This window comes from Oculina patagonica, chromosome 13 (genome assembly GCF_052425735.1).
Source record: "Oculina patagonica isolate OP01 chromosome 13, crgOcupat, whole genome shotgun sequence".
In the NCBI taxonomy this organism is placed as follows: Eukaryota; Metazoa; Cnidaria; class Anthozoa; order Scleractinia; family Oculinidae; genus Oculina; species Oculina patagonica.
In genome coordinates, this window is record NC_135770.1 from 12,705,426 (window position 1) to 12,828,191 (window position 122,766).

At 39.5% G+C, this 122,766-nt stretch overlaps 11 protein-coding genes, 1 non-coding gene and 1 pseudogene across 14 annotated transcripts; 5 read left to right on the forward strand and 8 right to left on the reverse strand.

The window, feature by feature from the left end:
* Nucleotides 1-992: 992 nt before the first annotated feature.
* LOC144634441 (protein-glucosylgalactosylhydroxylysine glucosidase-like) lies at nt 993-6,818 on the reverse strand. Its single transcript, XM_078493392.1, is given in 7 exon segments — nt 993-1,766; nt 2,193-2,354; nt 2,908-3,425; nt 3,920-3,992; nt 3,994-4,258; nt 4,820-5,019; nt 5,947-6,818. Coding segments are annotated over 7 exon segments (2,283 nt in total). The 5' UTR covers nt 6,553-6,818; the 3' UTR covers nt 993-1,307.
* Nucleotides 6,819-7,999: 1,181 nt separating this feature from the next.
* On the forward strand, nt 8,000-12,068 carry LOC144634446 (3'(2'),5'-bisphosphate nucleotidase 1-like). The gene is made up of 5 exons (XM_078493397.1): nt 8,000-8,197; nt 8,915-9,028; nt 9,328-9,435; nt 10,018-10,066; nt 10,568-12,068. Exons 1-5 carry the CDS (start codon nt 8,075-8,077, stop codon nt 11,122-11,124), a joined length of 951 nt encoding a protein of 316 aa, XP_078349523.1. The 5' UTR covers nt 8,000-8,074; the 3' UTR covers nt 11,125-12,068.
* LOC144634448 (uncharacterized) lies at nt 12,054-14,908 on the reverse strand. The gene is made up of 2 exons (XM_078493399.1): nt 14,540-14,908; nt 12,054-13,225 (listed from the first exon to the last, which is right to left on the reverse strand). Exons 1-2 carry the CDS (start codon nt 14,866-14,868, stop codon nt 13,033-13,035), a joined length of 522 nt encoding a protein of 173 aa, XP_078349525.1. The 5' UTR covers nt 14,869-14,908; the 3' UTR covers nt 12,054-13,032.
* A 92-nt stretch (nt 14,909-15,000) lies between these two features.
* LOC144634445 (mitochondrial substrate carrier family protein G-like) lies at nt 15,001-21,842 on the forward strand. The gene is made up of 5 exons (XM_078493396.1): nt 15,001-15,383; nt 17,083-17,141; nt 19,186-19,305; nt 19,929-20,103; nt 21,076-21,842. The coding sequence occupies exons 1-5, from the start codon at nt 15,107-15,109 to the stop codon at nt 21,414-21,416; spliced, it is 972 nt and encodes a 323-aa protein (XP_078349522.1). The 5' UTR covers nt 15,001-15,106; the 3' UTR covers nt 21,417-21,842.
* A 3,140-nt stretch (nt 21,843-24,982) lies between these two features.
* Nucleotides 24,983-32,936, reverse strand: LOC144637218 (B-box type zinc finger protein ncl-1-like). The gene is made up of 3 exons (XM_078496345.1): nt 32,704-32,936; nt 28,535-29,240; nt 24,983-27,159 (listed from the first exon to the last, which is right to left on the reverse strand). Exons 2-3 carry the CDS (start codon nt 29,229-29,231, stop codon nt 25,394-25,396), a joined length of 2,463 nt encoding a protein of 820 aa, XP_078352471.1. The 5' UTR covers nt 29,232-29,240; nt 32,704-32,936; the 3' UTR covers nt 24,983-25,393.
* Nucleotides 32,937-34,247: 1,311 nt separating this feature from the next.
* On the reverse strand, nt 34,248-41,668 carry LOC144637219 (tumor susceptibility gene 101 protein-like). Its single transcript, XM_078496346.1, has 6 exons — nt 41,566-41,668; nt 39,103-39,184; nt 38,085-38,150; nt 37,550-37,713; nt 37,023-37,224; nt 34,248-36,130 (listed from the first exon to the last, which is right to left on the reverse strand). The coding sequence occupies exons 1-6, from the start codon at nt 41,605-41,607 to the stop codon at nt 35,958-35,960; spliced, it is 729 nt and encodes a 242-aa protein (XP_078352472.1). The 5' UTR covers nt 41,608-41,668; the 3' UTR covers nt 34,248-35,957.
* Trnat-ugu (transfer RNA threonine (anticodon UGU)) lies at nt 38,276-38,350 on the reverse strand. The gene has a single exon. It is a non-coding gene; the product is annotated as a tRNA-Thr (tRNA).
* A 1,651-nt stretch (nt 41,669-43,319) lies between the features above and the next one.
* LOC144634465 (5-formyl-3-hydroxy-2-methylpyridine 4-carboxylate 5-dehydrogenase-like) lies at nt 43,320-50,580 on the reverse strand. Of its 2 annotated transcripts, none has more exons than XM_078493419.1 (8): nt 50,379-50,580; nt 50,130-50,266; nt 49,523-49,628; nt 48,378-48,472; nt 47,155-47,251; nt 46,588-46,686; nt 44,888-45,049; nt 43,320-43,822 (listed from the first exon to the last, which is right to left on the reverse strand). In XM_078493419.1, the coding sequence occupies exons 1-8, from the start codon at nt 50,440-50,442 to the stop codon at nt 43,650-43,652; spliced, it is 933 nt and encodes a 310-aa protein (XP_078349545.1). In that variant the 5' UTR covers nt 50,443-50,580; the 3' UTR covers nt 43,320-43,649. The 2 variants fall into 2 exon arrangements, with proteins under 2 accessions (XP_078349545.1, XP_078349544.1); XM_078493418.1 differs by having other exon boundaries at nt 43,320-43,825.
* Nucleotides 50,581-52,467: 1,887 nt separating this feature from the next.
* LOC144635292 (uncharacterized) lies at nt 52,468-55,336 on the reverse strand (annotated as a pseudogene).
* A 1,396-nt stretch (nt 55,337-56,732) lies between these two features.
* Nucleotides 56,733-65,225, reverse strand: LOC144634447 (CCR4-NOT transcription complex subunit 9-like). The gene is made up of 10 exons (XM_078493398.1): nt 65,092-65,225; nt 63,790-63,920; nt 63,619-63,671; nt 62,797-62,864; nt 59,768-59,855; nt 59,186-59,292; nt 59,011-59,106; nt 58,416-58,514; nt 57,719-57,810; nt 56,733-57,090 (listed from the first exon to the last, which is right to left on the reverse strand). The coding sequence occupies exons 1-10, from the start codon at nt 65,113-65,115 to the stop codon at nt 56,925-56,927; spliced, it is 924 nt and encodes a 307-aa protein (XP_078349524.1). The 5' UTR covers nt 65,116-65,225; the 3' UTR covers nt 56,733-56,924.
* Nucleotides 65,226-65,252: 27 nt separating this feature from the next.
* LOC144634439 (N-terminal kinase-like protein) lies at nt 65,253-96,913 on the forward strand. Of its 2 annotated transcripts, none has more exons than XM_078493390.1 (19): nt 65,253-65,492; nt 65,582-65,641; nt 73,082-73,162; nt 73,611-73,727; nt 75,273-75,508; nt 76,113-76,359; nt 78,014-78,172; nt 85,888-85,995; nt 86,725-86,838; nt 87,921-88,010; nt 88,460-88,522; nt 89,028-89,216; nt 91,350-91,428; nt 92,080-92,214; nt 92,700-92,833; nt 93,645-93,728; nt 93,833-93,991; nt 94,620-94,766; nt 95,448-96,913. In XM_078493390.1, the coding sequence occupies exons 1-19, from the start codon at nt 65,361-65,363 to the stop codon at nt 95,826-95,828; spliced, it is 2,715 nt and encodes a 904-aa protein (XP_078349516.1). In that variant the 5' UTR covers nt 65,253-65,360; the 3' UTR covers nt 95,829-96,913. The 2 variants fall into 2 exon arrangements, with proteins under 2 accessions (XP_078349516.1, XP_078349515.1); XM_078493389.1 differs by having other exon boundaries at nt 65,254-65,492; nt 92,080-92,232.
* On the forward strand, nt 71,492-72,460 carry LOC144635430 (uncharacterized). Its single transcript, XM_078494539.1, has one exon. The coding sequence runs from the start codon at nt 71,492-71,494 to the stop codon at nt 72,395-72,397; it is 906 nt and encodes a 301-aa protein (XP_078350665.1). The 3' UTR covers nt 72,398-72,460.
* A 12,328-nt stretch (nt 96,914-109,241) lies between the features above and the next one.
* On the forward strand, nt 109,242-115,493 carry LOC144636953 (uncharacterized). The gene has a single exon (XM_078496147.1). The coding sequence runs from the start codon at nt 109,242-109,244 to the stop codon at nt 115,491-115,493; it is 6,252 nt and encodes a 2,083-aa protein (XP_078352273.1).
* The last annotated feature ends 7,273 nt before the right edge of the window (nt 115,494-122,766 follow it).

The window sequence follows — 122,766 nt, forward strand, 5'->3', positions numbered from 1 at the left end:
AAAAAAAAAAAAAAAAAAAAAAATATAATTTTTTTTTTTTCAAACCTAAAAAACCCAAACCCCCCAAACCCAAAAAATACCACCACCCCCCCCTTCCCCCCCCCCCCCCCTCACGCTAAGCCAAATTTTACGCGATGTTATTAAAAAAGAGTATAGCTTCCCTTGGACACAAGCTTTAGCTAGTGTATTTGATCTTTTATTTTGACAATTTTCATTGTTCAGTGTCGCTGAGATGTACCCTGCGTGCCAAAGGACCCTAGTCAACCTCCGACATTTTCGGTGCCATCAAAAAATTATGAAAATTGTACGATGAAAGGAAATCTTATTCCATCGCCGCAAGTTGTGCTACTGGAAGAATTTTACGGTAATCTCTTTCGTTTAGACACGCTCTGTGAGAATTATTACACTGAACCCGTACGTGAACAAAAACAAAGGCATGGCACCCAGAGTAGCTGAGACGATTGCATGTGAAAACCGTTAGACGCGACGCTCTTGTGTTTAGAAATGCGTTAAAAGCCAAAAGAAAATGCGAGAAAGAGGCCACAACATAAGGATAAAATAAAATAGAAAGAGAGAACCAGCCTGGAATTTACCCATTTACTTCGGCATTTTCCATAGATTCTAAGGTAATTGGAAACAAAGAGTCGAATTTGGACTCGACAAGTCTAAAAACGACGGACTAAAGGATGCGACTGAATGCCTCCCAGAACTGAACCAAGGAGGTCCAGGTTACCCCCGAAGAACTCAACCGGAAGGGGTTGCGGCCCGGCCTTGGGTACAAGGATTATATCCGGTTTCTTAAAATTTTATCTCAATCAAGGTTATCGCCAAACAGAATAATTTTATCAAAAAGAGCTTAAGTGGGGAAATGCGGAGCCCGGGAGGCATCAAGTTTTGCAGCGGAGCATTGCGCCCCATCGGGGAGCCCTAGTATATCGCCGAACGTATTTGAACATGTTTTATTCAACAACAAAGTGATTTACTGCAAGAACTAAAACTAAATGTTGTTTATTTTTGTTTTTATCTCGCCTACGGAATGAAGGTCTTTACAATTCATAAACTAAGCAAACATAAGGGGTTTTCTTGTTTAATCAGTTAATTAAAAATTTTAAAATGTTCTTTTTGAGATCAGTTAATTTTAAGCATAATCATAATTCGATCGGGAATCCGAGGGCCATAGGTTTGTCAGTCGCGATTTTTTAAAGCACGAAATAACTATAGCCTAACGTAGGTAAACGATGCAATGTTCATAACCATAAAACTTGTGGGGAGGGAAAGGCAGAATCAATTGTATAATGACCTGTTATTTACTGATAACACCTCGCTAAAAGAAGATACATACAAAGGCTAACCAAGAACAATATGAAAATATGAATCGAGGTATGATCACAAGCCCTGCTAGTGATATGTGGCTTAAATTCACGCACGCGCACAACTCCCTGGGTGTTGCCGATTGTAACAGGGCTACCACGCTCAAGATTAAAAACCCCATCAGCGGTTGAAACTTCTAGACTGGGAGAAATGGGACCAGAAGAGAGCAGGGTGATTTTAATTGCTCCTTTAGTAACTGCAAAATCCATCAGGCTACCCAAATAATTCGCGCTGATTGTCATCTTTGTGACTTTTGGTGGAAGCGAGGGATTGAAAGTCAGTCCAGACTGTTTCAGCCGGAATCCTCCATAACCATAAATTACAGTCTGCAAGAAACCGCCAGCACCAGTGATGAAGTTAACAGCGCCCCAAATATCTCGTCGCTCCGTCCACACCTGAAGAAGCGAGGAAAAGAGTTATTTGGCTTTTTAACGTATGTCACAAAAACTGAAAAACATTACAGAACCGTTTATTTTGGTACAGCACTTTTAGAATTGGAAGCAAAAACTAAAATGGTTTCCTAATGAATGACGTAAAGCAAACACAGAGGCGATCACATCTAAACGGGCCAATCACGACACGCTCAAGTACCCCAGCGAACCAATCAAAACTCTCAATAAAACCTTGCAGCCGACAGAAAGCGCGGAAAAAATCAGGAACCCAAATCACGATTGGCTTTGATTTTCAACCTGATTGGCCAAAAAAACATGTGTTTTTTAATTGGTTAGCATATCTTGCACGACTATTATGATCCAATCACAAAGCACGTGACAAAATGTTTGACGTCTTCCCTGGCATTCTTGTGCTGTCAACGGGCTTACCTTAAATGGTCCGCGGATATTTTCATAATTTTTCAGAAACGGTTTCTCAGCTTTCTTGGCTTCTCCTAAATCCAGCCAACCAATGGCGAACATGGAATGTGTCATGGCCGGTCCATCAGGGTCGGTACGATTTGCGTAAAGCGTCAAGTCGTTATAACGGACCTGAGTCGTCAAAATACACGGTCAGTTAATACGACCACACTTGGCAATGTCATATATGTTATCTAAATTTCAATTCCTGAAAGGAGCCAATTTCAAAAGAAACTTCTTGGAAAGTTTTTCTTTTAACTACTTTTGAAAACAGTTCCTGTCACAATCAGCTTTGGTTTAATACGACCTCTCATGTGAGTTAGTTACTCAACTCTGAGTTTATTTTAATGGTTATTTTGACAGGGTAACGGAGAACTGCATAGAGCCGTTGCACGTATAAAGAATGCCCCGTTGGATGAACAACTCCACTACACAGTATTGCAAGCTTTATGCCTAAAACTCTCCTAAGAGGACAGCCTCTATTGTCTCTGTTGTTTTAGCGCGTGGTCGCTTACGACAACGGCGCATTCTCGTAAGCGGCAAGCTCTGGATACGACCACTTTTTCGATTTACGAGAGCTCTACTTCTAAACGTAACCAATGCTACCAAGGTGGTGTCAGTATGCTCGTAAGTGGTGGGGGAGAGGGAGGGGGATTGGGAAGCACGTGCAGGGTAATTTACTCACCTTTTTGTCCATTTCATACATCAGTGGAAAACCAATAAGAATCGTGTCCGCCTGTTTCACCTCTTTGTCCAAAGTGTACCCTTCATACTCTGGGTGATAATTTTTCTCGCTGTCAAAAGGAATGTATATCTTTTCTGCAATCGTTAGCCACTCTTTGGAAATTTCTCTTCCCAAGATATCGGCCGCTTCTTTAGCAAACAGCAGGTTAATTTTAGCCACCACATTAGTGTACACGGAGTTATTAACCGGGTAGTGGTATTCATCTGGCGGCATCACGTGATTGATGACGTATCTATCATTGGCAACGTCGTACTCCACTCTGCTAGCCCAGTACTCCGCGGTCTGGTAGACAAGTGGGTACCCAATCTCCCGCAGCCAATTGAGGTCTTTACTTGCCCTCCAAAACTGCTTGGCAGCAAAAGCTATGTCACCGTTAATGTGGATCTGGTTTTTCCCGTATCTCTCACCAGGAGACGTCTCCAGGCCTGTATAAGAACTTTCCCAGGGAAACATTGCGCCTTAAAGAAATGCAAACGATGACAAAACAAATATCTTCTTGTTAAGATATGAAAGTTGTAGGTGAAGCGAGAAAAAGATCCTGCTCTTTTTGACTTTTTCTGTGCAGTTATTAAAGTACGACAAAGACAGAGAACGATGGAACCAATTTATATCTTTTCCAGTCTCCTAGAAAGAAAGGAATTCTTTTATCTTCAGATTTTTCTCAATCGCAATATTCACGGAATATTAATCAGTCGTTTAGTTAATTTGCTTGCATTATCACTAAAACATCTGCCGTTCGTTTGATTAAAATCTTCTGAAATAATTGAGATCAAATTAAAACAATTGTGAACTGACTGGCAGTTTACGATAACCAGAGAACAGAGATAAGATGATCAACGTTCAAATTACTTTACGGATATGACACTGAAACAGTGTACTGAACAAGGAAACATTCAGTCAGTTTAACGATGGATGATAAGGGTTGTCACGTGATGATATGTCGCTCTCTTACCTCTATATCCAAACTCCTTCGCGATTCTCCGCGCTGCCGGCAGCCGGTCCTTACGATATCTCAGGGAACTTCGTGGCCAAGTCTGGATGCAGCAAGACTAGAGGGGGGTACATCCAAATATCCTGATCCCAGAATGTATGCCCCATGTACTCCTCTCCACCGGGTAGACCCCCGGGACTTAATCCGTAAGGCCAATCGTGTCGAGTGGAGCTTAGAATGTAGTACATGCTACCATACACCGCTTGTGCCATTTCTAAATCACCTTCAATTTCTATCCGACCAGTATCCCATAATGCTTTCCACGCCGCTTTGTGTTCGGCTAGTAACTTCTTCTTGACTCTGCAAAAAATACAGATCAAGACAAATTAAATGATCTGACTTTCTCCACTTTTTCACCGCTTTCAGTTTCAGTAGTCTCATATTTGAAGTATATTCGTCTATCAGAACTTTTTTATCGGATTACCGGTACGAGATTGAGTACCAGAACTTCTTTTTAAACCTATGCGTTCGGTAATCCACATTTTACACCAATCTCCTACCCATAGTCTCCTTTTTTAAGAACGAAAGAAAGAAAGAAAGAAAGAAAGACTTGTATTTAGACTGGTATAAAACTAATTGGGAACACTATTTATACATTAAAATATATCTTAGCTACAACTGAATAGCAACAGAGAGGAGTGAGGGCTCTGGGAACGCAATTGGATTGAATTTCATAAGTCGTACTCTATGAATCTTCACAGCGGTCAAACGAAAAATTTTCTTTTTCTGTTTTTGAGTTGAAAGTGAGAAATTTTAAAAATTTTAAATAAAATGAAAAATTTCGGTACTGAATCTAAGGCCAGCAACGCAGGATAACGGTAGACTAAGATTTGTTTTATTAATCAGCATTATAACACTCACAACATAGCTTCGTCCCATTGATAAAGAGCTTCAGAGAGCGGGTTGAACTTCGTATCCAGGTTTGTGGCTATTGATGTGATGTAGTACCAAGTTTGTTCGTCAGTGGTTGCTTTTATGGTTAACGGCTTGCCGCTTTCAACTTTGGTCCAAACCATTGCCAGGTTAGCTCGCATGCTTCCCGCTTCCTCTGTTTCGTTGACCTAATCAAGAAAAAAATATTATGAACAGACTATTTTTAACTCACGAGGACTGTCTTGAGGAAATTCAGTACACCTGATAGTGATACAAGTCTATTTAAGCTGGCTTTTCCATGGCTTTCAACAAGGGCCGATACTTCTCAGCAAGAGTGTAGCCGTTTCTATTTCGTCCCGCGAAAAGGGAGGAAGTAGGCCCGGGGGGGGGGGGGTATACCTCGGAATACTTGGTGGGGTATGCCGCCCGGTTTCTGACACTATCTCAGACCAAAACATGCCATTTTTCACACCCGTTTTAAGACTTGGCCTAAATAAAATCCATACCCGTTTTCACCGCTCAGGTTAGAACGACAACAAAAGATTTGACAAAAATTCAGCTCAATTGATGTATTTCGGTTATTTCTCTTTCTCTTTCTTTTTCATACACGCTCTGGTGGTTTCCCTTCAAAACCATACCCGATTTCAGACCATAATGGTCAAAATCACGTAAACATCAACTGAACCAACAACTGAATAAGTCCGAAGACTTCAGAACATCTCCAGAGATCAACTTATATTAAAGCTTATGCAGACCTATGCAGTAACTTGTAAAGTAAAGGGAGCGAGACCTCAGTGGAATCTTCCCGGGGTCTCTATTTACGAAGTTAGCGTTGTGTGACACTAACGTGACACCAACGGTACCCGATCGCGTGACATAATTACTCAAGCATGACTATCTCTTTACTACAGCACTATTAAAATCACTGAAATCAGGCACGACATTTACATCAGGGATATACACACAGTGTACTTAGCTAAATTAACTACCAAACTATGCAAAGAATATAATAGCTAATGCGATCATGTTTTGATAAGACTCGTACTACCTTTGTTGCATTACCCTACTGTAATCAGTATAATAATACACTATTTTAGCTTATTTTTAACCCCTACCAAGCCAACGGCTGCCAAAGCTTCAGATCGATTTGACTCGGCTGCCATGAACTCAATATCCACTGAAGAATCTCCGCGATCTGAAGACACACTCATTAAGAACTCTTTGCCGGCATTGTTCTTTGCAGATATCTCCACAATCAACAAATTCTTTCGGGATCGGTGCGCGTATATTCTCTGCTCTACTTTTAAGTTGTCGGCCGTGAACCATTTGTAGAACACTCCTTCTAGCACATCCAATGCATACGAGGTTTTTCCTTGAATCCCTGCCACTTTGAAGTCGATAGCAGCGGTGGAAGGAATTCTAGCGCGGTGGGCGTGTTGGTAAAAATACACTGGGTAGACTTTTTTCTTCTTCGGATATGCCTTACCATTGAATACCCCAGAAACATGCACAGAATCGCTGTAGATCACTGTTCCTATGTATCCATTAGCCACTGAAGGCATAATAGTTCCATTTTTACTCTGGCGAACGGTAACTCGCTGGCGATCTGTAGGTAAAGTATCCGTGACAAATCTAGTTGGGGTTCCCGCCGTCATGGCCGAACGAACAGTCGCTCCTAAACCTACAAGGAAAGCAAGCGCGATCCCGTGACAAATGGTCATTCTAGAGCTCAGATTCCCAGAATGGTCCTTTGGAAGAATAGTCTGTAGTCGCGTAATGGTCTTTCCGATGTCGCTAAATATTTCCAAAAGGAGCGCGTCAAGATTTGAGCATATTTCAGGGGCTTTATAATCTGCTCAAGTAAAATACTGTCATTTTAGTTGACAAGCATTTGACATGTGTTGATTCAGCTTTCAATCTTTAATACGATCATCCATCAGTAATTTTATCATTTATATCAATTACATAAATATATCGTTTTGTTTTAGCATGGAAAAATGAATACCTTCTAATACTTTCTTTCCCATTGATTCGCACTCCACTCCACTTCCTCTGGAGCCATTTTCATAATTTTTTGTTCTTTTGTTATGTCACGCAATGCTGGGAGAAGGTGTGGACGATATAACCTGCGATGGCGTTTTTGGGGGGGGGGGGTTGTGCTCACGATAGGTCACGCAAATCGATGTGACCATTAATTTTGGAAAAAATCAGAAAAACGTTTCCAGTTTTTCTGCCGTACGCAGCATTTAAAGTGTAGGCAAAAATTTGCATTCGATAAGCAACATAGACAAAATATGTTATTCAGCAGGCAACAAAGCTTGTTCTCAATTGACGGTAAAAAAAGTGAAAATATGATATCAATTTTTGTTGCCATATTTCATCACAGGGCACAGAGGAGTCAAGTTTGTCCCAATTCAAAATCTCTACCGTGCAAAACGACCTTCAAAAGCTTTTCAAAGCGATCGTGTAAGCCGTACGTGATACAGCGCCGCATGTGATACTTGTTTGTCAGAACAGCCCGGGGGGGGGGGGGGTACTCAAAAAGTTTTATACGGGGAGGCTCCGCCCCAAGTTCTAACCCCTTACCCTTTTATATACCATTTTTGACAGAAATTGTACCCCTTCGTATACCTTTAACTGAAAAAAGGTACCCCTTTCATATACCTAAGAGACATGGCATGACTTAAAATGTCTTGTCATTTTTATGCAGCGCTTAATAAATTAAAATAATACAGCCACAAATTGCGTTTGTTCGAAATATTTTAATTAAAGGCCCTTTTAAATAGCCAAATGACAGATTTCCATACCCTTCATATACTTAAACTCGTGAAATCCCTACCCTTTTATATACCTGAAGCCTGAAAAGGACCCCTTTCGGGCGGAGCCTCCCCGTATAGGCCATATAGGGAGTACCCCCCCCCCCGGGCAGAACAGACGATCTGCAAACAAGTATCGCATGACGGTGCTGTATCACGTACGCTTACACGATCGCTTTGAAGGTCGTTGCACGGTAGAGATTTTGAATTGCAGACAAACTTGACTCCTCTGTGCCCTGTGATTTCATCTTATGATTCAGAAATTAAATAAACCCCCCGCCCCTCCCCGCCTGCTTCCTTGCTTCCCCCCCTCCCTCCTCTCTCTCCATGCCCGCCCAGCGCAGTCCCCAGCGCACTGGCTGCCTGATTTGTCACGCAACGATTACCGTGACGACCACTCACGTGACTTCACTTGACTCGTTCAATCATGGCCGCCGGCAGTCCATTCTTTCTGATGCGCCTCGTATCTTCATCAGTAGCAGTGGCTAATCGAGCGGGAGGAATTATCCGTAGTATCATGAAAACAGGAAGCCTTGGTGTAGTGGACAAGGTTTGTTCATCTTATGTTTGACATTGTCAATGTTTGGGAATTGAAAGTGGTAATTATTAACAGCTGGTCACCGGTGTGACCAAGCTAGCGGTATGAACTGAATGAAAGAAACCAGTTTGATCGCGCTCTATATCTGTGCTCTTGTACATTGTCTTGTAAAATGAAACTATATGGTGACTATTTTTTTCTTTTTTTATCACTGCGTTTGTTTTGGAGAAAAAGTTTGGATGTTCATTTCTTTATCGGAAAGACTCTGGCATACAGCTTTTGTAGTGTCATAATTTATTTATGAATTTATAAACTTATAAAATATGAATTTATGAGTCAGAGCAGAATACTAGGCGGCAAATTAAAAATGATAGTATCTTGGGTAATAGCCTACTTAGTATACTAAAAATCCCTGTCAGAAGTGAATCTAGGGGGAGGATGCAGGGGATGCATTCCCCCCCCCCCCACCAAGATGATCTGCGGCTTTTTAAAAAATGCAACTGGTATTATGGAAAAAAGGCGAAACATCATTCTTTAGCTTTAAAAAAAATTAGAACCAGAGAAAATTTCTTGAAAAAATCTTACCCACCAATACACTGAAGCAATTTTGTCTGACTGGAACTAAGTCCTGATATTTTCTTGCTCAGCCAGTCTGTTATAAACTTGTTATCATATTAAATTGCATCTGTTTGAGCATAGAGTTAAGTTAACGTTTAAATGATTTTTTAGGGAGATGGTGGTGAATATGACCCTCAGACTGAAGCAGATCGCGCATCACAGAAATGTATCATTGGTTCACTCCTTAAAATGTATCCAACTCTCAGAATTATTGGCGAGGAAGAGGTTTGTTGCATAATTTTATTAAAATTTCATTGTGTTGTCCCAGAAAATATCCAGCATATACCCTCCCTTTCTGGTTTTTTTTTAATTTTTTTTTTTTTTTTTCTTTTATTTTTTTCTTGTTTTTTATTTCTTTTTTCCCCCTATTTTTTTTTTTTTCCGGGGGGTATGGATATTCCCTAAAACTGAACATTGATACAAGGTTGAAATATACCCTGTTATCTGTATTAATTTTATACAATGTACATTGCTTTGAGTATATGAATTCTGATATATATAATGTACATGTAAATACACTTCAGGATATTCATTTGGATGACGTGAAAGAAGAGTTTATTGAAATATCTCAAGATGCTGCAGTGCTTTCAAAATCCTGCCCAGAAGATCTTACTTCAGTGAAACCAGAAGAGGTAAGTTAGTTTTGAATCCTTGATGCCACTGTTCAGAGTACCGATATACAAAATTAATGAGTACTTTTTCTCCCTCTTTTCGCCAAAACTATTATTTAATAGTGTTAACTGGACATCATGCTTATAATTTTATACCACAGCAAAATAGTGATCAAATGTTCGAGAAATGCATAAAATGGCATTTTCTGTTCACATGTTCTTGATGAGTAAAAACCAAACACTTAGTTACCACTTGTACTGGTTTGTAAGATCCACAACTAGCTATTACTGAGCCTTTCTGATCAATAGCGCACAAACTCTGAAGTTAAAAACCCAACTAGTATGATTGCGTTGTTCACTGCTGTCAGTCATAATAATTGAAGGACCGAGGGCAAGATCAACACTTTGAGTTTTTGCTAAACTAAACATTCTCACAAACAACTAAAAGGATCCTAGCGTCAACCCTTGGGGTTAGGGTGTAAAGACAAAAATATTATGTACATGTACAGTTTGTCTAAATAATAAATCTTCAATTAAGTTGAGCCTATTTTAAAACACACTTGGACACTTTGGCCTATTCTTGCACATTTTATTATCTTTTAGGTGACTGTATGGGTGGACCCACTAGATGGTACAAGAGAGTTTACTGAAGGTATGTCTTGCAATTGATTCATTTTGTGGAAAATTCTGCTCTGTTGCTGTGATTAATCATGTCATTAAAAGTCTTCTCAGAGTTGATTTTCTTATCTGCTTAAATGTGTTTTTTTTTCTTGTCTGTACAGTATGAATAGATTAAGTTATACACAGGCAGATTAAACAGGGGGCTGCAGCCCCCTTCTTCTTTGGATTTGTTTAAAAAATATAGTCAACCATCTTTCTAGAGTTCGTTGTGGGTTTTGGGCGAGGTTGCTGCCTTGCTCAAATGTTTGCAGCCCCCCCCCCCCTTTTTCTGAATTTTTCTAGATCTGCCCCTGTAAAAATTCTTTTTTTTTTCAAATGTATACAAACATACACATTGTACAAATTTTGCCAAGCCTGATGCTACGCGCCAGAATGTCCATATAAAAAACTGATTTTGGCAGATTTTGTACCATGTAACTGTTCTATGCAAAAAGCCCATTGTTTTAGTCTTGACTGTTGTAATCTATGCTAGGTCTGTACGATCATGTGACAGTTCTCATTGGTATTTCAATGAATGGCAAGCCTGTAGCAGGAGTCATCCATCAGCCATTTTATGGCTACGAGAAGGAACCCCAAGGAATCACACTGGGTAGAACCATGTGGGGTGTGAAAGGGCTTGGTACATTTGGCTTTACTCACGTCACCCCACCGACAGGACGACGTGTCATTACCACAACCCGCTCTCATTCCAACAAGACCGTAATAGAAGCAATAGAAGCCATGAAGCCTGATAAAATATTAAGGGCAGGTGGGGCAGGCTACAAAGTGTTGCTACTACTAGAGGGTACAGCTGATGCATACGTGTTTGCAAGTGCAGGGTGTAAACGTTGGGATACCTGTGCTTGTGAGGCACTTCTTGAGGCTGTGGGTGGCACTCTTACAGATGTCTGCGGCGAGCACATCACGTATGATGGACAAGCAGACAGTTATGTCAACAAGATAGGTGTCCTGGGATCTCTAAAGGACCATAGGTTTTATGTAGACATGATTCCTGAGTCTATTAAAAGTAGTTTACTTGGAAAATTATAATTAAACTGTAATATTCATTGTTCTTTGAAAGAGTTTTGTCATTTTCTAGATTATTTTTGGTGATCCACACAATTACTGTCAATTTGAAGGAAACCCTAAAACAAGTGGCTCTGGAGACACATGATTTGATTGGGGAGATCTTTAACAAAGGAAATTTAAATTAAGCAATAGGGTCTCAGTGGATTCGTTAAGGTTTGGAGCAGGTGGTAATCAGGGCGTTGCAGGCCAAGTTGTGTTTACAGCTTGTCAATTTGCCCAGTGCCTGGCCCTTAATTAAACCCCAAATCAAACTGTGTAACAGTCTTGACAAACACAAATAAGCCTCAATTTTTAATTAGTCAACCCTCCAAGTTAAGACCATTTTAGTCGCCATGGCGACTAAAATTTTGGAGCTGGCGACTAAATTGGAATTGAAGTTGCCAGCCTGGCGACTAAAATTGAGAAGAAGCATTGAAAGCGTGAGCTTAATTTGGCGACTAAAAGTTTTCACTGGCGACCAAACTTGGGCAGTTGGTGGCCAAATGGCCACTAAGGAAAAAAATAAACTTGGAGGATTGTTAGTACTTGTATTTACAAGAAAGATTCTTATTCTTGAAATAAAGGCAGGATAAAACCTTCATTATCACATTTACAGCGGCAATAATTTACGTAACTGATACCAAAGGTAGAAATATGCCCGATAATTATTATGATACACAATTATTTCTATCACAACTAATGAATTTACAGTAAATTATATCAAAATATTGTTATACATGCCATTTAAGTTGTACTATTCTTTGACCATAAGCCATTTAAATAAGTTTACAGTTTGCCATGGAAGAAAAAGGTTTTCTGACAATCAGGCAACTAGACTAAATAACTTATTATTATTTACAAGGTATATTATTGTGGTCAAAACAAGGGAAAATGTTGGCAAAAATAAAAGCATCACAATAATTATTTACTGTCTTCTTGAATTGAATGACTGAAAGTACACACTTAGAGTGACTGTGTTGAGAAACATCTTGTGCTATGTATGAATGCAATGCTCTCTCACAATGTACCCTGTAGCTTTGCAATTCACAACTGGAAATGATAACAAAAAAGCATGGGTGGCTAGACAGTCATATAGAAATGCAAATTGTTGGTAAATTTAGCCAATTCTCAATTGATTATAGAGCCCTGTTCCATTACTCTTCCTACCCTCAAAATCAACACAGTCGAGTCACTAATGAAAAAATTAGCCTTCTGGGTCAGGGTGGATAATGCTATCCACAGAAAAAATCACTAGATATATCACTAACAAGTAAATGGTGTTGTTTGTTTTGTCAGCACTTATTCATTGGATAGCAATTTATCAGAAAACAGTGTTATCCATCCTTTGAACAACTCTCCCCAAGTTAAAATGGTCTTTGTTGGGTGCCAGAGTTTCTATTTTTGGTTGCAAGGACTGGTGACACCATGATGACATCAACAGCCATGATTGCAAAAATCACAGAAAAATAAAGACTGGCACCCAGGGTTATAATTACAGTGTGACTACTCGAACCGGGGCACCCTGAACAAAATTAACCAATCACAGTGTTAATTGAAAACAAAGGATAATGACATTTTTTGCAACGGACCAATAACGTTCTAGAATGTAAACAAAAGACTACCTACAAAATTTGAACTGTCAATGTTACAAACAGATGGGGACCTCTCAGGAAACATGCCTTCTATTTGATTAGTCGCACTGTAATTTATTATGAGGCGTAGCTTTTTGAACAACCCTATAAACTGATTGAGGTTCTCTGTACAGTGCAAGCATGATTAGTGTTGATAGGTTTAACCCCAACGTTCTAAATCTTTCCATTTATATCTTTGTGTTATCTGCATTATATGTATTCTTAGATATCTTTTTTGTACTTGTACAAAATCTGCAGATTATTTTGTGTGAATTTTATTCCTCTCCCTTCTTGGCCGTAGATTATGACCTTTACTTCTTGTCGTCATTCCTCCTGTTGTTTTGTCAGTTACAAGATCAAAATGTTTCTTTGAATGACTCCTCAGTGTCATGGGACTTTCAAATGAATCATCCAGACCTTTCCTTTTCACTGGTTTAGACTTTGGACATTTTCTACAGACAAAAAGTAAAACAAAATGTCAGACCTTTAACAAAAAAGACTCTGGTTGACCATTTTTATCACAAAGTTACCACATGACCTAGATCCATTTTGGCACATGGATTATTGTATAAGCAAGTTTTCTTATTGTGTGGGCAAAAAACAAGCAGCCATACTGCAGAACAAGGACACAACTTTTAACTTGTTGTTAAAACAATTCAATATTTAGATTAACAAGAACTTAGCTCACAATCATTTACTGTCGACAAAATAAGACTGTTTAGCTTGTTTCCAAAAGACCAGAACCCAAATGAGGTTGAAAAAATTTTGAAAATTAATGTAAGGGATTAGATAATTTATATAATGTGATGACTATGATAAACAAAACATCCCACAGGTTTGAAGCACACTACAATTCAATACAGAGACACCACATAAAAACATTGGCCAATACCACAAATATGCAAACTAAATGGCCCCTCTAAATAGGGCTACGCACATAGGAGCAAGAGCGCCCATCCCCCACAGGGTATTTGTGGATGATCAAAACAGGACACTTAGAAAGTCCACTAAAATGGTCAAAAGTCCCCACCATGGGCAGACAATTGCTTTTAAACCCCCTGCTAATGCCCACCCTCCCCCACTGTGGCTTCAAATTGATAGGTGCATTACCTCAAGTCAAATACCTGGTGTACAGTGTTTGCCCAGGGAGAAGGGGTCATGGGTATTCTTCAGGGTCTGCCAGGGTTTTAAGGTATATGTTTATGGTTATAAAGTATACAATGTTTTCCAAATTTTTTTGAGGGGAAATTTTGGATAAGCTTACTGGGTTCATGTTTTTCAGGCATGTTGGTTTACATGTATCTCTTACCCCCTTCGCTGACTCTGACTCTTGGATTTTTACTGATGCATAAGGCCTACTTGACTGTTTATTAAAACATAGGTTACTTCACTTAACATAGCTTTAATACTAGTCTTGGTACACAACGTTGCTTTACCAATGCAAAATTACCTCCATGTAAGCTTGTATTAAAAAGAAGTTTTAAGCTTACATGTCCGCTTATGTACGTAAACTGTACATGTGCACGTGGACATGTACACCAAAAAAAAAAAAACTTTCAAAAACTTTTAAGTTTCCAATCCATTTGTTATCCTGGCTGTTAAACTTTGTTGCATGTGTCGTGAAAAAAGACCATTAACATTGATCAAATTTTCAACATGTCCTAGCGCTTAGCTATAGTAGTTAGTGACATGTGGTCACTGAATAGAGTTTCTGTGTCTGAAGACTCTGAGGACGGCCGCCTTTAAGAAAAAAAAGACAAACTTACTGCAAATGGTCTGGTACTTCCCAGTGCCACATCTGCAACTTGCAGCGACTATTGGGGCATTTCCTGACTCCTAGCTGAACTTGAATCTCGATATTGTCCTCGGGTATATCTGGTCGTGTGACGGGAAAAGCATTTTCTCTTTGGCAAGTAGGACATCTTTCCAGCCCAAATCTCCTGTTTCCCTCTGTGTCATACAGGCAGTTCTCGCACAAACGATGCTGACAAGACCCGTAAATCATTCGCAGATTCGGAGCCCAGCATATCAAGCAGTTAAACCGTTGCTCAAACGAAATAGTCGAGGAGAACCCAAAATTATCGCTGTCCACCATATTGCAAACCTTTTCTTTTCCCGCCGTTGTTTTGCGTCTCCATGTGAGAAGCATTGTGATTGGTTCGTTCGGTAATTAGCCGAAATTTGATTGGCTCTCTGTTGTCTCTCATCTGTCCCGTGAAGAAGACGGCCTGGGAATTTTAAAAACTTCGGGACGGGATTCGGGATTGGGGATTGGATAAAAACGTCCTCGGTCGCCGGTTTCTTTTCGTCACGTGAATATTGACAAAATCAATATGGAGGACTCCAAAATAAAAGCTGGAGAAAGAATTGAGGAGTCGCCGCACGTATCGATACCGACAAGCGAACACTCATTTGTAAGAAGAACTGTAAAAAATGTAGTATCTGGAACATTCAGTGGTATTGCCGTGTGTCTGGTAGGTCATCCATTTGACACGCTCAAAGTTCGTCTCCAAACCCAGCCCGTGGATCGACCGGTATACAAAGGACTTTTGGATTGTTTTGTGAAAACCATGAAATGGGAAGGGATTGGAGGATTATACAAAGGAGTCGGTGGGTAGTCTTGTTTTGATACATTTAAGATTATGGATGGTGATATTAATTTAAAGCTTACGTACATAAATAAAGCGTACCGGTATTTAATTTTATGATTAGTTCAAGGGCGCGTCTGACATTTGCAGACTGCAGACTGGAAACTGCAGACTAAAGTTAGGCACATACTAGGGGACTAGTCGCAGGGACTTATCCCTTAGTGTGTACTGGTGAAAAATTGACCGATTTGTGGGACTATTGGTCCCTGTGACTTGTCCCCTGAAATCAAACCAGCTTAATTCGTGGGACTAGTCGCAGGGACCAAAATGTGGTCCCTGCGACTAGAATTTCGATGCAAAATACGTACGAGTACACACTAGGGGGCTGGTCCCTGAAGCAAGCCCCGGCGACAAGTCCCTGGACTAGTCCCCTAGTTGTGCCAACCTTAAAAGTATATTTTGTTTTTTTTTTTTTTTTTTTGTTTTTTTTTTTTTTGGGGATAAGAAAAAAAAAAAAAAAAAAAATTCAACTACCGACAGCGACGGGAAGTGCGGTAAAACAGCGACACGGGGCATTTTTAAATTTAGACAACCAACACGGGATCCCTCTCTGGCAGGGCCTCTTGTCTGCAAGCCTGCATGAGCAGTCTGCATTTTCGCTGTCTGACATTTGCAAACTGCAGACTAGCAGACTTGCAGACTTTTACTCAGTTTAGCCTACTACGCACTCTGGTTAGCCTACTATTCATTCCGGTTAGCCTGAATAGTACTTCGGGTAGCCTGTTCATGGTTAACTCTCAATAATGGTAATGGTAACACAATTATATAATTCTCTCAGTCCTTAGTCTGTTGTTTGCAGTCTGCAAATGTCAGACACAGTTGTCAGACCGTTATCAGACAGCCCTCTTAAGATGAGCCCAGTAGCCAGGCTCGCCTGGTTTTCAGGATGACCTTTTGTCTCTTCATATGGAAAATTTCAGCCAGGTTCCCAGCATAAAAATGTGTGAAATGTGGTTTGCACAACTTAAAACCAAAAAAACTAGTTTGCTCTCAAAATATTTAAGAAACAAAATAAAGACAAAAAGGGTCCACACAATAATCTGCATCATTCGCACTTGTCATTCCCTGCTAGCAGCTGACATAACAGGGAAAAAAAGACCTCTGCCCTGAGACAAGGTGGAAAATAGCTATATTATGCATGCAGCATGGTTTCTTAGCCGCCGACTGTCACATGATGTTCTTTTAGGCAATGAGGGCTCAAATAGCAGTGGAGTTATGTAAAGAAATGCACAAGACACAACAGGCTCCAGTTGCAGTCAGCAAAAAATGCAAGAAGCATGCATTTTGAAAAGAGCCATTCAAGACCATGGACGGTGGTTGAATAAAAGCTGTTTTCTACCCAGGGCACAGGTCTCTTTTCCCCTGTTCTGACAGCTAAGTGAACACAAGGGGAAAATGGCCTCTGCTAGCAGAGAAACCTGTCATAGCTACCAGCAATCAACAGTTATTGTAGCTTCACTGCTACAGCTAAATGGTATACTTCTGATGAGGGAAATACAGCAGACAAGCAAAACTGATGCCATCTGCAAGTTGTCCTGTTGTAGAAGCAAAGCTAATTTTGTTCCTCCCGGAAATTAGGTTGGAGTTTTCATATGGGACATATAATTACAATTTACAATTGGCAGTTTTTGTCTAATCATAATAACTGTTTATTGTCACAGGATCTCCTATTGTAGGTCAGATGTTTTTTAGAGCAACTCTCTTCACTTCCTATTATCAGGCAAGTTGATTCTATCAGTGCTGTAGCTGCGAGTGCCAGTAAGGGAATAATTTTGGTCAAATTTCATGGGTCCATCTTAATCTCAAATTTCCGTGACTTTATCTCAAAGTCTTGATTTCTTTTGCAAAGTCTCAGGCTTGCAGAAAAGAAATTTAGTCTTGCCATCCACAAAGTCTCAAAGTTTGTACATTTGCCACACCTAGCGTAAGGTATTGTGTGCAAAGCTGCTGTATCCTAATCCCTTCACAAACTTCTTGATAACTTGAACCAAAAGTCATCAGATTTGCTTCACTTAGTCAAGCACTGCAGTTTTTACTATACCTCTGATTTCTTGAACTCCTGATTTATTGAACCAATTGTCATTTCTCTTGAAGTTTTCCCTTGTAACTAGTGTTGTATCAAAGGCATGTAATGCCTTCTGGTGGCCTTATGTACCTAATATACATGTCAATTGATTTTAATAATACTAATCCCTTAAAAGTAACAGCCCCTGAAGCCTGCATATTGGCCGTTCCGAGGTTGCGCAGGGAACTGGGGCGAGTTTTTAATTTTAAGCAATCAATAATCTATACATTTTGATACCACCACATGAAAGAACTCGGTGAGATTGGATATTTAACCAAGCTTGACACTTTAAGGATGAACAAAGGCGAAGTTATGGGCCTTGAAACATGGCTAAAAATCCATACAAACGTCTCTTTTTTTGAGACAGCGTCCCCCAAAACCATATAAACTCTTAAATTTTTTATGATTTTTGTGATATTCTTTAAAATGAGCAAACATAGTGATTTTCATCTTAGTTTCTTTCAAATAATGGGTCTTTGGTAGAATTTTACAGCTGTCACAAAACAGATAAAAATTTTAAGAGTTTATGTGGTTTTGGGGGACGCTGGCTTTCAATTAGAGACGTTTGTGTGGATTTTTAACCATGTGTCAAGACCCATAACTTCGTTTCTGTTCATCCTAAAAGTGTCAAGCTTGGTCAAATGACCAATCTCACCGTGATCTTTCATGTGGTTGTGTCAGATTATTGATTACTTAAAATTTGAAACTCGCCCCAGTTCCCTGCGCAACCTCGGAACGGCCAATAAGAAGGTTTCTCTTTTCACACAGTCATGCTCTTCGCTCACTCAACTTGTCAGATTCAATAAAATTACAATAAGTGTTTGCTTCAATGAACAACATCTTTAAACTAACAGGATCTTATACCTGTCAACCTCGCACGCCTAGGCACAAGTCTCAAGCCTCAAGCCAAAAATATCAATCGTGCTTGCTGATGCCACATCAATCGGTCTAACTGATAGTGTTAGCAACAACCTGGAAAGGAAAGAAGTCATAACGGTGGTGCACCCAACGAGCAATACGGGATGTGCCGTGAGGGGTATGGTCAAGGAGTAAGGGAAGGGAAGAGAGAGCTGCTAGAATGGGTATCATTTGCCGGGAAATAATAAGTGGTATGAAGAACAAAGTCCAGAATAGGAAAAGAAACTCATAAGAGAAAGAAGCTTTCCTAAATGTAAATAAAATCATACATACATAAACTTTATTTAAGTGTCATGGTATTTAGCTAAATAGCTAATTGGGGACACTAAAATAAATATACAATATAAAATATATAAATATTATTATTTATATATATATATATAATATAAAATATAAAAATACTAATATTATATAAATAGATAAATAGATATAAAATATATAAATACTAATATTATAAGAATAGATATGTAGATAGATAGTTGAAATGATACAAATATCTTGGCAACGTTGTTGACAGATGGTTTTCCAGTAAAAACACTATATTGATACAGTTCTAGAACAAAACAAGTCTGGGATAAGGTAGGGATTTTTGGTGTTTAGTCTAGTATAGGGTTACAAGATCAGGTGAACGTGGTGTGGGATAGGGTAAGGGTCTCAGAGCCCTCCCACCAAAATAATTTAGAATTTGATTGATTGTTGCTCTGTTAAAAATAATATTATTATAATCCGTATGCAAGTTTCACAGATTAATTTTTTTTTATGACCTTCTTTCTCCTCACAGACAACTGCATTTTTCGCTGGTAAAGATCGTTTAGGTCAACGACTCACAATTCCAGAGTACTTTTTGTGTGGCATGTTAACAGGTTCAGTGGCTGCAGTGGTTGAGGGACCCATTGATTTGGTGAGAAAAAAATAACGGCCGGTCAACGGATAATGTTCGGTCAACATGACCATTTGTCTGGACAAAGTTTCAGTTTACCAATCCTTTTGACTGGTCACATACACGGCTTTTAAAATAATAACTGATGACCAGAAAAATAAATAACTTTTTTGATACCATTAAGTGTTAACTCTTATTCTAACGACTTTTTGAACAAGTGAAGCGATATTACTATCTCTTATTCTTTGCTACCTTTTAACTATAAGTATTTGCCAACAACATATCTGTAGTACAGCCAGCAGAATGTGAAGCAAGAGGCCGTTTAAACGATGACGTAGTCAACGCTTTACAGCTGTAGGTGGTGGGCCTTGACCGGTTCTTTCTGATCGACCAACTGAAAAGGACTGGGAACTAACTACAGGGAACAATGAGAGGCGTGTTGCTTGCGAGAAGTAACATATAATTATCGTATATCGAATGTCACGCTACAAGATAATGCACCTTTTTGAAGCTGTCAGCTCCTTTTATTTACGTTAATGTTTGACAAATTTCCTGAAAAAATTTTTAAGACCCCCTTGGAAAATGTCATCGCTTCTTCATGCATTGCATGCCGTTTATTTCTTTTTTTTTTTGATTTTCTACAGTTTAAATCAAAGATGCAAATCCAGATAATAAGGGCCAAATCAGGAGAGCCAGTCTTGTACAAGAACGTGTTCCACGCAGCTTATGTTATTGTTAAGAAACATGGAATTCGAGGAGCTTACCAGGGTCTACCTGCCACATGGCTCAGAAATATCCCAGCAAATTCGGCTTTCTTTGGTGAGTTCAAAAACACAACTTTTAAGTAACTTCTCAAGCATTGCTGGTGTTTACTAGTGACCCCTTCGGCCTTGTTTTCTGGGTGTACTTACCAAAGTTTCCAGAAGATGCTCCACCCTGAGCCCCAAACCCTCACCCTTAAAGGACCCTTGTCAGTCGCACCTTTGTTATTGTTTACATACGAGAATTTCGGTATTATATTTCACTCAGAGCGTGTCTTAATGAAACAGATCACTGCGATACTGTTAAAGGTAATTAAACAGACTTCCAGTAACACAACTTACAGCAATGCAATAACATTTTGCTTCACCAAACAATAATTTTCCCCAACTTTTTTTATACGCCAACTCGTGGAACCCCTACCCTTTTATATACCTCCAGCCTGAAGAAGGTACTCCTTTCGGGTAGTTCCTCCAGGAATAGTCCAATATAGGGCTCCCTCTCCCAACGACCCTCGTTGAACCAGCCTTGGTATTTTGTTTCACTTCTGTAAACGTATACAATTTTTTTTCGTTCACCCGAATCAGGCGATTGTTTACGTATCATTTACGCCTGGCCACACATAAACGGTGAACAGATAAGTAACTGCTCAAATATCTATCAAACGAGGACGCCTGGGTACGAGCTTGACGTCAACGTTTACAAATGTTTCCGTTTATGTTTGTCCACGCGAGAATACGTAAAAGTACAGAGATACGGGTAGTTTTCCATTTACGCATTTTTCCACTTTGGAGAGCTTTTACGAAAATATGTTACAGCGACAGTTTAATGTCGTTTACGAGTGGACAAAAGGTGTAAATGAACAACAATTATCCGTTTAAAGACGTGTGGACGGGGCTAATTCCACTGTTATCATTCTAAAGCTGTCCATAGCAGTGACAGCATCGTGTCTGTTTGAAATTATACAAGAATGATTTTGTTGCCACTTTAGACTACATCAACAAACTATTCATTTTGCTTTTCTTCTTTTAGGCTTCTACGAATTATGTCGAACTATGGCGATACCAGAGGGTGGTACGGTAATTGACGTGTCTCCGATGGCATTACTGGCTGCCGGGGGAACAGGGGGGTTCCTCTATTGGTTCCTTACATACCCCACAGACGTTATAAAGTCATCCATGCAGGCGGATGACTCTATTGTGGAAAAGAGACGTTTCAAAAGCATCAGACACTGCATAAAGACATTGTACTACAATGAAGGTGGATGGAAGAGATTCTACAGGGGATTTACACCGTGCTTAATGCGGTCCATTCCTGCGAACGCTACTTTGTTCTTTGTAGTTGAAACAATAAGAAAGTATTTTCCTCTTTAGGTATCATCAGACCTGTTAGTACCAGGAGTGGGACCTACATAATTTTTAAAGTAGTTTCTAGATAGCGTTTATAATATAATTTCTGGTAGTTGATGAAATATATACGCACGCACATAAATGGCTGTGCCTAAAAACTCTACTTCAGTCTTGCGCTTTTTCATATCAGATATTGTCTTTTTCATAGCATTTTATAAATCACCATATAAAAAGTGAAATTACATTACTACTGCCATGCTACGTCAGGTGATTTTTGTTACTTGTGACATGCAGATGAACTATGATTTTGCAGTAATATTCTACGAAGTATTTACCTATTCAAGTGTAATTTACGTTCATATAGACAAGACACAAGACTTAACCAAATTTATACCTTACGGCATCAATACTTTAAAAGAATACCGTAGAATTCCGGTTATAAGCCCTGGGCTTATAGCGGAGCTCCCACGCGCCGAAGGCGCGCGAGCGGAGCATCCATGGCAGGCAAATGGTATCCTATCGAACCGAGAAATTTTGGGAGTCGCCTACGTCCGTCGTACGTACGCCCGTACGCACGGATTAGGCCTGGGGACGAGGTTGCCCGCGCGTGGCTAAAGAAAAGTAAGGAAATACAAACAGCAAATAAAGCTCGCAAGGCAAGACAAAATGTACACAAGGGGTAAAATTACAGTGATACTACAAGCAAAATATTAGAGTTTATTAACCAACTGCTCTTTTTTGTTAGTCTTTTTTCGTGTGTGAGTGTTATGTATCGAAGCCTTTACGCCAAAAAAAACAATAGCTATGCTCTCGTTCGATCGCTACACGGTTAAATTAATTTATTGTCTCTGGTCGCATTTTTCGTAACCGTAAAACGAGAATTGACGTTATCTTCTATCGACTGGATGATGTGGACGTTTCAGTTTGATCTAAACGAAGTAATGTTATGAAAACGCGGGAAAATGTGTTGCGCGGTGTTCACTGTGTAGGCGATGACCGAGGGTATAAAAAAGAGCGAAGAGAAGAGAACTTTCTTACCGTAATATTTCTCGCACGATGTCCTCAAAAGTCACCTATATCCGTGAAATTGTAGATAAAGAAGAGGGGAGAGACCCGGAATAATGCGGATATCCTTGTCACGTAGTTTGCTATTTTTTTTCGGATGAATCTTCGGCCGTCAACAAAGAATACACATAGCAATGATCGTGTAAAAACGAAGCTAAACACTGCATGCATCAAGTCCGCTGAAGAAAGAAAGGAATCAAGGTACAACCTGTAGGCGAGGAGAAGAAATTATATTTTATAAATTAACTTTTTTCTAAGCGCAGTTTGATAGATTTTGTCGGTAAAGTTTAATCTTTCCTTAACTTAAGCAATATACTTTGCCCCTTTAAGTCGCTTTAACTGTAACTTGTAGTACATTTAGCTTACGCTTACATGTCAGTTCATTTTTTTGTTCCCCTGAGTTGGTTTTATTTGCTATGACTAACCGATTATCTATTGCCGTAAGTTGATTTTTTTGGGCGCAATAAAGTCTTCTAATCCCTTGCCGTAGAGTTTTTTCTGATTTATTCCGACTTTCAGCCTACATTTTCTCGGCGGAAGAAACAAAGTATAAGTGACGTTTTCGAGGCTAAACGACGACAAAGCAAAAAGCCGAAAAAATTTATTTAACTAAACTTGCTCTGAAAAACATGTTTACCCCATCTCAGGCTCGAGCGCGAGGTGAAAAATAAACGACCATATTTTTAATATTCAAACATTTTTTTTTGCTTTAGTGTAGTCCACTTTACACTGAATAATTACACTGAATAGAGATGATTTAGTGTACGTTTAAATTTTTTAAATTTTCACACGGTAAAGAAATAAAAGATAAGTTTTAAATTTGCGTACGTGACTGAGCAACCCTTTTCCGTACGCCGATGTTAAGACAAATACAGAAAGAAAAGAAGACGGGAATATCCTGCTATTTTCTATTCTTAGAAAGCAGACAATAAACTCTTAATTATTTTTAGGCCATGAGTTGTATTAAAGCAAAACGATAAGAGGATCGTAAAATTATTTACTATTCTTTAGAAAGGAGAGAATAAATTCTTAATTAATTTTTTGTCCATTAGTTGTTCTGCCTCGAGATTATGATGGATTTATATTTGTCTTGCACCTATGGGCCAGTGTATACATAAAAGCTTTGACCGCATATTTATCAAAATGAAAACATTGTAACTCCAGCAAAGATTAAATAAATTAAAGGGAAGCTCCGCTTTTAGGCTTGCCTAAATCTATATATTACAACTTTGTAAGGGTTTTTGGGTGGGCTTATAAGCGGAGGGGCTTATATTCGGGAGGGCTTATAAGCGGAAGGAAAAAAACGTTTCGAAACAAGCCTAGAGAGTGTTGATCGAAATACGTTTTTAAGTTAAAAACGCACAAGAAAGCAACATTTAGCCCTGTTCAGTACTGTCATCGGGTAGAGGGGGGCTTATATCCGGGGGGGCTTATAACCGGATGTATTTTTTTGTTTCCAGGTTGATGGGTCTATAACCGGGGGGGCTTATAAGCGGGGGGGCTTATAACCGGAATTTTACGGTATGCCAACTCCATTATTTCGAAACCCTGCTCTGTCGAACAATTTTTCTTTTTCCTTTGGGAGGTCGAGATAGCGCGGTCCTACTGTAGTTATAAGAGAATCCTGATGAATTGCTATTCTCCGACGAGGAAATTGACAAACGTCTGGGGAATGAAATGTGATGCGTTCCAAATATTTAATAATTGTAGCTTTGAAGGTAATATGAAAAAATTCTAGATAACGTTTAATAATATATTTTCTGGCAGGTAGATTAGGATTTAGCTCGTGAACATGCTCACTCAGTAGGGTATAGGACGAGAACAAAAAAAAAATCGCCTCGCCTCCCTGATATTTTTTCCCCTGTACGCCACTGGGAGAGCCTGCTCGCACTCTATATAAATCTACGCGCACACGCAACCGGCTGTGCCTAAAATGTATTCAAATCGTACAGTTTTTCCTTTTCAGAGATTGTATTTTTATAGCGTTTATAAAATCAGAGTTTTATAAGATGAATCACCATGTAAAAAGTGAAATTAGTTAAAAGAGAATCCTCAATGATTGCCAGTCCTCTCTGATGAGGAAAGTGATTGGTGAAGGGAATGAGATGTATTCCACATTTTATCTTCTTTGAAAAATAAAACCGCTGAAAGCCTTGCTAGACGGTAAACTCAAATGTTTTTTTTTTGGCTTCTGATAGCCAATGATTCTCAATACCAGATTAGACATACGTTTTGGAAGAAAACCTCGCTAAACAAGCTAATCAGAACAGTTTTATCATGTGGTCTTTTCATGATAATAATCACATGCAGACCCCAGTTGTTCAAAGAATGGATAACTCTATGCAACGGATAAATCACTATCCAGTGGTTAGCGTGGTTTGTTTTGTTAACCCTTTTCGCTGGATAGCGCTATCCTTTCGTTGAATAACCGGGCTCGGTTATGTAACCAGTCGATAGTTCATAGACGGCGGGGAAAAGTTTCTCTCACAGAAAAAAAAAAAAAAAAAAAAAACCAAAAAAAAGATCTGTAGAAATGTCTTACGTGTTCATCTGACAGACATGTCTTGTTGGACCTTGTTGGGCGTTGGACATCTCTCCTTGGATCCCGAAAGCGCCTGGCGCGGTCTGACATCCGAACAGGAACTATCATACCGATTGCGTAGCCCCAGGCCGGAGACCGGGCAGTGTCTAATTAGTTGTTTCTGAAGTTCTTGTAAAGAAACATCATTTATTTCTGTATAGCTTTGTCGTCGGTGAGAACTTTTTCGGCTCCGAATCTGACGACGACTCAGGTTCTCTTAGGCTGCAAGCCAGTTTTCACTCTTGTGTAAGTTAGTCGGACAAACTTGTGTCAATTTCATGTTTATCTCGGCAGTGAAAACTGTTAAAGCATCGCTGGTTTTGTATCAACAAAACTGTTTAGCCATGTTCACAGTTTACTGGTAGACATGAATACAATGTTTATTTAAATCACATACCAGGACGTGACCGTTGTTTGTAACTGCGACCGACATGGGATGTTCCATTCCTTCGTTAACAGAGTTAACAAACTTTCCATCTAGTGTGAACACTTGTAGTCTGGTGTTATGACTGTCGCAGACAACCAAATGGTTGTTGAACTTGTCGATTGCCACTCCTCTGGGATAACACAGCTGCCCACAGCCAACGTTATACAGAAACTCGCCTTCCTCATTGAACACTCTTATGCGATGGATTTCACCATAGGACACAAAGAACATGCCCTGGTGATGAACAGCGGACCATGGGGACTCGGCGCAGTCTGGATCACTAAAGGACTGCAGCAATTCTGTACCGTCAGGGGAGAGGACCTTGACTGATTTGTCGCCTCGATCGCACACGATCATGTGACCATCATTTGTGATGGAAACTCTCCATGGGTCAATAAGAAGCTCACCGGTGTGTTTAATAAACTGACCATGTTCAGTAAATACGGACATTCTGTATGCCTTTGGAACCTCTCTATGAAGGACTATGACGTCATCAGATGGTGTAAATGCCACTGACATCGGCTTGCCTATTCTCTCGGCACCAGTTCCCTTGTCTCCTATCGTTCTTATGTATTTCCATTCAGGATCAAACAGCTGGACTCGCTTGTTTTTACAATCTGCTATGGCAATGTTCCCAGATTTTTCACTCACTGCAATGCTTCGCGGCTTGTCAAATTCTTCTCGGCCTTTCCCACGTGATCCAAATGAATAAAGGGGTTTGAACTCGTGTGGAGTGACCAGGACACCCCAGGGACTACCGGTCAGCGGCTTTCCATTAACCTCGACTGCTATGTCATGTAGACCAACACTGTTTGGCTTGTACCTCACCGTGTAGGTGCCATCTCTGCAATCTTCAACATTCAGTTTCTCATCTTTGCCAGCTGGGGAGAAGATTTTCACGGTTACTTGGTCGTGATCATAAAACAGATTTCCTTGTGAATCTCGTGTCGTGACTGTAAAATAAGCTTCTGCGCCCAATTCCGCTTCTTCTAAACCTTTTCCTTCGGCCACCGATTGTGAAGGGTCGGTGTGAACAGCCACAAGCTGACCAGGTACCAAGCGTCTTATATCATTCACAATCTCTTTTCTTGCAAGATAATTGACACGCCGTGGTTTAAAGATCGTTATTTCCTGAGTTTTTAAAAGTTCTTCACAACGACCAAAGACAGTCTGCTCTGCTTGCAGAATCTCAGAGCATATTCCTTTTTGCACGATAGCCTCGCCATATTCAACGGACATTCTCAGTTCAGAAGCGAACGACTGAAACTCTTCCAGTTTAGCCGTATGACCTCTCTGTTGCGCTTCATTAATTTGAGCTAACTCTGTTTTTATGGCCATTTCATGTTCTCTCAAGACTTGAATAAGTTCTTCTACAGTTTCTGTCAGCTTCGTAAGCGCAGAAGAAATTTGCTCTTGGCTTCTCTTCATCAGTTCAGTTTGTTTCTCTATCTTTGTTTCAACAAGGCCAATTTTTGTCTTGACTTTTTCAAACACTTGCGACATTTGCACTTTTCGCTCTTCTGCAGCTTGTTGGATTTCTATCTTGTCATGACCATCATGACTTGTCTGACCACACTTGAGGCATATGCAAGCTTTGCATTCTTCACAATAATATTCCACTGTTTCATTCTCGTGATATTTCTCTTTACATGTGACAGGTCTGTGCGTCGTCTCCCTTTGTGTCGACCATTTCCCTTAAAAACAAAGGTATACAATAAATAATACTTATTAAGATTCATTCTCGCCCCCAAAGCCGCCTATCATATACTCCCTCTTACCCGGCAGGGCCAGTGCACGAGGAATAGGTGGTCTGGGGACGCATGATGTGATTGGCTAGACTTTAGCAAAAGGAGTTTAAAATCTAGCTGATCAAATCAATTTCTTTTTAATCCCTTTGTAATGTTTTGCCGGCTAAGACGGGGATGCAGCTCTAAAAACGAAAATGGTGAAGATTCAGATACGTTATTAGGTCCTCGTCCTCAAAGGCCGCAACGCTCTTGGTCAGCACCAAGATTTGTTGCTGGTTCCATTTTTAATCTTCGCTTGTAACCAGTGGACAGGTGCATGTTTTTTAAAGCTTGGCTTGTATAACCAATTGGGCAGGCTTGTAATGTTTCGTTCTTATCTTGGCTGGTATAACCGGTTTGACAGGCACCACAATGGAAATGTGGTGGGGGCTGTGAAGTTCAACAATGGAATTGCGATGGTGCTGGTGGTGGAGAAATAGATTGCGCAATAATTTAACCGCTACTGTGACAAAAAACGAATTCTTACAAACCGGATATATAAGCCAAGATAAAAAGAAAACATAAGAAACTTATCCAACTGGATATAAGATAATTAGATTCCATAGCATTTTATTCATGAGTCTATGACGTCATCGGCAATGACGTATTCCTGTCCACGCTAATGAGATTGCTGCCCAAAAACCCGGCCTAAAATATTCCTACTATACTACTGAGGTAGGATCGAAATTCAGTTCAAATATTGTTCACTTTTCCGTGCATAACGAGAGGAAGTTCATTGAAGCAAAGAATGATCCAAAACTGAACTATTTTTAACCACTCTTGGGAAAAACGCCAACTAACAGTAGTGTGACACATAAAGCCCCATGCAAACTAAAAGGTCACAAGCAGCCCCAAGTTTGACTGACAAAAGGAAAGTTACTAGTAGCCTTCAAGTTAGCCTCCCGACATGTGAAACTCGGTAAGAGGTAGTGAAAACAGTTGTTTTTAAAAGAATTTTTCAGAGAATGGTGGGATGTATTTTTGCAGCCCAACTAACCGAACGCCTGGAAAAGGCTACTGGAAGAGGCTGATTGCCGCGAGCCACGTGTCTAGACAGAGGCTTTTTAAAAGGATTTTGAGGGAACTGAAAGCCTTTGGGGAGATCTGATTTCGCAGCAGGATTCGAATCACAGTATGTACCACTAAAGATAACTTAGATTTCTTTTAGGAGAGAGGTGACTCTCAATGGACCACCGACTTCTCCACAAAAGCCAATCTCATTCTCTCGGGCTTTTCTCGTGGAAGGGAAAAGCCCTGGGAATGAGGTAGCACACAAACTAACCTTCAAAAGTAATTTCCTTTTTAATGGTAAGTTGCAAGTCATCGAGCTTTTTCATGACATGTTTGATGCCGCTTCCAATTTCACTAAGTTGATCTTTAACATTGTCCTCATCCTTCTTCCACTGAGTGAGAAGTTCTTTGTAGTGATCTTCAAGTTCAGGGTCCATGCACTCACTCTTCAGATGTTCTATAGCTGTTTTGTAATTAGCCCCTCCCAGTCTTACCAGAGTATTCTGGATGTCCTGCCAGTAGCAATTGAACGTTGAGTCGTCCACCGAAGCGTGCTCGGCATGAGCGTACACGGTGTTTCTAAAGTACTTAACACGAGCGATATCCGCTTCCCGACTGGTGTCTGCTAGGGCAGGGAGGTCGTCCCAGCCAGTTATTGGCGCTGTAAAGCCACATATGTTTCTTAACAAAACCATCAAAAGAGTAATGTCAAATTTTGTTGAAGACACTGAAGTTGACATGGCAGGAAAAAGCTTTCCCCATTGTGTTGCATTGATGATTTTCCTTGCCCTGAGTGATTGCAACGTGCTTTTATTTCCCGCCAAAACTGTGTGAAGATTTGCGGGTGTGTGGATGGTATCAAAAGTGTCTTTCAGGGCCTGGGTTCCAACATCAACCAACAGACGACACAAGCGAGCGTAGTTTGTTGTCTCCCTGGTGGAAGAAGTTGTTGATGATGCACAAGCCATGGGAAGTTTCTGTCGTTTAATATTGGTATTAACTGTATTAATTTACGTTTTCAGCGAGAGCTCTATGGGAGGGGCCTAGGGAAGAAAAGTCCGATCCTATCTCCCCCCTCTCCACTTTGATCGCGCTTGAATCCGTCACTGATATCAGAGATTATTAAAAGAACTATCCACGGTATACTACAATTCTTGAGTTTTGATTGGTTTACAGGCCATAGTATATGAGCTCATATACCATGAGCCACAAATATGGTACATGCACGCGTCAGCGAGAACAGCCGGGAAGCTCAACTATCAAAATTCTATGGGTGTTTTTAATAAAACAATTATTCCACTCGCGCTTGTTGGATATGAGATAGTTATAGCCAACTCACATCCAACGCGCGCTAATGGAATAATTGTTAATTATAGTTCGCCCCAAATATTCTCTGATTCTGGTTGGTTTAAATTGATCACGTGACGCGATAATGTTCATCCGTGGAGATAATCATTCAGGGTGCCCGTCTGAGAAAAATATCTGGATGGATAGTACTCGTCCGTGAATTTTTTTTGTAAAGAAGCGAGCCTAAGGAGAAAAAACACTGAATTCACTGCGTCGAGTAGATGTCTTGTCTGGTTTAGTTTCGTTTGTTACATTTCGGTTTTCAAGTGTTTCATCCTAAAACGTAAAAAGAATTTAAGATGCTTATTTTTGAATGGGTGTGTGGAAGAAAATTTAGTGGTGAGCATTAAAGGTAATAGAGCCGCGTTTCTGACTCGGAACTATCGGTCCGATAGTTGCCCCTTGGAAATTTGATGTTCTTAAAACTACATGTAGCATATAAGCCCTCAAAGCTTTGCTTCTCGGGCTGGTATTTGTTTTAAGAACATCAAATTTCCGCGGGACAACTATCAGCCGATGGTTCCTCGACAAAACCACCCTATTGTTTAATTATTAACTGTCTTCCTCCCATCGCGATGCAATATTTCGGCTCTATTACAGAGTATTTCCAGTATGAGTATCCTTGTATTAAAGGTCTGTAAGGTTCTTATGAGGTTTGCTAAGGTTCTTTTGAACTGCACTGTTGATTCGTTTCCTGATCATAAGATACATTTCCTAGATCGTCTAATTAATAAGAACCTTACAGACCTTTATTACAAGGAAACACATACTGGACAGTACACGTCGTTTTCTAGTTTTACCCCTTGGCGTCTTAAAACTGCGTGGGTTAAAGCATTGTATTCTAGAGCTTACAAAATTTGCAGCAATTGTAAACTTTTTCAGGGCCAAGTTAAACGTATTGATAAGTTTTTGTCATGGAATAATTTTTCTAAGAGAGTTCGTCGTTCTATTCTCAACCGTCTTAGGAAAAACACCAACAATCCCAAACGAACCGACAAACTTGTGGAAGACAATGGTGCCAAAACAATCTGGCTTAAATTACCTTACGGTGGTAAAAAGAGGTGAAGGGTTAGTTAACAAATGTATCAAGAAACTTAATAGACTACTTGGTAAAAAGGTTAAGTATATAATACGTTATGATACCACCAAAATTTCACATTTCTTTTCCAACAAGGACCCAGTTCCTACATTGCAAAAATCTAGCGTTATTTATAAACTTTCTTGTCCTGATTGTTCTCAACAATATACAGATCGCTCTTTGGCCTTTAGGTTAAATGGGCACGCCACAAGGCCTGAACAACCCATGTATCACCATCTGGCTAATTGCAACGCCTTAAATGAACTAGTCATGCAGCTTTCATGGATTACCTGATTGTTTCAATGACCAACTAACGCCCTCCGTAAGTTTTTAAAGACCATATTCGTAACGCAGTTTACAACAACTTCGAAGTAATTGACTATAATTACAATTGGTCACAATTAGCGTTCCTGGACGCCTTTCATATCAAGAATCTTAAGCCTAGCATTAATGAAGGACTCAAAGACCTCAAAGCCTCCAGAGAGTTTTCTCTGATTACCAATATTTCTATAATGCAGATGAATTTTTCAACATGACACGAGCATGGGACAAAGAAAAATTCTGAGTCCCCGACGGGAATCGAACCCATGGCCTCCCAGATACCGGTTGGGCGCTCTAACCAACTGAGCTACGAGAGACTCGTGGTGAGCTGGGCCATTTACTAGGTTGATATGTGACATGCGTCCTGCATACTGCTAGGATCAGCAATGTCAAAATCATCAAGTGTGTAATCTGTTGTAAATAATAAAGATGGTAAATTTTAAAAGCTCGGTGATAAATAATGAAGATGAATTTTTCAACAATGACACCAGCATGGGACAAAGAAAAATTCCGGTTGGGCGCTCTAACCAACTGAGCTACGAGAGACTCGTGGTGAGCTGGGCCATATACTAGGTTGATATGTGACATGCGTCCTGCATACTGCTAGGATCTCTCGTAGCTCAGTTGGTTAGAGCGCCCAACCGGTATCTGGGAGGCCATGGGTTCGATTCCCGTCGGGGACTCAGAATTTTTCTTTGTCCCATGCTTGTGTCATTGTTGAAAACTTCATCTTCATTATTTATCACCGAGCTTAAAATTTACCATCTTTATTATTTACAATATTTCTATACTTTATTACGTAACATCAACAAGCCTTAGATATTTAAGTTTCCTCTTGTAAAATATTAAAATATTAAAATATTAGCCGAAATATTGTATTAAATCAAATTTTCTTGTAATAAACCAAAACTTGGTTTTTACAATGATTACGCTTACGGCCTTGCCTTCTTTATGTTATGTTCATCAGTATTTCATTCGTGATTTAAAATCACGCTTACGCTCACGGCGCCATCGATTTGTTTTACACAGCCGGAAGTGATTGTACATGCGATTTTATCGACTAAACAAGCTTTGTGAGTTTCTAGCATCGCGTGATAAAAGTGACGTATTCTTGTACGTGCGATTGCTTCTTGTCACGCAATACTAGCGCTTCGCTCACTCTGCACGAGAACCAACAAGATCTGTTTGGGGAGAGACGAAACCCTTAGCTTTCTACGTTCACAACTGCATAACAATACGATATATATCAAAGTTCAATTGTTGGTACCAAACAAAAGACATTCTCGACATACAAGAATAGCCCTTGGTCGTGCATGGTAGCACAAATCTAACTTTGTAAACTTTCGTGACTTTCTTAGCTGATCTAGTAAACAAATGATCACAAATTAAATAGTGCGTGCGTTTACAAGATCAAAGTAATGAAACTCTGACGCCCTCTTTCTACAGAAACTCAAACAACATATTAAACAGGAAAAAACGCGCAGAACAGTCAATCAATTACCGTATATTCTGTATATTGAGCAATTAGATGACTTAGATCAAGATTTCGAAAAGTGGTCACTGTAAAGCAAGTTTTGCGATTAAGATTAAATGCTACTGAATCGCTAAAAAAATAGGTTGTGCTAATAGCAACAGCTTATACAACAGGGAATGGTCATGATACCTCTTTTACAAACAACAGCAAGCGTACATACCTGTGATCTTGACTAGAATACTGTTATCTCCTGTTGTGTCACAGTGTTACTCAAACACAATCGAAACACAAAGTAGTTTGTAGAACTAGTAAAAACTCGGTACCGTTTGAGAGTTCTGACAGTGAGCACAATTAAGTGAAGGATAACCCCAACTTTTTCTCTGTCTTCCAGTAACAATCGCCCGCCAATTTCAGCAGTTCATTTGGAGACGGGCACAAATACGCAAGGAGTCGAGAAACTTGATGATGGCATGAAATAATGTTTTTTGTCAGAGGGGTGGGGGGTAAAGTACTAAACGGCACGCAATGCATGCAGAAGCCATGAACTTTCCCAACAATCCCAAGGGAGTCTAAAAATCCTTCAAAGGAATTTCGCTTGCCAACATTAAGCGTTGACGTCATAAAGACATCATCCCTTAAAAATCTGGAAGGTACTGTAACTCATCAGTAAATAGAAGGAAATTCCGAAGCAATTGCTGATTACATTGAAAGCAGTCTCTTTTGCAGTGGTAATTTCATTTCGCTTGCATCGAAGGATCTGGGGTGGGGTGGCAGGGGGCGAAGGTGACATTGTAAGCCATGGGCTGACATATGTTACGTACGTTCGAGTAAAACATAGAATTAATCGAGGGTCATCATGGAGGCTAAGCATGAACGACAAATGGTTTAAAATGACGCTTTGACTGTAAACTGTTGTTGCAAATAAATTCCTTTTGACCCCGTTTGTTAAATTATCCATTTTGTAATTGGGGGGGGGGGGGGGGGTAGTTACCATTTCATAAGATCATTAGCTTCATTAATTCCTCATATTCTACAGTGTGATGGATTGAGTTTCAATCCTCTCTCGAGATTAACTTACTTTGGTCAGAATGGGCACTCAGGCAAACGAAACTTGCTGAAAAACTGACCAAATGACCAAAATGTTGAAATAGTTGAATGACATACCTTTGTGCAATTTGTTTTTCTAAGTATGTAAGAATAGGCCTTATGCATGATAACGTCATATGCTCAAAATTCACCACCAAGCCTCGTTTACGCAAATTATTCTCAACCCTCCGCCACCTTCATGCAGTTTTCACGTGGGTATTCTTTTCAACTTTGCTGCTTTGGGAATTGGTTCGTGATAAAATTTACAAGTTTGCACTTCGAAAGCGAGGCTTGGTGGTGAAACCAGTCTGACGTAAACATGCATAAGGGCTATTGTTTAAATAATGGAAATGGAACGCATAAATTGAAATTGTTGAGAACCTGTTGTTTGTGAAAAATCAAAGGTTTTTTCAATCACGTGTACAAACAGTAGCAAAAAAGAACTCATCTAAGTGCAAGTAATTGACGCGCGAATGGCGTAGGTGTCCAATAACAAGAATTCAATTACAATTTGTAACTGGACAGGTGTAATTGGACACCCACGTGATCGCCCACCGCAGAACGAATCAAAGTCGAGAATTTTGTTATAGGCACGATTACGTCTTGAACTGTTACATTATCTACGGCGGTCCAATTACCTTAGAAGTTCTACAACTCAGAATAACTGACTCAGAGCCATTGCTTTACCTTCCGTTTATTGACTGGTAAACTTTGTACAATTAGAAATTAAATAAACTCTGTGGAGCTCAAAGCTTAAGTAAACATTCTAGATAAACATTCAACAAAACATAACGTCTACAGTTGAATTTTTGTAAAATTACATTTGTACATGTATTTGTATAATGGACATAAAACTAAAACTAATATAATTTGAAAAAACCCAATTAGATTTCGAGAAGGGGATTTTCGATGTCGCACAGTATTTGCGTGAAACGCGTTTATTACCGGGAACATATTACGTAGTTTAGCGTCACTTGCTGACCAGAGCACGTTAGTAACAACAACAATAAAATGCAATATATCATTAAATGCAAAAAATGCATTAAAAAACTTACAACAGATAAAATAAAAAAGCTATATATAATATTAGGTAAAGGAGGTTACTGTAATACAGATATTTTTTTTTCGTTACTTATTATGGAATTACTTATTCCTATTGGAATCCACTATACTTTATCTTGCTTTTAAAGCTCTCGATGTAAATTGCCCATAACAGATCATGTGATATTCTCTTGAAAATTCTTCCTTACCAATCTAAAAATTGTTCATTCATTTCCACGTGAATACGTTGGAATTTGAAAGAAACCTCAAGGGTAACATCACCTGGTCTGAATGAGGCAATAAACAAAAGAAGCTAAAGAGGTCTTTAGTCCAAATACTGACCAATATTAACACAGAGAAACTGGTCTATGTCTGTGTACTAACACAGGAAGTTTTAGAACCTTTCCTGATGATCAAGTCATTTCTTACTGTTAGATAACAATTATAGTAATATATGTTTTTTTACATGGGTTTTCATGTTGAATTAGCGCCCCTATTCATAAAGCAGCCTGCCGCCATTAAGCGCCTTCTATTGAGCTTCAGATTCTTGATTTGCAAGTGACGTCATTTCCGCCCTGTTGATGGTCAAAAGATTTCTACTTACAATCGAACTTATCCTTACAGACACTCTACAACACGGCCACTTTCCTATTATGGACAGTTTACCTGGTCCGACAGAGACAAGAACTCATAGAAAACTCTCCCTCTGTAATACGGACACCTCATAAAACAGACAATGACTTGTCCTATTGATGTCCGTATAAGAGAGGTTTGGTTGTAGCTTCCAACATGGCCACCACACCATTGTCATCAAATCCTTCCTTTCCTTACCTCAAATTAATTTGCAAACTACTAAAGCAGTACTTTTGTTATTTTTTACTGGTATATTACAAATCATCATGGTAAGTTTGGAGACTAACTCGAAAACCTAGCGGTTCATTTAGCCTCCAGACCCATGAATAATTAGTAAATAATAATTGTTTTATCACATAAACTTTTACCCAATATTCTAGTTCTTTATATTTTTCTCCAATATATTTTTATTTCTGGCTTAAACAATTAGAGATAATTACAATGAGAAAGACGTAACGTTCATCATGACACCAGTGTGAGTGGGAGCGCGAGTGCCGTTGGGGACTCAGATTTTTTCATGTCCCACGCTCGTGACATGACGAACATTACATCTTTCTTATCTCATTACCGAGCTTAAAATTTTGTCATCTTTCTGTATTTGTCAGATTATTACCACAAACAAAACAACAGAAGATTGCAATATTAAAGGTTATTTAGCGTCGCAGCCTCAAAGAAAAATTGGTAATTAACGGTATTGTCTACCTTGTTGTGACTTCAAGATTCATACACTTGATGAAATTGAGTAATTTTTTGTCTGCATACTGGACAGATTTTTGTGCTTTGATGTAATTCTTTGGCACATGTCATACAGACACCCAAATGACCGCATGGAATCAGAACACTGTTACGCGGATTGTCCATACATATGATACATTCCTTTTGTTGTTCTGCGGACGTAAAAAGCAGTACAATCACTGATTAGAAAAGCCTGGTGTAAAGGAAGACTCCTTTGCAATAAGACAAAAAAAACATGGTAACAAGAATAGTTGGCACTACCTTACATAAGAAACTTGATTGGCACTACCTTACATAAAAAAATGCGATTCAGAGCTCTCGCATGAAAAAAATGTTACATGAAGAGCGAGTCATTGAAAGGTTGTGAGCTACTTAGTCCAAAATGTCAGGCGGAATCGTTGCCATTGCGAACTATTGCAAATAAACTGCTTGCAAACGTGTGAGTTTGGTACACTCTGCTGAAAGTAATTTAGGTGTCGAATTATGTTTAAGTTGAAAATGAGCTTCTGTGTGGACTATCGGAAGCTTAATGCAGAAATTTTTGCCGTGTCAAATCGCACAAGGTAGCTTAGACATGACATTACTGCAGTAGTGATGTCCCACTTAAATCCGGCATCAAGACTTAAACTGACAAAACAAACACCGAACTCCAGACGAATCCTAACTGAAAATTCGCAGTGGCAACATAAAATAAACATTGCCAAGACAACAGAAAAGTGTGTTAGATTGAAATTTCTACAAGGATGATCAAACACTGAAAATCAGGGTATGCATGGTTAATTTTCATTATGTAGGCATCAATGATCGTCATGAAGGAATAGGAAAGTCCTTAGTAACTAGCATGATGTGCTGTCACCAATTCCCAAATAGTCAAATGATGATGCTAATCGTACCCTCCTTAGTAACCTGCATGCTGCTTTAGCCAGATTAATGATGATTTTTTCCGCAACACACTTGCCTTTAATAAAAAGTTGACCTAATTTATACAATTTATACAACACTTTTGTACAAAAACGAATTTAGAATTGACATTGCTGCACCCACCTTGAGGCTGTTGTGCTGTTTTTGGTGGGTCACTGGTGGGTGGTGGTTGTTGCTGTGCCGTCCTTGTTAGATCACCAGAGGGTTGCGGTTGCTGTTGTGTTAGACTTTGGCTTCTAGTTTCCGGTGGTTTACTATATACTGGTGGAGAGCTTCCAAAAAGGGTACACAAAATACGAAGAAAAGATGTAATGTCAGATGTTTTCTGAAAAGACAAACGCAACGTCTTATTATTTTTCTCAGATAATACAAGTGCCACATACTTGTCCAATCAGAAGAAAAACCAAAACCAATCAGTGTGACTCACTCGCACACTTTTTCCCGTGCTTAACGCTGGCTACATGTATTTGCTTTCGAGTTTTGATTGGTTCACGGGACTGCCTAATGTGATTAGCCAGAGAGATTACCTAATGGTTTTGGTTTTATGCGATGAATTAATAATTTCTCGACTAATATTACTTATAATTAAGAACAGTCATTTTTTCCACAACATTCAAGACACAGGATATTAAATTATTTCCTTTACATACATTATTCCATTTATGAAGGTAAGGATGATACACTCTGCCATTTGTGTCGACAAATTCTGACTCCTTGATTGCCATTGAGCTTGTTGGCCTGACATACACCAGAGGTGGAACCTCAGGATGGTTCTCTTGTAACCATACAACTACTGGAATGTTGTATATTACACCTGCAATGAAGTTCTGATCTCAACATAAATGCTCCAAAGATACATTTATTTTTATTTATGAGGTTTTGCCTTTACGGTTGCAAGAATGTGCTTAAGCTATCCTATGGAAATGACTTTTGGTTTTGAGTAATTGGAAAGGTTGGAGTAGTAAGTACATAGTAGCAAGGGTAAAATAAGTGGGGGGCACGCGAGCGCCGGCCTAAGAAATCAATGCTTATATATATAATATATATTAAGACATTGCGATTCCACTGTACAGGTGTTTGGCTTGTTAGTTTTGGAAGAACTTAAATTTTAGATTATGTGCAGCAGATCAAATCAATAAAAAGAATAGATACAGACAAATAGTAGAAAAAAACCTCTATCCTTACCTCTGAAATTAACTGGGATTGTCCCTTCCAAGGTAAATAACTCTTTTTGTATCCCATTATTATATGCTGTAATGAAAATGGCATGCAAATTATTGTAACATTAATTTGCACACTGTTTAACTTACAAAATATATTAATAAAGTGAAGAAATTATTCAACATGACACAAGCGTGGGACAAAGAAAAAATCTGAGTCCCCGACGGGAATCGAACCCATGGCCTCCCAGATACAGGTTGGGCGCTCTAACCAACTGAGCTACGAGAGACTCGTTATGAGCTGGGCCATTTACTAGGTTAATATGTGACACGTGTCCTGCATACTGCTAGGATCAGCAATGTCGAAATCATCAAATGTGTAGTAAATAATAAAGATGGTAAATTTCAAGCTCGGTGAAAAATAGTGAAGAAATTATTCAACATGACACGAGCAGATGGGAGGCCATGGGTTTGATTCCCGTTGGGGACTTATATTAGAGTTTTTCTTTGTCCCATGCTCGAGTCATGTTGAATAATTTCTTCACTATTTATCACCGAGGTTGAAATTTACCATCTTTATTATTTACTACACATTTGATGATTTCGACATTGCTGATCCTAGCAGTATGCAGGACGCGTGTCACATATCAAACTAGTAAATGGCCCAGCTCACAAAGAGTCTCTCGTAGCTCAGTTGGTTAGAGCGCCCAACAGGTATCTGGGAGGTTATGGGTTTGATTCCCATTCTTTGTCCCACGCTCGTGTCATGTTGAATAATTTCTTCAATATTTATCACCGAGCTTGAAATTTACCATCTTTATTATTTACTATATTAATAAACCGATAGAAGTAAATACAAGTTTAGTATATTATTCAGGATCATGTACTTTTGAGTGAGTTTTCCAAGGGGAATTTTTAACAATCTTTGCATTTGAATCTCATATGGAATGCAGTTCCTAACCAAAACAACTTATTATAATAAGACTATGACATAAATTATGTTATAAAGGAAAAAAATTACAAACAGCTAGATTATAACTTACTAAATTTTTGTAACTCAGGCCTTAAGCCTGGGAAATACTTTAACACCTGGTCAACTTCCTGAACACATGAGTTTGCTTTTTTCTAGAAATTGAACAAGAAAAAATGTTTCTTTATTAGTCAAGTCTTCTTTGCTATAAAAGGAGTCAGGCCTACCAATGAGTTGTTTTTGTTATTGTTGTTGTCATTATAGTTATAATGTATTCTAGCTAGTATAGTATGCCATGTTTGAGATAAATATTTAATTTCATTAAATTTCATTTACAGTGTACTTAAATTCATATAATTAAGTTGTAATGAGCTTAAAAGATTATTCAATAAAATTTGTATAGTAATGAGCAGCAGAGAATTAAGGCCCTTTTTTGGTAGACATAATTATTAATGATAAACAATTGATTTAACCAGACTGATTCCAAAAGCGACGACTTTTGTTACTTCCAAATGGGCAGCCTTTTTCGATCACCATACTATTGAAGGGCAGCAACTTTCAGGCAGCTAAAACATGTACCATATGTGTTCAAACCAATCCATCTTAATAATAAAAAATAATAAATTATAAAATGTTTTCAATATTAACATACAGAGCTGACAAGGGATAAGATATTTTTGGAAATTTAATTATCTGCAACAATACTTTATCCTTTTCAGCTCTGCAAATATTTTTTGAAATTTTACATAACATTAACACAGGGTAAATACTCCTAGGTTTGTGACATTTGTACCTTTGCCGTTCTGTGTTAAGTTCGGTCTTCCGACCTTATTTGCTTCTGACTTCTTTTTGAGGGTACTGTTTTTATTTGGAGGCATTATGTATTGAATAGAGCCGTAAGATTGTGGCCAAGGAAGTGTGTAGAGGTCATTAGTCCGCGCTGCGTGGCTTCCGTTTGTAGAGTTGAATGACACCTCTAAATCTGTACTCTGCCACTTGTTGCGCTAGTTCAGTTTGTTTTGGCTCAATGCTTTTTGCAAGATATGCTTTAGGCTCTCAAGATGTTTGCCCTGGAAGGACAAGATATGAATGTTCCGTGAAAATGTAAACTACTTGCATTTTATTGACGCCGGGCCCGGCATTTTAATCAATACTGTTGCAAGATGTATCGTCTTATCACGGATTATCTTGGTCCGGCTTCGCCAGAGACTGTTTCAGCTTTATGAAAAAGCTGAAAGTTGGTTTCAGAGAGACACTCTGTGTTGTAAAGGCAAGGTTTCTTGCATTATTTTGATCGAGCGCTCTGTCTTTTTAGCTCGATGTTTAGGATTTTTTTACCTCCCTTGTTCGTTGTGTTGCGTTGGCACCACATGATTCAAATATAGATTTGAAATCTTTCAAGCCCAAGTCTGTTGACTATTTTGCGTTTTGTATATGCCAGTATATGGTTCAGTTCGAAAGCTTTGGACTAGGATTGAGTTGTTGAGATTTATTATTAAGATTAATATTAATCCGATTAATATTAATCTTACATAAGATTAATATTAATCCTAATGGATTAAGGCACGGCTCAAACCTCAGTAATAGATTATAATAATCTATTACCGGATTATAATAATCTATTACTGGATTATAATAATCTATTACTGGATTGTAATAATCATTAGGATTAATATTAATCCGATTAATATTAATCCGAGTTGTCTGTTTTTATAACAAAACCCTTTAAAGGAAAAATGTTTCGTGTTTTATGGACTAGTTCCACAAAATGACCTCAATTCCCTGATACATACTGGAACCAACCGGGGGGGGGGGGGGGGGGGGGGAGGGGATTCAAGCAAGAGATTATTGTTTTGTAATGGCTTATGTTTCTGGAGCTTCATTGGCTTAAACCAGTAATGAACTTTGCTGTGGGTTACAGAGAGATGTCTTATTTCCAATAGCAACAATGATTGTGTTATATCTTGGCCAACCTTGAAACACTCTATGGAATTCTTTTCTATGGGCAGTAGAGCATTCCCCAAGGGTGTTTGCGTGCTTAGGTTTTTCAGTTTCAGGCCAAATGAATTAAGGCACAGTCACAGTTTATTCCCGGATTTTAATCCCGAAAGATTTGTTTGATGGTTCCAGGGCAATTATCGTGATTACAACACAAAAATACCCGGCCACTTTTGACGACGAATGCGTTGTACGAAGCAATTATTTCAAGACAGCAGAACTCTGGTAAAGCTTTTTGATTTTAGTGTTATCAGTAAAAATATGTTCTCCCTTGAGCTAAAAAGTCTTTATCTAAGTGTCTAAATTCCCTGAGAAATTTTGAAGTTTTATATTTTATGAACATTTTTTTGTTTCTTTGCATGTCGTCGTCGGCTTATACCCAAACTAAACTCTTTTGTATACACTCGACGATGTACACTTCATCACAAGGCATTTACTTCCGCTCGGCATACGTAACAAACTATACCGATGTTTGAATATAAACTTCAATAAGATATTAGGCATCTAGGTCACACTTTATGCTGTGAAAAATACTTGCCTTAGTTTTCTTGATCAATGCAGTCCGCCAAGAAACGGCCATTTGTCAAAAACAAGCCAATAAACTCGATAAGCTTACACCTTCGTTCATTCCTTGATTTCTTGTAAAAAGTAAAAAGTAGTATAGTACCCAGTCTTACGCGCCCGAATTGAATGCCCGAGGAGGGTGAGGAGTGTAGGGACTCTGACCACCGTTTGCACTGAAATTGGAGCAAGCCATGCCAGTATAATTTTCACCAAAAAAGCTCTGCTGGTTCATAATTAGAAGATTTTCGCACTTTTTGAAGCATTAAAGTCAATAACAATTTAGATTCTTGCCTTTTAATGCATCAGAATAATTGCAAATTCAGTAGATCTGGGACCTAACAATATGCCGGAACATGCTCCTGTACCGGAAGTATTTTTACTTGTCCGCAGTTATTCACTACGAACTATTTACCTGTTTTAGGAAATTAACGATGCGCATATGCATGTTATTAATGCGAATTTCAAAAATTCGCGTTATTTTTATGCACCTTTATTTACGTCATTGTATATATATTTGGGGGTTAATTTGAATCACACTATTTTACAACATCGTTATTTTAAGGCATTTATATTTCCAGCAAAGTTCGGGAAAGTTTCATCAGTAATCTTCCTCTCCATCAGAGGTCTTCAGAGTCAGTCGACACATCGTCATTCAATATTGATTTTAAAAAATGTTTTTAGTTTCGTAACGTTTGTTATCTCCAAGGGTAAATGGAGAAACCGCTCAATTCTTTTACTTTATAGACATCGCATTCCTGTCTTCCCATTTTCAGGTATTTCTGTTGCTGGTCGTTTTTGTTTTGTCTTGTCAAAAGCAAAGGAAGCTATGGAAATCATCACGCATAAAGCACCAAATTCGCGTTATAAATCAAATGTATGTGAACGTACACCCACGGAAAAATCGCTCTAGATTAAATGCATGTAAATAGAACTTTTCGAAAATTCGCGTTAATTTTATAACGGCGATTTTGTTTGCGTTGTTTTAACAACGCAAAAGGATGTTCTTAAAATCAAAATTCATGTTCTTATAAATTTCGGTTTCAACGTTCTTATTAAAAAAAGGTTCGTTAAGTATGTGAAAGAGTGTACCCAGTCTGTACGCTTTGTTCTCCATTTTCTCAGTCTGACTGTCTTTCCACTGGGTACGCAGTCTGTCTTTCCCAAGCTGAGATTAAGAGGTGAAGCATTTTTATTTTGTTCTCCATCGTATCAAATAACCCACATTCAAATGGTCACATTCTCATCAGTTTTCTGAAAAGCCATATCATGCTAAGAACATTCAGTTTTGATTCAACCACTGCTGTAAAAGACGTTCTTATAGAAAAGTGTAGATCTGTTACAGTAGCGAGATGTAAACTGACTCGTTTTCCACTTCATGTTACCTTCCCGGTCTCCGTACAGATCATAGTAAATAACCAAATTTACGAACTAATTTGCCATTTCAGCTAAGTTTTAAAAGGTCAGTCCGTGAATTAATCAGGCTCAAATGAGGCCAGACTGTAGTTCGACTGTTTTTCCAACGACAGACTCGGTCTAAAGAGAATTCAGGATTTCTTTTTTTGTTATTTAAGAAATTCCAGCGGTGGGTACCAGATTCTTCGGTCTAGAAGTTGCATGTCTTGTGTAAATCATCATATGCTAGAAGCGAGTCAAAAACTTGAACTCATACATTTTTATTAACTGCTCTCGCACGCTTTTAGTCTTCCAGAAAACCACATAAAAACAAACTTAAACAGTGTGAAAATATTTTACTTCATTTTTATTTCAAATAAAAACTTTAAAAAGTCGATTTAAACCAGCATACAGTTAGTGAAGGCATTAAAAAAATGTCTTGGCAAGCTGTGACCACACAAACAGAGGATGGTATGCCTGTGGTGTCAACGTACCGATCTACTGCATGGCACTTCTGAGTTCAAACCAAAGTCCATGCGATCCCATTTAATTTTACTTTGTTTTTCTGTTCAATTCCAATGGTTACATTGTTAAAGTTGCACTGAACTTGATGACAGAGATCCATATATTTAAATAGTGCGTGAGATTTGTCCACTGATCCCTCGTTTATGGCTGAAAGACACGAATAACCCCGGTAAAAGTCTGCCGGCATACTGGGCAAATGCCTTGATCAGCTTTTAGAGTGTCAGCACATGCTGAACAAACGCACAAATGATGGCATGGGACCAACAGACTGTCTCTAGCACTGTCCATGCACACCACGCACTCATTCTGAGGACCTGCTGACACAAGAGGAAAAAAGGACAGTTGAATTAAACTTTACACTGAAGTAAACTGGTATGTACATGTATCATGAATGTAATCTATTTTATGACAGATATGGCACGTGTATTATGAATCCACTAACCACACCCTTTTACCAAAATGTTTCGTTAATTACCATTAAAATGACTGAAACACAAACCATCCTAGTTCGCATGAACACTGTGGTCCATTTAAACGAAACGATATCAAGTACCACAACAGATTTTTCGTATAACATAAAAGATTTCTCTGGCTTCGACTACACATTTGCACTACATTTTCGACAGTTAACTTCTATCGTTTGACATTTGAAGACTTCAGCTAGAAAAGTCAAAATTACTGGGCAGTTATTGTCTTGATACAAGTATACTTCAAAATTCTCAGAACTCACATTGAGAGAATGCATAAAAAAATCAGTAAGACGAATCAGAACATTGAGGGTATCCGGTCACATCGTTCCAAGGTTACTTCGTTCCAAGTCACATCGTTCCAACTTTCGGTCAGATCGTTCCAAAAAAAAAGTCACTTCGTTCCAACTAAAAGTTACTTCGATCGTTCCAAAATAAAACATCTAATAAAGAAATAAGATTAATTAATAAAGGGTATTACACGCAACAAAAGCAGTCGCATATAAAACCACGCGCAGTGTGTGAAAACGCTATATAGTTTACGGTCGATTTTGTTAAGTTAGTTTTACGTTTATTTTAACCATAACAGGATTCAAATACTTTTTCTAAGGCTCAAGGCAACCAATTTGATTTATTCTTTCTCATTTTAAGCCACGCGAAGTGCGAAAAAAAGAGCCGCGCTACCGCGAGCCAGAAAAAATCTGATGTGGGAGAAGAGGGAGCCAAAGCGACTATCTTCACAGGGTTGTTGGAAGTGAAAAAGGGCGGGATCGAATTTTCCACGAGCACTATAGTTGGAAGAACTTTAGTTGGAACGAAGGACTTTTTTTGGAACGATCTGACCGAAAGTGGAAGATTGTCTGGAAGAAGTAACCTTGGAACGATGTGACCGCAATTCACATTGAGCCATACCTTCAGCTGCTGCAGATTCTGGATGTTGCTCTGTTGGTACATGTCCTGCACTACCATGCTGATGGCCAAGGTATGAACCAACCCCTCCATAGCCGAGGCTTGGCAGCTGGCTATGAGGTGCATGACCATCCTGTAACAGAGTTCTTAGCCTGTCTCTGTGAGCTGGGATTAGAAAATGCAAATAAACTAAGAAACTAAGATCAAAGCTGGTAATTACACCCATATGCATATTTTCGTAAATGGAAAGAAAGTTGTGGAAAGAATGTCGTTTGTCACCATCTCATTCTATGATTGCGCTGTTGGTAATTTTTGGGTCATGTCTCTTGTTGGAATTTACCCTGAAAGAGTCCCAGTAATGATCAGTGTAAACAATTCGTTTCCATGCTTCACTTCAAACTTCCACTTTTCAAATGAAGTCCAATGAATGTCCAGTACTCAAAGACTTCACCCAATATATATATATATATGTTATATGTTATGCCGGGAGGTCCGCATTGGGAAAAACTGTACCCTCGGTCTTGAGTACGGCCCAAGATCTGCGGCCTCGGGCCGTGTTTAAGACCGAGGGTACAGATTTTCCCAATACGGACCGATCTAGGCCGGCATATAATGTTTTTATTTTTTTCCTACTTTAATTTGTTTGGAAAAGAAACCGATAAAAAATGTGTCGCAAAATCTTTGTGTACACGCGGATTTAATTTCAAAGTTGAGTCCGACTCGATCGACAAGCAAGAGTGAAGATTTCTGTTTGCCATCTAATTCCGAAGAAAATACCTTTGCTTAAAATGAATCGTACTCAAAAAAGGTTCGGCATATTTAATTTACACTGTACAGAGAATCAAGAAAAGCAAATGAAGTCATAAAAATGGCACAAATATGCCACAAAACTTAACACATGAAATCGATTTTGGCTTTCCGAACAATTCCCGATATTAAAATGTTTTGAAAGTCTTGAAAGAAACTTTGCTCGCAGGGTGTTAATCTTATTTCTCTGACTCCAAAATACTCTTTGACTGAAAAGCAGTTTTACAAGCTATTCACACTCGTATTTAAAACAAATTTAACTCGTTAGACCGAAGCTACAATTACCTACAAAATGATTTCGCGCCGTGAGCGGTCCGTACGTGGGATCCGGATGGGAAAATCCGGACCGCTGGAGCAAGTGCAATAAGCCAATCAGGTTCAAGGATTAAGGATTCCGGACCGCTCAGATGCTTGAGAAAAAAAATAATTTATTTCATTTGCATGCAATAGAGATGTGAGAATTTGCATAGAATGACTTGCAGGTTTTCCAGTATTTGTATACATAATTATCAATGTGGATGGTATGCACACACCATTACTTCACCTAATATTTTTCATCACTCGTTTTTCTGGACCAAGGTGAGTTGTTTCGGTATTCTCAGGGAGTTGAAAGGGGAGGGGGAGGTGAAGAGAAAATATATTAAAAAAAATAATGGTGTTGACTGTACAACTGAAAAATTAAATTTAGTAAATCATTGTACATACTAGGTCATTTTTTTTGACTATTGAATTAAGTTTAGTGAAAAAACTGTCAATTTTCATGTGCTAGAGTGACATGTCAAGCAAGACAAATAACACTCTTTACTGTTAGCAGTTCTTTCAGTCTGATACTAACGGCAGATTGTAAGATTCTAGCTCCGTGAATTATATTTTATTCCCAGCAAGCCTATCCCTACCTCTCTTTCTGGCTTCAACTTGTGCATGACTCAGAACAAGAGGTGTGTTTCCAGAGCGAAAGAAGAGTGTTTTACCCATTCCTTCTAAGATTTGTCGCACTAGAAACGAGACACAAGCTTATGTTTAGTAGAGGTCAACCTCAATAATTATGTACACATGTATGTACACAATAAAAGTTATAAATTTTCGGTGAGTACCCCTTCACCGGGATATATAGCATCATATCCATAGTTTAATCGCAAATGTTTTGAACTTCAAGAGAAAAAGTAACTGCTCTCTTGGTATGGGAGAGCAGAGTAATATTTGAATACCATAGACATAAAGAGAAAGAAAAGCTATAGAGCTGGAATAAGTATATATGAGCTCACCCAGATTAGGAGACATGTTTTATCTAAAGTCTATTAATGTACACAATTCAGAACACAAATTCACTGATTCATAAATTTACAAATTCAGTATTCAGGTAATATATGATCAGCTCAATTTGACTGTCTGCAAAAATATAATATGTTCAATGTCTTAAACTAATGCAGTCAGAAAGGCAAAACCTAAAATAGATGACTGACCTTTTTGTATAGAATCCTGACTAGTTTGCCTGGCTAATGTGATCTCAACTTCAGGGATTCCATATACAGGATAAAGGAATCGGATACCAATACAATGCTATTCAAAGAACATTAAAACAACAAGAATTAAGTTGTAGCTGTATAGTAATTTTTAATGGAACTAGTGGTTCCCATTGCAATAAACAATAATTAACAATAGAGCTAGAACAGTTTCTGATTTAATGTTGAATGAAATCCAAACTGCTTTGGTTTTGTTTCAGTGCAGTTTGCAACTGGCTTAAAAAAACTCTTGCTACCTATTTAAAGATGATTTCCAGTCCGTACTGCGCAATCCCGCCGAATGTTTGTGAGTCCACAAAAGAAGAATGTTACTAGCAAAAATAAAAATTCCGGAACAAAACTTACCTTTTCTTCATTATTAATGCCAGATATCCGAAAAACAATAATGAGTAAAAGAAGCGACGGTATCACGGCGGCCATGTATTCTTGAACGAAACGATCCGTAGGCGAACTAAAAACTCAGTACGCTATCACCGAAGTGTACGTTCAACGAATTCAAAACAAAAATGAAAACATTCAAACCCTGTGTCTGCGCAGTATGGACTGGAAATCATCTTTAACCAACTGGATGCAAAAAAAAAAAACAAAACCAATCAAACAATTTGGTCACATGCATTTTGCCTGTTCTTGGCATTGGTTACATGAATTTGCTTTAATTTCTTCACTATGACTTATTTCTCCACTATGACTGTAATTTTATGATTAGCGAGCATGGTGCTTTCTGGCAATGTGTGAGCTGTTGCCACTCTTACTTAGTCTGGATGAAAGTAAAGAACAGCTACAACATCCATCAACAGTTGCCCAGTAGTCGTCTGACAGATGGCCATCGTTGTCTTGCAGACAATGGATGGCCTCGTTGTCTTGCAGACAATGGATGGCCTACAGAGAGCCAACAGTCAGACTGTCAGGGACCTGTCGGTAACTTGTCTGTGTCGACACACAACTGACTGTCAAATACAAGTGGGAGTTATTGTTCACAAACACAAAAGTTTCTGGCATTTTTTTGATACCTTGGCATAAAACCTAGAAGAATGACACACCTTTTTCAATTCTTTTCAACTACTTTTTAAGGCAAAGGACGGCTTTGTAAAGGAGATGCTTATTCAAAGAGGGGGCAATTAATCCAGGATGGGCAAAGTAAGTCACGACTCTTACATTTGTACCTCTGGATAAGCTGCCTTTGATGCAATATCACTGACATCGAGTTGAATTGTATTACTGGAGATAATAGTATCTTGTCCACAAATTCTTGATACACCTTTAAGTAAAATGCACAGGGCAGTACATATGTTAGAGAATTGTTGAAAAATGTACAGCACAGAGCCCAAAAGTGGGGCCACTTTTTAATAATTCACATTCTTTGGTAAAAATGTAAAAATGTTGTTTATAGTGGTCATGCAGTTAGTTTCATGTTTTGAAGAGATATGGTACCGGTAGTTACTAATTTACAGGTATGCCACTGGAACAGAGGAAACAAATATTTTAAATGAACATAACATAGTTTAAATTCCAACTGGCAGGAGACAGACCAGTTGGCTATATACAAAGCTTGACCGAAGATTTGAACTCAGGATGGCCGAGAACAAAAATTCAGCTAGTGGCAGAGTGGATGGATTGAACCCGGGACCTCCAGATTACAACACCAGCACCCTAAACCACTTGGCCACACTGCCTCCCTGCTCTCCTCCTTGTGCAGTCATTATCCAATCAGAAGCCAAGAACAGCTTCCAGTTGACTTCTGATTGGATTAAATCTGCACAAAAGAATGTGAATCAATTAAAAATGGTGACCTTACATGCCCCCGCCCCCCCCCCCACCTTTTTGTATTTCTGAAATAAAAAAAAAATCAACTATGGATCAATTTTTTTATCATCACGTCATGCACGGTATTTAACAGAAAAAGTTTAAATTATTACCTATCTCACATGCGACAGCAGCGACTCGAGGACCCAGAAGTGACCCCAAAACAGTAAAAACAGTAAACAAAACAATATACACAGAACAAAACATAAGGTACAACAGTCAATCCCAGGCCCACGACGAAGCGAGAGAGGACGCGGAGAGAAACAAAGGCGACGAAAGAGTGGAGAAACTAATGGACAAAATTAAACAAAAAACACTAAACATGAAGCTCAGACTTTAGAATAATCATATAAAACACATTGAGTTTCTTATTTTTTAAATTATCAGTACGATATTAAATTTCGCGATTAAACTCGCGTGCCTATTCGCGAGTATAAATTCGCATTTTAAAACGGAAACGGAATTAGTACCGCGAAATTAAGTGAGAATAAGGTAGTCTACCTACTTTCAAAAAGATTCTGTTTCACATTTAGGTCTTCAAAAACTGCTTCGAAGACGAATCTTGCATTTCGGACACAATTTTCAAGGTCTTCAGTAAATGTGACAGTACCCTGAGAAGGGAGTAACCAAAGGTCTGTGTGTGTTAAAAAGTAGTTAGGTTATTTTATGGAAAGACCCTAATGACCTCAACTGTCTCCCCACTCCCCCTCCCTCCCAAATCTTCTGTAAGGGGAGACTCAGGGTTTGAGATATTTTAATTTTTTTTTTTTTTCCGGCAAGGTATCAGTAAGGAATTTTAACAGCTCAAATTCCCAATGATCTCCGGACAGCAAGTAAATTATTTAAGTTTTCTATTAACTTGTTGGATCAGGTTTTTGTTCCGAGACCCCTCTCTTATAATTTTGGAACTCTGGAACTCTCTTTATTTGGACCTCCCATGTTGAAGTGATGGGGACACTTTTGGAATTCGAAGTTTTAAAAGGCGCCCCTAAAGGTTCCAGGATCTTGTTTTGTTAATTAGTGTGGTTAAAAAATTTAGTTTTACTGACGTTCATTTGTTGTATCAAACACAATGGGGCTTAATAAACCTTCTCATGCCTCCCTTAACTTACCACAAAGTTCCCAGTAATCATCCGTTCTTCTCGTCTGAGCTGTTCTTTGTGTTCTTCCAGTACATTTCTTGCTCTTTCAAGTGCTTGGTTACTTCGGTCATACACCTTCACACGATGTCCATGGTAAGCTAACTCGCCTAAAACAAGATAGCCACAGCTCAGGATAGTCAGGATAAGAATTCACATGGATCCGATCGATAACACATGAAAACGCTGGAAAACGTTGATTATGTTCTACGGTCGCTTTACCTGCAATGCATGTGCCCATTAAACCGGCTCCCAATACCGCCACTTCTTGTGCATCACGAAACATTGCCACCCTTACCAATGGCTAAGTTCTTGAGACTCGGAGTTCGTTAAGGCGGCCCTGACAAGTTTAGTTAGAGCTGCCATTTTCTGTACCCTGTTTACTAATATCTGGACGCCATGTTGTAGCCTCTTTTTGATGTTGGGAAGGACAGTGCACAGGTCTACCACACTAAATATGCCACCTCACATTTCACAGGTCTACATCTTAAAAAAAAATATTCAGTACCCTGATCTGACCTTATGCCTTTCTGGTCCCAAACACTAAGATTAGAAGCAGCAAGGGCTAAACGTTTTCCAGGAGCCTGTAACTCCTGACATCAAGTGCAACAAGGAATAGAAAATGGCTCCAAATAGACATCACTTTACTGTGTTTACTGGCTTCATCCCGCACCTGGGGGCAAGGAACCAAGCTTACTGTGTTTATTCTGTGGTGAGATAGGGGCAGTAACTCTGAACAACAGGATAAAAATGGGTGGGAAGTGTTATTCCCAAGGTGAAGAGAAATGGGAAAAATTTGCAAAACATTTTGCAACGTCACAAAAAAATAATATGTCACAATAGAAATGGGACCACCAAGAAGGAAGGGGCAGGATCATGGGTTCTTGGCGGGAAGCAGGAGTAAAAGGTATGGGGAGCAGTATGATCAGACCGCTGCCTCATTCCCCTCCTCACTAGTCTAGAACTGTCAATCTCCCTTGATAACTGTGAATGAATTGCCTGTGTACAGAAAAATCAGGGGAGGGGGACAGATGTACACAGGCTACTGGTATCAATGAACAGATCAACCACAAAAAAAAACTTAGATGTATAAAATTAAAAATGATCTCTCTCCCTCCTTTTAATGCATCTGTAGCAACTATACACCTGCATTAAATCCTTTTATTATCTTAAGCTATAATTTTTCCTATGAAATGTTTTCTTAATTATTATTAACTATTGTAATCAAGCAAGCCTAATAATTTATTATAAGCTGTGTGGATTCCTAAATAATTCTTATGGTTAGTTTTCACTCTCATGAGGCTAGATATGAGGCTACACGAGAGCTGACAAAAATAACAAGCAAAAACTTAAGTCAACTAGCACAAACATTTGAACAGGTTCAAATTCCACCCTGTTTTAATTATAGGCAGATTTCAGTGTCATTTGAGACAAATGATTAGCACATGTCAATTGACAAAATAATATGTGCTATCCAAGTAAGATAATAATTAACATATGATATAACAATTTAAATAATTTATTATACTTTAAATAATTACATAGTTTCTCCTAAAATATGTTTAATAAATTACTACTATTTTTGAAGACTGATGCCCAATTATAATAAATTTTACAATGTAAGTGATGGCCTGTTTAGAGCAGTTATCAGTCAAGTGTTGTAAAACACAAACCAAACCAAAGCAATAACAAGAACCCAACACTGTGGATGTAAACAACATGTTGTACTTAAAGCAAATGCAGTTAACTTGAACCAAGTGCTGGAAAATGTGGGTGATCAGTTCATGATTGGTCTTGGTTTTGCATCTGACTAGTTAAAGCGCTTTTTGATTGAGTGTTGAAATTAATTCATGTTTGCTTTGGTTTTGCATTACGTATGCTTAGTGATTGGTAAAAAACACACATGCCACTTTTTCAGCCAATCAAAAGTAAAACCAAAAGCAATTATCGTTATTTTCTTGTGCACATTAATCCCCATGCTTTTTGCTGGCTACATGTATTGGATCACTGCATTGTTAATGGCATCCTTTGTGATTGGGCAGAGTTATTACTTTGGTTTTAGTTTTATGACACACGGTTGAAAACTGCTTTAATTAGCTAGTGAAAGTTTTTTAAAGCCATTGTAGAGCATAGTTATGCAAAACTAAAGCAATTCCATAATCTTTCATCATTTAATTGAAAACCACTCAGTCTATATTTCAGAGTTTAAAGAATTCTACAATTGTGAAGTGAAGCTTTTTAGTAACATAAGGAACATTGGTCGCAAACTGTACATGACTGTAAATTGCACACCGATGTGTGGAGATGAATGTGTTTATACTTCAGCTGAACTTTGGTCTAAAAAAAATGGGAGCTATACAGACAATGAAAGGGATTGGTGCTAAAGAAAGCTTCACATGCAAAACTGTTGACATTGTTCCATCACTTTAGAAAGTAATTACATTAAATATTTATTTTGAACATTTTTGGCTATAAAATTAACCCAATAAATAATATAACTGGGAGACAGTTGTTGAATAAATTGAGAATTGTGTATACTTAATGAATATATTCTTCTGTAAAGAAAATCAAAAGTTATCATAAACTATTCCTCGGACAAGGAATTTGTCCTGTGTTTAATCATCACTACCACTGTTATCACCATCAATTGGAGGAGCCTGTACTCCTTCAATGAAAAATTGCTCAGGAGAATCAATGGATTCACAATCAATCTGCTCACTGTAGCCTACTGATTTATTCGGCACCAATAAATATTTTTGTTCATTATTAAGACTACTTGGGCCTGTATGTTCACAGGCATCAGTTTTCACTTCTGTTTCATCCTCAACTGATTTAGACTTGTTGGTATCATGCTGTGACAAATGCATTATGCTACCCTCACTAGGAGGCCTTGGAGAGTTTGTCAAAAGCTGCTCTTTGTATCCAGAAAGCTCTGCAGAGATACTTGGATCATCAGAAGAACGCTGTTTTTTTTTTTTTCAGGAGCACACTGTTCTGTTGTTGCCTCTGTTACCATCCAAGCAGACTCATCCTCAGCAGCAGTTTCTGTGGATTCATTGATGCTTGGAGAGTTTGCCAAAAGCCACTCTTTGTATCCACTAAACTCTGCAGAGATATTTGGATCATGAGAATAAAAAGGAACATACTGTTCTTCTGCTTCCTTTGTTCCCATCAGAGTAGACTCATCATCAACAACAGTTTCTGTGGATTCAAGATCAGCCTGTGGACATTCTCTGGTACTTTCGTCAACTGTCTTGCCTGCTCCTCCGTCAATGCAGAAATCACTTATAGCACCCACTTCCATTTGGTCCTGTTCATTGGCATCAAATGAAAGGCGTCGGATGTTACCACTTAACATCTCATCCTCCCCACTGTAGTATGACCAGTTGAAAGGAAGCTCCTTGTCGGCAATCTCACCTTCATCTGGGTCAATAACCATGCTGTAGCTTTGAATGCTTGATGCACCTTCTATACCAGAGTCGTCATCACTTTCTGGGGGACCAAACAAGTTGAAGCTGTGAGAACGACTAGGAAGCAAATCTTCACTCATGTTACTGTCACCAAGTGTATAATCAGGGCTGCTGCTAGCACGTAATTTGGTAGGGTAAGACCTCAGTTTATTTCTTTCTTTTGGCGTTATAGGCTTCTTGTCAAGGATTATCTCTTTACCTTTGAAGTAAGACAGAACAACAATCCTGTACGGCTTTACCCTCGCAAAAGGATTTCCAGAAACTGAAAGGTACTTTAAATGGGAACTCAAACACAACTTAGAAATTTCATGGACCACGCGGATTTGATTATGGCTGAGGTCCAATTCAATGAGTCCTGTGAGACAGTCCAAGCCACTGACAGTCTCGAGATTGTTGTGACTAAGAATGAGGGATTTCAAGTGTGCCAACTCTCCAGGCATTCCCGTAATGAAGTGAATGTTGTTGTGTGACAAATTTAAGCATTTAAGACTTGGGCAGCATAACTGCTGCAGATCCAAATGAACAAACTCATTATAGCTCATGTCCAGGTTTTGCAAGACGGGCAAAAGTTTAAGGGAGGTGTCAAACACTGCTAGTTTGTTGTGTGTTACGTTAAGATTTGTAAGCTGACACCAGGGCTGAACAACCACTCGATTTTGCATCAACCTAGCTGTGGTGAGACCCCTCCATGACTCCACAGGGCCCTTGATCCTGGGCGCCAAACGTTTCTCTGCTGCGCAGTCAACAAGTAGTTCTTTCAATGTCGTCAAGCAGTATCTTGCTGTCAGATTTGTGATCTGAGCTTGAACTTTTGACAGGTTGTTGATTAAAGTCAGAGGGACAGCCATCAATGATCAGACAGTTCAGTGCCTTAAACAACGAAATATCAAACTCTAGGTGGCTAGATAGCTCCTGTGAAGTTGTAGCCTTGGTGACAATGCTACTTACACAAAGTGATTTCAGCTGATATATAAAATCATAAAGACTTCCCAAATCTGCAGCATCAACATCATCCACCCCATTGGTTGGCTCTGGTAACTGCAACTGACGGGTAATACAGTATAGCTGAGTGGGAACTAAAGTGAAACTTTCACCCTTCGCTAGCACGTCTTCGCCATTTTGAGCCAATTCCTTTGCCAGCGCTTTTGTTACCGACATAACATCATGCCGTTGAACTTCTAAAAACTCAACAATTTCAGGAGAACTTGACACATACGTGCTGCTGTTAACTAGTCGTTGTAGATAATGTTCTAAGGCAGCTTTTCGCTTCTCCAATACACACAGCGCCATATTCGACATGAATTTCTTCGGCGGTAGCATGTCTTTGGGAATGCCATAGAGGCTCACAAGTTTTTTGTGGAGTTCATTAAATTCACGGTACCTTCGAAACACAAACCAGTGGTTAGACTTGGTCATTACATCGATTTTGTAGAGTGCATGGGGAGAAGGAAAGCTTCTTTGCCAAACTTCCCTAATGACGACATGTTTGATTGCAGGCGACGAACCGTTATCACTTTCTGAAGTTAAACGACCACGGTCTTTCCTCCATAAAGCACTCCCAGCTGGTGGAAGGAAGCCCTTCAATGAAGTCATTTTCATAAACTAAAATAGACAAAATTTCCGAAGATTTCTTTTTCTTGAAGACGCCATGATAACTTTCTGTGTTTATTCATCACAAGACGTTTCATCCCATGATTCCATGCGACTTAGCACTCTGCCCAAGTCTTTCTCGACGTCGACATTCAAGAGTCTGGATCGGGAAAACTGCGTGATGCGCGTGATGCGATTTTCGCGGTTTTCAAAAAATCGCGAAATTAAAGACCCGCGAAAATTAATTTTAAGCGCTTTCTATTGTATTTTTATGCTAATTAGGTATTTTTGACCAAATCGCGAAAATTAAGTCTCGCGAAATATTCCCGTTCCATTTTCGCGAAATTAAGTTCCCGCGAAAATAAATAACAATAAGCATAAGGTATATTTTTCTGTGATCTTTATATCGCCACCCCCACTCTGTTTTCACTCCTCGAATTCCCTCAGTCCTCCTTCTAACCCCTTCCCCTTTTACGCTTGCTACGCAGGTTAATCTTATCGAGAATTAAAGTGTGCCCTGTCTCAGACCAAAACAGGTCATATACAGGTAACCTGCGATCAGGCGTTTTTTTCCCTTGCAAAGTGGTAAGTAGGGAGGGAGGGCATGATCTCAGGTTAATATACAGGCGAACGCCATACCCTTAGCTTTGGGGAGAAAATCCTCGATAAATTTTAACAAAAGATAACAAACCCCTACCTCTAGCAGTCGGATTGAAAGTATAAAGTGAGAGAGGGTCGAAATTGCTCCAGGCTTTTTGCCAAAAACATAATTAAAAAATTAAATTGTATAAATATAAAGCTGGTTCACTGAGTTAAAGATTGGCAAGGGCAAACGTGAAATTTGAAATAAGCGCTCCGATCTGGGGGCTTAGTCAAGGAAATACGGTATTCCATTTTCATTTCATACACTCCCTGTGATGTTGCTTGATCGGGCTTTGTTTCCTTATCCTAGCCTACATAAGATTCAGCACGTCTCGTAAGTTCGTCTCCGTGGTTATAAGGAAGCGGCATTGCTTTACCATTACACGTATGCCACTTCGACTTCCTTATTTTCAGTTTCTAAAATATTAAAATGACAACATGAGTGAACCCACGCTAAACTCGATACCGTTCTGGCAACAGTCAGTACTTTCCGTTTGGATTGTGTGAAAACAATGCAATGCTCAGTATGTTTTCGAAAGTTGTTCGTATTTTCGGTTTGTGGTCGTGCATTCCCGATCGAATTGGGATTTGGAAGTGTTGATTTTTGAGGAGGGAGGTAAACGGACAACCAAGAAAAACGCACAGAGCAAGGACGAAAACCAACAACAAACTCAACCCACATGAAGGCTACATAACATGACACCCGTCACATGGCCCAGATTCCAACCCGGTCCACATTGGTAGGAGCTAGAGAGTACTCTAACGGTGTCCGACATTTGCAGAATGTAGACTGCCCCATCTATGCTTCCCTACCCTTTACTGAAAATACGCTGACATGTAGCTGAATCTAGGAAAACAATTTACCCCCAGCACATCATAAGTAAATAACTTTACTTTTTTATTTAATAACAAGCAGTTTTTATCATTCAAAATAACTTCTGTACAAACTAGACTTCACTTATATTGACATTAAAAACACTATGCACAATACGTGTAAACTTCCATTTCCAAGAAAGTGTGCATTCTATAATACAGGTATGATTACAATGATTTCTACACTGATTTCTCAAGGTGGTAAAGGTATTCCTCTTGGGTCAGCTAAGGTTGGATCTTGTAAATTCTTCATTAACTGGCTGAGCCATCGTTTGGTGGAAGCATCATCCTTTAAACAGTTTGAAAACGTGCCATCCTTCAGCTGGTCTGGAAGGCATTGTCGGAGAGCTTCACGGGCCCTGACAGGAAACAAGAGAACGGTGAGGAACCTACATGTAGCTTTTACTCACAACATAAACGTGTTTGTGTACATGTAGAAGAAACCATTCTACATTTCTCTGACCAAAGAAGGTGGGTAGTACAGTATATCAACACAAGAGAATTTCGACACATTTTCAGACACCAAGGAAGACAGTTAAAAAACCAAGCACAGCACAGTATTTTGATGAACTTTGAGGTGTTTGGAAAATGTGACAAAACAGCTCTTCCCAGTTGAAACTTAATTGGAGAAATAGAAATCGAAAAAAAAAAAAAACTAAGATAAATATGACAAGATTACTGATATCCAAACAACCGCCATGGAGATGAATTCCCTTGTTTTTAAAAGAAAAGGTTAATTGCGAACAGTAAATTAATTCTACAGACACCAATATTTAATGTAGAAAGGAGCAGTTACACAATGATTGGCTTAAAGTCCTAGGGCTGTTGTGTTGTGATTAAGTGCCTCTTTCTGTCTTGGTAATGTAACCTTAAATAGCAATTCTAGGTATTCTGTGATTAGCTAATGTCACATCCAGAGGAAGTTTGTCCATATGACATTTCTATTCACAAGTTAATAGGCAAGTGCCAAAAACTAATCTTTTTTACCTAGGATTGTCTGAGAGCCTAAGATAACACCGCACAACATGTTTCAGCAGCCTCGCTGACTGGTCCTTGGCTAAAGCTAACACCATTTTCCCCTAAAACCCAAATGAAATAATCAACTAATAATTAGTAATCGTACCTCACCTGCATGTATTAATTGATCAAACAATTAAGAATCTTGGAAACAAGGTAACTAGAGTGTTAATGATCTTAATGCAATGATGTCCCCTGGAAATTTGCATTCCTTGCCAACCAGACTATGCAAAGTCATAGGTGAAATAATTTTATTTTAGTATGTATGCATGCATGCCTGTTCTGCTACACACAACGGTGAGGCAATAATTATACACACCCTGAATGGTCAATAGGTACTGACTATGACAAGGAAATAATACACTTTTTTTAAAAAAAAGTAATATAAATAATATCTTGTATGTCTATGGTAATGATACAGCAACCCAGATGATAGAAAACCTCTTGATAAAGTTGTACTTGTATTCAGATCGTAAGGCACTTGTGTTTGTTACAATTTCATCCCAGAAGCCTCTTTTGTTTTGATCAGCACCAAAAACATGGACAAGTCAACTTGGACAGAGTGTGCATTCTTGGCGTAGACCAAAAGAAAAGTGAGCCCTGGGGACGAAATTGTGTTACTACATAGGACTGCTACACTCAGTGATCACCAAACTATTGCACTTACCAAGATCATAGCCACATGGGAAAACCTCTCATATGTTTGGCAGATGTAAGATAGACCTGTCTCGTCCAGGAGAATTTTTTGCAAGATAAATGTGGCTACCTGCAAACAGAGACAAGTACAAATGACTTGAAGCTGGGAAAGTCACTTTATTACAAAATATGCCTAGGAGCGGGAAATTAATGTGTACAATAAGAAGTACAAAAGAAATCAACTCAAAATTCATTTTTTTGGGGGGGGGGGGGGGGGGGGGGGGAGGGGGCATTTTCTCCCTAAAGATTGTGGAACACTCTTCATTGTAAAACGTTTGCAGTTGTACATGTGTAGCCTGTAGAAATTTTTAAATCACGACTAAATAACCTTTTTAATTTTCTTGGCTTTCATTAATTTTAAAAAATAATTAGTTTACAAGTAATAACTTTTATCTTAAAAGATCAAGTTTTAATTAAGTTTCACATAATTACCGGTATGTCGTATCTAGGTGCACTTGAATATTTCATACAGAAAACATGCATGTGTAACAATTTTTTATTATCATTTATTAATTAATTTCTTAACAATAGTTATATCAGTAAGATTACATCTAAAAATGACTTACTGTTTTTGAGAGTTCACTACCAGATTCCATAATCCTTAAGCATAGAGGAATAATCTCTGTTGTGAGGAGGAAATTAATAACTTCTGCTTCATCAGTCTGGATAAGAAAAATAAATCTGTTAGCATAGACATCAATTGATCTGAAGAATAATCAATGGTAATTTTTGTAAACTTACCTTGACTAGAGCTCCTACAACTCCCAGACTTGTTAGTCTCAGATATTCAAATGGCCTTGTTTTACTCGTGGTGTGAAGAAATGGATAGAGGAACAGAGGAATGTGTGCTAAAAGAACAAATTGAAACAAATTATAGAGACAAACTTCATCAAGGCTTACCATTGGAGATTGGACATTGTTGGGTGTGTGTTTGTTTATAAAGTACATGTATGTAGTGGAATAGGTACTTACAATATTATTGAAATAAAAAGGATTGTAATGTTTGGAGGCAGGTTTCAGGGTATCTCTTTTATTGCTGTTTTTTATTAGATGCTCAGAAGTAGTCTCCTAGTCTTTTTCCCGTCAAAACTACATGTTTGTTATTTCATAAGTCATTTAGTCAAATGTTTATTTTTATGCTTTATGAAATTTGTTCTATCTTAACAACAATTAAACTGCAAAAGTCAGTAATAAAAGCCCCTCGGGAACCTAGGTACATTTTAAAGTATTACATACTTAGTACTAACAGGAAGGTAAAGGGTAAAAGTAACTTTTGCTGTCACAAATCCTAGACTGAGGGCAGAGGTTATTTTAAACTGTTACCTTGTAGAAATGCTGATCTAGTCTCAGGATGAGAAGCAACACACTGCAGAAGAGCCAGTGCATTGCACACACGATTTGATTGGTGAGCCTGAAAATAAAGCAGAGCATTTCATTTACTGACAGTACTCTTAGTTGATTTGTATACGTAATTGGACTACATGCTGTCCCATTTGGAAATAATTTGATGAAAAAATTCCAGCGCAGCCAAAATTGGACGAGGCCGTAGGCCGAGTAATTTCTGTCAGAGGAATTTTTTGAATTTATTTCAAAATTAAACTATCGTTATATTAATTATATAGCTTGTAGTCAGTCAATCCAGCGTAAACAATGAACTTTTTTATATGTCCAGAACGGGAAAAACATTCAACAATAGTAGGAATAACACAGCCCATGCAACTCACTCAAAGTATTGTCTTCACGAATAAAACTTAAACAAAACAGTGCAATTTTATTCACCTGAGTTTGCGAAGCTTGCTACAAAGTGAGTAAAAACACTGCATCAATCAATTAAAGTCGTAAACAAAGTGTCCGAAGAGCTTTACAACTTTTAATCTGACATACTCCTTTCCACTATATCGTTCGTACTTCATCGCCGTCTTTTCTTTTCGAATTTCAGCAAAAAACGACAAAGAATTGCATCTAGCTCATGGCGATGAATATCTGACAGATTTCTTGCTTCGCTTCGCTGCACTTAGGTTCACCCAAGTTTTGTACTATTGGAGGTTTTTTTGCTCTTGGTTTTTGCTTCTTAGAATAGCTAGCTCCTCTTCTGACAACCTAGAAAATTTCTCTTTGCTGTTACTATTGCTGAAAAGCTCAAAAGAAATAGAAAAACGTAGCAAACTTGCCATATAAAATTCCGCCATTGTCGACTAAAACAGGACAAGTTTACAGGGCTGACGCTATGCTTTGTGCTAATAGCGTCGCGCACAAATGACGTCACCAAAATTGAGACCCCCCACTTGACTCAGACAAACTACAAGAGCGAATGAAGAAATTATGTCGCTGGCGAGCACTCGCTTCGGTCTTTGGCCGTTCTTACGCAAGATGATGGCGTTCCTGCCTCGAAATTTGAAAGTAAAGCAGAGAACTAACTGTGGATCAGTTAAAATGATGGCTGAAGTGCAGAGGGCTAAAATTAAGCGGAAAACGACAACCCTTCGTCACGACCTTAATTGTGAAACGTGTTACGGAATGTATAAAGGCTGGACTACTATCGAACCGTAAAAATCGTATTACTAAACACTAATCACGAACCTAGCGTCACATTAGAATTGACCGAAAATAGCTATTTTGATCGGCTTGAAATAATTTTATCGGCAAAAATGTAGCTGAACGGTATAGCAGTCATTTGCATAATCACAGTTGTCAGCGTTTGTCACCCGAAAGATAACACATTCCCCGCAAATAAATGCCACAAATTCATGAACCTTCTGTGAAGCTTTTATTCGATCTTAATAAACGTTCGCCATGTTAAAAAACAGACTTTTAATCCATTCGTTTGAAGAAAGCATGACAAACGTGACCATCGCGACCTTTATTAGCTTTTATTTACAACCTGGCGCGCCGGGCGGCCAAAAATAAATTCTTTCGCGACGCGACAAGTTTCGATTCAAAAGCAGGCATCACATTTATCCTTCGGGCAAACCTGGGTCGACTTATCAAGACTTATACCTGTTTTGCAATCAATGTTTATTTGCCCCATTCAATATCTTTTGCAATATTTTTACCTCAGTACCGTTTCGCAAAGGAACCGTTTCGCAATTCGTACCGTAAGCCGAATGGAATGAAGACTTTCTTCCCCGATTCCTCCAGCTCTAAGAGCGATTTTGGCCAATGTTCAGGATACTTTGAGTCAGTTTTGCACTCATCATGACAGCAGTGCTTTGTACTAACCATTCTTGACCCTTTGAGAAAGCATACACTCCGATTTACCTAACTTTTCACATGTTTTCTTCACGTATTGACGCTCTCTCGCATACATTCGCTTATGGCCGACTGCAATGTTTGTCTGAGTCACGCGGGGGGTCTCATAAACCAAATCTATTTTTAGAATTTGTGCGCGACGCTATTGGCTAATATCTGTCATTCGATTTGATTGGCTGAGACGAAACTGTCCAATTTTTCTTAAATTGGACAGATTGTGAATTTTACCTGAAAGTCCTAATTGAAACTATCCAAATTTAATCCCAAATTGGACAGTTCCCAGAAATTAAGGAAAAATAGCTGCGCTGACAATATAGGATTTACTGACGGCTATATAATTAATGTAAAAAAAGGTTTCTTATGAAACAAAATTGTATAATGTTCTCTTCAGATGGAATACATTTCATACAGACGAAACATGAGGTTATGTTATGAAGAAAACAAGTACCGGTAATTACTTTGTCACACAAGTTTTATCCTTACAACATTTTTTTTTTTCAAAATCTAAATTGATCATATAAACGTAAAGACTGCCATGCAATGTACCAAGACTCCTCTTAAACATACATGTACATGTTGCAGTTAATTTTTGATCTCAGTTAATTATTTATTTTAACTAGTTAGTTTTTTCTAACTAGTTGATTTTTTTTAACTAGTTAAATAATGGGGTTAGGGTAAGGGTATCATATATTAGTGGTTCACCCAACGTTTCCTACGTGGCAAAGTGGATAAGGGGTTGGACAGCAAATCCAGAGGTTGAGAGTTCAAATCCAGTGCAGGTTAGTAAAAAAATAAAAATAAAATAAATGATAGTACTTAGGGGAGGGGGATAATAGCAGATAGTAGGGAAGGGTTAGTAAGGATGGGGGGGGAGGGTATGAGATATCAAGGGAGGGGAGGTGTTCTACTTTTTCTACTTATTAACCTGGAATAAAAAAAAACTAGTTAGAAAAAAAAAACTAACTAGTTAGAAAAAAATCAACTAGTTAAACTAAAAAATTAACTGAGATCAAAAATTAACTGCAACATACATACCAACCTTACTCTGATCATTCTACAGCTGTAAAATAATGTATATTTTTTTGACAACATAAACAACTTACCGTAAGATTGGGAGGGTTTATTACTGGATAGATATTAACTATTTCTTGTAGCAATGCTGCAATGGTTCCTGCGAAACAAAAACACCACAATAATTTAAGAGAGAACCTGTTTAACGTGGATGAATGGAATTTAGGATAAATTAAATGCAAAACAATGCTTGTCAGCAGTCTCCCTCAGGGTTGGTGTGCACACTGGTAGTGGGGTTGTGTGCAGGGGCCCTGTGTGTGTTAACAGCTTGGCTTCGGATGTCAATTCATTCTGCATGTGTTTCGTTACTAGACTCTATCAATTTACTGGTCCACCCCTCTCTCTTTTTCAGGGTAAGTATGTTGTAAGTATCCTTGTTTCCACTGTTTTTCAGTGTGACGGTGCCCCTACGCACTTGGCTCAGATTCCTTGTTGCTCCACCATCCTTTCCAGGCACTATTCCCCAAGCTCATCTATAATATTATTGTTGTTTAGGGGGAGCAGGGATGGCATGGTAGTGAGAGCGCTCGCCTCCCACCAATGTGGCCCAGGTTCAATTCCCAGACCCGACTTCATATGTGGGTTGAGTTTGTTGTTGGTTCTTGTCCTTGCTCCAAGGGTTTTTCTACTGGTTCTTCGGTTTTCCTTCCTCCATAAAAATCAACACTTCTAAATTCCAATTCAATCGGGATCCGAGGGCCACAGGTTTGTTAGTCGCAAGACTATTACGTGCTACTCTCGTAAAATATAGACAATTTATTTATTTATTTAACATGTAGTTACAGTACATGTTTAATTTTACACATTAAAAACAATCATCTACCAAGAAGGTCCAAACAATTATTTAAGCTTACCAAATGAATGCCACAGCATGGGTGCCAAGTCAGGAACAACTTCCCTTTTTTTGCTATAACAAAAGGAAGATAAAATCAACCTGGTTTAAAATAATTTGCACTAAACAAAATAATATAACAACAACAATAATGTAACGACAGTAAGAGTGATAGGCAGGCAGCTTCACATACCTGAGTTCCAGGAGAGCATGTTCTCTTGTGTCAGGGCTGGATAGCTCAAGCACCCAGGTGTAGATTTTCTCTCTTTCCATTTCAGACAAGTTTGATGACTGGGTAGGGTGGGTATGGGGAGGAAATCCTCTCTGTGGGATGTAAAAATAAAACGTTTTTTTTTTTTCCCGTCCATTTACAGTGTGAAAGAGCAGTTGTACATGAGCTTAAGTTTTCAACTCACTGCCTGACATGCAATCATTTATGACATAAATTGGCAAGCAGCTTCAAGACTTACGAATCTGTTATAAAGTGTACATACACAACTGTACAAGATCAAATTGGAATTTGGAGTGTTGGTTTCTGTGGAAAGGAGAAACTAGAGAAAACCCCTCAGAACAAGGATGAGAACCAACAAAAAACTTAACCCACATACACTGTATAGGGGTGGCTAGTGGTCATTCATAAAAATAATGCGCATCTCACAGAATTTTAGACAATATTTCAGGGGTCTTGCGGTCTCAATTTTTTCTGGCCTGCCTTTTCAGAGTCTGGACTTCCTTTGCAAGGGTTACAGAAAGGCTGTTTTTCACATCAGAAAAAATTGGGTACAGAGCGTTACAAAATCTGTCTGGACCCAATCACGTTTGTAGAGAAACAGTCAAGTTGTAGCAGGGGACTGTTTTTCTACAAAAGTAGTTGGGTCCAGACCAATTTTTTGACGGGTCTGTACCAAATTTTCTCTGTAGTGTAAACGTGCTTAAGTATCAGGCTTGCGGAAAAGATATTAGTCTTGCCATCTCGCCAAGTCTCAAATTTACCATTCAACATCCCTACGTATGATGCTAGGTCCAGAATTGGAACCAGGTTCACACTGGTGGGAGTTCTACGCGAGCACTCTCACCACTGCACCTTATATCCCTACTCCTCTGTATACTGGCCAACAAATAGTCATTCAGAAAGGAGAATTTACTGCCCTAATCAGTAATTACTAATTGATCGAATTTAAAGTGTCGACACATTTCACATGATCAAAAAATATTAATGTTCAACAGAATGCAGCTTCGCTTGTTCGCAAATGTTTAAAGTCTTGCTGCAAACTACAGCAAGTTAAAAAACCAAAACAGCTTAAGACACACAAAAAACAAACTTATACATGAAGACAAGTGAAGTAAATATAAAGAAGCTTTGTCATATCCAACAAAAGAAATATGGCTGTTGAGTGCTTTATCTTACCACACTAGACCTACTTCAATTTACAGCTTAGAAAGTTTAAATTACAAATGCCTTTCTGCGTTAGAAGGCATTCAAACGTATACTAGCCTGTTGTCCAAGCTGATGCATCATATTTCTTGACTCCTAAACAATTCTGTGTGCGTTTTTCAAAACACACCTTCTTTCACAAAACAGCAAACATGGCTGCCCAAACTAATACCTGAGCCCGTGATTGTGTAGTCCAGAGGTGAACTTCCGGTTGCGAGTACTGGGTACTAGTTAGCCACGAAGACAAGACACGATTGATTTTAGAGAAAAATATGGGGTGAAGTTTCTTCTTTTTCTGATCTACAATTCGCTTATTTGCTCATTATAAAATGCAGGGTTTATGGAGCTTAATAGGGAAGATTGGAACTGGTGCTGAAAAGAATTTTCCCTATGAAATCGGTGATAAAGTAGGGAATCTGGAAGACAAGTCTGTATGGACATTACATGAGGGAAAAAAGAAAGTAAGTTAGGCTCGCTTTAAATTTCGAATATCTTACTAAGTATACCTGGAAATTCACAAATAATAATCTGTTATATTGTTTATGTTAAGGGCACTGGAGAAACTGTGTCAGTGTTTGTTCACGATGTCAAGTCATCTTCTGAGGAAAAGGTATTATGACATACATGTACCTGTATTTTACAAATTTGATCAATATTCACATGTTTAATGACAATTTTGATCATGTTTTATATATACTATGGGTAACAAGTCTCGTCCGATATGTTGATCAATACCGTCAAATTCTGGTTATAAGCCCCTCCCCCTCCCCCCTTCCTGGAAACAAAAAAACTTCATCTTTTGGTTATAGCCACCCCCCCCCCCCCTCCGGGTACAAGCCCCCCTCTTCTAGATGACAGTAATGAACAGGAATAAATGTTGATTTATCGTGACTTTTTAACTTAGAAACGTATTTCTATCAACATTGCCCTGGCTCACTTTGAAATGTTTTTTATTTCTATTCTGCTTATATGCCCTCCCGGATATAAGTCCCTCCATTTATAAGCCCACCCAAAACCCCTTTCAAAGCTATATCAGTAAGCTTAGGGCTTAAAACCAAAATTTTACGGTATATCGGTCAACAGTTGATTGACATGACAACAGATAGTCGTCCAGCAGTCGGTCAACACTTGGTCAATAGTCAGTCAATATAAATTATATCTGTCAATTATTGGCCTAATGTGTAGTTCCAGAAAATATCCATACTCCCCCCCACAGAAGAGATTGGAAATTTCCTGGGGGGTGAGGGGTCTTAAAGGAGAAGTTCACCCAGAATCCATTTATTTTCTTGACGCCAATAAAAAGTTTATACAAAGATATTTATTTACCAAAATTCAGCCTCCAACGTGCGCTATAACCCTACAAAATCTTTCCCAAAACTCGACACTGAACGCCGCCATCTTGGAGCTGGTAATGTATGCGTGACGTCAAGAGCTCAGCCTGAAGTTTGACGGGATATTTAAAATACTCGAAACTCTTTGTTTCTTCGTAGTGGTTTGTTTGTCAAAATGCCTGTTTGTGCATCTCCATTTTGCTCAAACAGAGCTCCAAGAAATACATAAAACAAGGAGTTTCGACTATTAAAATTTTCCCGCCAAACTTCAGGCTGGCCTGACGTCCGCCACCAGCCCAGATGGGATTTTGGGAAGGCGTAGAGTTAAAGCGCACGTTGAGGCTTTTAAATAAAATTTTGTATAAACGTTTTATTGGAATAAAGAAAATAAATGGTCATTCTGGAGTGAACTTCTTCTTTAAAGACCAAAAATTTTAAAGAAATATATGAAAATAAACAGGAATTTCCAGAGGGGTGGGGTGTGCTTTTAAAAAATCCCTTCCATGGGGGAGGTATGGATATTTTATGAAACTATACAATGTCAGTGGACTATAGGACCGACTGTTGACCAACTTCTGACTATCGACTGACTCTTGACCAACTATTGAGAGTTGGCAGATGGCCGATAGTTGGTTGACACTCTGCCAATAATCGACTAAGTGTTGGTCGACTGTCAGCAGACTATTGACTGACACGTCACCTGACAGTTGGCTGACTATTGACTGATGTGTCGCCGACAGTTGGAAAACTATAGATAAATCTGTCAGCTGGCAGTTGGCCGACTATTGAATGATGTGTTGGTTGACTGTCAGCGGATTATTGGCTGATATACTGAGTAACATATCAGGCAAGATTACCTTTAGTAAACAATGCAATTTTTAGGTCAAATTAGTGTTCCAGAAAATATCCATATCCTTCACACCTCTCCAGAAATTGCAGTTACACTGTAAACTCCATACTTTCCTTTAAAAATGTGTTTTTTTTAGACCCCCGCCACCTTGGAATTTTCAAATGATCTTCCATTGGGTGGGTATGGATATTTTCTGGAACTGCTCATTAGACAGTAATTGACTAGTGAAAGAATTGTAATGAGTAATTGGTTTTTAAAGTCCATCATTTTAAACCATTGTGATTTGTTGGGCCTTGCTGTGACACATGTAAGTGAACATAGCTTGGTACAACACGCTGGCCTGTTGTTGTAATATCCAACATCAGGTTGCGCATGCGCATGAACATCTTTTGTAGTGCCATGTGCAGATGTAGTCAGGACAGTTGTTATTAAAAGCGTTATTCAAGAGAAAGACTCGCGGTTATTACACTGGCGACGAGGAAAAACACGCTCGACGAAGCACCAGTAGCAGAGAAGAAAGCAAGAGAAACCTAAAAAGAGAGGTTTGAAGCCCAGCGAGAGAGGCAAGCAAGAAAAATACTGCAACGCGTGAATCAATCGATCGACAAAACATGCCTGACCCAGAAGAAGCACCCGCCGCTCAAGCAACTCCAGCAGCTCCAGTGCAATTTATTACAGCAACGAGAACCCTAAAATCTCAACCATTTAACCCAGGTGACGATCCGATAGCTACAGGACAAGCGTGGGACGACTGGCTCGAAGAAATCGAACGGGAATTCAGATATTTTAAGATTACGGAGCCACTCGACAAGAAAGATGCACTCATCATTTATGGCGGTAAAGAAATCGCTCGCCTGGAGAAAAGTTTGCCAAACCCGACAGATGGCGGTGACGACTACGGAAAGTTAGGAAAGAAGCTGAATGACTACTTCAAGCCGAAGAAAAATAAACACCACGCAAGATATGTATTCCTCAAAATGAGACCGGCACATGGCGAAGCAACGAATGCGTATGCTGCTCGTTTAAGAGAGAAAGCCAACGACTGCGAATTCGGAACTAACTGCGATGAACGAATCTTGGAACACCTCATCCAGACAACACAGAATCGAACTCTTATCCAAAAAGCCATCAACAAGAAATGGGATTTGACACAGTTTTTAACCGAAGCTGCCCAAATCGAAGATACATCACTTCAAATAAGCGACATGAAAATTCCTCAAGATGTAAAGAAGGTTGGAGGACAGTCTGGAAAGTGGCGTCCACCCAAGAACAGACAAAGTGGTCGGAGAAAACAACCCTGCGGATACTGCGGACAAACAGGCACACACGAGGAAGGCAAGAACTGTCCAGCCTATGGAAAAAAATGTTCAAAATGTCAAAAGTTCAATCACTTCAGTTCTGTGTGTAAGTCCGAGGGCCCACCTTACAGCAGGAAATGGCGAGAACAAAGGCCCAACCGCAACCACAAGCCTCAAGAAAATCCAAGGCACAAGCGCCGTGTCAAGAGAACCACTGAAGAAGAAGAAGAAGATGCTGATGACTCAACAAGTTCGGATGATGAGTTCTTTTGCCAAGCCGTAAGGCACCTGAAGCAAGTGAAGAAAATCAAAGCAGCTGGTGAAGACAAAACCATATCGGTGAAGATAGAAGATGTTGATGTAAGAGCTGAGCCCGACAGCGGAGCAGAAGTAAATGTCTTGGATGAGCACCAATTTAAAGCACTGACAAACCGATCCAGTGTGGAACTTACACTACAGCCAAGCAGAGTAAAGCTAAGAGCCTTGCAGAGTGAGCTACCTGTGAAAGGAGAGTTTACAGCCACTGTAAGGAACCAGACCTGTGGAGCAGTTGCAAGATTTGTTGTGGTCAGATGAAGAATCAATTCTCCACCCCTCATCAGCAAAAATACCCTTCAAGAACTGGGTATGTTACAGATCAGAGAAGATGGCTCTTTCGCCGAGACCAATGACCTGAGAATCCAGGAAGAACCCCCAGACATCAAAATTGTCAAGCAAGATAAGAACATTGGAACTGAAATCAAGGAGATCACCGATAAATACAGTGACGTATTTAAAGGCATCGGGAAGATTAGAGACATCAAGAATGGAAAAGAGTTCTATGCAAAGTTCAGCATGAGATCAGAAGCAGCACCCGTAGCTCAAAGACCGAGACCAGTGGCTTATTACTTGCAAGAGCCGTTAAAGAAATGGCTGGAGCAGTGTGTAGAGGAGGAGATATTCGAAGAGGTATCCAGGGCTGTCACTAAGGGCCGGGGGCCGGGGATTTTCCCCGGCTACAACAAGTTTGAGCCCCGGCTACTTTGATACAAAACCAAAACATGTAAAGTGAAAAATACATCAAACAACAGAATTGTGAATAAAAAACAAACCAATAGTTTATTAATTCAAATTATTTTCACCTTTTAAAGAGAGCGATTGACATTTCATGTAAGGCTGTGATTGAAAACGCGTAAATATTGAACAATGTCATCTTCCTTTGAAAGCGCGTTATTTTACGTGTTAGTTTCATTCGGATTCTCTTGTTGTCGGAGATTCCGGTTCCGCGGGAAAATGTCATCGAAAGAACGGAGGGCAAAAGTGGATAAACAAATAAAACTGGATCCCTTCTTATCTTCTGGCTGTACTTTAAGGTTAGATTATGTTTAACTGAAGAAACAACTGAGTTTAGGCTTCAGCATTTCTCTTTCGAATCGACAAGTGACCTGGATGCGGACTGGATGATGCATGAAGGAGATTGCACAAGACACATGTGGCTCAGTAATAGTCACACATGGACTTTCCATAGTTGAACTATGAACACTTTCCACACAAATAAAATCGGCGATCAGTTAACTGTAAACTTGCAACGTTATGTGTGTTCTCCTCTTGCCTGTTTTAATGCTGTTTAATCAGCTACATGTCAATAAACACAATCGGTCGTACAGGGCTCGTATGTTCAGGCTATTGTTTTCAATAAACAAAGAACTGTATGCATAATAAATGTAGGGGGCTGTGCGGAAATCTTGCCAATTTCTCAAAGCAATGGTTTTGGTTCAAGAAAAACAAACAAAAACAAACCAGTTTGACGTTCCCAACACGTTCCCGACGCCATGTTTTTTGGTCTTGGTCACGAGCTACTTTCACTCATTCCCAGTCTTCCTCAACTTCTTTTTTCTGTCACGCCATTAGTCACAAGTCAGGCTGTTTCAAATCCCATAATAAACGATAACTTTCGAAAACTTGTCAGATTCTTGTCAAATGGTGTAGGGAAAGAGAAAGTTGTAAGTTACCATGGCATAAAAATTGCATAAAAACAAATTCGCATTAGGAACAATTTTTGTTGTTTCCTAAACCCTACCCCCCCCCCCCCCCCCCCCTCAACAACCTACAACAGAAAAATCTTGTCCCCGGCTACATTTTTCATTTCCCCACCTACTTGAAAAATTAGTGACAGCCCTGGGTATCTGAAGGTGAAGCAGTGACATGGTGTTCACCCTTGGTGGTTCAACCAAAGCACAATGACATACTTCAACCCGGCTAAACCAATCGTTGTGAGAGTTGAAGCCAGCTACCATGAAGGACTCTCAGCCGGATTATTTCAGGAGACAGGCAGTGGTCTCCAGCCCGTCCACTTCATTAGCCGCACTATGACTGACACAGAGAAAAGATACAGCCAGACAGAGAAAGATGCCCTGTCCGTACATTGGGCAAAGAACAGGTTCAGCATATACCTCCTTGGAGCACCAAAATTCAAAATCATCACAGCTCATAAGCCACTGCTCCCGCTGTTTAACAAGGCGACCATGCGACTCCCACCGAGAATCGAGAAGTGGGTTATGGGAATGCAAGATGTCGACTTTGAGCTAATCTATGAACCTGGAAAGGACGATGCAGATCCACTCGACTTCTTATCAAGACACCCACTGCCAGAGAAAGGAAAGGATGCTGTAGAGAGAGTAATCAAGTACGTCGTGACAGCTGAACATGCTGTTGTTATGGATCAAATCAAGGAAGAAACCAGCAAAGATACCCAGCTTCAGAAACTGTCCGTCAGGATACTTACCGGAGACTGGGAACAGCACAAAAAGGACCCAGACATCACACCATTTTACAGTGTGCATAGTGAGTTGTATGCTGTGGATGGCCTACTCTTCAGAATGAATCAGATCATTATCCCCAGAAGCCTACAAAGAAAAGTCATCAAAGCTGCACACCACCTTGGACACCTGGGAATGACCAAAACAAAGCAGATGATAAGAGAGAAGTATTAGTTTCCAACCATGAACAGTATGATCGAACAGATCATAGGTCAGTGTTATGAATGCCAGGTTACCACAAAACAGCACAGACAGGAACCAATCAAAGTCACAGACATACCAAAGAAACCGTGGGACGTGATAGCTGTGGACTTCAGTGGACCCTACCCTGATGGCCATTACAATCTAGTAGCCATAGACAAGAGAACAAGATACCCTGAAGTTGTGAAGACCAACTTGACAGCTTTTCAACCAAGCAAGGAAAAGCTTAAAACAATGTTCGCCACTCATGGCACCCCAATGCTGACAGGCTACCGCTCAACACCACACCCTGCCACTGGAGTAGCACCATATGAAGCCCTCATGAACAGACAGGTCAGAACCAAGTTAGACCATCAAATGAGAGAGAGTAGTGAGAATGCTCGTGACACGGCCATTAATGAGAGGGATGAGAAATACAAAGAAAAGCACAAACAAAATGCTGAGAACAGGAACATCAAGGAACACAACTTCATTGTAGGAGACCATGTACTGTTGAAGCAAAAGAAGAGGAACAAATGGTCCACAGCTTATGAACCAGCATTCTACATTGTAACTCGGACCGACGGATCAAGCATTGCAGCACGAAGGATCATGGATGGACGAGAAGTGTATCGAGATGCAAGCCAGTTCAAGATTGCTAACGCGTTAACCCAGGACAATGCCAGCGAAGAAAGGGACGACCAGGAGAAAGAACCAACCTCAGAGGATTGGAGAGAGAAAATCCTGCTTAATGCCAATCCCCAGTCAGTCCATGAGGAGACCATAACTAGCAGAGAGGAGATCATTACTAGCACTGCTGAAACTAGCAGCAGCGACAAACCCCCAGCTGTGACAAGACCAAGGCGTGATCGGAGACGACCAGACTATCTAAAAGACTATGTTACCTAAAAAAACAAAGTGGAAACACGGAATGTTGAGACATTCTCTATTAAGATAAGGACGTTGGACATTTAGGACATTGTTTCTAGTTGAGTTTTTTCTTAAACAAAGGGAGAAATGTAATATCCAACATCAGGTTGCGCATGCGCATGAATATCTTTTGTAGTGCCACGTGCAGATGTAGTCAGGACAGTTGTTATTAAAAGCGTTATTCAAGAGAAAGACTCGCGGTTATTACAGTTGTGTACAAATTTTCAATGCTGAAACCAGTTAGACAAAAGTTTGACAAAAGTTTGACTTGGTACAACATGCTGGCCTGTTGTGTACAAATTTTCAATGCTGAAACCAGTTAGACAAAAGTTTGACTTGAATTATTATCAGACTTTTGTCCAGCATATTCCAACGTGGTTCACAGGTTAAAATGGTTACAACATTTAAAAGGCAAAGTTGGCTTTCTAGTCAAGTGTCTGCCTATCAGGCTAACACTTACATACATATATGTATTATATTATATTAACCATCAACCGTGGAAAATACATCCAAAAAGCATCTTCTTTGTTAAGGTGGCTCCATAGTTATTCTTGTCCATGCAAAAATATATCGGGAGAATGTTTTTTACTGGATGCGATTTTGTCCAAAAAGTAGGGTCGAGTTAAATGCCAATAACATTTAATTTAACCTTTTTTTTTGAAGGTTCAAACTGCCAAGTTGGCTCTCAGAAGGCTGAAAACTCTTCGCCATCCTAATATCCTGAGATTTATTGATGCTCTTGAGGTAAGCGTTATTACCACAAAACTGTATTCAGAAGTCAAGAGATATTAAGTGCAGCTTTAAATTCTATTATGAGTCCATTATAATTTTCCCAAGCCTTCACATGAAGATGAGAAAGCATAAAACAAACATAACAAAATTGAGCTGCAAATTCCTAGCTGGTCCAACACAAAGTCTCTGCTGATAAGTGAGTACATGTCTTGAGTAAATTACTGATTATTATACCATTTCTTAAAATAAAATCCAGCCTTAGTTGATAACTTGTTACCAGACCAGAGTTTCTGCAAGGTTTTCCCAGAAAATAGTTGGCTCCTATTTTAACACCCACTGCATGTTTGAAGTGCGACAATGAAAACATGTCTGGATATAGTTTAACCATTAGACTGCTGTATTTTTTCTTATAACTTTGGTATTTAATTTTTACTTTTTTTTCTCTTCTTTTTTTTTTTAGTCAGACACAGTTATTTACCTAGTTACAGAACCTGTGCGGCCACTAGAAGTGCAACTTAATGAAGATGAGAACTCTAAATCTGATCTTGCCATCTCATGGGGATTACATCAAATAACAGTATGTTTATACATGCTATTGCTAATTTTACCACTTAACTGTAACAAAGCTTTTATTTATTTTTGACCTACCTCATCTCATTTTTTATTGGCTGACTGTTTTTTAACAACCAATCAAAATCTTGTGGTGACATGGCAGAATTTTTTTAAAGCTGTGAAGAGAACGATGTCAGCCTAAGCTTTTCACTTTGCCATTCTACCAGGCTGGTGTTGTATATGTTGTGGTTTAATTTTACATTTGGTTTAAAATTTTTAAACCAGTTTGATTTTTATTTTTCATTGTCTCATATTCATAATCATAATCTGAAACAAAGGGAGATAAAAATCAAACTGGTTTGAAAAATTTTAAACCAAAGATAAAATCAAACCACAACATATATATATGTCTGAATTTATCAAAACCGGGTCAAAGAAAAGTGACGTCAGCATTCTTGAACAAGTACGTTGACTTAGAACGCCACAAGAAAGGGAAAAAAAAAAGAAATACAGCGCTGAAAGGTAGAGACGAGAGAGGAGAAGAGAAAAAAAGACTGACATTCCCTTTAGTTTTTATATCATCGAGTTTGGAGATAGTTTTGGCGAGAAAAAAAAAAACGCGTTTACAGCGATTTGCGCTTTAAAAGGTGAAAATTTCCTTGACCTGGTTTTGATAAATTCAGACATATGATTCGATAGTATGACCGGAAAGGCCAAGAACGAGCTTCTCGAGTTACAATTAATCATTTTCTAAGCATCTAGAGAGATATCCAGGCTTTCCCTGCTCATACTATTGAATCATATGTCAGAATTTATCAAAACCGGGTCAAAGAAAAGTGAAACTTGGCGCCAGTATTGTACCCTAAGAAATACACCACATGGTACATATGTTTATGTTGCTATGGCAGCACTTTTGGTTCCAGTCTTTTTCTTCTTTGAATCAAATATCATGATTTATGGCTTTACAGGGAGAAGTTAATGGTGTCATTCCAAACATACGTAATGTGCTCATTGTGCTAGATACCCAAATGACCCTAAAGGTGGGAGATGAGGTTTGGAATGGATCAAAACCTGGGATTGCCATATCCGCATGAAAGAGATCTGGAACCAAGAGTGTTGCCATAGCAACAACAAAATATGCAAGATGTGGTGTATTTCTTAGGGTACAATACTGGTGCCAAGTTTCAATTACTTTGCTTTAGTATTTACAGAGATATTACTGATTTTGTGTTTTTACACCTATTACTGTCAAACTTATGACGTCATCAGTTATCTAATTTGCATAATACAAAATCGTTATCTCTGGAACAAGAAAAGATATCAGGAAAAGGAAAACACCATCTTTCTTCATTTTGTAAGGCCTTTCATACGAGTTCAACTTGGTTTTCATTTCATAGGCACTTTAAGCCAGTCAGTATTCACATGCTAAATGGAATGAAATCACTTTCAGTTGTGAAATGTTGTCTACTCTTGAACAAATAGAAAAATTATTTTAATTTACAAGCACAAGCAGAAACGTTTTTGGCCTTATGTTTTAAAATGCACTGGACATCACATTTTATTTTTTTAGGCAGGCCTCAGTTTCCTCACAAATGACTGCAGTTTAATTCACGGTAATGTGTGCATGGCTTCAGTGTTTGTGGATGTAGCAGGGGAATGGAAGCTTGGAGGAGTGGAATATCTGAAGCCTGTTGATCCACCTCCTAACACAGACGAACCAGATCTACCACGTCTACCAGTGTTACAAGTCTACGAACCTCCTGAAGGAAGAAAGTTTAATAAAGGCAACAAAAAGGTTGAAAAATGGTGAGCTCATAAAAAATACACAATGCATGCTGGTTGTGAAACATCTGGTTTATATGCTTTTATTTAATTTTCTGCAATGGCCTCCTCCTCCTTCTCCTCTTCCCCGAGGAGGGGAACTCCACTATAAAAAGTACGGAGGTGCTGTTTTTACCTTTAAGGTGGGGGGGGGGGGGGGGAATTTGTGGATTGGTACCGCTTAAGTTGCTTAAACCTAAAACGTCTGCCACTACAGTTGGCATGGTACCTTTTTAGGGGCTATCAATCTGAAAAATAACTCTTAATTATTTCTGAATTATTCAAAAATTCTTCAAAAGAAGAAAGTGTTGGAAATAGTCATCTTGTCACTATTACAGTTGCCAGTGTAAGTTTATTGCTTATTTTATTATAGTTAGTACCTCTTAGGAGTGAAGAATGAACAAAATGGGATTCTGGTATCTTTTAGGCATGTTTTTTTTACCCCCCCCCCCCCCCAATTTGACCCTGGGCTGCTCTCCCTCCTCCTTCTCCCCAGTCCCTCTTGAATCAGTTTCCAGTTCATTTAGGAACTTGCAGAAGGTTCCATGTAATGTAGCTAGAAAATAAAACCAGCATTTACGCTTTGCAGGTCAGCAGACATGTGGGGTCTTGGGTGTCTAATATGGGAAGTCTTCAATGGTTCATTGTCCAGGACAGGGGCCCTAAAGTCTGTTGGCAAGATTCCAAAGAATCTGGTGCCAGATTATGTGCAACTTGTTGGTGCGAACCCTAAGAGCAGACCAAACCCTGCAAAATTTCTACAAGAATGTAGAGCTCATGGGCATTACCTCAAAAACAGCTTTGTTGATGCTAACTTATTCCTGCAAGAGTTACAGGTTTGTTTGTTGCATGTACACTTAACTTAAAAACACACCTTTTTAGCATTAGAATAGTACAGTCGACTCCCGATAACTCGAACCCTCGCTAACTCGAACCTCGCGCTAACTCGAACCAGAATCGATTTCCCCTGGATTTCCTTCATACATTTACTGTAATTTTACCCTCGGTAACTCGAACCCTCGATAACTCGAATCTCCCGCTAACTCGAACCAATTTCCGTTTCCCTTCAGGTCATTTTCTATATAATTTTACCCTCGATAACTCGAACCAAGTCTGTCAATACGATACAAGTCAAAACAAACAGTGTACTGTAGTCCAAATCGTTGAATTTACTTTGAAATAAAAACGTACACGAGTCCGAGCCGTCCCCGAAACTCCCCTCAAAACACGAACTGTGCCACGCCACTGACGTGCTACAGACGTTCAGTTTGTTTGTGGAGGTTGATACCGATTCTTTCAAGTCCAACCTTAGAAAACTTTAAAGGGTTAATGTCAGGACGAATTAACTGACCATTTCTTGAGAAAGTAAACCGCATAAACTCTGCAGCAGTAGCCTTTAGCGTTGTATTCTTTGAAACCTGAAATGTTCGCAGCTGATTCGCTTTGTTTTACGTTACGTTACGTTCTGATATATACAGTACAGTGATTTAGAAATATTCTGTTCCGTTTTCTTTTGGCTTCTCTATATTCTAATTAAATTTGCTAAATTGTACACTGGTCAACACTGTATGAATAGAAAATCAGCAAACACCGTTTTTTCCCTATTTCCGGTCATTTGTTTTCAACTCCCAATAACTCGAACTCCCGATAACTCGAACCATTTTCAGTTTCCCTTGAAGGTTCGAGTTATCGAGAGTCGACTGTAATTATCTATTACTAATCTCTCTGCATGCATCACAGGCTTATGATGCTAGATTTTATGACCTTTTTCTCTGTGCACATTGCAGACCTATTAAACTAGATGACAAATTTCTAATCTCTCAGCTCATATCTCAAGCCTATGATTCTATAATTATTTTGTTATTAGTCAGAGTCATGTTAAGTATTCTTGTTTGGAGTCTTTGTAAAGGCTCGAGAAGCTAGCGCTAAATTCTGATCTCCTTAGCATGAAGTAACTCTAAGAGTGCATGTGTAGGTCTACCCATTTAGCTTCACACTTTTTTGTTGTGCCATTTCAAATCATTTGATTTTGCTCTGGAGAATTGCTCCTTTATTGCACTTTTCAGTAAAACGTGAACTCTGAAGTTCTTAACCCAAATGATGATTGCATTTTTCACTGCCACCAATCATAATTTATGGTGACAACCAACGAACCTTGAAAAACAGAAACAAGGGAAGGGGATTGAAAGCTACCAATCACCGCTTGCAGACATGACCATTTGACCCGGTTAAAGTTAACTTCTGTTTCCCAAGAGGTCCGCTCAGATGATTGATGGCAGCGAAAACAGTAATTAAAACCGGTTTACCAGTTGATTGAGCAGTGTTGGCATATCTTTGAAAATGGCAATAAAATTTGACCACAACTACAAACACAATTTGTATGTGAATGCATAATTTTTACATAGATACAAAGTCTATTTATAGAAATATGAAACGATTTTTGAAAAGCATATTGATCCTTTACTGATGCACTGCATTTTGTTTGTTTAGATTAAGGAACAGAAGGAACAGAAGCAATTTTTTCAGTCCCTTAGTTCATCACTGGACCTGTTTCCTCAGCAATACTGCAAGCATAAAATCCTTCCACAGCTGCTCAATGCTTATGAGTATGGATCAGCAGGTTCTGCTGTCCTGGGTCCATTGTTTAAAGTAAGTATATCTGTGCCATTATCACAGGCTATCAAAAATAAATCGTTAAGGGAAACTGTCAGAGCTTATCCTGATTTCTGTTTCATGAAGTGTACGAGTATTGCTTTTCCCTCTGGATAGCATGCTAGTCCATTACAGGCTACCCCCTGTGTTTTGCCAGGTTACTTTCTGACAGTTTGTCAGTACCTGTTTATACTCCTGTGTGGAAACAGGCACTGCAAACAAACAATGAACAAACCAACCAACCAGCAAGGAGCTAAAAAACAAAACAGATGAACCAATCAAACCACAAACAAGCAAATGGAACCCAACCGGCTGACAGACTGACCGACCAACCGACCGGTCGGGTGTCTACAAAACAACCAACTGACTGACTGAGACCGACCGACCAACTGACCAACCGACCGACCCACCGACCGAGATGCAATCATCAGAAATTTTATGTTATACTCCTGTGCAAAATGAACGTACATAACACATTCTACAAAGGAATTACAATTTCTTTAACTGTTAATTTCTCTTAAACCTACCAATAACTCAAACCAAAAGTTCTTTCCCTTTTGATTTTCTTCATAGTCCGGCGGTTATCGACCAAAAAATCCCTGAATTGTTCAAATTAGTGATAAAAGCATGAAACTTTCACAGATAGCTAATGACCCCAAGGGTAGTAAATCCTGATATAGGGCCAAGCCGAGTTAAGCTCTGGAGGCGGGAACTGCGCATGACTGAAACTTCCCAACATGAAAACGAGGCTGCAAAATATAAATCCCTCTAAGGTCGTATTCATGTTTGAATTTGCAAAAAAAAATACCCAGAAGTGACATTTAAGTCATTTCCAAACTTGTAAGATTTATTTCAGGTCTTAGACATCGTCGCGTGCTTGTAAAGCTTGCAAACATTCGCCATGCTTGGGTAACCTGTGGTAAAACTAGATATAACACTTTCTTGTGATTACAATATCTCTTTTTTTTTGTCGAAAATGCCTTTTCTCAGCAAGGACAACCTTTTTTGATCGCTCATAATCTCAGCGTTATCAATGATAGCCCATAACACTTAACACAAGGCCTGGGTACCCTGTGGTAAAAATAGGAATTCAGCTTTCCTGCTACGAAAACATTTCTTTTTGTTTACAAATAATCCTTTTCTGGCGAGAAAAGGTTTCTCAAGTTGTTTCCTTTCAAAACCTAATAATGCTAGGCTGTTAGACCATGATACTTAAACAGCTGGATAAGGTATCTGTTCCCTGTGGCTTGTCGGCTTCTAAAGACTGAATTCGAGAAATTTATTAAAAATATTTCTTCAAATGTGATAGAAATGTGTGAGCATGCACCTTGTTCATAACAGAGATTGATAAAAATAGCAAATTGATAGAAAACTGATAGAAAACCAGTGAAATTTATGAAATAAGCTTTTACTAGTACCCATGCCCCTAGCGGTTTCCAAGATGGCTGCGCCCATGAGTACTTGCAGTAATATCAGGTAAGCAATCAGCTTTGAATTTTGAATGAAAAAGACAATGTTTTTCTTTTAACACCATAAGTAACTAATCGTTTACTTTAATTGCCGATAGTTAACAAACTTTTAAAACAATTAATTGAGATAAAAAAAATAAATTACGATAAAAGCTTAGAACGATGTTCGTTTAGTAGATTAGATGATCATCAGTGAAGTTAAGCTTCGATTGTGTTGTAGATAAAATGGATTGGAACAAGTGCATTATATGCCAAAAGAGTAGCAAGGAAAGTTTGCAGTGTCCAGCAAACTCAAAAAGAAAAGATGTGGGCAGTGGGTATGTCTCATTTGCTCGTTTGCTTGAGGAATTTCAAAGTTTTGGAGTTAGTGTGACATACTGTGAGATCGACCTTGTAGATTCCAATCAAAAACTGAAGCAAGTTCTTTTAGAAAACAAAGCACGATGGCACAAGTCTTGTAGAGACAACTTTAATAGTACTAAACTCGGACGTGTTAAGAGAAAGGTTAGAGACAACGGTGATGGAGAAGAGGCCGAGGAAGGGGCAACCAGAGAGGAGACAATCTCCAGTCCTGTGAAGACTAGGCGAACTAGTACTGGCCTGAATAAATCAAACCAACAAACTCCCCAATGTTTTTTCTGTGAAAAAGAAGATCGTTCTGAAAATCTCCACTTAGCATTAACGCCAGATGTAGACGAGAGGGTTCGGGAATGCGCTACTCTTCTTAGCGATAGCAAGCTTATTGCAAAACTTTCCAGTGGCGATTTGACTGCCATTGATGCTAAATACCATTCAAAGTGCCTTACAAATCTGTACAATAGGGCTAGATCATTGAAGAAACAACAAGTATCGGAGGCTTGCGATGCCGGTACAGTGGAACCGAGTGAACTTGCATTTGCAGAGCTGGTTGCTTATATCGAAGAGGTCTTAGAAGACAATGAGCCCTTATTAACCCTGTCTGATTTAGTGAAGTTTTACACTTCAAGACTTCAACATTACTTGAAGGCTGAATGCGGAAAGGTTAATGCGACTCGGCTCAAGGAAAGGATATTGGAGACCTTTCCATCCCTTACCGCCCATAGTGAAGGCAGGGAAGTTCAACTTGCATTGCAAGATGAAGTTGGAGCTATGTTAAGGAGAGCTAAACAGTTGGATTCAGATGCAATGAACTTAGCACGAGCCGCACACATAGTGAGAAGAGATATATTGAACGTTAAGAATACTTTCAATGGTTCATTTCCACCCGAGTGCCAGCAAGATTCTGTCCCTGCTTCGCTGCTAACACTACTTGGCATGATTGTTAAAGGTCCAGCAACGAATGTCGACCCACATGAGAGCCAAGCTTGTCTGACGATCGCTCAGTTGATAGTTTACAACTCCATCAAGAGAGCTCGAACTCGACCTGACGCCACTGGCAGTACGCATCATATAAGAGCGAGAGAGTGTCCACTTCCGATCTACACAGCGCTGAAAATACATGGTTCGACTAGAGACAGATCGCTAATTGATACTTTTTACAATCTTGGTATCTCAATATCCTATGATAGGCTCATTTCTGTTTCCACCGAAACCACAAACAGTGTTTTAGAAAGATATGAACGCGAAGGTGTCGTCTGCCCTTCTAAACTTAGAGTGGGACTCTTTACAACTTCAGCAGTCGATAATATCGATCATAATACAAGCTCGACATCTGCACATGGCTCTTTTCATGGCACTGCAATTTCTCTTGTGCAACATCCATTAGAAGGGCAGCTAGGAACAGGGAGAGATCCTGACACCTTTGATGCAGCTAAGCCAATGGTCACTAAGAAAATAGCCACTTTACCATCAAGTTATAGCGAGTTAACCCCTATTGCATTGCCAGCTAGTGACCTTAAAGCACCAGAGCTCCCACGTGGTACATTGATTCCTGTTTCTACCAGAGATGATATCCAAAGTATTCAAGAGGAGGAGGACTGGCTCTGCAACACTGAGCATTTGATAGCAGAGGAGAAGCTAGGGCCAAAGGACTTTGTGTCATGGGCGGCATTCAGAGCAGAGAAATCTTCTCTGAGTAGGCGATACCCAGCAATCATCTCTCTCTTGCCAATGTTTGTAGAAAACGCTCATTCTCTGGCGATGATTGCGCACAGTATGAAAGTGGTCAAGATGGCTATACACCATGTCAACAGGTCTCAAGTTCCCGTAATCACCCTTGACCAGCCGTTGTTTGCCTTGGCAAAGCAACTTCAATGGTCGTTGGCGGAATTCAATGAAGACTGCTTCGTAGTTATGCTCGGGGGACTTCATATTGAGATGGCAGCCTTCAAAATGCTGGGAAAGTGGGTTAGTGGAAGTGGCTGGGCAGAAGCAATCTGTAATGCTGGGGTGGCGACGCAAGGCGTGGCAGAGTCGTTCCTAACAGCTAGCCATATTACCCGTACGCGCCGCGCCCACCAGGTGACAGCTGCCAGTTTGTTTGTCCTGATGCGCACAGCATACAAGAACTACAAAGCCAGAATGAAAGAGGACGAGCGTCCGATGTCTGAAGAAGAATGGAAGAAGGCTATGGCTGAAAAGTGCCCCCAGTTCCGATATTGGGCTACAGTGCTGGATTTGGAATTGACCTGCTTGCGTCTAGTAAGAGCGTTTAGAGAAGCCAACTTCAACATGTATGTGCAGTCCGTACGAGAGTTACTACCCTGGATGTTTGCAATGGATCATGGGAACTATGCAAGATGGCTGTCCGTACATTATCGCGATATGTGTATCCTTTCTTCCAAGCATCCTGATGTGTACAATCATTTCCAGGAAGGCTGCTTTACTGTGCACAAGACCTCAAGGCGGTTCTCGTCAATTGCGCTCGACCACGCTCATGAGCAAGTTAATGCAGAAGTGAAAGGCGACGGAGGGGCGGTCGGTCTAACTGAAAACCCAGCTGCACTAAGACGATGGATGGTGGCGGGTCCTGAGATTGCTCGGATGATTCAAGAATTCGAGGGAGACAACTCAGCAACCGACGAGTATGGCCACCACGAGCAGAAGCAAGGCATTCAAAATGCATTTGCGAAAGACGTCATCAACACGATATCTTCATTTGAGGAACTGGGTAACCCTTTCAAGGAAGAAGGTCCGCATCTTATGGCACTCCACACAAGGGATATAATGGACGACTCTGTCATCTCAACTGTGAAAAACGCAAGGAAACTTGGAGAAGATCAGCTTAATGCTTTTCTCAAGGAGCGTCTTATAGATCGAAGCAAGCCAGTTTCAGATCCCTTGAAGAGGAATAACCTTCTAACTCTTGACGCCCCAAAGAAAAAGAATGTCTCGAAGGATAGAGCTAAAGTGTGTGTTTTGAAGGAAGACTGCTCGTTATTTTCTCGCCTCTACATAGCCTGTCAAGTCCGAGATGGCGACTTGGAAGATTTCTTCAAGTATGAGAATCAACCTTGGCCACCGTCATTGTCACACCTTGGGAAGCTCAGAGGAGGCCAAAAGGCAGACCTACTGACATGTTTGCCCCAAAATAATCAAACGCCAGCAACAGCAGACGCAGTGATTCTCGATGGTGCTGTCATCGTACAGATGCTGAAACCAGGATTAGCAGCCACATTCGAAGAGTTCTCAAAATTCGTGTTTCTTCCCTATGTCCTGAAGCACCTTGAAACTGCCAATCGAGTTGACCTGGTGTGGGATGTCTACAAGAGTGATTCTTTAAAAAAAGCGCTGAGAGAAAAAAGGGGCTCTGGTCAAAGACGTAAAGTCCTGGAATCGACCAGAATTCCTAAAGATTGGAAAGGTTTTCTCAGGGTCGATGAGAACAAGGATGAATTGTTCAAACTTCTTGCTAACAAGGTATGGAACCAGTTTGTTTACTAGTGTACAATAACAGCAACAATATATGACTGAGCTACTGTATGCACACTTCAGGGCTTGCATTAAAACGCTATTTATATTGCAGGCTGTGTCCGTGGAACTGCCCGAAGGCAAAGCTGTCTATTCTACCTATGGGACTGATGTCATCTCCTCTTCACAAAGAAGAAACCTGGAGCTTCTGGCACCATGTACGCATAAAGAGGCTGACACCCGTCTTACGGTTCATGCAATGGATGCGGCTTCCAGCGGATGTAAGTGTATAAGGATAAGGAGCAACGACACAGATGTCATAGTCCTAGCTATCGCAATAGCTAACACCCTATCTGCACATGAAGTCTGGGTCACCTATGGAACTGGCAAGAATGTACACAGCATACCTGCTCATTCCGTAGCGACCTCCTTAGGCCCGAAAGCTTCTGTCCTACCAATGTTTCATGCACTAACTGGCTGCGATACCGTGTCCTTCTTCGGAGGTAGACGAAAGAAGACAGCATGGGATACATGGAATGTGTTTCCTGAGCTCACACCAGGTTAGTAATTTCTAAACTGACATGCCATTAATGTGAACATGTTTAAAATACACATCCCTTGAAAAGATTGTGTTTTAACTATAGTCCTCGTTTGTTTGCCAGTTCTCAGCGTTCTCAAGTCAGCACCATCAAGTGTTAGTGAGGAGTGCATGTCAGTGATTGAGAGATTTGTCGTCCTGCTGTATGATAGAACAAGCAATCAAGTTAAGGTTAATCAAGCAAGACAGGAACTTTTCCCCAAGAGGTATGAAAAGGGATTTACAATATTATCACAATGCATATTTGCATTCTAAGGTTTTATGTTTAATCGACCAGCTATCATGGTTTATTGCATTCTATTTCTAGAAATAACCTTGATGGGATTCCACCAACTAGAGCAGCATTAGAACAGCACGTCAGGAGAGCTGTATACCAAGGGGGACACATATGGGGACAGACCTTGCTTCGAGATCCAGCGATTCCAAACCCGTCAGAGTGGGGGTGGCAGCAAGACAACGGAATCTGGTCACCACACTGGACCACCCTTCCTCAAGCAAAGGACATTTGCTATGAGCTGATCCACTGCGGATGCAAAACAGCATGTAGAGGGCGATGCAAGTGCACAAAGGCAAACTTGACGTGTACTGCCCTTTGCAAGTGCGGTGGTAACTGCCAACAGCAGTAAAAGCTCCCTGATTGAGGCTGCATTCGATCTTTCTGATTTTGTCATAAGACTGGTCTCTACAAGCGTTCGCATTTCCGGACTGAATACAATGCGCGTAGATAGTTCATTTTGCGATTGGCAATCTGCCATATGTAATAAGTATCTTAGTCTTAATTAAGTTTTTTCTTGATCAGAGAAGACCGTTTTACGTCATATAAGTTGCACATTGTTAAGAGGAAAATCTTATACTTATCTAGACATACCACAGGGTACCCAGGCCATTTATAGAGTATTATAGGCTAGCATTTATTTGGTTAGCATTCCTAAGGAACAAAGGACATTTTTGTCTCTTAGAATGGATATTTTGTTATCGAAAAGTGGTATTTTGATTGCAGGAAAGCCGAATTTTTATTTTTACCACAGGGTACCCAAGCCATGTGTTGAGTATTATGGGTTATCATTGGTAAAGCTGAGATTATGAGCGATCAAAAAAGGTTGTCCTTGCTGAGAAAAGGCATTTTCGACAAAAAAAGAGATATTGTAATAGCAAGAAAGTGTTATATCTAGTTTTACCACAGGGTACCCAAGCATGGCGAATGTTTGCAAGCTTTACAAGCACGTGACGATGTCGAAAGACCTGAAATAAATCTTACAAGAATGGAAATGACTTATTGTAACTTATGGGTATTTTTTTTGCAAATTGACACATGAATACGAGCTTAAGAGGGATTTATATTTTGCAGCCTCGTTTTCATGTTGGGAAGTTTCAGTCATGCGCAGTTCCCACCTCCAGAGCTTAACTCGGCTTGGCCCTATATCAGAATTAACTACCCTTGGGGTCATTAGTAATCTGTGAAAGTTTCATGCTTTTATCACTAATTTGAACAATTGTGGTCGATAACCGCCGGACTATCACTAAGTTAGACACTGCAATAATTGTACCCTGAATTTTCATTTCCCTTGGAGATTCGAGAAATCATGATTCTGCTGTACATGTGTTGCCAAACTTAATATGTATTGTTTTCTGACTAATGAAAACTTTTTGGATTTGTATAATATCATAAGTCTATTTATCGTAATTGATTTGAGTTTGCAGTAAGTTATGCATTCTTGCAAGGGAACACACGTGTAACAGGTTTCACAACTTCAGTAATTATTAATTAATTTGTGAACTAATTCAAAGTCCATTTGTGGTGTCCCTTTTTCATGTAGGTTGGTAAACTCTTGGAAACAGATGAATATCAACAGAAGATAGTACCATGCGTGGTGAAACTGTTTTCATCCACAGACAGAGCAACACGCATCCACTTGTTACAACAGGTTTGGAGAATCTTCACTTGACTTACAATGCAGTATTTCTCCTTTCAAAGACCAGTAAGATTGAACTCCAGCCAATTTGTAATCTGCCCAAGGAAATTTGAACGGAGAAACTTGTATTTTGAAAGATCATTGGCTAAATGAATGACAACATTCCATATTCCTTTTTGTTCTGGAATTCAAAGAATTTTACCTTAGACATAGAAGACATAGGTCATAGTTTATTTATCCATGAGGAGCTCGGGAGCCATAGCTTGTTAAAATGCTCTTGTGAAAAAAAAGTTAAAATAACAGATAAAAGAAATTTAAAAAGTTTAGAAGTGTATATATGTACAAAATTTGGAACTTATTTGTTGCATACGCAATGTGACTGTGTTGTATAATTTTTCACTATTAAGATGCACATGGATATGTTAAATACCCCCCTTCGAAGTTTGTTTTTGGTTGGAAATTTTGAAGGACTTAAAAGAACACCCCCTCCACCCTCTAAAAAATAAAGTGGTGCTTTCCTTGCATAGCCATTTATAAACCACAACAGGCTTACCGTGTGTAGAGAATTCTAAATTGTAGTTGTTTGCCTTTGTTTTACTAAATGGCTTGGGAAACCAACAGGATGCAACTGTACTGTGTTGTAACTTCAATATTTTCCAAAAAGTTGTTTTTATGACCATAACAACATGGCACTGCGAGTCACAAGAGTGATGTCACATTCTTAATGTGTATTCATTTCAGCTTGATAACTTTGTGCAACACCTCAAACCATCAACAGTGGATGAACAGATCTTTCCTCATGTTGCTCTGGGGTTTGGTGACACTATCCCAGCCATGCGAGAACAGACAGTTAAGGTACAAAAATTAATGAGACATGTCTTGAAAAAGTGCAAGCCAGCGATACATGCAAGCTATTCTAGTCTGGTTAGCCTAAAGATCACTCTGGTTAAACTTAATGGTACTTCAGTTATAAACTAAAATTGGCTAGGTAGCTTGCAGTAAGCTTTATATTATTGAAATCAGGGATATTTTTTGGCCCACAAGTTGTGCCTACTGACTCATTTGGCTCACTCCCAAGTTTGCCTAACTATCACTCTGATAAGTCTAATCAGCACTCTGGTTAGCTTGGGTTATTGGGGTATGGTTACTGGTTTGCTCACTGACTTGCCGGTGGCTCGCTGACTCACACTGTTTCACTACTCAACAAGATGAGATAGGACCCTGTTACATCCTCCTTTGTTGCTAACAAATTATTTGCTTAGCAAGAATATCAGCTTTCTGTGGTCACTCTCTCCAGAAAATAATGATTTGTGAATCACAGTAACATGTAACGGGTAAATAATGAATTGAATCATGTGCATGTAAAAAGTGATTTTTTACTAAATATAAAGGAAGAAATTCATCCAATGTGATCATCAGGGTGGAAGTACATTTCATATTACACTCACTTTCAGTGCTACGTGCATAGCGGCTTTCTATTGACATCCATCTTTTGACGTGCTAAACAAACAAGACGGATCAAAATCTGTCAATCACAGCCCACTAGAATGACCTTCTTCTAACACCGGTATGCAATGGTTTTATGATTGGCTCATTTCAAACAGCAGATCGAAAGACGATGTTGAAAACAACGTTGAAAGATGGATGAAGAATGATAGCTATGCACATACACCTCGAAAGTGGATATTATCTTGGCATGGACTATTATTGGTGACTCATGTTAACATAACCTTCTTAGCAAAATCGGTTGTGTTTTATGCAGATGTGCTATTTTCTCCAAATTAAAGGCCTGGGGCGAGCAGCAAAATGGCAAATGAGAGTGGGGAGAGAATTTACCTACTGTCTACATTTTGTTTTGAGGATCCATGGTATTAACAACTGTGATAGCAAAATTTTTTCACTAATTTGAATACTTATTTATAAATGTTTTCTTGCAGTCTATGTTGCTTCTTGCTCCAAAGTTAAGTGAAAAGACAATCAACAATCAGTTGCTGAAATATTTTGCTAAACTTCAAATGGATCAAGAGGTATGAGCAGTGCATGTTTTGTGCTAATAAAAATGTGGTTATATCTTTGTCATGTATGTGTGTATGATGTACAAATCGATTCTTTGCATTACCGTTATTTTACATGATTGTTTTGCACTTGACAGTTTCTGATTAATTTTTGAACCTGCCCACCCAGGTTTTTATCAACCTCGTTCCCAGGCCCTCTTCCCCTTTCCTCAGACAGGGCCTGGGAACGAGGTTGGGTGTTGAAATGTGTATCAGCGAATCAAAGTGCCAGTAACCCCGAAAGTGGACTTTACCTTACGGTGAATACATTCCGCTCTCTACTTCATTTGCATACATACTTGTCTAAAGCAAAGTCTCCTATGTATATTCAGAAATCTGGTTACTTGTGGTATACTTCACGGTGTAGTCAAATGGGAAGGCTCTCATGTTGATACAGACTTTTTGATTTGTCTTCCTAACAGCCTGGCATCAGGACAAACACCACAGTATGTCTGGGAAAAATTGCAGTCAATCTTCCTCCAGCTGTATGTAAATTGCAATAGTCCTTATTCATAATAATGTTGGACTAGCTAATTTCGCTTTGTGGATGTGTAAACCTGCAATGTTTCTCTTAGACAAATTCCTAAAGCAGAAGATGAGAAGAATATCTTCATGAAAACAGTTTGGAGGTGGGAAAGAATGAAAAGAAATTGCATGTAATCAAGGCTTGGTTGTGAAGTTTTAGCAACTGATGTAATCCTGCATACATGCATAAGGCTTATTATTCATTTTAAGTCCATTTTTATTTTGCATGCGTGTGCAAAGAGCGCCAAAAGGATTTCTTCAAAGCATTAAAAAATGCAAACGGACTCAAGACATTCATACTTAAGGTGGACCTTCAAATTTCCTTATCAAGGGCGGAACAAACATCATTTGATCGTTACCGATTAAAGTTACTAAAAGATAGTTGAAGTTCGTTGTTTACGCTTTTTAAAGAAAATGTTGTGCGCTTATTGACTCCATTAAATTGATATTTTCTTTATTTTACAGACCCGGCAAAAGGTCTTGATACCAGCATTTTTGCGTGCTTTGCGGGACCCGTTTCCTCCTGCTCGCACGGCAGGGGTGATGGGCTTCCTAGCCTCGGCAGAGTATTTCAGTTTAAAGGAGAGTGCTGCAAAGATCTTACCTGCCTTGTGTACTCTTACTGTGGACCCTGAACGCAAAGTTAGAGATCAGGTAAGGTTCTGTGGAATATTGGTTAACATGTAGTTTGGTGCGTACAGCTGAGCAATGGTGCTTAAAGGGGCTGTGTCAAGGCTGAGTAAAGTTCATTTCATCGAGTTTTTCCAAATATTTGCTATTAAACTTAATGTTGCCAGAGAAATTACTTCTGTGGATGTAAGTGACAAAACCATAGCTTCATTGCAACCAAATGTGTCTCCCGGACATCATAAGTTAAAGATGAACAAGCAAACGAGATTAAGTTTGAAAACTGTTCAGCCCAACAATACTGATTTCAAAGACCCATATTGCAATCCGTTTCAATCTTCATCGCTTTTTGCCATCCGTACCTTCTTTTGTATTTGCTGTGTTACTGAAATGTTCCTTCACTGTTTTAAGAGGTTATTTTTTCGACTTTTTTTGCTTGTTTACAAGCAAAAAGAAGGAGAATAGCAGTTATGTGGGGTATAAATCTGGAACCGGAAGGAATCACATTCTTGTTAACTCTCAAGGGACTGTTTTAATTTCTCAAGGGAATACTTTCCGCTGTGGGTGATCAAAGCGGGTGACTTGTAAAGTGTCACTCTATAGTTGTGCTTCAGCACTTCCGTTCTTGTAGAAAAAACGTGACGTCAAATTTACAAACGTTATATAACAATCAAAAACGTGAGTAGCCCAAATCTTACGTCACATAACCAATTAAGAATGTAAGGGGTTCAGCGCTCGAAGGCAGCGAAGTTTAAAATGATTAAGAACGCAATTTTACTGGTACAAGTCTTTAGGCGCTAATATTAATTTAACCTAAAACAATTAACAAGCAAATTTGTACTGGAACAAGTCTTTCACACACTAAAACGTTGCTAATAGTTAACCAAAGGGAACTCATTTCGTGACAATTGATTATTTCTCTGAGTTGCACAATTTAGAATTGCAACATCATTAAATGTGTTAAGTGATATTTACAAGTGTTTTTGTAGCCTGTTTTGAAATTACTTCCGGTGGTAAACGCTAAACCTTTTTGCTTCTGTTCAGAAGTTAATGCATCGCCATTAGAAAAATAAACAGCAACTGTTTTACTGGAAATGTAGTCGTTAGAAATGGCATGTGTAGCCGTAAGGTAAAGAATAACGCGAGGAGAAGCGGCTTTTGGTAATATCCAAACGAAAATTTACTTCTCAATGTGGGGTTAAGATTGCGTGACGAGACAAAAGATAACTCTGTCGTGCGTAACCTTTATCGGGAACCCTGCATTAAGCCGAGTAGAAATCTTTCTAACTCGAAAGGAAACAACTATTTCGATTAAAGGCAAACGTCAAAGTTTACCATTTTTAACCAAGCCAAAGTATATGAGTCGCAAAGCACCCAGCCGTCGCGACTGACAAATACAGCATTTCCTCCGCGAAAATAAAAAAATGCTTGTACTGAAAGACGTTTGAATTCTTCCATGATATGTTCGAACAACAATGCCCAGGATAAACCTTCTACTCATACTAACTTCATGCAAAAAAAAGTCGATATCTCGAAGAGATCTTTAATTATATTTCACTGAATTAAATGGTCATTTCCCACGCCGAAATTTGCTTTGAATCGCGTCTTCGTCGCAGTAAACAGTTGTTCAGAAACAACTCGCTGTACACAGAGGTCTACTGAACGAGTTCAGTAGCCCACACCCGTCACGCAGGCGTATCACATTAGGGTCGATCAATAGATTATTTCGTTAGACGTTTCATATGTGAGGACTTGTGACAACTTTTCAACAGAACGATAATCGATGTTGTTCTTCGTGGGTTGGAAGGGTTCAATTTTCTCAGTTATTTTGTATTTTTTCCTTACGGTTTTTTACCATGGCTAATTTTTCGAACAATCAAAAATATGTTTTGTCAAACATTCGTTTACTTTTTTCTTTACCAGCTACTTTTATTTCACTGTTGTACATCATTGTACATGTTTTCTGATTTGCTTTGCCCATTCAGGAATAAAACCAGCCAAAACACGTAATCTTGAATTGAATCTGCGCAGTGTTGCTTAGCAATTTATGACGTCGTGTTACCTAGCAAAACTTTGCCACAATTGGGCTTGTCAATTCTCTCACAATGTTAATAAGTTCTTACTCTTTTAAGTAACGTACTTTTTACTTCTGTACTGCAGGTTTTTAAAGTAATAAAGGTGCTTTTGGCCAAAATCGAAAAAGCTTCAGAGGATCCAGAGTCTGCAGTGAATCAATCAGGTGAGTGGTATGATGTCTTGGTCGGGGAAGGAAAGGATTTGCACGTGCGTGCGTGCGTGCGTGCGTGCGTGCGTGCGTGCGTATGCGAGGGCTAGCAGTGGGAGTTTTTGATGTGTAGTGCAATCGTCTGAGTGGAAATAGACAGGGCTGCCACAGGTCAGGAAATACTGAGGGAAAACATTCTTGACTGATGTCTGTTGTAAGTTAGAGTTGGGCTTTTCTTGGTCGCTAACGTTCGGATAGCTTGAGCTTGGAGCCGCAAACAACCACCCCTCCCAACAACAGTCTTTCCCGAGGCTAATTTTACCCTGACTATCACCATTGACAAAGCACTGAAACTGCCGTGTTTCAACCATTTACAAATTAAAGAAAGCTTACGTTCAGGTATACGTGCTTCATTGCCGAGAGATGTATTGTCGATAATCGTGCGTAAGAGCAACACAAGTGAATGAAACATGTCGGAAGACATGCAGCAGGTAAGATTCATGGGGTGCTCGAATACGTCGCGAAAATGACGAGACGGGTTTAAGTTAAAACCGAAACAAAAAAAAATTAATAGTGCAAAAGCAAAAGAATTTTACGTAAGGCGCGGGCTCCTTCCCCCTTCCATACCAACAAACCTTCATGCACTGCATTACTTTTCTTAATTAGAAGCTGAACAAGCCACCGAGACAGCTGCTGGCGGTTCTTGGACAGGATGGGCTGTCAGCTCACTCACATCAAAACTGTACCGAGGAGGAAGTACACCTGGAGGTGCTCCAGAACCTGCTGACAAGAGTGCACAAGGCAAGGAGACCAACCCAGGTACCGTTTACGGCTGTATTCGTTATACTTATACCTTAAAGTAGACTGCATGACAAATATTGCCGGTGCTTAATTCCCTGCCGTGGTTTCTGCAACATGACTAGAAGAATTTATTGCTGTTGCTACTGCCAGCCACCCCCCCCCCCCCCCCCCCTCCTCTCTCTCTCTCTCCTCTAAATTCTAAATAGGATGCTAATCCAGTAGGTTATAACCGCCGTTCGTCATGCCCACAGCTATTTATACTTCTAGATGATCTTATTCAGGAACACAACATGGCGATAAAGAATTGTCAACTTATTGTTCTCTTTGTGTTTTTACAGCAAATGTAATTCTGCAGATAACGTTATTGGAGAACCAGTTTACATTTGCGTTATCGTCTTTCACGTTAAAACGTGATAACATTTTCTCCCCAGGAGCATTGTAGAAAATGTATGAAAATCACTAAAGAGAATGTCTTCTCTCTACAGACACGACAGCAGTTAGTAAAACGTCAAATGAAGTGCCACCAGAGACAAAACCGACTAAGGACAGAGAAAAGGATCAAGACTCAGGAAGTGATTACGGAGGGGACTGGAGTGGGGACGAGTGGAATGATGCCCAGGTATAGTAACACTTACTCTCCCCTGGGGGTGGGAGTGGAAACGGAATGGGACTGGAGTGGATATGAGTGGAATGATGCCCAGGTACATAGCAAGGGACAGTGGCTCTCCCCTGGGGGTGGGAGTGATAACGGAATGGGACTGGAGTGGATATGAGTGGAACGATGCCCAGGTACATAGCAAGGGACACTGACTCTCCCCCTGGGGGTGGGAGTGATAACGGAATGCGACTGGAGTGGATATGAGTGGAATGATGCCCAGGTACATAGCAAGGGAGCAAGGGAAGTTGTCTTTCCTTTCGCGCTTTTCCAGTCACCTCCGCATAGTTCAATTCACAAAAGAAACTTCTCATTTGTGAAAGAAACTTAAGCAGTATAACTACCAGTTTAAAGGGAAGCCTCGAGCCAAGCGACCCATACTGCCGGAGCTTATCCCGGTTTCTGTAGTATTAAGCAGCTAGGAATATTTCTATTCCCCCCTTCCCCCCCCCCCCCCCCCTTGAATGGGATACTAGATGTCGCCGGTACCCATTTATACACCTGGGTGGAGAAAGGCACTATGAGAGTAAAGTGTCTTGCCCAAGAACACAACACAATGACCCCTGTCAGGGCTCGAACCCAGACCGCTCGATCCGGAGTCTGGCAAACTAACGGTTAGGCCACCGCGCCTTCCATTAAGTACCAGTCTAACTAACAATAAAAGGGGAAGGGAAGACCCAGTCCTCTCTCCATTTTCCCGGCCCATACCACGTTTTCCTAGAAAAGACAGCCATTTGGCACTTGCCTTATTTCCTATTTTATTTATTTCTAAAAGGAACCTGATATGGGAGAACTGAAGAGCGATCTCCTAGCAGCAAAAGAAGAAATTGCAGCATTTCAGAGTGCAAAGAAAGAGTCGGTAAGTCTTAACCTCTACAGAACTGATTCCATATTCTGATTGATAAACTAAACAGATGTAAAAAAAAAGCACGATCTTGTTAACCTCTGTTTCATGGTTACCAGTCTCTCAGACGTCCTGCAAATCTTCTGGCCGATGAAGACGGAGCGGAGAGTGGGAGCGACTATGGTGATTGGGAGAATGATGATTGGTTGGTCGATAGTTTTGCTCCGCCTTCTTCTTCTGCAAGCAAAGCATCTCAAAACAGACCTGTAGACAAGAAGGTACGTGAATTTTGCGCGCACAAAGTTTTAATGGTTTCCAAAGGTAATATGTGTTTAGTGCTGCATTTGTTGTTTGTCACAATGGCAATTTTCGTAACTGTTTCAAAAGGTATGAGATTATAGAGCAAGAAGAAAGAAGTTTTTTGTTAAATCTATAGCTTTGTAGCGTTTTTTATATCAGAGTGATTGCGGGAATGATAAGAAATTACAGGAATTAGTACCCAGCCGCCATGTTTGTGTGTCTCTTTGGAGCACCATTATGGCGACCATTAAATTGTGCAAGAAATTGAGTAGATTTTACCGTCGATATCATTCACTTTCACTTAAATCCTCTTTGGATAACACTTCTAAATCATTATCACGTCTGAAAATTGAAAAATGCCATAAAATATTGATCGTTTTTGTGACAATTACGAAACACGTGTCCGAGAAATCACAAATTTGTCCGAAACGAAGCACTAAATCGATACCAAAATTTTTATTAAGGTTAAATTTTTTGACGTCTAGAATATGTGAAAAGAATAGCTTTGTAGGATTACCACTTCAGATTTTAGAATTTTGATGACATCAGATGAAAGCAACGATTACTGTATTAAACTAACCCCGCTGTGTGTCGATTTAACCACAGACCTACCAGCAAAACAAAGGCAGTACAAAACAGCAGAAGTCCTCGCTAGCTGATAAAGATGCTCTGGTGTCGGAGATGCTGGGCGGAGCCTCCCATCAGCAACTCACTGTGGCCAGCGGCTGGGATGAAGACTTGTCTGCCCCAAAGGTAGGCTGGGAAATAACAAGGGATGCTTGATACACTTGATCCAAGAATTTGCCCTGGTGGAGGTAGTTCAGTGGAGAAAAGCCTTTGCACGCTTGCATTTTCCATTAACTAAACGAGACTTTTGTTCTTGGCCACATAGTTAAAAACATTTACGAGAAGTACCGTATTTCCTAAGATAATAAAGCCAATGTTCAGTTATTTTTTTGTGGTTATTTTAAGATTAAAGTGATGATCAAAGAAATTATTAATGGCACGACATTCAGCGAGCAATATTTTGATAATCATCCTCCCCCCCCCCTAAATAATAATCATAATCACAATCGAAGGGGGAGGTAAAAAGTAATAGCTCCGGCTATTATTCGAGGAAATAAGATATCTTCAGAATCGCTCATGGCACATGCTGTTCAAAGGGCTTGCAAGTTTCTTTATAAACTGCCTGTAATTCATATTTGGTGTTCCGCGATTTTGCTTTTCTTATCACCTTTACTATGCAAAATTGTTTCTTAAAAAGGTTACATCGTATGGTATTGAATGAAACACCGAACTTTTGAGAATGTGACATCTTAAAATGTTCCCTTTATTTACTCTAGGACGTATTTTAAAAGCATAACATGTTACTAATCAATACACCATTTTACTGTTTAGTATTTTAGTATCTAATAATTCTGCATTCATCCATAGGTGAAAAACAAAACCGCCTTAACTGGATCAGGAAATCTGAAATCTTCTCAGCAGAATAAAAAGAAGTTAAGTGCTGATAAACCTCCTCAGTCGAAAGAGGCCGAAGGGGACGCATGGGACGTAGGGGACTGGGGATCGTTTGAAGAATCACCACTGACCAGCAGTGCTCCTGCCGCAGAATCACAAAGTAAAAAGAGCCCGGATGGTGACTGGGGTCAAGACGATTGGGATGCGGAGGACTGGGGACAAGATAAACCCAGTAAAGCTGAGCTTGCGAAAAAGAAAAGGGAAGAAAGGAAACAGAGACTGCAGGCGCAGAAGGATAAGCGAGCCGCGGGCGGAAAAGGGCCTTTGAAACTTGGAGCAGTCAAAATGCAGTGACAATCTTAAGCAAGTGGCATTGTATTGCAATATCTGTTCAAGTGTTTGTGTTTAAGCAACAAAAGGACTGGGTTGTGTGGTATTAGTGAAATCAGGAATAGAGAAATCGTGACTGAAAGATGAGAAAACGGCAAACAAAAGGTGATGGGAGAAGACACCGCACTCACCCTGCTATTTTCAAGGTTGAGAAAGGCAATTACGACGCAAATGAACATAAAAACCAGATGAATTGAAGCTGACAAACTTTATACATTGTTAACCTTTTCTTCTTCTGTCGAAATGCAGGAGGTTGTCTTTCTTTGATCGATGAATCTTTGCAAAGGAGGCTGGTTGTTCGCCATCGCAACCCTCTTTCTCTCGTTGGACAACATAACAGCTTCTTTAGATACTAATCACCTGTTTGGGATCGACCGTGATAAAAAAAAATATATATATATATAAAATAAGATTAAACTTTATTTCACTGTCAATTTAAAATGGCAGCTGTATTGATTGGACGGTCAGTCGATCGATTGGTTAACTGTCTTTCGGGCGCTCATCGACGGTCGAGAAATCAATTCCTGCTTTAGAAGATGACGTTTGTTATTCCCTAAGAAAGGGAAGCGAATGGTATTTTTGCTCCAAAACATGTCCTCTCACGCCTTCAGCCTTTTCTTTTTGGCCAGGACTACGTTTAATACGCGTTCATTTTCACAACCTTAGATAAGGGTTGAAGACTAGCCAAACTTTGAATTTTTATCGAACGTTTGTGTCGAATAAATTTGAATCGATTTTGAAATTATAAATATTTATTTCAAATTAATTTTATAGTGTCTCCATTTTGGGTATAAGTATGCAACAATTGAAGCAAAATGTTGCTCAACTGAAGAAAAAAGATAACACAGACACCCGAACCATACTCTCATCGTAATTCCAACTTTGAAAAGGGGGAAAAAGAGAAAATAGACCTCTTATCTTTCTGTGAGTTAAGCTTAAGAAATTATGAAATATATGACAATACTTGACCGACTTTCAGACCAATGACGAAAAAGCTGCTGGGTAAAAGGTATTATATTTTCAAAGAGAATAAAACATAATTCAACAAAGGTTTTGTGTTGTCAATTTTCAGTCATTATGGGGTTGTGTACCTTTACGTACAAAAATGTATGACGCGGAAGGCCCGTCGGAAATGGTTACTAAATCCATATTTTTTGAGGGTTTGGCTCAAATTCTTTTTTACCCATTAAGATTGGTTTTCACTGGTCACAGGCATAAGCTTAGTGCTTATGCAAGAGGAAACGAAGTAGACACCTTTATTGACGAGAGAAATGTGACACTGACCGTCCAAGACCCACGTCTCAAGAAAAAAATATATGAAATGACATTCTCAATTCATCACCACTAGATCCTGTTTATTTGTGGCATAATTTGAAAACGTACCCTAAAAAGTGTCATAATATGAAGCAACTGAAAATGAAACACCTTAGCGTTACCAAGACACGATTACCCTCCAAATATACGACCAACACCCCTGTCAGTACAATATAAGAAGTCCCCCCACCCCCCGCGCGGGGTAAAAGATGGTGCTTACGAAAATGTTGCTTTTAGTGGTCATGCACTTCAGGTTAGCTATATTTCTCTTAGAGATAGCTAGTTTACAGGTAAGCCATTGAAACAGAGAAAACAAATATCTAAATGAAAAAAACATAGCTAAAAATCAAAATTAGCAGAAGGCAGGCCAGTTGGCTATATATAGAATATAGAAAGTGTTGCCATGACAATATGCTACTGACATATATACAGATACTGTTTAAAGTGTTTTCTCTTCAGCAAGGCCGATGAAGTTAATATGGTTATCAACTGATATAATAAGCAATTGAAAGCTCGCCCGTTTTTTCTTTTTCTAACTGAACTGTAGCGATAGCCGGGGTGTCACACCACTATAGATTAAGGTGAGTTTGCCAATTTTCCTTTTGTAATAAAATAGCTTGAGTTTTAAGTTAAACCCACAAAGGTAACTCAAGGAAGTGTATTTTCCGCCTTAGTAAGGTTTCGCAGAAGAAAGCATGGGTGTTCGGAGATGGTTTGAAAGGGACGGGGATGCCTGTAGGCAAATGTGAATAAAACTCCTAAAAGAGACCAACCTGGACCTGGCTTTTTAAAATCCTTGAAAGATATTATTTTCAGGCCTGATCGGTTAACTCGGTAATGCAATAACTATTCAAAGTGGCTATGAGCCACTAAACTCGGAAAATTTATTATGAAACGAATCGAAAACAACAAACTGACAAATAGAGATTTGCTAAAACAAATGATGTTAAAATTTCCACTATTCAGTTCACTTCACTAGCTTAGTTCCATTGTCATCTAGCTGCTCATCGAGAGCAGGCCGAAAGGGCAAGTGATAGAGTTCCCATCGGTTGCAAATTGTTTTCTTTCTTTTTATATTTCCTTTTTGTTTTTTGAAGGTTAGGCAAAATAATAATATGATAAGAAAAATTAGGTTTTGGTCGATTTCAAGAAAACTGACATTAATACAATATTTCGGCTGGTAGTTAAGATGTTAAGCATGCATGTACCGTATATATTCGGCTATATAAAGCCGAGACCCTAGACTTTTAGTTTTTGGAACCAGTTAGACTCTGACAAAAAATAAACCCAAATCACTCGGCTATAAGCCGAGACCCATTTTTCCTTCAAACTATAAAACAATCCACGTGCAGCGAGCGAATCAACATATTAGTTAAATCACAACTATGTAATTGAAAAAAACAACTGATAAAGAATGAATTTATTAATAGAACCGTACACAAGCGTGACAAAACATTCACCTGAGTTCAGAATCCCATCTCAAACAATCACGCATTCTTCTGAAGAATTAAGAGCACAGGTTTCCTACGGTCAAACATATGTCGGTAAGAGTCCTTAAATGGATTTCGCTCATACTCTTGCCATGGGTAGGTCTTAATATGAAATAAATCACAGTATACTTTGTTTGGCTAAATATCGATTTGTTTTCGAGAAAATCGATAATTCTAAAATCCAGCAAAATTGACTCTTTCGGAGCTCAAAATTTATGCCGAGTTTGTTAGCTTCGCGTCGAAAAATTAAGCACTCTGGAAGAAAAATACCTATTTAATATCGAAGAATAACATCAAATTAGTACGTCGAAAGCAATTTCTGCTCTTAAAGTCCTTTTATCTACAAAATATAATTAAGTTTATTCGACACACTTTTGATTTAATTCAAAATAGGTCAAACTTATCGCTTTATTTAAGTATGAGCGAAGCGAAATAATTGGCCGAAAATTTGGTACTAGACAGATAAATGATTGTTCTTTTCGATACTAAAAGGATTTCCTAGGGAAATGATTTAGTGCGATGCTTTCAGATCTCAAAGTTGCTTAAAATTCGTTAATTTAACCGACCGTGACATTGTTGATCTTATCAACATTATGTAAACAATCCACGCAAAGGTTAATTTTCCCCATGTAAACTTCAACTGAGTAAAATAAAAACATAGACTTGCTTACCGTGGTGTTCGCTGATACATTGTAAATCCTGTTGTCCTCATTTACGACAAAACCTAAGCCCTCGGCGAAGCTGTTATCCTATTTTCTTGACGCGCCATTTGTAACTGATTTCCACGTCTTGAAGTGACAGTTCTTTTCCATGCATTCTTGAAAACAGTCCAGTCTTAACTGATCAGTGTAAACAGGAATACGAAGTACTTTGCTTTAAATCAACTTAAAGCTTAGCAGCAGTGGTAGATAAATCGATACGACCGGCGAATCTTCGTTTCGAAAACCGCCATTTGAGATTTGTCGGCCCAGTTGTCCTGCGGTATGCAGATAATTAATTCACACTTGAGTAACTTCCGGCACATGAAATCGACAACCACCGTGACCAGATAGCACCTAACCTGCGATCAGGCTTACCCCTCCACCGCGAGAAAAATAACACCTGATCGCAGGTTAGATAGCACCCTCCTTTTCGAAATATTGGTCGAGGCACTATTTTTATCATTTTAACATAAGCTCTCAGTGAAAAACTTTTAAGCTGAACTTGCAATAAAGTTTCACTTCAGTTAGCCACCGTTCGGGAGAGTTGTTAAATGGTTGCATGCATTCCGGGTAGAAAGTTCTTCTGTTGCGTTGCTTCGCTTTGTTTCATATTTTTTATCCAGTTCTTACCCTTGTTCAAATTCTTGCCCCTTCTTCAGTGGAAAATTTGAAACGACGTTAAAATCCGAACTGAGTTGTCAGTAAATAGTGTGAAATAATAAAAAATCTAATCTAAAAAATCTAAATCTAGTTGGAGCCGGTCCCGAAGGTACCCGTTTCAGAGAGAGTTGGCTGTACACAAAACCTTAGATGGCGTCGTTGGATCCGTCTCCCGTGAATGTCAGTTAAAAATATATATTCTGTGTAGTCTAGCCTGTAAACAAGCTCTCCTTCTTTCTCCTGTGGAGGATTGGGCGAAATAAAAACGGGAATGAAAGGTGGGGAAGGGGTGGGGAAAAAAGGGACCATATATCATGTCAGGAGCCCATCAGGGCTCCTGATCATGTATATGCAGTTGTAATACCAGTCACGGTAAACAATTTATAATAAAACGCTGAACATTTAACTGTTTACGCCAAGGTGTATATTGGTGTAAAAATAAAGGAAAGGGTGCTTTTCACTTCATTAGATTAAAGCTAGGTGAAGAAAAGTACACGTAATCAGAAGTTTGTTATGGACTTCTGACGTGATGCCATTTTTTGTATTTATTTCTGCAAAGTACAACAAAGCATTTATACCAAAGTAGCATTATTTAAAAAAAAAAATGAGCATAATTACAGTTGAGCATTATATCGGACAAAAAACAAGCATTGTTAGAAGCATAACATTCCCTTTTTACCAGCGTAATTGGAAGGGCCTCTGGTATTCAGTTAGAAAGAACTTGCATTCAAAAGATACCGCGTTCTAGAAACAAGTCACCCCGTTTTGGCTGCTGATATTTTGGAACTTTTGTGTGTTCAAAATACCATATCTCGTTCTAGATATCGTCTGATATTGAAAATCTCGTTCTAGATCGGGAACCCAAAGCCACGACCTCATTGGACGGCACAGAGCCGTTTTGGGGGAATACCCCAGCTTCGACAACTCCTTCCTAATAAAGTTCGCCTATTGAATTGAGAATTATGGTGATTATTAAGTTATTACTTTATATCTCTTGTTGTTTGGAAACTTGAGTCGTATTATAATTAAACGTCTTATTTACGAAGGAATAGACTGCAGATAATATTTGAAACTTAAACCGTTTTTCACCTAATAGCTTCCAAATCAACTCAAAAACACACCGGAAAACAGGTTTAAAAACAAAATATTTATATAATGACTATGATATTTTTAATACATTTGGGTCCCCTGACGGCGAGGCGCTTTTCTCTCCCCGCAAGCTCTGGCGGGGGGCACCTTCCCTTGTTTACGCCGGACCCCAACAGAATATATATATGGTCATATTTTTTAACATTCACGGAAGACGGATCCAACGATAACATCTTAGATTTTGCTTTCACCTGTTTTGCCTTGACCTAATCAAGAACTTGGACAAAGGCAAGAACAAAAAAAAACTATAAAGCGAAGCAACGCAACAGAAGAACCTTAGACCCGGGAGTTAAAAGCGCTGTCATGCAACTATTTAATTACATGTTCAGCCCAAAAGTTTTTCATTTAGAGCTTATATTAATATAGCAATAGTATGGTGCCTCAACCAATACTATACCAAAACGCAGGGTGCTATCTGGTCACGGCGGTTGTCGATTTCATGTGCCGGAAGTTACGCAAATGTGAAATACATTATTTGCACACCGCAGGGCCGACAAAACTCAAATAGCAGTTTTCGAAAAGAAGATTTGCCGGCCGAATCGATTTATCAACCACTGCTGCTGTCTGGAACGTTTCGGTCCGATTTTCGGATAGGATATGTCTTCTGTTTACACGGGGCCGTTCTGGAACCGGTGCGGGACGGAACCAAAACTAGACCTGCTATTTTGCAGGTCAAGTTATGGAACCGTTCCGGACCGGTTCCAGAACCGTCCTGTGTAAACACATGGATCGGTACCAAACGCTTCCGTGTAAACAGAGGCCGATCCGGTCCGGTCCAGTTCGGAACGGCTCCGGTCCGGTCCCGTGTAAACGTAGCCTAGCTGGTTAGAGTATAAAAATGACTGAAAAAACGGCAAGGACAGGACCAACACCAGGTGTCCGTCTTATAGAGATCTTCAATAAGGGAGAGTTGACTCTACAACTGTTTTGCCTTAGCCTAATCAAGAATTTGAACAAGGGTAAGAACTGGATAAAAATATGCAGCAAAGCGAAGCAACGCAACAGAAGAACTTTCGACCCGGAAGTTAAAAGCGCTTTCATGCAACCATTTAACAACTCTCTCGAACGGTGGCTTACTGAAGTGAAACTTAATTACAAGTTCAGCCCAAAAAATTTTCATTGAGAGCTTATGTTAAAATAATAAAAATAATGCCTCAACCAATACACCAAAAAGCAGGGTGCTTTCTGGTCACGGTGGTTGTCGATTTCATGTGCCGGAAGTTACTCAAGTGTGAATTAATTATCTGCATACCGCAGGACAACTGGGCCGACAAATCTCAAATGGCGGTTTTCGAAACGAAGATTCGCCGGTCGTATCGATTTATCTACCACTGCTGCTAAGCTTTAAGTTGATTTAAAGCAAAGTACTTCGTATTCCTGTTTACACTGATCAGTTAAGACTGGACTGTTTTCAAGAATGCATGGAAAAGAACTGTCACTTCAAGACGTGGAAATCAGTTACAAATGGCGCGTCAAGAAAATAGGATAACAGCTTCGCCGAGGGCTTAGGTTTTGTCGTAAATGAGGACAACAGGATTTACAATGTATCAGCGAACACCACGGTAAGCAAGTCTATGTTTTTATTTTACTCAGTTGAAGTTTACATGGGGAAAATTAACCTTTGCGTGGATTGTTTACATAATGTTGATAAGATCAACAATGTCACGGTCGGTTAAATTAACGAATTTTAAGCAACTTTGAGATCTGAAAGCATCGCACTAAATCATTTCCCTAGGAAATCCTTTTAGTATCGAAAAGAACAATCATTTATCTGTCTAGTACCAAATTTTCGGCCAATTATTTCGCTTCGCTCATACTTAAATAAAGCGATAAGTTTGACCTATTTTGAATTAAATCAAAAGTGTGTCGAATAAACTTAATTATATTTTGTAAATAAAAGGACTTTAAGAGCAGAAATTGCTTTCGACGTACTAATTTGATGTTATTCTTCGATATTAAATAGGTATTTTTCTTCCAGAGTGCTTTATTTTTCGACGCGAAGCTAACAAACTCGGCATAAATTTTGAGCTCCGAAAGCGTCAATTTTGCTGGATTTTAGAATTATCGATTTTCTCGAAAACAAATCGATATTTAGCCAAACAAAGTATACTGTGATTTATTTCATATAAAGGCCTACCCATGGTAAGAGAATGAGCGAAATCCGTAACAGGGCTCTTGCCAAGAATTTTCATTTTTGTTTGAAATTTGTGCATATGTCCTCTTAAGCGGTTATAATAATAATAATAATAAAATAATCGATCATCGTGCCAAAAGCTACTGGTTTTTAAACAACTAAACCTTCAAATTGAAAGTTGTTGCCGAGGTAGAGACAGTTCAGAACAACTGCAAAATCGCCAGAAAGTACGGGATGATTCCTGATGATTCAGTAAATCTTCAGTTCGTCGCAATTCGCCAAGTTGCTAGCAAAAAAAGATCAAGCAGATCAAGCGGGTGAACTTTAAATGTCATCAAAACAAAACATGTGCTGTTGCCAGTATTTGTCTAGTACTCTGAATCCAATCAAACTCTACTGGAGTGGTTTCTTTTAGCAGAGAAGTCGTGGTATTATAAGTTTTCGGTTTCGAACAAGAATATTACATCAAGCCGATTTCTGTCAGATCGTGTTACAATGTTTACCAAGCGAGTGGGAACAGCAGCTTCTGATTGGTCAGTTTCTGGTGTCGCCACAACAAGCCAAAAAGATCGATTCCTGACCCTTCTTCTCTTGAAAAGTCACGTTAGCAGTGATTCTGCAATTTAACTAAACTTTAAGGAAAGGAACAGAAGGAAAGGAACAGTCTCAAGAACAGTCTCAGGCAGAAATAATTATTGTAGAAGAGATTGCAAGGAAATTGTTTAAGACATGCAGGATTTCGAATGCCCTCGTCAGTTCAAAAGACGATCACAGTACGCCGACAAATAAATAATATTCCAGAGCGAGCCGGTGGACGACGAGTTCCAGCCTAAATATCAAAGAAAAGGCGAATAAAAACTTCATTCCTAGTGTTGCTTCATTAAACCAAATGGTTTTTAAAGAGCCGCCACTAAAATAAAAGGTAATGACCAAGAATAAATTACAAACGCTTGCTAATAATTTTCGTTTGTTGATGATCGCTCGGCCTCGGCTTATAGTTGAATATTTCATTCAAATTTAACTCTTTTCTAGTACCATCGATTTTTTTTTCGGAAATACTTAGCGATAAATCAAAACCCCAATTTTGTTGAGTTTTAACCAGTTCTCAGTAAGATTTAGTGAAAATATATAGCCTTTGTGTACTTCATATATGCGCATGCGTTCAGCACAAAATGTTAAGTAACACAGATATGGCTCGCATTTTCCCAGCCCCCTACGCGCTTCAAGATTAATTGATTAATTCAATTTGATATTAATTAAAATGTTTACAGGAATCGAGGGAAGGAGTGAAATCGGCCAACTCACCAAAACTCGGAATTTTCCGAGTTAAAAACGAGGTTTCACTTACAGTAGGAGAGAACTGACAGGTTTTGAAAGGTAGCTATTGTAGGTTTATCCAAATCGCGGATGTTTTGACCATTTATTGTTTTTTCCCTTAGTTGCATTTTCTTTGTACTTCTTCCCTAAAGAATTTAAAAAACCTGACAATGGGAGGCTTCAAAATTTGTGTGTGAAATTCAGACAGGTGTTAAAAATTATAACGAACCAATTTTGTGACCTGATACGAGCAGTCATGGATGAATATGGTGGTCGCGTTATGGCGTTGCCTTCTGTTTACCCTTCTGCCTTTGTTTTAAACGATGACATATCAGTAAAACGCGCGTAATAAATAAGACCACCCTATTGTCAGAAACTGTTCACACCAGGACGGAATTGTTTCTTGATCTTAACAAAATTTCAGCGCTCTGATCTGTGCGTCACATATGGATAGATGATAGAAAGAAACGTAGTTAGCACAGTGAGGTATACAGTTGGTTGGTTTATCAGTTGTTTGGTTGATCTGTCGCATGTTTGACCGTTTGACTACCTGGCTGCTTGAGTGGTTGGTCACTTGGTTGGTTCGGCGCTTGATCACTTGTTCTTAGAGGGTAGATCAGGTAAGCCAGCCAGTCCGTCCGACGTGAAGTCAGTACAGTTTGGCAGTCCGGCAATCTGATGGTCTGGTAGTCTGGCAGTATGGCAAAGTTAAAAAAAGTTGATTATTAAGTGCCTTTAAAAAAGTTCCATACGTTTCGGGCTCAGCCCTTCATCAATGGAAAGTCATTATTGGCAGTATGGCAATCTGGTGGTCTGGCAGTCTTCCAGCCGGTTAGTTAGTCTGTTAGTCGGGATTGCTTGGTGAAAACTTTCTGAGGGTTTAATAAAGACCAATAAAGCAAGATACGGATGATTGAATGAAGATGGGTGAATAGATAAATAATAAATCATTTCTTTTCTAACTTATTCAATCATTAAAATTGCCTTGATCAATCGACGACCACCTACAATCGTTGACAAACCACTGAACCGTGCATACACATGCTAACTGTCATTAACTGAATATTGAAGGTTTTAGAAGTCTGTTGTTTTGACCCCTCCCATCCCCTTATACTAGCGAGAGATTGGGAAAACAAATTTGCTTGTGTTCAAGATTGAGGTGATATTTGGAAAGTGTCTACACGCGATTTTTAGTTTTTGTCAAGAAGATATACACTAATAATCATGATCCTTCCTTTCTTACTCAGTACACATTATTTTCGTATTTTCAAGAGTCAGTGGCAACTTAACGAAGATTACAGCCACAATATGAGAATATTTGACAAAGGACATCTAACCCCAAATGGGGACTTTAGTAAGGATGAAAAGCGTCAATTCACCATGATCACCACCAACATTGCTCCACAGCGTAGCGCCGTTTAACACTGGTAACTGGGCGGCATTGGAAAGGGCCCTAAGGCAGTATGCAACCAGCGGCCCGTTTCTCGAAGGTCCCGAAAAGTTTTCGCACCCGAAAAGCTATAGCAAAATCTCAAACCTTATAATTACAAATCTGTTTAATTCCATTATATTTTTCATATGAACAGAGGTTTTCTTCATACAAAGTTTCAGGCCTATTCACTTCTCTGTTTATAAAATACGGATACGGAGGAAACTTGGAGTTATAAACTGCTCGAGTCTGGACGATGCAACGAAAAGGTTCAAGAGAGATTTTTATATTCCGGCTTTCAATAAAAAGTATTGCTCTCCCTTGGAGATGGGATCAAATTCCATGCCCATTATTGATTCACTAGAATAGTCCAGCTGTATAGTTGTTAACCTTCTTTGTAAGGCAATTTAATTCATAAATCTATCCTGTAATGCAAAATACTATAAGGTCTGAAGGTTGTATTAATATTAAAACTGTTTTGTTGTCGTTAAATGAGAACGATGGGAATAAATTGACCAGTTCCAAGTTTCATGTAGTTTATTCGATCTTCCCCTTCATGAACTTCTTCCCTCTTTAGGGCTTTATGAATGCTGCCTCCTGACTGGGAACTAAGCTTCTCTCACATTATCGTGTGTAACCCTGACTACGTCAAGATACACTCGATATAAAACGACACTCATTGTATGGAAACAGCTGATGGACAGCGGCAATTCACATTCAAACAAGTCAGTGTCTCGCTAAGTAAAGAGCAAAATGTCGGATGTTATACGTGTTATATGTTAGGTCTGATAGAGAGTAACTGAAAGACTTAATGTTTGATTTTAACAATATCAAAATACAGCAAAACTATTATCTGTTGCCTATTGTTTAGAGCTCACAAACATGTGTAGCAAGATGTCAGTTTCTGTTTCTTTTATTACGTTAAACCAAGAGATCAATGGTGGCTGCTATGCGTATAGTCAATAAAATACAAGTTAAAATTTTGATTTCCATTTTATTTTGCTTTACTAACAGTACTAAGTATGTTCAGCTAATGTAAATTACATCCTCTTACCCCTGTTTAAATACAGATGCTGATGAACTTTTCAATAACTAAAAAATCCTCGCGTTTTATAGCTCTTCATTCAGTTGAGACCTTTTGCACGAGACCTCTTTTTGAAAACAGAAGCAAAAGGCAATAGAAAACTAAGACAATAACTTCCAAATATGGAAATTTCCGCGTTTTCCGAATTGGCCAAACTGTTTACTGATTAACTTGCTTTTCCAAACTTCTAGTCAGTCTTCTTTTTGCCATTAATAATTTTTATGGTTAATCATCGCTAATTTATTTGGGCTTACTGAGCTCGGCATTACGGCACTGAAATTCGACGGCGATAATAAAATAAATACTTAATAAGTACGTAAGAAACTTAAGTATTCAACAAGATTTTAAATTGTTCTGTTGCATATTTATTCAGATCGATCGATCAATCGATCGAACGATCGATTGGAGGCTATTGGTAAACCGATATATTTTCTTTAGAGGCTTTAAAATAACTACAGAACTGCGTTGAGCAAGGGAGACTCATGCCAAGCGGTGTTTGTTTGCCTGCGGTTAGGCCAAGCGCAACAGGGTACCAGCGCCCAACCGTTGCGTGAACAAAAAGATTGGATAACGTATGACAATCGCCACAATTTTGATCGAAACATTTTAATATTCACAAAGGTCAAATTTGGCTCTTCTGCTCCCTGTGTATAGATCGAACATTTTAATACTCACAAAGGTCAAATTTTGCTCCTCTCCCCCCTGTGAAATAACTTACGGTTTTACAGAAGAAACTGGTATAACGCATTTCCGTCACCGCTATGTTGCGGTGCACATCCTACGAAAGCTAACTTTTAACGCCAAAAGAGCGATCACCGAAAGGTTCGGTAATTAGAAATCTTCACCGAAATGGTTTAAAAGGTTTCGAGATAATGTTAATATAAGACGGTATAACGAACATCAGGCTAATTGATTGAATTTGTAGCAAGTTATCGGCGATCAAAAATTGGGCTGAGATTTGTTTCATCCCTTGTCTCTTTTCTTACTGCGTAACGATCTTGTGGCGCCCACGGTCATGGAGCCTGCGGCTACGCCAAGCGCAACAGGATACCAGGGCTAATCGCGTAAACAAAAAGATCGGACAACGCATGGCAAGCGCCACGAAATAGATTGAACATTTAAATTGTTAAGGATACTAGCCAAAAGTAATCATTTTTTAACTCCGTTATTTATTATCTCGATACAACAATAGTTACACGTATTGATCCTAGCTACGAACCTAGTTACAGTGTTTATATATGTTTATCTTCGTTTTCATTGGTTTTGTAATCGGACCTTTTAGCGTCCCCACGCGCATATATAAGCCGCGTTTAGCGTCCTTTTAAATAGAGTTTTGCAAGATTCGAGTTTATCACAAGTACTTTCGTTAGACGTATTCTTAACCTTTGGCACAAGCGGGACCGATATGTAAGTAATTTCTTAATTTGTTTAGTTTTAATCGCATAGTAATCGGGCGAAAGTACACGAATGAACGTTTATTGTACAGCTTTAATTGATTTATAATCGCAAAATGAGTAAATTGGATCAAACACTTTGTGGATCATGGAGTGAACGCCCACCATTGAAAAATAGCAACTTAAGTACTTTGGGCTGTAAATCAGCCACACGTATCTATAGTGTATTTGTTATGTTAGAATCTTGCTCGTTTACTTTTTAAATGTAGTTTATTCTAGTTTGTTTGTAATTTTAGCCGCATTATTGTCGTTTAAAGTACGTAGTTTTGGGCACGCGTTTTGACCATGTGTTACGCAACGTTTCATCTAAATTGATTAGAATTTCGTTATATTGTTAATTTTCAGTTTACGATCGTTTATCCTTGATCGTTGATTCTTTAATCGTCGCAATAAATCGCCGTTAACCGTCAACTTTGGTTTTCCGTGGTTAATTTGCACCTTCGAAGACGACCCGTAAGATAGTCCCATCACCTCGTTACCACACGCCTTAAAGCGACACGCCTAGAAGTTTGTTTTGTTTTTGATTTCGTTTTGGCACAGTCGCTGCAAGCGCCACAGTAAAATATCGTGGTTACATTCGCCAATGGTTATGAACATTTCTTAAACTTTCTTATTCGTTTGGAGCTTCGTTTCCTTGGCCAAACAATGAGCATTGCTAGCGCACCAGCATTCCTTGGTAACGACGCGTCACCTGATCCGGACTTCGAGGCGACGCCGCAACTTGAGCCACCCAAAAGCGTGACAGGCGTGGAGCCATTCCGCTTGAAAAAATCTAAAACAACAGAGCGAAGTAGAAAAATGACGGAAAGGGGAATGGCTTATCATTTAGAAATTAAACTGGCAAATCGAAACTCTGCCTATAGAAGATTGAAACAACAGATGGAGAAAATCAATGCGATGCGTGACTCGCCAGACGCGCCGATAGAACAATTAGAAGAACAGCGCTTTCATCTGGATCGTTTCAAAGATGAATTTGACGTCGCGCATAAAGAGCACGACGATCTGTTAGAATTTAAAGAAGAAAAAGAAGCCTCGTATCGATGGTTTGATATCCGAGACCGAGAGTTCTTTGAGTGTAGAATGAGACTTTGTGAACGAATACAAGCATTAGAAAGAAAATCTAGCCGAGCACCATCAACGAAATCTGGCCACAGCAAGGGGTCCAAAGTGTCTGACAGGTCTAAAATAAGTTCGCGTGGTTCTTCTTCCACAAAACACCTTTCGCTTGCCTTAGTGGATGCGGCAGCTAAGGCTGCAAAGCTACAGGCTGAAATGGAATTTCTCGAAAAGGAAAAGGAATTAAGAAGATTGCAGCTTGAAAAAGAACTAGCTATCGCAAGCGCTGAAGAAAAAGCAATAAAGCGAATTCTCGAAAATGAAAGATTAGCGGCCGATAAAGAAGAGTTAAGTGTCAAAGGCGTCAAGCAGGAGTTGAAACCGGACGAAAGCGACCAAAACATTAAACAAGAAAGAAGTTTTACTCCCAACCCGCTTGCTCCTGCATTCGTTTCTACGCCATCTCTTGAGCCTCTGAGACCAAATTCTGCGCCGCACTTCCAGAACAGTGACGTTAATACAACACTTCAAGAATTAGTCACCTTACAAGCCAAGCAAACAGAGTTGAGCTCGTTAATAATCAATCAGCAGAAGATTACCAACCTTCCGGTAAAAGAGCCGCCTGTTTTTTCTGGAGACTACTTTGAATATCCAGCCTTTGTCGCCGCCTTCGAATCTATCATCTGCAGTAATGTGCCTTCGAACAAAGATCGCCTTTACTTCTTAGACAAATATACTAGAGGGAAAGCCAACCAAGTGGTAAAGGGATTCTTGGCTATGACTTCAGATAGCGCATACGAAAAGGCTCGCAAGATGCTAGACGATCGCTTTGGCAACCCCGTCCATGTCGCAGAGGCATACAAGTCCAGACTCAGAAACTGGCCAAAAGTTATGGAAGGAGACAGCAGTGGCATTCAGGACTTTGCAGATTTCCTCGTGCGCTGCGAAGAAGCAATGAAGAAAATGCAGTCCACGGGAGACCTGGATTCCACAGAAACCCTCCGCCTCGTAAGCAGCAAACTGCCTTCGTACTCTGGGGTGAAATGGTGCCGTCACGCCCACGATATACAGAAGAAAACAAAGAAAATTGTCACCTTCAGCGCCTTTGTTAAATTTGTCGGCGAGGAAGCAGATGTAGCAAACGACCCCGTGTTCTCGCCAAATGCTCTGAAGGCCGATAGAAAGAAACCCGATAATCAGATCAGGTCTGGGTGGAAAAACAGACAGAAGAAAAGAGACGATAGCAAGCAAAGTGCAAATACTTTCGCGACGTCCACTACTCCACCACCGAACAGTGTCGTCCCGCCGTCGCCAGCGAATCAGGCAGCTCAGGCCTGCCCCCTTTGCGATGGTCGACATGCTCTCGCCAAGTGTAACAAATTTTTGAAGAGCTCAGTAGATGAGCGCAGTGAAATCATCCGCAGTAAAGGTCTTTGCTATGGATGCTTTAAAACAGGCCACTTGTCCTCTGGATGTATCAATCGATCTACTTGTGAAGAATGTGGAAGACGTCACCATACTCTACTTCATGGCGTGAAAAGGAGAACGACCGCAAGTAATCCGCAAGACACTCAGAACACTCAGCAAGCTTCCAGTGAGAAACCACCGGTCGCAGAGTCCGCTAGCTCAAACCTTATCAATGTAGCGCACAGTTCAGCTGCAGAACCCGCTGTGATCACCAACTGTCGAATCATTCAAGTCATTCTGTTTCACAAAGAGAACCCAGAGAAAGAAGTCAAGGTTTATGCTCTCCTAGACGACGCAAGCGATACAACCTTCGTCACCACCCAAGTTCAGCGTAAACTCGGCATTGAGGATGTTGAAACCAGTCTTGATTTGAGTACAATGCTTGGTCGTGAAAGGATAACAGTGAAGAGAATCGATGGTTTGGTAGTGCAGCGTCTCGATAAGCGCACCGAAGTTGAGCTACCAAAGGCGTACGCAAGACAAAGTATTCCGTCCAGACGAGACCAAATACCAAGACCAGAAACCGTGAACAGCTGGCCACACCTTAAGAAAATTCAAGATAAAATTCCACCCTACGATGAGAATGTTGAAATCGGCTTGTTAATTGGTTGTAACTGTCCCAAGGCGATCAAGCCAACAGAGGTGATACGGGGTAAGAGCGAAGAACCTTACGCAGTTCGCACCTTGCTGGGATGGAGCATCGTTGGACCAGTTGCGACGTCAGACACCCCTCTTGATGACCACGCCCTAGATTCCACCTGCAATCGAATCATAGCAAGAGAAGTTATCCCTGGAACTAGAGACAGCCAGTTTAGCTTCGTTTTCAACGGGAAAACAAAAGAAGTAATAAACCCTTCTGCAATCAGACAGATGTTTGAACTTGACTTCGTAGAGCACAAGAGCAATTCGAAGCATGGACTATCCAAGGAAGATAGAAAGTTTATTGAGATTGTTGAGCAGGGAGTTCACCAGTGTGAAGATGGCCACTACGAGCTTCCGCTACCTTTGAAGAATGAAAATATTAACCTTCCTAACAACAAGACTGCTGCGCTTCGCCGGCTTAGTCAACTTAAGAGAAGGTTCGAGGCTAAAAACGGCCAAAGATACTATGCAGACTATGTTGAATTTATGAAGAAACTGATAGACAGTGGATACGCTGAAAGGGTGCCGGAGATGTCTGATTCGGAGCATAAATCAAGCGATCAAGCTCAAACGAAGCATAATGTTTGGTACATTCCTCACCATGGCGTCTACCATCCCAAGAAACCTAACAAGATTCGTGTAGTCTTCGATTGTGCTGCTGAGTATGAAAGCGAATCGTTGAACAAGCATCTGCTTCAAGGCCCTGACTTGACGAATAACTTGACCGGTGTGTTGTGCAGATTTCGACAAGAAACAGTCGCTTTCATATGTGACATAGAGGCCATGTTTCACCAAGTGAAAGTGAATGAAGAGTACAGAGATTTGCTACGCTTCCTCTGGTGGGAAAACGGTGACCTCACGAAGCAACCTAAAGAGTACAGAATGACGGTGCATTTGTTTGGAGCGACCTCGTCCCCAGGCTGCGCAAATTTCGCCTTGAAGTCAACGGCAAACGATTTTGAAAAGGAGTTTGGAACCACTGCCGCAGATTTCCTTCGTAACGATTTCTATGTTGATGACGGCTTGAAGTCTGTTCCGTCGGTTGATGAAGCCGTAAAGTTAGTCACAGATGTCAAGCAGATGTGCAACAGAGGGGGTTTCCGTCTCCACAAGTTTGTGTCTAACAGTAAAGAAGTCATCAGAAGAATCCCAGAGCTTGACAGAGCAGATGGCGTAAAGGAGTTGAATCTAGATCTTGACTCGCTTCCTTTAGAGCGCGCGATTGGAGTTCAATGGTGTGTTGAGTCCGACTGCTTTCAGTTCTCCATCGTGCTACAAGACAAGCCGTGCACTAGAAGAGGAATTCTTTCAACTGTTAGTTCGATTTTCGACCCACTTGGATTCGTTGCTCCGCTGTTGTTGGATGGAAAGTCAATCCTTCAAGAATTGTGTCGTCATGAAGTAGGCTGGGACGATCCGATACCAGACGAAATTAAAGTGAAGTGGGAAAAGTGGAAAGCAGATTTGTTACAAGTACAGCGCGTCTCGATCCCCAGATGTTACAAGCCCGAGAACTTTGGTCGAGTAGTAAACGCACAACTCCATCATTTCTCGGACGCGAGCGTCAAAGGTTATGGTCAGTGTAGTTACTTGCGACTCACAGATGAACACCAGAGAATTCATTGTTCCTTTGTTATGGGCAAGTCGAGAGTTGCACCGCTGAAACCCGTGACCATACCTAGACTGGAGCTTACCGCCGCCGTGTGCTCAGTAAGGATCAGTCAGCAACTTCGCCAGGAGCTAGAATATCACATCGACCAAGAATACTTTTGGACAGACAGCAGAGTGGTACTTGGATACATAAGCAATGAGAGTAGGAGATTCCACGTGTTTGTCGCTAACAGAGTGCAGGAAATTCAAGAAAACACTTCTGTTGATCAGTGGAAGTACGTTGAATCGAAACAGAATCCAGCAGATGAGGCTTCGCGTGGTATGAAAGCACAAGAACTACTAGATTCTCGATGGATTACCGGACCAGCCTTTCTTTGGGAGAGAGAAAACCAGTGGTTAGCCAGCAAAGAAGAAGACTACAAGCTCCAGGGAAGCGACCCTGAAGTTAAGAAGTCTGTCGTCATGGTAACCGCAGCAACGATGCAAACTGCGCAGACCCATTCAGAGAAGTTCAGCCTTGCAGAAAGAATAGAGTATTTCTCTGACTGGAATCGTGCGAAACGAGCAGTTGCCCTGTGTCAACGCTACATCAGATGTTTGAGAGATCGCGTGCACAAGAAGCAGGGCAGCCAAGAAGAAACACGACAGCTAAAAGTCAACGATTTGAAGAGCGCAGAGTGCGAAATTATCCGTACAACACAGAAGAAAGCCTTTAAAGAAGAGATAGCAATTTTACAGAAGATGAAGCAGGAGAGTACTGATCCCGTCAGTAGAGACTTTGCCCAGCAGAGAAAGGTGAACATGAAAACATGCAGCTCGCTCTACAAACTTGATCCATTTATAGACGAAGATGGAATTTTGCGAGTCGGTGGTCGTCTCAGACGTGCAAGCCTGGCCGACAACATAAAGTTTCCCATCATCCTGCCGCGTGACAGTCACGCTACCAAGTTGATCATCAAGCATTTTCACGAACGTACACGGCATCAAGGCAAAGGGATGACCTTAAATGAGATTCGATCAAATGGATTCTGGGTGGTCAGCGGTTCGTCAGTAGTCGCCAGCCTGATTTCGTCCTGTGTCAAGTGCCAGAGACTACGCGGAGCAGTACAGGAGCAAAGGATGTCAGATCTACCTGAAGATCGCCTTGAGTCTACACCACCTTTCACTTACTGCGCCGTGGATTTTTTTGGACCGTTTATTGTTAAAGAGGGGCGCAAGGAGCTAAAGCGCTATGGTGTCCTCTTTACCTGTATGGCTTCGAGAGCTATACACCTTGAAATCGCCAACTCCCTCGAGACTGACTCCTTCATCAATGCCTTGAGGCGGTTTATCAATCGTCGAGGTCCCATCCGCCAGCTACGGAGTGACCGAGGAACAAACTTTGTGGGAGCTCGTAATGAACTGACCCAAGCCCTAGCCGAGATGGACCAAGAAAAGATCAAAACAGAACTGCTAGAAGAGCAGTGTGATTGGTTCTCCTTCAAGATGAACGTTCCAGCTGCTAGCCACATGGGGGGCGTTTCGGAGCGACAAATAAGATCAGTGCGCAACGTCCTCTCATCGTTATTACAAGATAACGGAAAGCAGCTAGATAATGAGTCACTTAGTACTCTAATGAGTGAAGCAGAAGCGATAGTCAACAGTCGCCCCTTGACAGTCAACCAGCTTGCTGATCCAGATTCCTCAAGCCCATTGACCCCTAACCATCTTCTGACGATGAAATCGAAAGTCGTTCTTCCTCCACCGGGTTCATTCCAGCCAGCAGATATGTATTGCAGAAAGCGTTGGAGACGAGTACAACACCTTGCGAACGAGTTCTGGACCCGCTGGAGAAAGGAATTTCTACTTAGTCTTCAACAGCGTCAGAAGTGGACACGCCCTCGGAGAAATTTACTTGTCGATGACGTAGTTTTGATCAAAGATGAAAATCTCCCTCGAAACGCATGGCAGCTCGCGAGAGTATCAGCCGTCTACCCCAGTTCTGATGGTCAAGTACGCAAGGTTCAAATAGCTCTTGCGGATAGCTGTTTGGACAACAAAGGAAAGAGGGTCAACTCAGTGCGGTATCTAGAGAGACCAGTCCAGAAGTTAGTGCTGTTGATGCCAGCGTCAAAGAATTGAAGAGATCCGGGGTAATTCCCGGCCGAGGAGCCTTTACAAACATTGAACTGAACTGTAAATAGAACTTGATTAAGTGATAATTTGAACATTGATAGGTTAATTAGTGAAATATGATTATTTCAGGGGAGCCATGTTAAGGATACTAGCCAAAAGTAATCATTTTTTAACTCCGTTATTTATTATCTCGATACAACAATAGTTATACGTATTGATCCTAGCTACGAACCTAGTTACAGTGTTTATATATGTTTATCTTCGTTTTCATTGGTTTTGTAATCGGACCTTTTAGCGTCCCCACGCGCATATATAAGCCGCGTTTAGCGTCCTTTTAAATAGAGTTTTGCAAGATTCGAGTTTATCACAAGTACTTTCGTTAGACGTATTCTTAACCTTTGGCACAAGCGGGACCGATATGTAAGTAATTTCTTAATTTGTTTAGTTTTAATCGCATAGTAATCGGGCGAAAGTACACGAATGAACGTTTATTGTACAGCTTTAATTGATTTATAATCGCAAAATGAGTAAATTGGATCAAACACTTTGTGGATCATGGAGTGAACGCCCACCATTGAAAAATAGCAACTTAAGTACTTTGGGCTGTAAATCAGCCACACGTATCTATAGTGTATTTGTTATGTTAGAATCTTGCTCGTTTACTTTTTAAATGTAGTTTATTCTAGTTTGTTTGTAATTTTAGCCGCATTATTGTCGTTTAAAGTACGTAGTTTTGGGCACGCGTTTTGACCATGTGTTACGCAACGTTTCATCTAAATTGATTAGAATTTCGTTATATTGTTAATTTTCAGTTTACGATCGTTTATCCTTGATCGTTGATTCTTTAATCGTCGCAATAAATCGCCGTTAACCGTCAACTTTGGTTTTCCGTGGTTAATTTGCACCTTCGAAGACGACCCGTAAGATAGTCCCATCACCTCGTTACCACACGCCTTAAAGCGACACGCCTAGAAGTTTGTTTTGTTTTTGATTTCGTTTTGGCACAGTCGCTGCAAGCGACGGGTAAGCGAAAGTCAAATTTTGCTCCTCTGCTCCCTGTGACCTGAGTACCAAATTTTGTCGGCTTGATGGCTTAACAAACATTTCTTACCCATGGTACTCCACTGGCTCGCTTCGCGCGCTTGAGCTCTGCTATAATTTGCAAAATAATACTACGTTGTGCTCTGTCTGCACCGCCAGGGGGTGAAAAATCAATTTTGTGAAGAAGATCTAAAAAAAACGCAAAAATACGTAGGTTTTCCGCAATGAGGTAAAGGTACACCTTGTTTTGCCATGATACTACATTTTGTTTGTTGTTTGGTGCTTTTGTTCGGAAATCTTCGTTGTAATTTGCAATGCATTTAGGGACCGTTCATTTTTTATGGGGTAGGGGGGCTGGTGGGATTTGACAGACAGTTACTGTTATATATAATGGCCCCCCCTTCTTCAGCGGAAACTTTTCCTGCCCCCCCCCCTCGAAATCCGATTTTCTTTTCGATGACCCCCCCCCCCCCCAAAAAAAAAACAATACTCAAGTGAAATTAAAATTTATCAAGCGTTATCACTAGAGAATGTATTAGTTGTTCAGTCATAATAACAGGTAAACTACATGTACATTCCTCCATAAAGCTGACACTGCCTTGACCGGGAAAATTTGAATTTTCAGAACCACAGGAATGTTATTTTGGGCATTCTGGCAAGACTTTTAACTAATACAGAAGCCCCTATTACAGCACTTAAAAGTATAATTATTTTCAGTGACCCCCCCTTACTGACCATATTTTTTTGCCTGGCCCCCCCTTTGAAGCCATATTTTTTCGCATGGCCCCCCCTAAAATCCCACCAGCCCCCCCCCCCCTTCCTCGTAAAAAATGAACGGACCCTTACTTTATTCTGCACTGAATTACCTCGCTTCTGCAATGTATTTCCTGGAAATTGCATTTATCTTAGCCATAAAAACAAGATGGGCAAGCATTATTATGATTCTCACTTTATCGCCTGTTTAATAATGGTTGAAATACATAATTTGTTAAATAATACTCGTTGTGCTCTATTTGCATAGTTTCTAACCATGTAGGGGGTGAATTTCGAAATCTAGTAGAATGTCATTGTTCTGCGTGAAGGCAAGACTTGCTAAAGTGTTATCGCACCCAAAGGTTTTGAAGGAAATAGATTTGGTCAATCTGTGTAGCAAAGATGCGTAGATTAATTACGCGTTGGATATATCAAAATAAGAATGTTTGTTTGACTACTTTTTTCTGTAGCGAATAACGTGAATTTTCTTTTTCCTGCACTGAATTACCGTTTTTTTTTAAAAAAAAAAATACCTGTTTCCTGAATATTGCACTTTCCTTAAGCAATCAGAACTCAATATTTTTAAGTGTATTATTACGTGCCATAAAAACAAGATGGAAAAGCATAATTATGCTTCTTAGTTTACCGTCTGTTTAATAATGGAAAAATGCATAATTTGCAGAATAATACTACGTTATTCTGCATTTGTACCATTCCTCACCATGTAGATGGTGGAAAAGAACTTATGGAAAAGAAGGCAAGGCAAGACTTGCTCTGCGAGAGAAGGAGAGAACTTGGTTAAACCAAAAAATTTCACCCACGAATCAAGATATTTTTTTAGCGTTATAAGAAAACTAAGGTACGAATGTTGAATTACGAAAGTCTTTGTGTCGTTGTAAGTATGAAAATTTTGAAACCGAGAACAGTGAAAACTGTGAAATGATCGCATGTTGAAACACTACATGTAAGCAGATGGGGTAAAATTAGATAGCCATGCTGTCATGTCAAACAGCTCACTTGTTCGGTTTTGTTCTCCACGGTTCTCTGACGCTAAAAAAAGAAAGGGAAGAAAAGAAAAGGAACAAGATAGCGCATAGCTACAAAGAAAGAACCCATCGCGGTTTCCTGCTATCCCGATAGCCTTTTTTCCCCCGGATATTTGTCGGTCTCAAGTTACTCATGTAGTCTACGTATTTTTGAAAGTTCGCAAAGAAAATATAGTTTATTAAATACACCAACTCCAAGTCTGCTTGTGTAATTATTTCCAAGTGTTTTTGCGCCCACCGGTTTTGATAATAATAGCCGGATTTCGCTACTTTTTGTAAGATTAGCATTTTACTTGTTCAATAGATATATCGATATTAGGATGCTGGTGTCGACTATTTGTTCCCGTAGCGAATAACATGAATTTCCATTCTCCTGCACTGAATGATTCTTTTTCTGCATTGTGTTTCTTGAAAAAACAAAAGCATTATTATAATTCTTTGTTTACCGTCTGTTTTGCAAAAGTTAAGACATTTCTTTGTTTGCTCCCTTTCTTATGTAGGGGGTGGAAAAGAATTCATGGGAAACATTTCGTTGAGTGCCATTGTTCTGTGTGTAGCCAAAACGTGCTCTGCTGAAGGAGGATCATTTTAATTAAACCACATTCCACAATCGAGTTAAGATAGTTCTAACGTGAAAAGAAAACTAAGGTAAGGATGTTGAATTATGAAAGTTTTCATGTCTTTATACTATAAAAATTTGAAACCGGGAACTGCGTAAATTGTCAAATAATCGTAAGTTGAAGCACTACATGTGAACAGATGGTGTAAAAACATATAGCCATGCTGACATGTCGAACAGCTCACTTGTTCGGTTCAGTTCTGCTAGGGCTTTTGCCTAAAATAAAATAGCATAACTCCCATGAAAGAACTGTTATCCTTTCGGCTATTCCGATTGAATTTTTTGTGGCGATTTGTTGCTTTTAGGTTACTAATATAACATTCGTAGTGTCGAAAGTTTGTTATGATGAAATACAAAGTAAAATACTTCAACTCTAAGTTGACGAGCGTCTTACGAATTAGTCGATATATCGATAACAGTTAGATTTAGCCAGGCCCAAACGCGGGAGCTCAACAGTTAAGTTTCTAATTGCGATTATATTAGTTCTGAATTTACGTTATGATACCGTTAAGTCCGTTTATGAGAGACGCCAATAAACGCGACATTATCAACTCTGTTATTGGTAAGAAATTGTAATTCGTCATGCCTAAGATAATTTGTTTGTAATTTTTCGAGTGATACTCGCTATTAACCGTTTTGGTTTGGTTGAATTACTTTATTCAGGTCGAATTGTGCTCAGTACTTTAAAGGATTGTATGAAGACAATAAATAAATTTCGTTCGTTTTTGGTAAGCAACGTGTGGCAGAAAAAGCTTTAACTCAAGGAACCAGCGACGAAACCGAAATTCGTGTACCACTCTAGATTTATGCGTATTAGGTTTCAATACTTACTAATAAAAATGCATGTAAAATAAGAGCAGCTAGACAATAAATCTGTTAATACATGTGTTGATGTGTAGTGTCGATGAGTAGTTTTACTCGTTGTATTTTGACTTGTTTACGGGATTTTTCTGCAGTTTTTGACATAAACAGATTTCGTCAATGCATGTGGCAGAGTTGGGCAGCTTACGCGTTCCGTAGTTACATGGATATTAAAATGTTGGTTTCGACTGTAGCGACTGAACAAGATGAATTTCCTTTTCTCTACACTGAATTGCCTTTTTTTGCACAGTGTTTCCTAAAAAGTTTACTTGTCTAAGGCAATGAGAACTTAGTGATTTCTTTCAAGTGTGTTATTATCAGTGTCCATAAACACAAGATCAGCGTGAAGAGCACAATTATGTTTCTTAGTTTACCTTCTGTTTAATAATGGAAAAATGCATAATTTGCACATAATACGACGTTATTTGACATTTGTATCGTTTCTCACCATGTGGAGGGTGGAAAAGTAATTATGGAAAAGAAGATCTCTTTGAATACCATTGTTCTGGGTGAAGGCAAGACTTGCTCTTCTAACTGGGGTCATTTTGATTAAACCACATTTCACCCACAGATCAAGATAACTCCAGCATGAAAAGAAATCTACGTTAAGAATGTTGAATAATGAAAGTTTTTATGTCATTGTACTATGAAATGTTGTATGGAACCGAGGACAGCGGAAAATGTGAAATGATCACAAGTTGAAACACTACATGTAAGCAGATGGTGAAAATTAGATAGCCATGCCGACATGTCAAACATCTCACTTTTTCTGTCCCGTGTCTCAGGATTTTTGCCGAAAAATAGCATAACATCAAAGAGAAAACAGATTTTCAGCCAGCTATTCCGATTGCATTTTCTGTGCGAAATTGTGGGTTTATATTTTCTAAGGCCCTCCCGGGAAATATAGTTATATACTTGAGCTCTAAGTCTGCTTTTGTAAATTTTTCTCAGTGTTTTCGTATCCAACGTTTTTGACATTGAAAGATCTCGCCAATGTCAGCGGCAGAGATAAGCAGCTAACGCGTTCAATATCCATGTCAAACAGCTTACATGTTCGGTTCCGTTCTCTTAGGGTTTTTGCCGAAAAAAGTAGCATAGTTCCCAGGAAAGGTCCGATATCCTTCCGTCTATTCCAATTGCATCTTTTGAGGGGATTTGTCGGCTTAAGGTTACTAATGTAATCTATCAAAGATTCGAACGTTTGTTAGGGAATATAGTTACATATCTCAACTCCAAGTTCACAAGCGCCTTACGCATTCTGTAGATATATCGATAACATTTAGATTTTTTGTTAAGAAATTGTCATCGCCAGTTCTATACTGAGTTGGGTTCTTCGCTTACATGTAAAAAATCAAGACGTTTCTTCAACAAGTCGATGTAGCTTCTGTCAATTTTCACAGCTTGGATTCTGCCTATTTTCATATTTCCAGCAACTGTTACTTTCTGCAACCTTCGGCTCTAAACAAAAGAAATGGAAAAAGAACTCGATTTAAGTCAGTTTAAAGCAGTTTTTCATTTGTAAGGGAATTTTTTCATTTGCAGTTTGTAATTTGCTAAGTGGTGCTCGCACTAACGGAGCAATGTTGTTTCTTTTTTTTTTTTGTTCTTTTAACCGTTTTTGTTTAGTCGAGTAAATTTATCAATGTGCAATGTGCAGCAGAAAAATTCTGAACTCAAGGAACTCGCAACGAAACCGAAAATGTTTTGACCTTAACCCTCGGACGTACAAGCAAACTCATACCCCCATCATCGTACAAGGGGGGGGGGGGTGACGTGGATGGAACCCCTCCCCGGGTTTTCGTTATATTAAGGCGTAGCGAAATTATTTTGCTCTGAGAAGAAAGCCCTTAGCATTCTCTACAAGATGACATAAATTTAATTGGCTGTGACGTCATAAGAGCCGCCATCTTGGATCCGCCATCTTGGATTTCAACATTTTCTTAGAAAGTCACAAAATAACGGAAATTGATGCAAAATCAAGCTAGAATGCTTATGGAATGTAAAAAAAAAACAAATCTTGCACTTCTGTTTTAAAAAACTGGAAAAAATCAAGAAAAATGTTAAAAATGACGATTTTTGGCAAGACCTGCTTGTATTTATGACGTTGCCATGGCAACGTCATATACCATGGACACATGGTTGACATATCAACATTTCCGCAAAGGATGAATGAACAGCCACCGAAAGTTTAAGTATTATAGGGTAATTGCTTTTTTCAAAATTGGGAAAAAACCTTACGGGGGGGGGGGTGGCATCCACCCCCCCCCCCCTTGTACGTCCGAGGGTTAATATTGGTGTACCACTTTCAATAATATACATGAAAGAATTTCTCGAATCTGATTGGCTTAGAGAAATGCAGTTTTTAGTCAATTCGATGTAGAAATGAGTTAATTCAGTGCAGAAATAAGGAAATCCAGTGCAAAAAGAGAAACAAACAGAGCAATCCGATTGGTTAATAAACAAAGGCACCTACAGAGAGCCAATCAAACACTCCCATGCGATCTGAATGGCGCGAAGTTTGGATCTGCTTCGAGCGAGTAGAAAAAAAAGTGGCTGGCGTTTTGAGCGCAGTAGAGGACCTGAAGACAGCTCTTATAAGTACCACAACGTTGAAAAGCACTGGTCTTTATTCTAGAATTTTGAAGATCAATCGTAACTTGTTGTTCTGTTTATGTAACACAATGGAGGATCATTCGCTTGTGCTCGGGGTTCGAACAAATTTAAATCAAAATAATGTCTGCTCTAGGCAAAGAAATCGCTGTGCAGACTGCATGCATAGCCGCATTTGAAGGATTCTGCGTGCACAGTTTCACGTCTGGAGAACTTTTCGCTTCTCGGAGAGAATGAAAACAACTGAACAAGGAATGTTCATTTTTGGGGAAGTAGAACATGTAACAAATGAGCTCTTGCCATCTCTGGAGCTGCCAAAGCTTTCGAGTTGAAAAACTTGCACGTAAAC

What these genes read in the sequence shown, in the direction of transcription:
- LOC144634446 (XM_078493397.1), top strand. Translation starts at nt 8,075, where the DNA reads ATGGCCGCCGGCAGTCCATTCTTTCTGATGCGCCTCGTATCTTCATCA. An exon ending in CTTCAGTGAAACCAGAAGAG is followed by an intron (nt 9,436 to 10,017) that starts GTAAGTTAGTTT and finishes ATTATCTTTTAG; the next exon opens with GTGACTGTATGGGTGGACCC. An exon ending in TACAAGAGAGTTTACTGAAG is followed by an intron (nt 10,067 to 10,567) that starts GTATGTCTTGCA and finishes AATCTATGCTAG; the next exon opens with GTCTGTACGATCATGTGACA.
- LOC144634448 (XM_078493399.1), bottom strand. Translation starts at nt 14,868, where the DNA reads ATGGTGGACAGCGATAATTTTGGGTTCTCCTCGACTATTTCGTTTGAG. An exon ending in GAAGTACCAGACCATTTGCA is followed by an intron (nt 13,226 to 14,539) that starts GTAAGTTTGTCT and finishes TTTTGTCTGTAG; the next exon opens with AAAATGTCCAAAGTCTAAAC.
- LOC144634445 (XM_078493396.1), top strand. Translation starts at nt 15,107, where the DNA reads ATGGAGGACTCCAAAATAAAAGCTGGAGAAAGAATTGAGGAGTCGCCG. An exon ending in AGGATTATACAAAGGAGTCG is followed by an intron (nt 15,384 to 17,082) that starts GTGGGTAGTCTT and finishes TTATTGTCACAG; the next exon opens with GATCTCCTATTGTAGGTCAG. An exon ending in TCTTCACTTCCTATTATCAG is followed by an intron (nt 17,142 to 19,185) that starts GCAAGTTGATTC and finishes TTCTCCTCACAG; the next exon opens with ACAACTGCATTTTTCGCTGG.
- LOC144637218 (XM_078496345.1), bottom strand. Translation starts at nt 29,231, where the DNA reads ATGGCTTGTGCATCATCAACAACTTCTTCCACCAGGGAGACAACAAAC. An exon ending in AAAGGAAATTACTTTTGAAG is followed by an intron (nt 27,160 to 28,534) that starts GTTAGTTTGTGT and finishes TTTGTTTTTAAG; the next exon opens with GGAAATGGTCGACACAAAGG.
- LOC144637219 (XM_078496346.1), bottom strand. Translation starts at nt 41,607, where the DNA reads ATGGCCGTTTCTTGGCGGACTGCATTGATCAAGAAAACTAAG. An exon ending in GCCTGAGTTACAAAAATTTA is followed by an intron (nt 38,151 to 39,102) that starts GTAAGTTATAAT and finishes TTTTCATTACAG; the next exon opens with CATATAATAATGGGATACAA. An exon ending in ACCTTCATAAATGGAATAAT is followed by an intron (nt 37,225 to 37,549) that starts GTATGTAAAGGA and finishes TTGTCTTTTCAG; the next exon opens with AAAACATCTGACATTACATC.
- LOC144634465 (XM_078493418.1), bottom strand. Translation starts at nt 50,442, where the DNA reads ATGTTTCGTGATGCACAAGAAGTGGCGGTATTGGGAGCCGGTTTAATG. An exon ending in TGATTACTGGGAACTTTGTG is followed by an intron (nt 49,629 to 50,129) that starts GTAAGTTAAGGG and finishes CTCCCTTCTCAG; the next exon opens with GGTACTGTCACATTTACTGA. An exon ending in GAAACAGAATCTTTTTGAAA is followed by an intron (nt 48,473 to 49,522) that starts GTAGGTAGACTA and finishes TTTTACTTAAAG; the next exon opens with GTGTATCAAGAATTTGTGGA.
- LOC144634447 (XM_078493398.1), bottom strand. Translation starts at nt 65,115, where the DNA reads ATGATGCATCAGCTTGGACAACAG. An exon ending in CATGCTGTGGCATTCATTTG is followed by an intron (nt 62,865 to 63,618) that starts GTAAGCTTAAAT and finishes TTTGTTTCGCAG; the next exon opens with GAACCATTGCAGCATTGCTA. An exon ending in TAGATCAGCATTTCTACAAG is followed by an intron (nt 59,293 to 59,767) that starts GTAACAGTTTAA and finishes TTGTTCTTTTAG; the next exon opens with CACACATTCCTCTGTTCCTC.
- LOC144634439 (XM_078493389.1), top strand. Translation starts at nt 65,361, where the DNA reads ATGCAGGGTTTATGGAGCTTAATAGGGAAGATTGGAACTGGTGCTGAA. An exon ending in GCATCCACTTGTTACAACAG is followed by an intron (nt 85,996 to 86,724) that starts GTTTGGAGAATC and finishes TATTCATTTCAG; the next exon opens with CTTGATAACTTTGTGCAACA. An exon ending in GTCTGCAGTGAATCAATCAG is followed by an intron (nt 91,429 to 92,079) that starts GTGAGTGGTATG and finishes TTTCTTAATTAG; the next exon opens with AAGCTGAACAAGCCACCGAG.
- LOC144635430 (XM_078494539.1), top strand. Translation starts at nt 71,492, where the DNA reads ATGAACAGTATGATCGAACAGATCATAGGTCAGTGTTATGAATGCCAG.
- LOC144636953 (XM_078496147.1), top strand. Translation starts at nt 109,242, where the DNA reads ATGAGCATTGCTAGCGCACCAGCATTCCTTGGTAACGACGCGTCACCT.